Source organism: Trachurus trachurus (genome assembly GCF_905171665.1).
Source record: "Trachurus trachurus genome assembly, chromosome: 3".
Classification (NCBI taxonomy): Eukaryota; Metazoa; Chordata; class Actinopteri; order Carangiformes; family Carangidae; genus Trachurus; species Trachurus trachurus.
In genome coordinates this window covers 21,841,340-21,985,518 of record NC_139893.1, presented here as the reverse complement: position 1 = coordinate 21,985,518, position 144,179 = coordinate 21,841,340, and the positions used below count along the sequence as shown (strand labels likewise).

General features: G+C 41.3%; 7 protein-coding genes across 8 annotated transcripts; 4 read left to right on the top strand and 3 right to left on the bottom strand.

Moving 5' to 3' along the window:
* Window positions 1-2,684: 2,684 nt before the first annotated feature.
* Window positions 2,685-14,299, top strand: sv2ba (synaptic vesicle glycoprotein 2Ba; the record flags this gene model as incomplete). Its single annotated transcript, XM_083994144.1, has 12 exons — window positions 2,685-3,162; window positions 6,649-6,829; window positions 8,754-8,905; window positions 9,549-9,682; window positions 10,181-10,270; window positions 11,551-11,664; window positions 11,793-11,881; window positions 12,059-12,223; window positions 12,305-12,438; window positions 12,566-12,766; window positions 12,990-13,149; window positions 14,116-14,299. The coding sequence occupies 12 exons, from the start codon at window positions 2,685-2,687 to the stop codon at window positions 14,297-14,299; spliced, it is 2,082 nt and encodes a 693-aa protein (XP_083850270.1).
* Window positions 14,300-21,605: 7,306 nt separating this feature from the next.
* LOC311008132 (uncharacterized protein) lies at window positions 21,606-22,427 on the top strand (the record flags this gene model as incomplete). Its single annotated transcript, XM_084001568.1, has 1 exon — window positions 21,606-22,427. The coding sequence occupies one exon, from the start codon at window positions 21,606-21,608 to the stop codon at window positions 22,425-22,427; it is 822 nt and encodes a 273-aa protein (XP_083857694.1).
* A 5,765-nt stretch (window positions 22,428-28,192) lies between these two features.
* On the bottom strand, window positions 28,193-38,235 carry LOC311005348 (aminopeptidase Ey-like; the record flags this gene model as incomplete). The annotated part of the gene is made up of 20 exons (XM_083997733.1): window positions 28,193-28,589; window positions 30,301-30,382; window positions 30,527-30,667; window positions 30,820-30,987; window positions 31,079-31,189; window positions 31,968-32,059; window positions 32,231-32,378; window positions 32,463-32,518; window positions 32,630-32,763; window positions 32,868-32,944; window positions 33,077-33,249; window positions 34,276-34,341; window positions 34,475-34,540; window positions 34,787-34,930; window positions 35,103-35,216; window positions 35,327-35,481; window positions 35,606-35,732; window positions 36,311-36,450; window positions 36,612-36,754; window positions 37,637-38,235. The coding sequence occupies 20 exons, from the start codon at window positions 38,233-38,235 to the stop codon at window positions 28,431-28,433; spliced, it is 2,895 nt and encodes a 964-aa protein (XP_083853859.1). The 3' UTR covers window positions 28,193-28,430.
* A 2,963-nt stretch (window positions 38,236-41,198) lies between these two features.
* LOC311005332 (aminopeptidase N-like) lies at window positions 41,199-56,342 on the bottom strand. 2 transcript variants are annotated; one of them, XM_083997715.1, is made up of 21 exons: window positions 56,225-56,342; window positions 49,921-50,654; window positions 49,659-49,801; window positions 49,243-49,382; window positions 49,016-49,142; window positions 48,145-48,299; window positions 47,570-47,683; window positions 47,284-47,427; window positions 46,861-46,926; window positions 46,580-46,645; window positions 46,317-46,492; window positions 45,158-45,234; window positions 44,896-45,029; window positions 44,169-44,224; window positions 43,934-44,081; window positions 43,746-43,837; window positions 43,524-43,634; window positions 43,176-43,343; window positions 42,808-42,948; window positions 41,844-41,925; window positions 41,199-41,730 (listed from the first exon to the last, which is right to left on the bottom strand). In XM_083997715.1, exons 2-21 carry the CDS (start codon window positions 50,523-50,525, stop codon window positions 41,578-41,580), a joined length of 2,898 nt encoding a protein of 965 aa, XP_083853841.1. In that variant the 5' UTR covers window positions 50,526-50,654; window positions 56,225-56,342; the 3' UTR covers window positions 41,199-41,577. The 2 variants fall into 2 exon arrangements, with proteins under 2 accessions (XP_083853841.1, XP_083853842.1); XM_083997716.1 differs by lacking the exon at window positions 56,225-56,342 and adding an exon at window positions 55,614-55,829.
* A 350-nt stretch (window positions 56,343-56,692) lies between these two features.
* On the bottom strand, window positions 56,693-65,318 carry ap3s2 (adaptor related protein complex 3 subunit sigma 2). The gene is made up of 6 exons (XM_083997904.1): window positions 65,121-65,318; window positions 63,375-63,466; window positions 62,671-62,782; window positions 61,625-61,696; window positions 58,627-58,734; window positions 56,693-57,805 (listed from the first exon to the last, which is right to left on the bottom strand). Exons 1-6 carry the CDS (start codon window positions 65,187-65,189, stop codon window positions 57,680-57,682), a joined length of 579 nt encoding a protein of 192 aa, XP_083854030.1. The 5' UTR covers window positions 65,190-65,318; the 3' UTR covers window positions 56,693-57,679.
* Window positions 65,319-71,298: 5,980 nt separating this feature from the next.
* igf1rb (insulin-like growth factor 1b receptor) lies at window positions 71,299-111,156 on the top strand (the record flags this gene model as incomplete). Its single annotated transcript, XM_084000789.1, has 21 exons — window positions 71,299-71,404; window positions 78,405-78,971; window positions 98,258-98,561; window positions 98,931-99,067; window positions 99,824-99,968; window positions 101,419-101,627; window positions 101,841-101,967; window positions 102,390-102,625; window positions 103,344-103,511; window positions 103,591-103,798; window positions 105,135-105,442; window positions 105,559-105,692; window positions 106,310-106,469; window positions 106,569-106,668; window positions 107,411-107,481; window positions 107,602-107,831; window positions 108,099-108,206; window positions 108,695-108,857; window positions 109,394-109,523; window positions 109,654-109,788; window positions 110,610-111,156. Exons 1-21 carry the CDS (start codon window positions 71,314-71,316, stop codon window positions 111,154-111,156), a joined length of 4,278 nt encoding a protein of 1,425 aa, XP_083856915.1. The 5' UTR covers window positions 71,299-71,313.
* Window positions 111,157-118,511: 7,355 nt separating this feature from the next.
* On the top strand, window positions 118,512-124,989 carry lrrc28 (leucine rich repeat containing 28). The gene is made up of 10 exons (XM_083996286.1): window positions 118,512-118,674; window positions 119,102-119,321; window positions 119,509-119,549; window positions 119,931-119,968; window positions 120,556-120,693; window positions 122,388-122,594; window positions 122,676-122,778; window positions 122,922-123,112; window positions 123,560-123,719; window positions 123,846-124,989. Exons 2-10 carry the CDS (start codon window positions 119,154-119,156, stop codon window positions 123,913-123,915), a joined length of 1,116 nt encoding a protein of 371 aa, XP_083852412.1. The 5' UTR covers window positions 118,512-118,674; window positions 119,102-119,153; the 3' UTR covers window positions 123,916-124,989.
* The last annotated feature ends 19,190 nt before the right edge of the window (window positions 124,990-144,179 follow it).

The following is a 144,179-nucleotide window of genomic DNA, read 5'->3' as shown; positions in this document are numbered from 1 at the left end:
TGAAGGAGCTGCAGCAGGATGATGAAAGCAAAACCGCTTCCCTAACCAGACTGAGCATCCATCCTCTCACTTTCACTCCTGAACCCTTCATGTTTTATTCATGTTACCGAGAACAACAAATGGAAAAAAAAAATCACATCACATCTAGCTGCTGCAATTTCTCTCATTACTCCTGGCAACAAAACAAATTCATATATTGTAACACTGGCGATGGGATTTCAAAACTACATATCCGAGAGCAGCAAGTACATTTCACCGCTTCAATCCAGACTCTATAATCCACTGCCGCTACCAGCCACCTCTATGAGTTTCGTGATGAAACAATAATATGAGGCAACAAGGGCAAAATGAATCTGCAGTCTTAATCTGGATTAAATTACTGTGTTCGTCATCCTGGCTCCAAATCAGAACAAACCAACTCAACCCAATCCAAACCAAACCAAACCAAACCAAACCAAACAAAACCAAACCAAACCAAACAAAACCAAACAAAACAATTAATGACCACGTAAAGAAACAGATGCCTCAACCAACTGGATTATTGACGGAAAATCTGATTCTGAACAAAGAAATGTCATAAATAGATTCACAATATGATTTTGAGATCACCAGTTTAGAAAATATCAGTACTTTGGAGACAGAAGTTTTTTTTTTAAAGATTTAACTTGAGGCAAAATGCTCTTATGCTAGACAGTGGGTAGCAATTTGATAGCATATTTTACTAAAAGGGTGATTTTGGTTTAATCAGCCGTTGCTTTGCTTCCAGTAAATGACTAATTTACTGTAAATCTAAAAACCACCAATTTCACATGTTTCCAAAAAAAACCAAAACTGAAAAGTAAATCTCACACTGTGGTATAACCAGTAAGAGCACTGGCAGTTCTCGGAAATGACACCCTAACTCCCCATAAACCCTGTTTCCTCCTGCTGTAAAGAGAATATTATCCCAGCGTTGCCTTACTGAAAAGAATATGAATATTGGATTTTTAAAAATAAAAAACAAACATTAACATGTCATTTGTTTCAAAATATGGAGGATATACTAAATGCTTTAGCTCTGGCTTGTTCAAAAGAAAGAGCTCAGTCTTCCCAATGGGGTTATAAAGCAGCCAGTGCCCATGCTTTTATTAGATGTTGAAGACAACACACTGTACCAGCAGTGAGGTAGTAGCAGGACTTTCATTGATTTTTTTCACAACATTGTTCTCTTGTTAAAGTGAAGATAAAGTAAAAAGGAGTTACAAATAAAACCTGAATCCCTCTTGCTATGAAAAACATCCTTGGTCATCATAACAATCTGCCACAGACTTAACTGGTCTGGTGCAAGCAGCAGCTTATGGTGGCTAACGTTAGGAGCATAACTAACTCAGTTGACTGACTTGTGCTGCTCTTGTTCAGTTGCTGCTACATTTTCTGTGGTAAAAGTTGCAGCTGCTTGTAAAGGCAGCACTGCCTGTGTGCCCTTGAACAAGGCACTGAGGACTGCAGTTGCCCCACAGACCTCCCAGTGTGAATGAAGCTAACAAAGCTCCTCCGAGTACACAGTTGGACACATGAAGGTTAAATCATGGTTTGAGTTATTTTACACTTTTGTGTGAAGTTAATTTATCATTAGATGTGTGTGGCTGTTAGCATTCAGCTATGCTGCTTGCCTGTCCGACACAAAACTTTTCTGCAATACAACATTTTTTTGCCGTTTTCTAAATTACAGAGGATCAAGCCTCAGGCTAAGGATTGCTTGATTTTGTAGGCATGTGTGCCTGTCATGGCCAGCAAGATCTTTCAAATGCAATGCAACTTGTGTTATTGCGTCCCTGCTGATGGTTCTGGCCTTTGGTCACTATAAAAACCAAGAGAGATCTAAATGTGTCATCACTGCAGCAGTGCTGTGTGATGGATCAAAATGGCGTCAGAGCGTTTGAGCGGGGAGACGATGAGATTATCTGGTTGTGTGGAAGGACAAGAAGCCTGCAAGGGAGACTGGGAGTCCTGAACTGCCTCTTTCTGCCCAATAACACTTTTCACTTCTGACCAGAATCATTTCTGGAGCTTATTTAGAACTTAAATTGCTTTACAAGCCGTAACAAATTACACAAAATGGGATCAATCTCTTGGTGAGGCAACTAAAGCAGAGTGAAAAAAGTAAGGCAAACACAATCAATACAAACAGTGGGAATGAAATTAAAAACAATTAGGAAATGTCTTGCCCATCTATAATGACAATGACATATTGTAGGAATTTCCTTTAGTTTTTCTGGGACTTTGTCCTCCTTTCTTTGTTAAAATCATGGTTACGACTGAAGCCCTTTGACACTCAAAGTGTGACATGGCTTGTCAGGTCACACACTAGTAATGGGCAGTGTTGCATGTGCAATGTGTGTTCTGCTTTGCTGTTCTGCTGACTGACAATCCATGATGTGTGGTGTTAATTGTTTTTCAGGGTCAGCATGCAGCACTGTGCAGTTCAAGGAAGATAATTCAACTCAGTTTCTGAGGCCTTACACCTGAGACCTATACTCCTTATTCCAGAAACCCTGCAGGTCCTCTTTGACACCTGCAACACTGAGAGCAACTCGCAGCTCCTGGAAAGGATTATGCCATTATAGCTGACAACTTGAGCTTCTTCAGCACACAACGGCTACAAGGCAAAGTCAGTCCTGCTTCCCTAACGCGCGGCAGGAACCATGGATGACCCCTATCAAAACAATGTGAACCAGCAGGTGACAGAGGGCGGAGAGTACACCTACACCCAGGATGGAGGAGGTCAGGATGGCTACCCTTACCAGACGGACTACCCTCCGCAGGAGGAGGACGCTCGTAGCGATGCCACTGAAGGGGCAGACGATGACGAACAGATGTATGAGGGAGAGTACCAGGGCATCCCCCACCCCGATGAGATCAAGGAGGCGCGACGAGCAGCTCGGATGGAGGCCAGGAGGAAAGCCCGTCAGGCTGTCCAGGAGGAAGAGGAGGAAGACAACCTGCCAGAGCAATACGAGGCCATCATGGAGGACTGTGGCCATGGGCGCTTCCAATGGATGCTGTTCATCGTGCTGGGCTTGGCGCTGATGGCCGATGGAGTGGACGGCTTCGTGGTGGGATTTGTCCTGCCCAGTGCTGAGAAGGACATGTGCATATCCAATGCTGACAAAGGGTTGCTGGGTAAGTGACAGAAAAGGTGGGTGGGATGGAAAAACTGTGGTCATTGATGTGAGGAGAGTTTTCTGTCGGGTATATGTAGTGCAAACCTTCATAGCTTTTCATTCTGAGATGAAACAACATATCAGAAAACTATTTCATTTGTGAAAAATTATGACCAAGGTTACATTGAGGTGGCATGTGCAGCAGAGGTTGGGGAGGGGAGGGGATGTGTGGTGGTTTTCATTAATCAAAACACTGGATGAATTAAAACTGTGACATGATGACAGTATTAGAGGAAAAGACAGGAGCTCTTACAGGTCATCCATAGCTGCTGAGATATTTCGGTCTGGATCAAAGTTGAACTGACTGATATACCAACACTGCCTTGCAGCTAGCATGGCTAGGAACTGATTTAGCACATTCAGATATACAACCAGAACAGATACAGTATACAGCCTTCTGGAAACCCACAAGAGCAGCTAATTACTATCATCTGTCGAAGAGCTCCACTATTTACCCAGAGAGGAGGAACTCATCAATGAAATGATGCGCTGTTGTGAATTGGCTGATAGAAAATCCTACATTTGGCTCTTGGTGTAAAATGTTTGCAGGCCACTATAGTACTTGGAGGAGACATATCCACTCAGCCATTGGAATAAATCAGGATACAATTTTGCCTCGAAGGAAGGCAAAAATAAATATAGAGTAACGGTCCGTCAGCCATCAGATAAGCTCCACTGATCTTGACACTGATAATGCAAACGTCTGGAAGTTGACCCGACGTGATGGGTGTTTCACCACGTGTTAAGTGTTTAATTATGTTGGATACTAGAAATAAGCACTAAAGACCTTTTTGTTTGAACATATTGTACATTAAGGGCAGTGTTCCCAGTTACCTGTTAACTTCCCCCTCTCTCAAATATTGCACCACAAAAATAAACATAGCATAAACATAGGAATTTGTATGCAGCACAGACACTTCTCAATGGGAAATGTACCTTTAAAACGTCTGTTCTTTGCTTTCTGTGCCGACATCTAAACTGCAAATTAAAGCCTCTCACCTTATTTCCGAGGCCTCGTGTGTAGCCAGACGATGTGGCAGATTGCACATCGCTCATTTCATTTTAACAACAGGCTCCTGGGATGAAGCATTGCAAGAGATTGATGAGGAACCCGGTGGTGATTGTATTCAGTGTGTGTTCCCAGGCTAATATGGAGCATGTTGCAGCAGTCAGAGAGCCTGGCGGCCTGCAGCGCCCGGTGCAGAGCTGTCAGATACGCTTCAGGCCTCTGACAGGCTGTGGTAGCAGGAGGAAGGCCTGGCGAAAATGAAATCACAGCGTCTGTTTGTGCAGAGCGGGTGGGGAGCACAGATCATTGGCTGAGAATATGAAATAGATCTGCAGAATGATGCTGTTTGATTCATGCTCATGCTCTGTTCAGCAGACTCACAGGAGCAGAAATGTGTTTTATCTTAACCTTTGTTGTCGTATGGCAGACAGACTTTCCAAACCTATTGTTAGAAGGAGGATGACGATTGGTGCACTTAGCTTTAAAAGTGGTTTTATTGTTTAATCTATAGAGGGGAAAAAGAGTTTTATAGCGGAAGACACAAGGCTGGTGACAAAGAAGAGAAAGTTCTGGCAGGTGTTAAAACGCCAGCTTGATCTCTGGTTGCAGAGATTTATCCACCAACTATCTCAAGGAAGTTGCCAAATGCACTGCAGCTAATGCATTTCTGGAATAAAAGCCAAACTGCAATTAAAATAATCATGCATAAACAGTAAACTGGCTTGCCTCAGACTGCACTGAAAATGGTAATCCAAAACATCTTTAGTGGATTCGCATTTGATTGTGTGCTGTTTATGCAATGCAGCTGTCAGGAATCATTTCAATCATGCAAAGATGTCTAGGTCTGTGATGCATTTTTCCTTTTGATTGAACTTGACTGATTTTTTCCCTTCCCTGTAGCTTCCCTGCTCATGCAAATTGTCTTTATTTTTATTTTCCCCCTTTGTTATTGTTATATGACATGAAAATACACCACAACTAGAGAGTCCACTCACTGTGAAAATACTCTTTCTAACGCCCTTGTAACTACCACTATCGATATTAACTTAATCAGATAGCATCATTAAAACCAAGAGATGAAATAGTGATGTCGTATGAAACTGCCAATGCTTAAGACGTGTGCACAGGGGTTAGTTGCTGTCTTTTAGTGATTAAAATATCTGATTGTGGGAATTGTTATTACTTTTTAAATGGGATTTGTTATTTTAAATATTCTCAGGTTGCAGCATTGTTAGACAGATTCTTTTGATCAAGTATCAGATGCATGCTTTGCCACTCTTGTGTCTTGCTGTAAATATCAACACTAGTTTAGTTTAGTGATGAATAAAATTTCCACTCCGTAAACTCATGCGATATAATTAGGCTAAGTTTGAACTCAACTAACAGCTGCTGCTACTGGCTCCAGGAGAGCAGTGATATTGTCACAGTCGTGTTAGCCTTGACTCTTGATTGAGTCTCCCGGTGCCCTGAGCAGTCTCTTGTTGAATGAGTTTGGGATGTGCAGCTTGTCGTGTGGAGCACCAGAGCATTTGGATAGTCTCGTCGTAATCCATGGGGAAGGTGCACACTATGGCTCCACGTGCTGTTAAGCTGCTTAGTCCCTCTGTAATTAGGGCTGTGTGTAGTAAAAACACAGAGGAGGCAGGAGGTGTGGGCCTAAAGGTTTAAACAACACAGTGAAGAGGATGGATAAGGTTGTAGGTTTCAGACCTTACACCAACAACAGGGGAGAGCGTATTACTCTCCCCAGAGACATAAAAAGGAAGTCCATAATCTTTATTGTCTCCTTGGTGCAGTAATGGGCAGCACAGTTGGTCACTGTTACGGGCTGTTGCGTTACAACAAAAAGAAATAGAAGACTAGACTACCTGTCAACTGCATGCTGAGATACACTCCCGACTGCTGTGACTCGGAGTGGGAAACTACAGGGAAAATTAGGAGCAAAATGAGCTTTGCAGTGATCAAACATCATCAGTCACGATTCAGTGATGAGACGAAATTGTTCAAAAGCAACTGGCAACATGAGCAACACTGAAGCTGAAAGCAGATAAAACAATGTAGTGGAGTTGGAAGTGGAGCATCACGTAAAAAAAACAAACAGCAACCTTTATTCTGTAAAGGCCGTTATCAGTGGAGTTGTAATGCCTTGGACTGTCTGTGATACTTGATGATATGAGCACAAAATGTTGATCGGTGCACCACACACTGAATTACAGCAGGAAGTGTGATTTCTGGCTCCCTCTCTGTTCATAACAGTGTAAAGACAGCCCCCTTGTGGTCAACACAAGTATTGACCTTTAGTCACAACCATTCATTTCAGAGATGTTTGTGTGTATACCTGTGGAGCCTGCACTTGTGAGTCACACACAAGTATGCACCAACAGGTCGAATGTTGTAAAGTGTCGTCACTGTTTCTGTTTGTGTGTGTATTTACAGGTTTGCTGGTGTACGTGGCCATGATGGTTGGGGCCTTGGTGTGGGGGGGTCTATGCGATAAGATGGGGAGGAGGAAGTGTCTGATCTACGTGCTCAGTATCGACCTGATCTTCTCCTTCCTGTCCTGCTTCGCCCAGGGCTACGGCTTCTTCCTCTTCTTCAGGTTCTGCTCAGGCTTCGGGTGAGACGACTTTACATTTGTGTTCACATTTCCATTTGCCAAGCCTCGCTTGGACAAAAGAAACTCGGCAGGCCTTTTATACTGCCAGACCTTTTGCCATAAATTATGCTTTTAGTGAAAATAACTATGTCTGTAACATTTGGTGGGCAAAGCACACCCATGTTTGTATTCAGTAGTTGTTGTTCCTCCAAAGTAAGATACCTGACATTTAAGTAAGACGAGTTTTAGATGGTCCTTCCATTAAAACAACATAGAGGGCGAGAGGACATCATTCAAACATGGGCTTACTTGTTAGTTTGTTTTCCTCATTAAAATATCACATTTACATTTCACAGTCTATTTCTCTCTTTAATCTTACATTTGCATTTGGAGGCATTTTGAAATTAGTCAGACACATTACTACATGATGTTCTACCCAACAAACAAGGGATATCTTTCTGCTTTACTGTTGCACATCTCCAGGCCTTAAAGAGTTAAAGCCTGTTGACAACTGGTGTTTCTCAGTGCTTCATTACGAGCTGGCTCTGTACTAGAGGACTATATTGGGTAATTGGTGGAAAGTAATTGTTATCCTAATAAAAAGCAAGATCATTATTTATGTCTCACCGAACCTCACTCTTAAGTTTGTGCTACATTCTTTAGTATTATTTAGTAAAAGTAGCCTAATTCAAGTCAGATGTATAGAATTACATACCAACCATGTGCTGCATGTTGACACACAGTGCATCACCACACAGGCTCATATTGATGATAACAGCTCAAAAACACTGTGCAAGGAGAAATGTGTGTATTTACCTTAACAGAGCCTTCCTTTATTACACTAATTAAAAGAAGAGAACAATGATCTTTGCTTGTGTTTAATTTGACTTTTATTGTTGTATTCCTGCTGTCGCTAGCACCTTGGGGTGAAGCTTTTCCCGAGCACAGATTGCTTTTTGCAACTTTCAAAGACACATTTCTTTTGATAATGATTGCAGCCTGAGTGTACCCAGACCTGCAATATTGATTGCTTGAGCTTTTTGCTAAGCCAAAAGAATACAAGGTCACCGTCATTAAACATTCAGCTGTTGCTGATTCACTGTGATAATGAACCCCATGTTAGTCATTAACACTCACATCTACATCTGCACCCATTTTGCTGGCTTCACAAAACACAAAGAGACAGCAGACTCCACACCCCCATTTAAAGAGATTAACAATCATAATAAAAAACTGAGGAATCTGCAAAAATGCCAACCCTTGTCTTAAACATATTATAGCTGTGTTCTCCAAATGTCATTTCTCAGCTTCACTTGCGGTATTTGTTTCTTTATCCATTTTTATAGTCTGTTTAAACTTGTGTAAATCTCTTGCATATGATATCAAATCTATTTCAAAGGGTGAAATATCACGTTAGAATAAAACATTTGTACTGTTATTGTGTCCTGTCAGCAGGCTCCTGCTATTTAACTTTCAATCTCACATGAACAATTTCTTTCCCCATATCCTCTACCTAATTTCCCAGCCTGGTCAGTCCCGGCGTCATATGAGAGCTCTCTCAGCAAGCCACAAAATATTCAGTTGTAACAATAAATTCTTCATTATATGACAAAATGAATTTTGTTGTAATGTCTTGAGCCAATTCCAGCCAACACTTTTACATGTGTGGGCACTTTATTCACCAGCTAATCTAATGTGGATGTCTTTGGAGGTGAGCCATGCAAGCACAGACTCCACACAGGCGACAGTGCAAACCACTGTACTAATGTGCCGCTCAACTATTGTAACGGCATGCAATTTTGAGTAGGCTATATAAAATGGATGCGTAAATTGAAGGGATCATAGTAAATGTTCCTTTAAATTTTCAGAAAATGATGAACAAGCTCTCCAAAAAAAGAAAGAAAAGAATAATTTTTTTGAGGACATCTTGTGATTCCCCCTCCAGAATTGGTGGCTCCATCCCAATAGTGTACACCTACTTCACTGAGTTCCTGCAGATGGATAAACGTGGGGAACATCTGAGCTGGCTCTGCATGTTCTGGATGCTGGGAGGCCTGTACGCCTCCTTCACTGCCTGGGGAATCATCCCTCACTATGGTAACACACACACACAGACACACACACACAGAGACACACACTAACACCATACATACTTACTTACAGTACATGTATAGAAATTAGATGCACAAACACTCAGATATCCTGTAAATAAACTGTCAGAAGACAGAGTTGATATAATATTTATCTGATTATGATTAAAATTCAAACAGCTGCAGGAGCACTCTGAAATGCAGGATGTTTTTCTTCACTCTGCATTAACATCAGCATGTGGTTAAATTATTTTCTTAGTTCCTCTTTGTGGTTGCTAATATGCTGCATTTTAAGAAGTTATCTCTGCGGTTGCTTGCTAGATATAAATAATTCACATTATAACAACTGAACATCTTGGCAGCATCAAGACTAGAAAAATAATTTTCCAAGTCTCCAAAACAAAGCCACGGTTGACTGTGTGCTTGCTGTCAACTTTTTAATCAATGTAATCTTTCAAATGCAAATGACTTATGCAAAAAAGGAGAGACTGGTGCATAAAATAAGTTTTGTATATAGAAAATATGATAAAGATGCATTTTTGTGTTTTGTTACACAACACTAATTCTGCGCTTTGGACTGTGAGCACACAAACTACACACAAGGATGGATTCTTGATATATTAACCTGTTCTCTGCTGGGTGGTGTCTAGGCTGGGGCTTTGCCATTGGAACAGAATTCCAGATCCACAGCTGGAGACTGTTTATCCTGGTGTGTCTCTTCCCTGCGCTGGCTGCACTCGTCGGAGTCGTCTTCATGCCGGAGAGCCCTCGTTTCCTCCTGGAGGTTAGACAACGTAACCTCTGAAAAATAAAAGCCAGTGGAATATAAGCACTGTATTCTAATTAATTACAATATTCCACTGTATGGTATTACACATCAAGCAGTTGTTTGTTAAAAAAAGAAAAAGAAAGTTGAGTCATCAGTCACCAGAGCAACATCCCACTGCAGTGCAAAGGTAGCGAACGGCTGCTAAGGCATCACCAGAATACCACCCACCCCTGCCTCTCGTCCAGGACATTGTCAGACCTTTAACCACATGTGGTATTGTATTTGTATGTTACTGCTCCAACGTGCTCATATCACACACCCCCAAATAATCACACATTCCCCCCTCTGATAAGAGACAGACGCCATGGGAATATTGTTACTCAGCTGATTATCAGGCTCTTGTGCATGTGGGGAAAAAACAGTCATCAAATTGAAACCTATAATTGCTCTATAGAGGTTTAACAGACCACATTCACATTTTACAGTTTGTTGTATGTGATTTTTGTTTTGCAGAATGCCCGACATGATGAGGCCTGGATGATCCTGCGACAAGTTCATGACACCAACTGGAAGGCCAAGGGGGAGCCAGAGAGAGTCTTCACTGTAAGTCTCTGAATCTGAATACTGTGCATTAGTCCACACAGAAACACATGTGCAGGAACTGAGGCTTAAAACAAACTCTGTAACTTGGTGATGTCACAGCAACACAGTAGTCATCACTCTCAGATTTGTTTTCTCTGAGCACCTGAATGCTGCTACATTTTTATTGGATCACTCAGAAAGCAGAAGATCTGTTGTTACTAGAGCTCCAGAGAGAAACCTGAGAGAGAGGATGTGAAACTACACTGAGAGAGTTTTTGGGTCTTAGAACAAAAATATATGGATGTAAAACCCGGGGAAAGTGAAAAATATGAGATCTTCAATAAAACTTTGAAATGCCAGCTTACACAGCTTGATTTGTGGCTGTGGTTGTGAGTAGTAAAGATCTCACATCTCACGTTGTGACTCAACATGGCTGGAAACACAGCTGTCACTAATAACATTAATCTTCCAAGTGTAAGCCATGACAGTAAATAAGCACCCACCATATAGCATCAATAGCATAAGTGTAATTAATGACACTAATGTTACTACAGCTACATCACTGTCACAGCTCACGGAGGCACTGTGAATGTAGCTGTCATTAGTGTTATTCATTACACCCGTGCTTTTCCCGCTGTGATGAATGTCTGCTTTGACAAAATAAGTGTTACATGAAAAACCTATTTATGAGGTTTTCAAATTTGAAATTGGGAGCTGCTTTTCAAAGTCAGAGACTAATATATTGTATGTCTGTGCCCTCCGAGCATGAGGGCTTATTAACACGTGAATTTCCTGTTAATAACATCACACCATAATGTACTTTTGTGCGTATGTGATCATTTTAACCCATGGTGAAGAAAAAGACAAGAGTACAAGAGACACAAAACCTATAAAATATTTGATAAATATTTGATGAGTAGGAAATAAAAAGGAGATTGACAGATGAATTCAATTAATACTGGTGCAAATGTTACACAGTTGTCCTGGTGAAGACAGCTTGCAACTTGCTAGTGTATATAAAATACTAATTGATGTTTTCATTTTGTTTTCTAATATCTACCAGGTTTTCATTACCCGTGTTTAAATTGTTCAAAAGAAAGAATGAATTTCTGTGGACACTTAATCATCTGTAGAATATATAAATAAAGACGAGCAAACGAGAAACATAACAATGCAACTTTTTTTTGGGTTGTAATGAAAAAACTAAATGGAGTTTAGTCTGTGAATCAGAGTGGTGAATACAAATGAAGAAGAGTGTTTTGGATGTGTCACCTGATCCCATCCCCCATCTCTCTGCGAAGGTGACCAACATCAAGACCCCTCAGACTCAGGAGGACGAGTTCATAGAGATCCAGAGTGACACCGGCACCGCCTTCCAGCGCTGGACCGTCAGACATGTGACCATGCTGCAACAGGTCTACAAACCTCTCCCACACTAATCTGCAATTAGAATAGAGGCTTTGCAGTGCACTGGATATCACACCTCTCTATCCCTTTGTTTTCATGCAGTGATTACATGTTATCCTGTCTCTCCATATTCCAGGTGATGGCTAACATAATGTCATTATCAGCTCCAGAGCTCAGACTTCAGGGCCTCTTCCTGGTTATTGTCTGGTTCTGTTTGGCATTCAGGTAAAAATATACTCCTTAACATTGAGGATGAGATTTGTGCATTTTTCCTTAGCTGGAAGATTTACAAAACAGTGGAGATTTAAAAATTCTCTGAGGCAGAGCGATTCAGCAGATAGTTCACTGATAAAATTGGACGTGTATAAACTAAACAAAAAACATTTTTTCTTTGTGTATCAGCTACCATGGACTGGGTGTATGGTTCCCTGATATGATCAAATACATGCAGTACGAGGAATACGAGTCCAAGGTCCGAGTTTTCCACCGGGAACGGGTCGAACGTTTCCACTTCAACTTCTCTCTGGTCAACCAGATCCACCGTGAGGGAGAGTACATCCATGACAAGTAGGCACAACACTCCCACTTTCACAACTCACATTTTTTTGTTTCACTACTTTTCAATTTCATTTATTTCTATTCATTCAGGTTTGCAGAGATCGAGATCAGGTCTGTGAAGTTCGAGGATACTCTGTTTGAGAACTGCTACTTTGAGGACGTCAGGTCAACCAACACCTTCTTTGAAAACTGCACCATCAAGAACACTGTGTTCTATAACACAGGTACCTTACAGACTTAATCAATGTTTATGGTACTTACACGTGAAGACCCACGAACTGAACTCATTAATAGTATTACTACTGTTTACTTCTTAACGTTTTCTGTTTCACATCCCTCTGTTCTCTCCAGACCTCTGGCAGGAAAAGTTCAAAGACTGTCGAATGGAGAACACCACCTTCCTCCACCCAAAGAAAGGCTGTCACATCAACTTCCAGGAGGAGAACGACATAGTCATCTACATGGTCAGCTTCCTGGGCAGTTTGGCTGTGTTGCCTGGCAACATCATCTCTGCATTATTCATGGACAAGATAGGAAGGATCAGAATAATAGGTGAGATCAGCAGAACCTGCCAATACAGAATAAGTAACCTTGGGCCGGTGCATTTTTCAGTGGTTTTTACTATATCTATCTATCTATCTATCTATCTATCTATCTATCTATCTATCTATCTATCTATCTATCTATCTATCTATCTATCTATCTATCTATCTATCTATCTATCTATCTATCTATCTATCTATATCTGTATCTATCTATCTATCTATGTTTGCAGGCGGTTCTATGCTGGCATCATCTGCCTGTACTTTCCTGCTGCTGCTAAGTTTCAGTCAAGGTGCTGTAATATGTTGGCAGTGTCTTTTCTACGGCGCCAGTGTGGCGGCCTGGAATGGACTGGAAGTCATTTCTGTCGAACTCTACCCCTCCTCTAAAAGGTACAGTCCAACTCCATCCCTCTGGGCTAAAACATCAACGTCATCCTTCATCACCATCAATGTTACAACCACTGCACTCTTACTAACACTGTAGGTACAAATGACAATGCTGAATATAACACAACCAGTCTCATCAGGTTAAAACATGGCCCTTAGCTACTGTTGCTTCACCTGCCAAGCTTTGGGCCTGTGTTTACATTGATTACAGGGGCAGGTTTAGGTAATATCTTTTTTTACATAATTAATCATTTTAAAGAATTTCTAAATTTCTTTGAACGATCCTTGATTTCACACAGCAGTAGACAAAAGTAGACGCATTTTCATGGACCAAACAGTCTCTTTTACTATTAGCTTTACAAGTTTGGTCAAAACTTTCCTTTTAGGTTTACTTGTTTTAAAAATGAAAACTCTGTCTTTTTCTATGATATCCTGATAAAAGACAGAGGCTAAAGCTGGAAGCCCCGAGCAAAAGGTCGCAATCTTCAGCCTCATGATGAAGTTGTTGGACGGAGACCAGCTGTTTTGTACTACCAGCTAATGACTAGTTAGCCCTACAGACAGTAGCCTACAGTATGATGACAGTAAATAAGTGTATTAACTGACTATTGATTAGTCTTGACTTAGCCCTATTTGGATGTTCACTTTTATCTTTACTAAAGAGCTGGCTTCCACTAGGAGGCACCTGCACAGTTGCAGTAGTGAATGGCTCTTTTTATAATGTAGACTTAAAGAAAGTGAAGTCGTGTCTTCTTTTTATAATGTAACCATATAATAGGATGGCTGGCTCACATATGCTACATCAGTGCCACCACTTTGGATGATAGCTAAGTAGCTTGACAAGATAATGTTTACAGCTAACACTGCAGCAGATAAAGGTAGCCTACTGTTTGATCTTGTCTGTACACTGCCCGTCGCTCTTATCACTTCCTCACAGTCACAATCTTTATCTTTGTCTGTCTTCCACAGAGGGACAGCGTTTGGTATCCTGAACGGGATCTGTAAGTTTGCGGCCATTATCGCCAGCTTCATCTTCGCAGCCTTCATCGGCATCACTAAGATCATCCCCATCTTCCTGGCCTTTGCTGCCCTCGTCTGCGGAGGTCTGGTGGCTCTCAAGCTGCCCGAGACCCGGGAGAAAATCCTGTCTTGAAAGGCCAAACTCCTACAGCCTCCAGGCCCCAAACACAGTGTGGCTATGTAGGGGTGGGTGGGAAGAGTTATCAGCTTAAACTGAAAGGAAAAGACAAGGAAAGAAAAGGCCATGCTGTGCTAGCTGTGTTTATGAGTCTGTCACAGTGATTTGATTAAAAATGTTGAAAACCTGTTTGGTTGCCTATGGACCTGTGGTTGCTTTCTGTTCCCTCTGTGAGCTCCTCAGGCTGTCCAGCTTTTCTGACAACATCATATGAATCTAGTGTTTTGTCATTTCCTTTTTATCATTTACTGCCCACCCTCTACTCACACACACACACACACATACACACACAGTGTAGCAACATTTGTTTTCTTGGTTTGTGTAAAAGAAAGATTATTAAGAGATGAAAATGTATCTGTACTTGAAAGGTGATGTAGTTCATGTTACCATGTTGTGCTTTGATTTCATTCCCTGCTGGAAAAAAAAAAGGAAAGACAGTGGTGTGCAAGTTGGAGTCATGATTTTAACTGGATTTGAAGCCTGTTGTATTAACTGCTGAGGCTCAGCAGCAATATCACTATTGGTGTTGTTCAGAGAAAACACCTCTTTCATTCACCCAGTATTTATAATCTGCACTGTCCTGTGGTATCTAGTCTTCTTTAGTACACATTATTACTTGGTTGGTTCTCTAGACATAAACCTGGATTGACCATTTTATTAAATGTAGGAGATTGTTTTTTTTGTTTTGTTTTGTTTTTTGTTTTTTTAACCAGATCCACTTCTGTTCATTTCTTCCACTTGATCCAAATCCAAACTGAGCAGCCAAACTGGATTTTCCTCCTGTTTGTCGTCTTGTCTTCCACTCTGAGACGTCGTGTCTGTCCTTAACTGTAGAGCTGTGTTCTGTAGGTGGTGATAACGTAGAAGCAGAGTCCTATCCGTCACATCTTGCCATGACAAAAGTGTAAGAAATTGTTCTGTTTGTTTATTGAATTATTTTTTCGTCTTTTTTCTAAAAAAGAGAATGACAAATGTAAGACTAGATGTTTTGATATGATGCTCTTAATATAACGTTCTGATGAAGAACTATTTTACAGAACCTGCTGCATTTCTGACAACACGTGTCAAGATTTCTAAGGAGCATGTTACTTTTTTGGCATGACTGAGCTGTGTGTGCGTGTGTGTGGTTGTTATCCACATGTCTGTGAATTTACTGAAACACAATAGTCTGATTACCAATACTATGTTTGTTGTTGTACATATTGTAGACCTGTGTATATTAGTTGTAAAATAGTAGCTCCATCATGACTTGAATAAAGCTGAGGGCTCGTGATCCTTTTTTCTCTGGTTAATAACTGTTGCAGAATCTGTGTTGACCATATGAAACTAGTTGTGAACACTGTGAATGTTTGTGTGATTTTAAGTAAGACTTTGACATTTCGGGAAATGCAAGAGTGAAATTAGAAACAACAGCGCATTAGCTTGGCTTAGCATACAATTTAAACAACTTGCCAGGCTCTGTCTAATAACATTTGCTTACCAAGTCAATGCCAATTCACCCTCGGAGGCATGGACTGACCTTTGAGCTAAATTGGTTTCAGCTTGAGTGAAAGGTGTCTGAGTATACTAGAGCTTTAAGACTCTGCTTCACTAACACACAAGGGGCCAGAGTAAAATATCAGAGAGAGCTTAAGACTGTATATAAGTTGACAGTCATCTTTCTTAAGGCTCAGGCTACATTACATTCCCAGCAAACATGCCTAATTGTGGACATGCAAAGAGATGAGTCCTCTGCCTACAGCAGTTTTGCACTTTTTGGGGCCCATTGTTGGCCAATTCTTCTTAGTCTGGGAAGCCCACACTCAGCCCACACTGTATGCATGTGCAACTTCTGGCCCCCGCAGGCCCCAAACTCTAGGCCCAATATGTGCCCCTCATTTCATGCAGGAAATAAGGCAATGGGCTGCCCAATTTTCTGTCCACACTTTTACCTTTGAATAGACCCAGGCTTGCTGTGCTAGGCTAAGCTCACTGGCAGCTGGCTGAGGCTACATTTAATACACAAATATCTCTGCAATGTGACCTGACAACTTTAAATACACATAATGAGTGAAATAAAACCACAGCAGATGTGTTGGTGGTGCTGAGGAAACGTAAAGATGTCAGAGCAGGTTAAGCAGAAAACATTTCACACTGTGTCCACATACAGAGAGCTTAACAGATGGAAAAGGTTTGAATGGTCAATGATGATATGAATATATAAACATAAATACGGTCCATTTACCATTTACCAGCATAACTGTTCCCATGTCGGTAGCAGCTGTGTGTGTTGGGGAGGGGTGAGGGGATGGGAGCGAGTGGGGGGTTGTAAGTAAGGAGCCCTTGTGAAAACATGGCAGTATAAGTGTGAGCAAGTGCCGGTAGTAGGAGGATGTGTTTACTCTGGCAGAGGTGTGAAAGACACTGCTGATCTGTCCACCAGGTTTATCTGGATGTCAGGCTGTAGAGGTCGGCAAACACAAGGCTTTGTGTTTTCTCTGGAATTAATATTTCAGTTTCACCTCATTTGACTTCAGTTAGAGTGAGACTTGACCAATCACTGTTGCTTTCATTAATTACAGTTTTACCATAAAAAGAAAAGCACAGTTAATATTCTCACCAGGTCAGCTGTCAGCTCTTATTTTCTTGCTCTGATGAGATGATTACATTTATTTCATTTATTACGTCTATTTTGTTGTGTTGTGTAACCCTGTTATGTCACTCTGTGAATGTCAGTCTCCAACAATTAGATGAAATTTACTGTCCACCTCTGGCTGACCCCTCTGGTACCAGCGATGTTTCACACCTAGGGTGCAGAATCTATCCCCCTCACCTGCCACCTCACTCTTCAGCTGACATGGATACACACACACACACACACACACACACACACACACACACACACACACACACACACACACACACACACACACACACACACATACTGGAGTTCTATACATGGCTACTACACACCCCAGATAAAACTAATGGACAATAAACTGATGCAGCACCAAGAACTTAGATTTTACTTTTATTTGTCATGGTTGGGGTTTGAGTGTAAACTACATTAGCTGGTACACGAAGGAGTGTTGGTTGTCTTCATCAAGGTTATCCCTCTGGTACACTCTTGTCCGATATAATATCCATTAAGCAACATTTTCTGTTAGATTGTACCTGCGTATTCCAAAGCAGCTGTTTGACTTTAAAAAGTCTCTTTGTCTCTGTGAGGGGTTTTACCTTATAGTAGTGATTAGTGATCAAGGTGATCCTTCCACTGTCAGGACTCCTGGGAAACTCAGCAGACATTAAATCTTGCTGGAAGAAATTCACGAACTGTTCTCAAGGGGAGCTCCATGAATCTAATACTTCAAAGTCTGTTTAAAGGGGAGTACTCATGCATATGTGAAAGGGGTTGTATAAAGCTTTACGTGACAGCATAGTAAAAGTCTGATAAAATGCCTCTCTTTAAATGCATGGTGACTACATTACCCACAATGCAACCTGACGGCTGACAACTTTGATTTACAACCTGATCTGCCCCAGTCATGGATCTATTATGTGAACATGGCCCCAGTGCGGTGAGCTGGTCCGCCATCTTGGAACACTGGGTACAGCAACCACCACATGGACGAACCACATGACTTCGACATAATGAACAAACAAAACAAAACAACAAAACAAAACTGATCATATGTGAAATAATTGTCATAAAAGAAAAATACTGACCTCAGATCAGTTATTATCCCAAACTTGCTCTTTTATGGAAAATGTCCTAGCTTTGTATGACTTTTCCAGAAATCTAGACAGTTCAGGCCCTAATAAATTGTTATTTCTGAAATATATTATTCACATTATGTATTACATACTTAGACTTTGCATTGTTTTGTTTTTGCTCTCATTGCTCAGTTGCTTCGGCAATGTAAACATCTGTTTCCCATGCCAATAAAGCCTCTTAGGATTGAATATTATACAGATAGATTATTGCAAGCCAGACACAGGTCAAATGGTGAAAATCAACTCAACTCTAATATTGTTTGTCCTAGTTGTTTTGCCATATAAACAATGTTAAACTTAACTTGAATTTGGTTCGCGGTGGTTGCAATACCATGCTGTCCAAGACGACCAAAACTTGTTTAAATCACTAAATGTTAGTTTACCTATAGTGAAGAATATATAAGAGCCCTTACTGAGGTATACAACAATAAGTTCAAATTGAAAGTCTAAAAGATTTAAGACTGAGCAATTTGTTTCTTAAATTTATCTTTATTATTCTCTGCTTTCATACTGATTTCCTGGCTGTATATATTTTTTCATCTTTTCTTTCAGACTGCCACTACTAAATTGAACGCCTCCTGTATTGTTTTACTCTCCTTGATACATTTCTACTTTACATGGTCGGATTTCACTTCTTTCTTCCAATCATTTTTCTTTCTTTGTAAAACTATTTGCTGCGGTGGCAGCCCAATTTCCCCACAGAAGTTGTTTAAATTTGATTTTATTCCAAGCAGAGGGAGCACACTGGAGGTCGTGGTGAGGTTGATGGACATGGGAGGCCCAGACAGGTGGCAGGCAGCCCAGCCTCAAAGCCTGCTGTGGGTGGGCATCCACCCAGAGGTGCCAAACTCGCAGCCAGGCTCCCACAGCCTCACCTCGGTCAGGGTAACCGGCAGGGTCGCACAGCGGGTTCAGCCCCAGTTCACCCTGCCCTCAGCCTGACACAGCACATATTTTTACATTATTTTGTTTAGAGTGTCATGTATTTTATTCCGAGCTGTCAGTTATATTATCCATCTTATACACGTTACCACCACCTCTCATTATTTAGCCTGTTTTTCATAATTTAAGGTCCCTGGAGCATGCAGGACTGCAGTGTTCTGGTCAAAGATAATGAAGTGTCAAAAATGAAGGACAAGATCCATAAATAGGCAAGCAGCATTTTAGATTTCAGTTTTGTGTTTCTTCTGCTTATTTAATTTAGTTTTTTTTTTTTTTAGTTATCTACATCACCGCAAGCCAGTTCTCCATCAGGGAGGATAATACTTTGACTCTAAGCCAACCACAAAGTGCTGATGCTTCATGGAAACTGAGCTGAGGAAACAGAATCGTCCCCTGCATTGAATTGAAGGGTTGGGGTTTAGGACAGGTCTGATGTTCAGATGATTTAATAAACAACATACTCCAAGAAAAATTACAGAAATAATAGATTGGCTCATATCTCAAAAGACACAGATACACTAACTCAGCATCCATTCGGGCATGCTGATTGGTTTGTGTATGGCTCGTGGAAGATTTTAAGAAGAGAGGGGAGATGGGGACAGAGAGGGTTCGCAGTGCATTCCTGGTTCTCACAGCTTAGGTGTGAAGTGACGCCTCCAGACTCATCAGTTCTCATCAGTGTGAAACCATCACACCTCTACTTTAACTGGATAATCCAACTCATTATGCTTCATTAACCTCAGCGTATTTACAGTTACCTTTTAGCCTTGTGGGACACAGGTTTTGTATCCAGAACAAACATGGAGCAGGAGCTGCAGTATACAGTAAGATGAGCTTCGAGATAAAGAAAATGGGCACCGAGATGACAGCTGACACCCGAGTTGCTGTGACTATAAAATGATGGCGCTGGTGAGAAATGGTGGGATATAAAGCGGAGAAGATCAAGAGAGGGGTAGAAATCACCGCTGTCAGGTTCAAGGTTGGAGTGAGGTGAGGAGGAAGAAGAAAGGAGTGAGGACAGGATCATGCCTACTCTCTGAATGATCAGAAAACTCCCGACTTCTAAGGCACGGACATGATGGTGTTGGCCTATATTTTTTAACTCTGGGAGCCTCAGTGCTTTGCTTCGCCAGTTGAAGCAGCATTATGTTCTGGTCAGAATAAAACTGTGCAATATAAATTACATATATTCTAACATCCCATGTGTAGGGACTCTTTACGTAATCCTTCTATTATACAAGCACAACATGTACAGGGTGCAACCCTAAGCCTCTACATGCAGTCAAATCTGAACTATTGACACTGATTCCACATAGACTGAAAACATTTTTTATATTAATAAAAAGTTTTATACTTTCAAGTTTTTAGGCCTTCTCACTCAGACTCATTTAGATTTTTTTTTAAATTTAATTACAATGGTACATATTACAGTAACAATCTATTTTTATAGCGTCATTACAAATTGCAGTAATGTTTGAGAGACTGAGACTCTAAAATATGCTATAAGATAACCTTTACAGAGTGTAATGAGTTTGTTTGATTACCATTATTTATGCATTTTTATGTTGTAGTTTGTTGCTGCAGGGAATTCCTTTATAGCAATGCATTATGTTTTAAACTGTATGTTTGTATGTAACATGTGAATCTGGATAAGTAGCCTTGTCACGTGTCAGGTGAAGAAAATTATGAAGTACATAGTGTCAGTACATCACCAGTACAATAAATATCAATGTAGTGTGTGTGTGTGTGTGTGTGTGTGTGTGTGTGTGTGTGTGTGTGTGTGTGTGTGTGTGTGTGTGTGTGTGTGTGTGTGTGTGTGTGTGTGTTGTTATAATATATTGATATTTATTGGGTGATAATTGAATAATTGATCCAAAAATGGTCCTTTATTGTGAACATTGTGAGTTGTTAAGTTGTTAATAGTTGTCCTGACATAAGTGATGCTAAGGTTTAATTTAGGATGCAATCCTTTGCAAAATCACATAATGTGAATGTGCAACAGATCTCTTCCTAGTCACATGTTAAACCTGCAGCCGCTGAAAGCCGTGACTCAGTGTACAGGCACCTTTCTCTGAATGTGTTTATCGCTGGTTTATTTTTGCAGTGTATAGCTTCTTTACGCCTCCGTGTTATGATGTTTCGTTGGCTGACCAGATTTTAGGCAGCAGTGTAAAAAAAAAAGTGAATGCAAGATCATTGAAAACAAACCCTGTCGGTTCAACATGTGCAAAATACATCTGAGTGGAAAAAACCCCAAAAAGTAAAAACTGTTTATTGTTTTGAGCAGGAGTCAAAATTCACACTTCCACTCCTGTAGCTGAACTTTCCCAGACTCAGAGGGAGAGATACAGAGACAGGGTCTCAGTGAGGGAGTGTGTGTGTGTGTGTGTGTGTTTTCAGGGGCAGTGGCTTCTGCTTTGGACACTGATGGTTTGTGAGAATCTGCGGAGGTGTCACTTAACACCTCTGTGGCCTGGCCTGGACTTATAAACCAGTGCGAGGGAGCAGGGCAGCAGTCACAGCCTCCCAGTCTCTCCAGTCAGACCACTGAGTTCCTCCACACAACATGGATACCTCCTCAGTCTCTCTGCTCAACTATGGCCTGCAGTACCAGTGGTTTTCGGACTCAGAGCTCTCCAGCATTTCCTCTACAGAAACACTGTCCCCTGTCCACTCTATGGACTCCAGCCTGTCTCCTTCCTACCAGCGGCCTCCACAGTCCACCCCTAAGGCTTCTAAAACCGGATATTCCCAGAGCCTCAAATCTTCAACTTTCTCCTTGTCTGGACGTGGCCGGAAGTCAGGCCGAGCCACCCGGATCCGCAGCAAACAGAGGGAGAGTGCCAGCGAGAAGGAGAAGCTGAGGATGAGGGATCTGACCAAGGCTCTGCATCATCTCAGGTCCTACCTCCCGCCCTCGGTGGCCCCCGCCGGACAGACTCTGACAAAGATCGAGACCCTCCGCCTCACTATCCGCTACATCTCCTACCTGTCAGCGCAGCTGGGCCTCAGTGAAGAAGTGCTGTTTCAGCGAAGGGAGCAAGGAGACACCTCGGCCAGCGACACCTCCTCGCCTGACATCCTCAGTTACTTTCAGCACGGCTCTTTAGGCGGTCAGGAGACCCAACTCCAGAACCAGAACCTGAACCTGAACCAAAACCTGTACCCATCCCAGTGTCACAACCAGAACAGCGGTCTGCTGCAGTCTGGGAGCTGTAGTTTTGGAGTGGATCAGTACAATAAACAGTACAGTGAAGCTCCTCAGGGAGATATCAACATTGACACCATCATGCAGTCAGCTGTAACAACACAGCCCTCCTGTCAGGTATGTGGACATTTACTCATTGATATTACTAAAGTCATTCCTCATGTAAAATCTCACATTTAGCATCAGTTTGTACAACATGCTTATACATTTCCTGTTGTTTTCTTTTTTTAAACAGATGTGTGGCAAAGATTTCTGCATCCCGCTGGTTCCCAGAGAGTACTGGGGTTAAACACTCCAACACTGCGTGATCATCGTCCAACAACAGACACAAACTACTTCACTGTTTTTACTGCCTCACTGTGAATCAAGTAACTTATTTAAAATATATATGCTATTCTACAATTTTATTTATTTTGTCCTATGAAATGTTCCTTGTAAATATTGATATGTCTAACAACTATTTTTATATTTCTTTATACCACTATTTATAATAAAATATTAAAATGTCTTCAGTTTTTTTTTGTTTTCATTGTTGCTTCCCATGATGCAGTGAAGTTTTTCTATTTCATCATTCAGACAGATGTTCATTATTCATTTTAATAGGTGTGAGTAAGCAGCAGTTTAACAAAGGGCTGCAGGTTCAAATTCATTGGATTGTCTGTACTTTCACCTAACTGTATGAGGCTGTATGAAGCTGATGCTTATGGGAAAATGCCTCAGAGTGCCCTCTGCTGGTCACATAGGCACAGTGACAGCACACAATGTCAAAACAGTCTTCTCTACAGAAGAAGTCCCCAGTGGTGAAGTTAAAAGAAAAAGGCGAACCTGTCAGTCAGATCTTGTTTAATGCAGAAATGTTGAAATGATGAAATATTTAATATAAAATGAAGTGCACATATAAAAGTGGATGACGCTTCAGATCTCGTGTATGTGCTGACCACAGAAGAGATCATTAAGATTACTGGTTCAAGTCCTATAATTGTTTTGCTTTTTTCATTGTTGATCTCAGTCATTGCATCATTTCAGATTTTTCAGGTCAGTTAAATTTATGGAATTTATAGCAACATGAAAAAAACAGGTAACATCATGTAGTGTAGGATACAAATTAAATATAGCCTATATAGTAGATAATATCTTGTAAAATGTGTATGATATGAAGTGCTATGCATGACATGACATGTATTGTATACATAGAAACACTGATGTGAGGTGAAGAAAGGTGTTTTCCCTTGCTGAAATGTGGTTAAGTACATATATATTATATTATATTATATTATATTATATTATATTATATTGTACTTTTTGGCAAGTACTTAGCAAGTTAAAGGTAAAGCAAATTGTATGGCATAGGGAAGCTGCCCATAAGCCAATGTGCATGTTACAAAGGAATTAAGTGACATAAACCCCTCAAACTTGATTTACATCAGAGACATTAACATTTCCTGTCAGTCTGGAGCATGTGACAGGTGAGTAGTGGAGGGTGGGCAGACCAATGAGCAGCCTCTGCCATGGGTTATCTGGTGTATTTCATGTGTCTTTGCTAATGTGGCTCAGCAAACACATAGAGGGCCTTGGCACCGCTAAGTCTAGACTAAGATATAAGACCCTCTCTACTGTTTGCCTACTCTCACCTAGAGCCCAAATTACCTGTTTAAGCCAACGGAGGGGCCTTTAATATTCATAGAGAAGTGTGGATCTGCATATTAGGCTGGGGAATTAGGCCAGAGTGTTTAGTTTGCCACCTACATGCAGTTCATTTGATATGCAAGCAGCAAACCTAACACAAAGCCTAATATAGTCACTTAGGTCTTTCATCACAGTAAAGCTAATAAACTCTCCTGGCTAAAAGGATGTGGGATGAAAGGGTTAGCACTGCGGTGCTGATTATTCCCTCATTACATGTGAGTAAACACATCAGAGCTAATGTGGATTAAGAGAAGGAAGATCCCCTCTATCATCAGCCTGGGAGGGAAAAAGAAAGTTGACAGCTGGGGGAATTCAGGATGCATAAATAATAAACAGATTATGCTTTATAATTTCATGCATCTAGAATTATTTAGGCTCTCTTTCGGTGAGAAAATGTATATGAAAAAAATTACATTTCTATTCAGGCAGAAAACGGAATGTTTGAAGTTTTTTGTGTGTATTGATCTTATCAGTTTTAAACTTCAATCAACTTTATTAAGGTTGTAACTATTCAATCTTTTATCAGATGATACAGCATGACAGTAACCTGTTTGTTACAGACCAAGAGCTCAGCAGAAGAGAAATGAGAGCTACAGATTCATATTGAAAACGGCAAAAATATAATAAACAATATACAGTATAAATACCTGAATTATGAATGGTTTGCTTGCATTGATGAACCTAATGTAAATGAGGTAAATGTAGAGGATGGTGGAAGTTAAAAGGTCACTATGGGAACTAGTCCCTGGGTCAGCTGTCAAGCCTGCTGTCACCTCACACACCTTCCTGCTCACAAAGAGAAGAGAAAAAAAAAGTCTTTCAGCAAAATCAGTTGTTGGGAGTTCAATCGTTGTCCTTATCATTGCTGTGGATATTTTTACTAATTCTAAGTGTTAGTGTTGATCCTGCTTTTTGTTGTTTTGCATAAGTGAGTTGAGCTTTGTGCGCGAGACTGATTCACACGTCCAAGTCATGGGGTAACCCAGGAGTCAAATGCGACACGGTGGTTTGTGGGAACATGGCTCAGGACTCAGATCCACAGTCCACACCTGACATTCAAATCCACAGACCTAACCGAGAGAATCCAGGGGTCAGGAAAGGTACACATCACTGAGCATTATTTCAAATCATGTTCTTCGTGTAAATTACTTCTATACATTTGTGAAATGAGTGAAATCAACATCTGTTCAGATCTTTCTTGTAAGATTATTTTTTATAACATATATAAACATGAACATGATCTAATATATTTATGTAAATATAAATATAAATTAGAACTGCAACAAGTTTTCAGAGACAAGATTTCAAGCTAACATTAATACATTATAGCACACAAGTGTATTCAATTTTTGTTCTGTTTCAAATGAAGGAAGGAAGAAATGCAAACCAACAAGCAGTAAATGTGCAGGAAATGTTGTGTTTACTCTATAAATTAAGATGACATGTATGGACAGTACGTATATTACCCATTAACCGTTTGTATTATCTGCTAATGAATGTGTTTTCACGGCCAGGAAAGGGTGGTTTGTTTTTTTCTGAAATCAAAATGAAAACTGGATCACCAAAAACATAATACATCCTTTGAGCTGTGCTACATTTTCAGAACGGAGTAAAATGGTACAGTGGGACAGGGCTAGTTGCTTAACTTGTTTTGTATGAATGTTAACATGCTTGTGCTGCACACTCTTTCAGAGGGTCCTGGTTCCCAGCACAGAGGCCACAACTGCTGTCCAAACAGGAGCAAAGGTGTCAACTCCTCACACCACCCAGCTGCCCCGGCACACTTCTCCAGCCAGAGCTCACAGGGAAATAGATCCTAGAGCAGAAAGAGCAGATTTAACATGAAAAATTGTCTATGGATATTCTCATTCATCCAGGTCATAGTTATCTCTGGGCAACAAATTGAATTGAAGGCAACTGGACTTGTATTTGTCTAGGAAGATGTTTCACCTCTTATCCAAGCGTCTTCATCAGTTCGCAACGCATCGGTCTGACGAGTCCTTGCTAGTCTGACCAGTCAGACTAGTGCGGACTAGTGAGGACTGGTCTGACTAGTGACAACTAGTTTGTTGCCCAGAGCTAACATGAAGAATTATGTTCAATGAGACACTATACCATAATAACATGTGGATGTTGAAAGAATACAGATTTGACTGAACCTGAAGTTGTGGTTCTCCATTTTATTGAGACATTCATATAAACCATTGGTGTTGGTGAGAGACTAATTCTTACAAATAAAATCCCTCAGGTTCAGGGACAGACCTGTAACCGGTGCAGCTCCTGTCATGCCAGGGTCATGTTCCCAGGCTGCAGAAGTGTATAGTGTGAATCAGACTACTTTATGATGCTTGTGCGAGCTGCCACGTCACACCTTGTGCTGGAGCTTGCCTGTTTCCCATGGGACCCCCTGGCCTAGGTGTCAGCCCTGCTCTCAGAGCCTCTCAGGACCAGAGGTGGCTCTCTGAGGTGCAACCTCACACCTCCCACCACATATATTGAGCAGCCTCCCTGTTTCTCCACATTATCTTCTGACTGCCTTACCAGCGACACACTGACAGCTCACTGCTCAGGAAAGAGCCTACAACCACTGCAACATTGACCATGGAGAAGTCCTACTGCTCTACTCCCCAGCTCCAGGAGAACTCCTTCCTGTTTGACTGCGAGTCCCTGCTGGAGAAATGTTACGATCCTGTGGCCTACGATGCAGCTTCGGACCCGGGTTACTTCAGCGCCGTCAGCAGCCTTTCTCCCACCTCCTCTGTGGACTCCTTCTCCTTCTCACCTGCCTCCCTCCAGGCAGCCTCAAAGGAACAAGATGCCTTGGACTGTTTCCTCTTCAGCAGCCCTGAAGCACCCAGTCTTACCCAGGAGACACAGAGTCTGCCCTGCTCCAGACCTTCCACAGCATCTACCACCAAGAAATCAAGGTCCAGGTATCCTGGAAAGAAGCGCCAGACAGCCAGCGAGAGGGAGAAGCTGAGGATGAGGGATCTGACCAAGGCTCTGAATCACCTCAGGACATACCTCCCGCAGTCAGTGGCCCCTGCGGGACAGACCCTGACCAAGATCGACACGCTGCGCCTCACCATCCGCTATATCTCCTACCTGTCGGCTCAACTGGGCCTCAGCGAAGAGGTGCTGGAGCAGAGGAGATACTCAGGCTTCACGGAGCAGCCCCAAACCATCAACCAGTTCCTGGGTGAGCCAACAGTCGGCTACAGCCCGCAACAATCAAACTGCAATACCATTAGCACAGCCCAGCTCTCCGCTCAGCAGCACGCATATCAGGTATGTTCACATCATGCTTACAATCTTCCGTACATTTCAGATTCATTTACAATAAACTGTTGACTTGAACTTGAGTGAGTTTCTAACCAAACTCTGTTTTGTTTTGCCAGGTTCCTAGTGGAGTTTGCTTCACCACTGAGCAGTACTGGACGCCACAGCAACAACTAGAAAATGCTGCTTACTCTGGACAGTGTTAGGACCTATGACTCATATGACAATCATCTCAACTATTTTCATTGCAACAATGACCTCTATTAGAATCTGTGGGCAAAACCACACATTTTTTGTTATTTTGAACAAAATATGTGTTTGTCGTTTTATGTGTTTTTTGTATATAGAACTATGTATTTATTGAGCTGAGAATAAACATTATTATTCATATTAACCTTTGAGCTTGTTGGTGTATTTACTTGGTGCTTGGTTCCACTTCCTTACACAAACACTGCAGCAGGACACTGAGGTGTTAAACAGGGAGCACATCCCCTCTAAAGACTTTAAGGAAAGACCCCTGCTGAGAGAGGTGTCAGCTGGGACCAGTTAATTGGCACCTCTTCTATCCTGTGTAAACACTTCTTCTGCTTCTTGGGATCCTGAAAAAAACCCTCATAATAAATAACTGGTCCTGGACCGGGTTCAGAGTCTTGAGCAATTATCCTGTCAAATAAGTTTTATGTCTCTGTTGGTTCTGATTGTCCCACCTCTGTTGTGTTTGGATTCATACATGACCCAGAACTTAATATGGGCATAAGCTCTGTCAGTCTACAGTGGGAGATAGCTGCTCCACTTTGTGAATTGATGTTTCGCACTGTTCTTGTGTCAACAATGAGATGTGCGATGTTGTCCAGATGTCTGCAGCTGCTCTGCACCCTTCAACCGACAAAATACTTCATTGTGCTCCTTCTGCTTGTTCTCAAAAGAAAGTGTTTTTTTTATATATATATGGAGGTACAAAATGTTACATTTTTTTTTTAAACAGATTTTATTTCACGTAAAAATTATTTATTTCACGTTCATGTAAAAAAAAAATGATGTGATCTTTCAAATGTTGTCAGGGAGTACATACAACAAATAATATATTTTCCATAATCTTCATCTACAAAAATGTTTTATCAAAACTTTATATTACAAAAAATTCCCCTCATTAAGAATATACATATTACTTAAAACTTAGGTTTAGCTGATGTTTAAGTTACCCATGTGATTGATTCATTAAACTAGAGAGGAGGCTTCACTGTTGAACCAGTTAAGCACCTGTTCCTTGTTCATGGCCACCCAGTTCATGTTGGCTTTGGTTCTCTCCAGCGCCTGTTCAACTGCTGAGGTGGCTGAGCCGAAGTTCCCTGTGTTGTCTTCTTTGAACTGTTGCAGCTGCAAAGGAACCAGGTGAGAAAACTGGGTTTTATGACTGGCATTATTATGTAAAAAGTAGGGCTGGGACTCGATTAAAAAAATTAATCGAATTAATCAGAGGCTTTGTAATTAATTAATCGCAATTAATCGCATATAAATATTTGACCTGAGAACAGTGAGAAGCATTTTTTTCCACATGGATTTTAGTATACCATTGAATGACTGAATACATAAGCTTAAGCATTCAAGGTGGTACTTAACCAAGACCAACAGACTAGGGATGCAAATTGATACATACAGATGAAATGGTCTTTCCTTCCAATACACTATGATTACTGTAGTATTTAACTAGGCTACTTAAATCACAGTAGCATAAACTGATTTGTTGAACTCAGCCTGATGTAAACATTAATAAAAGTCAGTAACCAATCACACAGGCAGCTCCATGTTGTCCCTGTGTGATGTTCAGGGACAGGTCAGGACAGTCTGAAGACAGACAGCTCTGAGGGTGAAGTCCTAATGAGATGAGATGCACCTGTGACAGTGACAGGTCATAGATATAGCGCTGCAGCTGAGCAATTAGCGCTATATATCGCATTTAGCATGCGCCCGTGTCTGTGTATCTATGTGCAGGCAGAGATCAGAGATGGTGTTTTAACCATGCTAGCGTTTCACCAGCTCTCATCTCTGCCAGTCAGCCTCTCAAACTGCCGCCTCTCTCGCGTGCGGGCGCACCGCACGTAGACACACGTGAGAATTTTTTTTTTTTTTGAAAAATTAAAAAAAAAAAAAAAATTTAATAAGTGCGATTAAAATGCGTTAATTTTTTTTAACGCGTTAATTTTTGTGTAGTTAATTAATCGTAATTAATGCGTTAAAGTCCCGGCCCTAGTAAAAAGTGTAGAGTGTGAGCACTAGACTGTCACAGAACAACAGAACAAGATTTTCTCAGAAGTCATTCAATATAACACTTGGATAATGTTGTTTGAGCTATTTGTACTTTGGTAACACTTTATAATAAGTACACACTATTAAGCATTAGTTAAGCATTAATACGTATGGAATTCTTCATTTATAATGCATGAATACTCATTAGTATGTAGTTTATAAATACAGTTAGTGCTAATCAATAATGAATAAAATATTTTAACTGTGTTTATAAACTACATACTTATGAGTATTAATGTGTAATAAATTATGAATTCAGCATTTAATGCTAAACTAATGCTTAATAATGTGTACTTATTAGAAAGTGTTACCTGTATTTTTCCTATTTCATGCCACTGTATTATTTTACTCCACTACACAGATGTAATTCTTAGTTAAGGTACAAAATGAGTAACTGTTTGAGATTTTGTGAACAGAACACATGAGGAGCCTGAAAGATTGACAGAAAATTAGTTTTCAAGAGTTTTTTTTATGCAATAATACCAAATATCATTGTGAAAATCATCATGAGTAGAAAATCATTGTGAGTAGAAAGCAAGCAATCTGAATGTGTCACTTTGGGCTGTGGGAAGTTGTGATGGACATTTGACATCTTTGATGATATTCTCTAAAGAATTAGTTGATTAATTAATGTTGAATTTAATCATTAAAATGCTGTGTACATTCATGCATCAGTGCAAATAATATTATCTAATCCTCTTTGTTAATCAAATCAGAACTGATGGATGCAAACCAAAAACTTAGGCATTGCAAATAAGACCAAATAAAGGTGCAACTATACCTGCTTGTAGTCAAACTCAGTAGAGAAACGTTTTGTCACTCCATCAATTAGTCTTCCAAAGGAAAATGATCCACCACCATAGCTGAAGAAAAGACAAAAATAGGTGAATCATTGTGCAAACAAACAGACTCTGTCACCAAAGGTGTTACGATGGACTCTTTTAATTTGTGTTTTCTCCATAGCAATGTGCCAACACAACTTGGTGGTACTTGTTGGGAAAACTCACTCATTGAATATGTGGTTCCAGTTGGCTCTGATAAAGTCCCAAGCCAGGGGTTGACCGATGGGGTTACCAGCAATGTAAACAATGGTGAAGGTGGCATCCTGCTTACGGATCTTATCTGGGTCCAGACAATACTCCAGATACCTATAACACATTCACCAAAACAAGTACTATTGTAATGCTTCATTGGCCACACCAAAAACACCAAGTACAAAGGTCCTCTCGTTTGGAGCATTGGTGTAAAATCATGAAACAATGAAAAAATAAACACCCAGCAATAGGTCACTGCAACTGACCTGTTCAGCAGCCAGGGCTGTTTGGCACATGACAGAGCATACATGAGTTTATCAGCCTCTGAAGCAATTGTAGCATTCTTGTACATGGACCATGCAAAGTCCCACTCCTTCTGTCCTCCTGCTGCAATGGCATTGCAGTACACTGTGGACCTGAGATTGGCGCTGATGCTGGAAGGTTTGAAAAGACCGGAAAGAGTTAAAATGATTGGAAAAGAAAAGGAAACATTGGAAGTAAAGAAACTGTGGAGGGTGAACACACTTGTTTTTAGCTGGGTTTTCCATCCACTCTTTGAACCAGGCAGTGGTCAGATCATTACAACCTGGCACTTCAGTGCTGCAGGCCATGGAGATTGCATTCACCTGATTGTACCTGGACAAAGACATAAGATGATACATGGGTCGAGAGAAATGACACACAAATCAAGTCGTCCAATAAAGCAAGACGAAGGGTCAACAACAACTATGCTAATAATGCAAATTGAGGCTCTTCATAAGCTTAGGCTAAACCTAAACACTAACAACAGAAAAATATGCTAATGTTTATCAGAGGGTCTGTTTTTCAAAGAGGTAGCCTAGAAGATACAGTACATTTTGGACTGGAATGAAAGATAAAAGAAAAATCCTGCTTTTTCACTCTGACTCACAAAGAATAACAACAATTCATCAAACATGTTTTGACGTGAAAAAGTCAAGAGCGCTCTAGTGGACTGATTGTATCCTAGATGAGTGGAGTACAGAAACAGAGCCTGGCTCACATCTGCTTTCTATCTTTTCACTGATAGGGTGTTACCTCACTTTTTCATTTTTCCCTTTTTTGGCATTTATCAGGGTTGCTAAAAGAACCCCTGAGAATAAATCTGCCATCACTATATCTAAGTATTTTCTTTATCTGCACCTCTCAGCGTGGTACAGTTGTACATTCATCGTATTGTATCATTTTTCTGACCTACCTCATCTACCAACAGCAGACGGTTTGCGCAGCAGAATTTTTTGCTTAAATTTAAGAGATTTTACCCTTATTTCCCTTTTTATGTCATGATCATTGCAACATTATGACAAGAGGCCCCTGTATCAACCCAAATCCTGCCACATAGGTGTGTTTGACACAGACATGGTTAGAAAACAGAACATGATGTTAACATCCTTACTGGTCAGTGTGATTATCAGGGATCTTTGTCCAGTTGGCAGTGAGAGTTTTGAAGTGGTTGAACAAAGGAGTGACCTGTTTCTTTATGTAAGCCTGAGGAAGGAACAGAGTGGGTCATTTGTTAGACAAGAGAAATCTGTCATCCAGAAATAATTAACTAGAGTTGCATTCATACGTTCATACTGATTAATATACAGTACCTACAACTTTTCAGTCAATCAGTTCAATAATCATCATGCATGCCATTGATCATTCTTTACGAACCTGCATGGGTCCGTACACTTCACTGCGGTCAAACATGAGGAAGAAATAGTCCAAGTTACGACTGGCTGTCTGCCAGGGCATGTACTCCACTTCTTTACTGAGGAACTTGGTAGTTCTCAGGGCTAGAGTAGTGTTCACTATCTTTGACCTGAAAAGGTTATATATTACTACAACATTGTATATTTTATACACATATTTACACATTGGCACATATATTTAAACATGATCTCACCTTGCAAGGTTAAAAGCATCATCAATAATCTGAGCCCGGTTGATCACTGGAATATCCTGAAAAGTGAGCAGGGGCCTTATTAAGGAAATTGTCTTTGGAGGTATAGGTGGTCATTTAGCAACACTGCAGCCTTACTACAGCATCATTTCCATTTGCTGGTGTTATACCTTATGTTTAGAGCTGAGTGCTGAGAGGAGACGCTCCCAGTTGTCAGAGTCATAGTTGACTCTGTAGAAGCCTGCCATATTTATGTTGGCCACCAACCAGTCACCAACACTGAGAGTCATGTTGTTGTTTGTGGCTGTTTGGAAGGACATGAAACATTAATGCATATGTTTTTTCACCTTGAATTCATCACCCATTAACTGCTCTGAAAATACACATGAGATAAACCTAAAACCTTACCTTCTTTCTTAGTAAGCCAATATTGGTCTCTCTGTACTCCAGTCTTAATCCATGTAATGGGAACATACCACTCGTAACTGAAGTAAGATCCACCCAGCCATTCATATGAAAGGACAGTGCACAAAGAGAGTAACTGGGTTTAGTATAGTATTGTAAATAACATACTGTTCATTCAATAGTATATTTTTACATTAAAAAGTTGTTCCTACTTGAATGGTGAAGGTCTGTCCACTACTGAGTCTGGATCCAGCAGGAAGTGTTTCTGTGTGACATTTCCCGTTGTGGTGTCGATGGTGATCACAGGGAATCCCATCTGAAGGATCCATCGGTTCATGATAACCTCCACAGAGGCGGGCAGTGATATGCCAGCTTCATCCACTGCCTGTGAACATGAATGTTCAAATATTAATAATAACATTCGTTACTCACTGCTGAAGTATCATCTTTTCCTTTTTAGATAGAGGGCAGCCTTCAAATGTGATTTGAAATATTTTTAATAATTTAATTTAATTTAATTTAATATAGCCTAGTAATTTAACATTTTAATTCTATATTTGATTTTACATGAAGTAGCTTACTAAAACTTTTAAACCTTCACCTGATCTTCGGACAGGCAAATAGGCAGAAGTTAAGTCAGAAAATGTAATATCAGGTACACCTAACTGTAGCAACATCTAGCTGGAGCTAACATTGGCCACCATTTGACATTTTTTCCTAAAGACCCATTACACATTAATGAACTACGCACTCAAAACAAATTTGCCAAATAACTGGTGAACATACAGAGTGTGTGGCTGCTTTAAGGGCCATATATAGTTGAGAGCAAGACAGCGTTAAAAGAAAGTAAATAACATAGGGGTGCTGACACATGACTACGGTAATGTTTCTGTATCTGTTGCTTAATGTATAGGTTGCTAACACATCTATGATAAGTCAGCAGCAAAAATATCTGTGTTTTAGTACAGGATGAACAACACCAAATCAATAGTATTAAATGTATTTCTGTATATTATAGATGTGCAGTAGGCCATTTGCATTATATTTATATGAAGAGTTCATTTGCAAAAGCTGATAAGGAAATTCTAGAATCTTCATTTTTTATAAGGTGATATCAGTCAAACCAAAGTTGAGTGACTATATACAATATGTGAGCTACAGAGAACTGTGGGGTTTAGAGATCACCCCTTTTTACAGTAGCCTATATTGAAACTCAGTTGCCATGTTTCATGAAACTGATATGATGAAATGATTAACATGCTGGATATGTTGTAAGACTCACTCTTAATCAGTGGGTTTAGCTGAATAGTGCCACTTAACCTTAAAGGGAACAGTTTTTGCTCAGTGTTGAAGGCATTATAATTACATGTTTTGTGTGAAAAGAGCAGTCATGATGATGGTGCTATCTCACCATTTGCAGGTGCTTCCAGAGGTCTGTGTAGACTGTGTTGTTATACTGGTACTCCTCCAAGTATGTCTGCAAACACATCATAAACCTTCAGTTATACTTTTGTGGGGAACAAAATAAATTAGGCTGGATGCAGGTCACTAGGTCACTTTTACGACACGTTCAGATTACGATAGTTATCAATATAATCAGCTGCACTTACATGGAGTCCTTTGGAAAAGACAGACTCAGTGATAAACTCTGAGAGCATCCTGAGGACTGCAGCCCCCTGTAATAGAAAATGGAAGTGAACAGTGTGTGAGGGTGATATATCAGATGTGACAGAATTAGAGCAAATCTGTTATTGAAGATCTGCAATTCATTGTTAATTCTGTTCTGCAACCCTCATAGCAGAAACAGAAGTCCTTGATACGACTCATCGTTACCTTGTGTATGTGATGGCGCAATGGGGCTTGCAGACAGCTATACATTGGGATAATGTTGTTGTGGTGTTTTACCCTCTATTATACTCTACCTTGCTGTATGTGATGGAGTCAAACAGTTGACTGATTTGATCTGGCCTCATGATCTCCTCTTCTTTGGATGAAAGGGGATGGGAGGTGGCTAACGCGTCCACAGCCATCACTCCAATGATCTCATTCAAAACGATTAAATCTTTCTAAAACACAAACAAACAAACATACAAAGTGTTGGTGTAATTGAATACAGTGAGTATATTAGCATCACAAAATGTGTTCAGCTGTTATATTGATTTCTATATCCACATTTCCAGGTCTTGACTGACACTATGTCATCTTGGACAACTCATCTGACAGCATGCAGAACCTCACCATATTCCATTTTGGTTCAGCATAGTTGGCTCCAAGATAAGAGACATAGGTGGCAAATCCTTCATTGAGCCACAAGTCGTTCCACCACCTCGTGGTCACCAAGTTCCCAAACCACTAAGAGGACAGACCATTATTTTAAGTACAACCACATTTCAAAGATACCGTCAAAGATTTGGTTGGTTTTAGGGGGGTAGTACACCACTGGGATTTGTTCAGTGTATTACCATGTGAGCGAGCTCATGGGAGATGACCGTTGCCACCCACTCCTTGTCTCCATTGGAAGACACATCAGGGTTATATAAGAGGGCGGTCTCCCTGTAGGTGATCAGGCCCCAGTTTTCCATGGCTCCAGCACTGAAGTCAGGAAGAGCGATCTGATCTAAAATGATCAAAAGGGTTGGAACTGGTCATTTTTCGATAGCTTAATTTACTAAATCAGAGTGTAAAGTAAAAATTGGCTAATTCACCATCCATGTGGTGGCCCGTGGGTGTTTGTGGTATACCTGATTTTGTGAGGGGGTACGGTGAATTGTAGTATTTCTCAAAGAATGCCAGTATGGGCCCTGTCTTCTCAAGGGCATAGTTTCCTTGGCCCTCATCTATGGCTTTTCTGCGAGCCCAGATCCTAATCTGCACAGAAAAAGTTGTTTATAGAGAGAGTCCTGACCACACCAGCAGAGGGCAGACTGCAACCAACCAAGACGGCAGGGCAGCAAAGAATAGGCCAAAACGGGTGTGCTTCTGGTAGCTTGAATTGTTAGAGATATTTCTTTTTCTTTTTGGCTTGGATTTGATTACTTGTATGTAACTGTTCCAACTCAAGTCCTAGGACAGCAATGTTCAGACTCTATTGGCATAATTTATACTGGCCCTTATTCAAGCTGTAGGTGCAACTGTGGTCCAATAGAAGATAGCAGATTATAGTAGCAAATAATCCAGTATTAGTAGCTGAAGTTGTTTGGGGGCAAAGAGTTGTTCCCAAGGTTTATTATTAATGTTTGAACTCATTGTTCTCCCTTGTTCTGCTCCACAGGGAGGTCACAGCACAGCAGTTCACAGTGCTACAGTCATATTTAACTATTAAATAGCAAACTTAACATACTCTATAAAATGACTGGGAAACAAAAGCAATACTGATATCAGAATCAAGACACCTTACACCATTTTCAGTGTTTGGTTCTGATTGTAAGATTTAATAAGATAATTACCAAAACTTTAGCTCCTGGTTCCGTCCCAATGTAGGAAAACTCACACACAACAAAAGCCAGCAAGTAGGTTGACATGATTTCTGTGGGTTCAAAACTTGTCACGGTTACATTCTGGCCTTCCACAGTGATGTTGACAGGCTCTGTGTGGGGACAAAGATGACAGAAGGTTTAGAAATGTGGAAACAAGAGCTCATTATGTGGGCATAGTACACTACGGTAGAGCACTTTATGTTTGTAGCTGCAAAATCGAATATATAAGTGTATTATTGATGAAGGAGGAAACAGTGAAACAGGAAGTTACCATGGTTCATGGCATTGGACAGGGCCACGGTATCCTGGGGGTGAATGAGTGTCATGTGGAAGATAGCTTTCATAGCCGGCTCATCGAAGCAGGGGAAGGCTTTCCTTGCATCTGTTGGCTGCATCTGGGTTGTGGCCACAACTCTGATGACAGCAGACGCCCACATCAGTATAAGAAATGCCAACACCCCACACTCTCAGACAAAAACATAATTCCTGTGTGGTGTCTCTGAGTTATTCTCTAAAGTTTTTTTTTTTGTTGTTGTTGTTTTTAGGAAGTAAATCTGTCTTAGTCACCTATGTGTTCTTGCTAACACCTCCAGTTTCCACTGTAAATTTATAATGCACCATGGAAAATGTGTGTGAGGCAGCAGTTGTAATAATATGTGTAACAAAAGGTTTAAAATAAATATCTAATCAGCAGACTTGGCGTGCTCAACTCCACGTATGAACAAGTAAATCGGGTGCCAGTCCGACTTTAAAATAAATATTGCATGGATATGCATTTCCTTTTGCTACAATGTATTTCTTGATACAGCCACTAGGAGGCACCAAAGTGGGAATATTTCCTATCCTAAACATAGCAGCACTTATAAGCTTTTGGCATCCTGGGCTGAAAGGTGTCTTAATTGTGAAACTAACAGCAAGTCACAATGGGAAACAGGCAAAATGTGAGATATTTCATAGTTATAACAAGGACTCAGAAGTGTTTGCTGGTTGATTTTGTCACGATTGGAAAGAGCCAGGTAGGTTAGCTGTTTCCATGTGTTCAGTCTCTGTGCTGAGCCAAGCTGCCTACTGCTGGTTGTAGTTTCATCTTTGCCATCTCACCATCAGATTTTCAGCAAGAAACTACATTGTCCAAAATAGTAATTCAACTAGCTACTTACTATATTTTAGAATGCCTTGGTCAAATCCTTGCTATGATATTACTCTTGAAACCCAACTGAAATATTACAAACCAATGAAATCTGATTTTTTTTAAACTAATAATAATAATAATAATAATAATAATAAACATCATACTTTTTCACCCCATCTTCATCGTATTCACTCCTGTAGAATCCTCCCAGGTCGTCAGCAAGCTCCCCAACGAAGTCAGTGAAGAGCTCATAGGTGCTGTCGACCTGTAGTGGGCTGTTGAGTTGGACCACCAGGTATTGGGTGGGAATCTCCAGCCAAGTTTTCTTCAGCCCGGGAGCAGTGGCTCCATTCAGGCCTGTCAACACGGCACGGTGTCCCTCAAAGGTGGTGAGATTCAGCTTGTTGGAGTGGATGATGATGAGGTCGGTCTCCTTCACACACCTGAAGACCACTGTGGAGTTCCCAGTGAAGATGTACAGTTGATCTTTGTTTGGCACCAGCCGTGGCCACAGGGTCACATTGTAGGAGATGGGAGCAAGGGAGTCTGGGAGTCTGTAGCGCTGCCAAGGCTCCTTTGGGGTGGACGGCGTGGTGGAGGGTGGTTGCGTGGTGGTATCAGGGCTGGGAGTGGATGTGCCTTCATTCTTAGACTTCTCCTGACTGTAAACCACAGACAGGGCTATGATGGTGGCCACAGCACCGACGGCTACAACCCCACACGTCACGGCGACCGCTTTGCTGATGTAGAAGCCTTTCCCCATGTCTCCAGCAGAGAAGAAGAAGACAGAAGGGGGAAACTGATGGCTATTTATGTCCTGCCGTGTTAGATTCAGCCCAAAGTTAATGGTTGATCTTCTGGGCCGGGAAAACAGCTGAAAGTCCAAAACAATGAGTTGGAGAAAAAAAAGTCCTTGAGATAAGAGAGAGTTCTTCCCAATCTGTGAACTTTATACCTGCAGAATGACTCTGGATAATGGCCCTCTTTAACAAGTTGGCCTGTGTTGTCTCTGTTTATTCACTGCTGTAAATTGTGTGGTGGTGGGAAAAAAAAGTAGTGGGCGTGAACTAAGGGTGTGTGTGTGTGTGTCAAGTGTATACAATACAGATCTGGCTACCCAATGGCGAAATGAGTTATCCTCAAATATTTTGAAGAACATAAATTATTATTGGTTGACCAAAAAAAGTGAGGCCCACACATATTTACTGAATGTGGAATCTACTTCAACAACAAAAAACAGAAAGAGATTTTTTTTTTTAGATTAGAATGCAGTACTTACATAAATCCACAGACAATCAGTCAACCCTTTCCCAATTAAAGCAAAAAGTTAAAGAGAATTGTTAGCACTCCATTGAACTGAAGAATGATGGATCTGACGGTCTGAGACCTCCCCTTATAAGAAAATCAAAATCCCTTCGTAGACAATTGTATTTATAGGAAAGACAGTTTCTCAAGTAACTTATGGAGAATTGTGTTGCTCTGATGTCAAAATGAGTCAGATACTGACATCATGTCTACACAGACAACGCAGTGGAAACCGCATGTGCCTGCTTCAGTCTATGCAGGATGCATTCAGACACAGTACACATACTCTGTGTTCAGCCACAGTTTGGCATAAGTCAAAGTCCATCATATAAACAATTTATTTTACCGTATAAAATGGAAGAGAATAAACCTGAAGTCCTAAAAACTGTCTCAGGTTGCATTTACATGTAAATGGACATGAGCCCTACACATCCTCGAATACACAGCTATATCAACCTCAGTGTTTTGATGTCTAACAATAATAATAATAATTGGTCATATTTGATAGAGGAAATAATAAAAATCATTAATAAAATTACAAATCTCTACCTTTAGTAACATGTCCTGTAACTTTCCAAAAGCACCGAGGTGACATGTGGCAATGACATAGCAGGAGATTGCACAATAGTAACTGTCTGTGCTTTGTCTTAGACCTGTCGAGTCTTGTCTTCAGGAATAATTAAGTGTTATTCTTTGTACATTTTTCAGAATGAAAGCAAAATCCAACTGGGTTGCAATAGCAGTGACTGTACTGGTTTTAAACCATGTGTTGTAATAGCTGGGGGTCTTTTCCCTTTAACTGTAGCCAAGTGATGGTACAAAGCAAAATACAGTGGCCACAAACTCAAAAAAAGAAAGAAAGAAAGAAACCCAAAGCCACTGGCTCATAAGACCTACTTGCACTTTCAAATGTATGCAAAACACTTATAATCTTTAATTCAATATCAGCAGCATACTGTATATAAAATATACAGATAATCTAACATATTGCTACCCTTCACTCATCCAAGTAAACACTTTTAGAACAACTGCACTACAGAGTGGCACACAATAAAAATCATAATAAAAATCGTATCAGATCCGATTACCCTACAGCACGCCACTTCCACAACTGCCATAACAGTCCCTTTTAAAAGTGGGGGGTATGGATAGAGGAAGTCTATCACAGGTGAAGATCGACCTAATAAATTACTTCACAGAGAGTTTTTGGACTTTTAGAATTGATTCTCTGATGTATCAGGGTTTTTTTTCTGGCGTACTCCTATGGAAACCAAGTGAGGTAAGGATGTTTTTTTCTTTCATAATCATTTATCTAGTGGTCATAGTGATTATGAGAGGGAGAAGTGAGGTGATGTAGTGTAAGTAGTGGTGGTGGTTGGGGATGTATGCATGGGTAAGTCAAACACAGCACCTTTCTGGTTTGATTCCAGCTGTTAAACTAGCACTGCTTTGTTCACGCAGGAGTGTTACTGAAATCATCACTCTGGCCCAACCCCACCCTGAAGCGGATCCTGCAGTGCTCAGCTCTTCTTCCTTCCTTCCTTTATTTTTTTTATTGTGCAATGTCTTAATATAATAAAAACATTTGAATTATATCCTGAGTAATGTGGGAGAGTACCTGAACTAACCAAGAGAGCTAAGCCTTCCTTTGTCTGACATTATACAGCTGTTTTCATAGCATGTATCATGACTCATGAACTTTGTGACACAACTGCATAAATGAGTGGAGTGCCTTTTTGACCATATTGTTATTTTCGACTTTATACTGGTCAGTAAAATCTTACCTCAGCTGCTTATTACCTTGAGCCATCAGTATTACAACATCTGTTTCAAATAAGCTGAAGCAGAAAAGATAATCGTGCTCCAAGGTTCTTGAGGAGTGTCACACAGAAATATAGACAACAGGAAGAAACCGGTAGGGCTTTTAATTATTCCCGTTCAGCAACACTTTTTATGGAAAAGTACATTGAGACATCATCATCGTCTTCATGAAGCTCATAATTTCATTTCTCCTTTGACTCTTTCTCTTGCCAGATTGGTTTTAAGAGGACACACCACACCATCTTGCTAAAACTCATTTCATTTTTGTGCAGTTGCATTTGATCACATTTCTGGGGTAAAGGTGTAAACCCCCTATTGTATCTGTTATTAGAGCAGGATCCCTATGATACAAGCAAAGTTGCATCAAGAATATGATAACAACTCATATTTCCTCACGATGAGACATCAAGTAAGTGTAGCAAGCCTCAGTGGAAATATTCAGATGATGATGACTGAGTCATTTTTACATAATCTTTCTGTCCCACCACTGGATGAGCAAAATGATTCTCAATGTAAAAAAAAAAGTGATTTAGTGTTGAAAATCACTGAGCAAACAGAAAAACTTTGCAGCCATCACACATTCACATGTGGTCCCACCCACATCTAACTTTATTCATTAAAGCCATCACTTTGAAAAACAGTATGACATTTCATGTTTATGGTATGAATGAATTGCATATAGAAAGTGAAGTAGATTGATAAAAGAAACTTAAATGAATTACTTTCTGGCAATAAAAGCAAATGTTATTTGGATAAAATGACAGCTAGATGAGTGAGACCAACTTATTTATTTACCACAACATCACCGATACAAAGTTAAACCTGTGCTCCACTGATCATCTTTTGTCTGTCCCTGGTTCTGTTATGTCAATCGTCACCAAGAAAAATGGCTGGTTGTCTGTTGTTCCTGAAGATTATTATAATTGTTACACATTACATATCCCTGATAGTTTAAAAAATACATATGATTGTGATGTTCTCATGTGGACTCGTCAGTAAACCACTTAAGCACATTGGCTTTGTTCTCTGCCACCCATTTTATGTTGGCTGTGGTCTTTTCTATGGCCTGCTCCAGGGCTAAGGTGGCTGAGCCGAAACCCACATGAAGGTTGTCTTCTTTGAAGTCCTTCAGCTGGAGAAAGAGATAAAGACACAAAACCTGAATTTTCATATTCTGCTTTTTTGTTGTCCTTCTCGAAATGCAATGTGTATTTGATGGTGGTTTTAGTTGTGTGGGCTGCAAACCTCTTTCAACTCAAACTCTGTAGAGAGTCTTCTTGTGACTCCATTAATTAGATTAGAGAAGGAAAACGATCCTTTTCCGTACCTAAAACAGAGAGGATGCAGTTCATTTTAAAGATGAAGTGTAAAGTCACTCTGTAAACAAGAAAACCTTAAAATAAAGGCAAATAAATCATGTCTAATGATGTTGGACATGTGTAAAGGACTCAATAACGCCTGGCTGCTGTGTCTGAATTTGAATACTTCCATGAGTACACTGTCATGTAGTAGTATACTATGTAGAATACACTATGTAGTAGCCTACTTACTTCTGTAGTGCACAAATTTTGACGGTTAGTGTTGTCTCAAATCAAATACTGTTGTTGTGCACTTGTTATTTCAATTAGTGATAATGAACGCCTCAACTGCATTTTTTTTTTTTTTGCTTGTGTGGGCCACCTGTTTACTGCGAGGTGGAGAGTACGCCGCCGCTGCCGCGTCAGCTGGCTCCTCTTACTGGTGGAAAACATTGGCCCACCAGTATGTTGATTTACATAATCTACTCCACTACGTAGCCAAGGCGGCGATCATTGAGGGTGTTAAGTGTCCCTGGGTCCACACTCAACTTTTGGACCGTTTTGCGTGCACCATCCGGGTACAGTACACTGCATTTTAAAATACTTGTGATTTGAGACACACTTACATACACAAAATATTTAGTTTAGTTTTAGTTAATGGAAGTATTTGAATTGAGACACAGCAACAGTCTTCATGCCTAATAAGCCTCATGATTATTGTTTTTAATCCATCATTAGCTAACTACCTCTGGGGAATGACTGAAGAAATAAACACTGGGGGTAGTGTGGGGTAAACAAGTGGGGTAAACAAAAAAAAACAAAAAAAAAGCTGCATATGCACAGAGAATTACTTTACATCTTCTCTTTGCTGATTGTTTTAATAACAAACGCTCCACTGAGGAATGACTTACTGCTGGAAAATGTAACTCCATCTTGCTCTGACAAAGTTCCAGGCCAGAGGCATCCCCACAACATTTGCTGCGACGTACTGGATGGTAGAGGTGGCATCTTGTTTGCGGATCTTAGTCGGGTCCATGGTGTATTCTAGATACCTGGCACAACCAAAACATTTTCAAACAAGGATCATTCAGTATACATATGTATATACTGTATATGCATACCTGTTGTACTGTGTTTCATGGACAAATTGAAAGCCCAGGAAAAAACAAACTAAAGCTATTGGTCAGATTAAAAATGCCTCCACTTTGCTATAGACGACTACCTCGTCCGCCAAATTGTATAAATTAACATAGTCCACATATTTGAACACTCCACGTACCTGTTCAGAAGCCAAGGTATTTTGGTGCAGGCCATTGCTGCCCTGAGCCGAGAGGCTTCAGAGGCCAGAGTGGCATTCTTGAACATGCTCCAGGCAAAGTCCCACTCCTCAACGCCACCAAAAGCTATGGCACTGCAGTAAACTGTGCTTTTCAAGTTAGGGTGTATCCTGTTCACCATCAAGGTAAAGATAAACCATACCAAAAATGAATGCAAAATGTTAAACACACAATTTAATAACATGCACCTGTTGGCTGTTTGGGGGCAAATTAACATCAACTACACAAACAGTGAAAATTATGCAATTATGAAACATTAAAAGAACAGACATTAACTGCTCCGTACTCACGGGTTGTGATTTGGATTATCCATCCACTGTTTGAACCAGCTTTTGATCAAGTCCCTGCAGCCTTCAACACCCATACGGCAGGCTACCCCAATAGCATTGATCTCATTATACCTGAGAAGAACGACAACTGAGAAAATACTGCCATAGAAACACTGCAATACTGAACACCAATACCTGTTAGGTTCATTTTGAAACTTCCTCTGCTGTTATAAGTATTCTTACTGGTCGGTGTGTCCTGTTGGTACTGTGGTCCAGTCGGCTGTTATAGTCTTGAAGTACTCAAAAAGGGGCAGTATTTGTTTTCTGAGATAAGCCTAAAACACATCAACATGTAGATTTTTTTTAATCCAGTCATTTACACAGTTCTCGTACTGATAGTTTTGGTTGATTGGTTGTAAAGTCATACTAACTTGTAAAGCTCCATAGACCTCAGTGCGGTCAAACATGAGGGTGTAGTAGTTGAGGTTTCTCAGAGCTGACTCCCAGGGGATGTAGTCTTTCTCTTTGGACAGGTATGTGGTAGTTTTCAGGGCAAGTGTTGTATTGATTATTTTAGCTCTGCAACAAGGAAACAAATCATTCACATGCATTGTCGACTCACAATGTCTTGGTAGTGTTTAAATACGTTTCCAGCTTTTCCAATACCTTGCCAGGTTGAATGAATCATCTATGATCTGTGCTCGGTTGATGATTGATAAAGCCTAAAAGAAACATCAAAACCAAACAAGTGCATTACGTTCACATACCATGGCATACTTTGATAGTGTTGCAGACAGAAATAGTGTCTTGATTTTTTTTTTCCTTTCCTCATAAAATCATAGCGTCCTGATCCTATCTGGAAATGAAAATGTGCAAAAATGTGCGAAACAGGAAATAAGTAATTAAGATCCAGACACCTTGCTCCCAGGTGAGCGAGCCCTACAGGTATCTACAGCATATTGCTCTCTGGAGCAGTGCTCCAAAATCTACCTTTGTTGTATGTGTGACAGATGTTGTTCTGGGACCTGCCCTGAGCGGGTTTCGAACCTGAGTCTCCAGCACCGCGGGCGATGATGCTAACCGATTTGCCAAGAGGCCAATGGCCACTTGGTAAGTAGGTTAGCACGTCTTTTATGGGTGAGTGAGTTTAACTTCAGTACCGCTAACCGCCACACGCCGTCACTTCTACTTACTGGTACCACCTGACTGTGACTATACCCGCGGACCGCCGTTACATATGCATAACCAAATATTGATAGACATGAATTTGAAATATGGATTGAAGTCTGCAACCTCCACTAAACTGCATGATGTACATTTAATCCTTTCTTTAAGTGGGCATAAAACACATGGCATCAAAGCCACTGAACAGGTGAATGGGCATGTGGCTAACCTGGTGGTTGGTGTTGAGTAAGGAGAGGAGTCGATTCCAGTTGTCAAGATCGTAGTTCACCCTAAAATATCCAGATACGTTGGTGTTTGCCACCACCCAGTCCTGTCCTGACACCCTCATTAGGCTGTTGGTGTCTTGTCAAACAAATAAAACAAAGAGAAGCGAATATTTAGCTACTACTATAACTTCAGATATCATAGTCAATCTGGTAGGATGTTTTGTATTGGAAGTCAAAAGAAGAGCAGTGTTACTGTCATCGTACCTGTCCTCTGAAGGAGCCAGTGCTGTTGCTGCTCCACACCTGTCTTCATCCATTTAATAGGGACAAACCATGTGTAACTAGACAGAAACACAGTAGACATAGACATGTTGAAATAGGAGTATGGCTATAGAGATGTCAGTCTGGTGGTTTGTCTCACTGTTGGGCTCTGATCCAGACTGTATGATTGATTGCCAATGAAATTTGGTGTAGACACCGAGGTTGAATTATGCCTTCTGACAGTGATATACTAACATGCTAAATAAAGGTGGTGAACATTGGAAACATTGCACCTGGCTAACATCTTTGACATGTTCCCCATGTGTTTACCATTCAGCTCAAGTACAGCCCACATGTGAAATCTTAAGACTCCAAAGTACATGGTCTTAAGTGCCTGTAGGAAATGCCCATGTCCACTCTTGCTATTTTAAAATGAGAAAAAACAGTCACCAGTGGCATGGTGGTTGGTGGACTACTATTAAAATGGAGTTTGGCACAGAATTATATTCTATTTGTGGGAGGTTTATTATTGATGTCCAGGAGACATCCATGACAACAGAATGGCAACATAATACGAAACACATAATATACTGCTTTGACTTTGACTGATGACTGTATTGTAATGCTCCACCTGAGTTACCCAAACTTCTCAAGCACATTTTCAGGACACTCTGCTTATGCTACAGGCACACTGTGCACCAGCCTGGGTAGGCAAGGCTGCTTAATCTGAATAGCACATTTCATACTAGTGACCGTGAAATACTGAGCCATTGCCTCCACACCAGGTTGAACATGCAAAATCACTTCCTGTCGCCTCAAGATAGCAATGCAGGCTGATCATACATCACTTTAACACCAACATAACTACCTGTGGGTACAGGTGTGTTTGCTATCCAAACAATGCTGGATAGAAGAATGAGAACTTTGTTTGCCTGAAACTAGCAAAAAAAAAACTTGCATTAGCCCTAAACACTTTGTAGACAGAAAGATAGAGCCCTTATGGGTTGTTTTATTAAGGTAGACATTAAAATGAATGGTGGTGTTGAACTGTGAGAAGACAATATGCAGGCAAGGGGGAGAAAAATGAATGGAGGATATTGAATCAGTCTCATCATTTATTGTCTACATGGAACTTACAGGATAAGGTAAAACTGATTCCTACTTGAACTGAGAGGGCCTCTCCACTACAGAGTCAGGATCCAACAGGAAGTGTTTCTGAGTGATACTTCCTGTCCGAGTGTTAATAGTGACCACTGGGAAGCCCATCTGGAGAGTCCAACGGTTCATGATGTCATGGACAGTGTGTGGAATATGAATACCTGGTGTGCTGTCAACGGCCTGGAAACAAATAGAAGACAGCAAGAATTTAGCACTCACACCCACTGAAGCTACATCTGTGAAAGGAAAGTCTTTAGCAGAGCTGACCTGTTGCAGATGGTCCCACAGGTCTGTATACACTGTGTTACTGAAGGCAAATTTGTTGAGGTAAGACTGGGGAGACAAAGTAGTGAGGCACAACCAGTCAGTCATTCACACAGGAAAGGGAGAATCTTGAATTCAAAGGAATCATCTTGAGCAATTTAGTGGTTTACCCACACACCAAATCATATTTATAAAAAGATTTGCTTTGATTTGTCATACCCGCAGACACACAGTGGCAGTGGTAATTAAGTTTTGAGACCCTATAACAGGGTTAATATACTCACACTGAGTCCTCTGGCAAACACCGGCTCAGTGAGAAACTCTGACAGCATCCTGAGCACAGCCGCTCCCTGGAAACCACATACACAGAAACAGCCTGAATTCAGGTGGTTTGAATTTCTCATAACAGCAAAATATTCTGTATTCAATCCAAAGCAAATATTAAAACAAGATGTGGCCCTCATGGCAGAATACTGCTCAGACAGAAATGCCCTGATCCAGGAAGTAGCAATGGGGGGAAAAAAAGACTCCGATTGTTCAAAGGTGTTGTGATTTACTCTGAAGATAACACATCAGGTAAAACATATTTGAAGCTCATTGTTGCCTTGAATACACTGACAGATTTAGCCATATTAGCTGTTTGAGAGAAATGTAAAAAGAAAAACAAAGAAATTGTAATAAATCCTGCCTACATGAGAGGACCGTACCTTGCTGTAAGAGATGGTGTTAAACATCTCGCTGATCTGAGCAGGCTCATTGACCTCCTCCTCTCGCCGGGACAGTGGGTGAGAAGAGGCCAGGGCGTCCACGGCAAACACTTTGTGCACATCATACAGGATGATTTGGTCCCTCTGCAACAAAGCAGAGAGGTGAGTTAGGGTTGTTGTTTTTTTAACCAGACCGTGTTTACGAAAGGTTATTGATGATGTGTGAAATCAAACTACAGAGGTAACAAGACTACTTGTCTTTGAAGGGGACAAAAACAGCTTTTACTATGTTCCAGGTGGGCTCAGCGTAGTCAGCTCCCAGGTATTCAACGTATGATGCAAAGCCCTCGTTCAACCACAGGTCATTCCACCATTGTAGAGTCACCAGGTTGCCAAACCACTAAAAAAAACAGGTCATAAAGTACACAGTGATAAATAGTTCGGGAACACCCCTCAGTAAATTTCATCACATTGTCAGGAAAGTTGTCTTTTCTAGGAACACTGTTTCTGACAGTGCACCAAACCTTTGGCTAACATTACCACAAATCTTCCTCTCCAAGAAATATAAAGACCAAATCAACAGGGGCTTAAGAAAATTCCCGACCACAGGATTTCACATCCATTATGATGGCAGGTTTTAAATACATCTAAAAAGTAAGCAGGGTTAATTTGTCCCCTGATGGTGATCTGTCATCTTTGTGCTTGCAAAGGGAGGCTGAGCACTCCGACTAAATTGCTCATGACATTCCTGTGACCCAGCTTTCTTACTTACTACAGTGTTTTTTATTTTGTATTTTTCTCCTAATTGCTCAAACTTGGCAGGCATGATAAGAACCATTTGGAAGGAACATTACAACCAACCATGTGCGCAAGTTCATGGGAGATGACTGTTGTAATTCTCTCTTTGTTTCCAGTAGAAGACTCGATGGGGTCGAAGAGTAGAGCCGTCTCCCTGTATGTGACCAGACCCCAGTTCTCCATTGCACCAGCATTGAAGTCAGGCAGAGCGATCTGATCTAGACACAACAAGGGCAACAAAAATTCAAATTCAATTCAAATTGCATATGTTAGAAATGGACCACTAAAAACCACAGCACACCCAAATGTGATCCATTTTCTTTATTGTCTCACTAAATAAATAAACATTATAATGTTAATATGCCTATCATATGTTTTCTTTATGATAAAATCAGACAGGTGAATTTAGCACACATTGAGCCATCAATTGGGGCTTGATTGAATAAAAATGTACTTGTTTGGTTGTCCGACCTTCATGTTGTAGAAGTTATTTAGTAGTTAATGAACATAAACATCAACATGTTAGCAGTGTCACTGTCCGCATGCTAGCATAGTGATGCTACATAGTAATGTTATAGTAATATTACCAGAGGGCGTCATTTAGCTCAGTTGGTAGAGCAGGCCCCCCATGTGTAGAGGTTGTAGCGCCGTATCGAATCCCTACTCGGGCGGCCCTTTGCTGCATGTCATTCCCCCTCTCTCTGCCTCCCCATTTCCTGTCTCTCTCTACTACACTATGAATTAAAGGCTAAAAAGCCCCAAAAATACTTTAAAAAAAGTTTTTTTTAAAAACCTGTGAAAGTGCAGCCCCATAGAGCCACCTCATGTAAACATTGAACATTGAACATCTTTCCCATTGTCAAGACTGAATGTTGGGCAATGTAACATACACAAGTGATAATGATATTTCTGTGCTGATGCTGAGTTGGCCTACCTGACTTAGAGAGTGGGTATGTTGCGTTGTAGTAGCGCTCAAAGAACTGAAGGATTGGTCCGGTAACACTGAGAGCATAGTCACCTTGTCTGTCATCAATGGCTTTTTGTCGAGCCCAAATTCGGATCTGGAGAGATTTAAAAACTTGTAATCCACTCGTACTGACCTGAACAACAATGAAACTACAAACTATGAGATAAAATATTCAGAAATACAACATTTCTTACCAGCAAATTGTTGTTTTGGTTTGACTGAATGCTCACAAAGTCACTGACAATGAATGCCAACAGATATGTGGACATTCTCTCTGTGGGCTCAAATGTTGTAATTTTGACAGGAATCCCATCAATGTTAGCGTCCTTGGTGTCTGTACAGGGAGAGGAAGAATCAGACCTTAACCTCTGTTAGTATTGACAGCATCTAGTTGCTGATTATCTTGTAACATGTTGTACAAGTGTGTAATTATTTACAATGAAACTGTCTCAACATGTTTGTTCATTGTTTTACACATTTAAAAAAAATCATTTTCAGTACCCTTTTCTGATTTTATTTGATTCAAAATAAGCTTTTGTGTCGATTAATTTTCCCTAATTTATCAAAAAAAAACCTGAAAGGACATAGTGTTTGTATTTCTATAACGGACCAATTTCCCTGCCGTTGGATAAAGCCACAGTGCCTGGCTCATGTTTGATGACGACACGAAAGACAGCTTTCATGGCCGGCTCGTCAAAACACGGGAAGGTTTTCCTGGCGTAAGTTGCTTGCATCTGTGAGGTAGCAACAACTCTGCAAAACATTTTGATTGACAAAATAAGACATCAACCAAATGAAACATCTAAAGAGAAACACTGCAACTATTAAATTGAGCCTTCAGAGCAGCATGCTACTGATATTTTTTTTCTTACTTCTTCACACCATCCTCAACGTATTCACTCCTGTAGAAACCTTCCAAGTCATCTGCTAGCTCTCCTTGAAATTCAGTGTAAAGCGTGTAGGTTGTTCCCACTTTTAGTGTGCGCTGCAGCTGAAGGACAAGATACTGTGTCTTCACCACGAGCCAAGACTTTAGTACTGCAGGTGCAATGTCTTCACCCAGGCTATTCAGTTTAGCATGGTGTCCATCTATGGTGGTGAGGTTCAGCTTATTGGAGTGGATGATGATGAGGTCTGTTTCCTTCACACATGTGAAGAACACCGTTGATTCTCCAGTGAAGACGTACAGGCCGTCTTCGTTGAGCTTCAGCCTCGGCCACAGGGTAACGTTATAGGAGATAGGAACAAGGGAATCTGGCAGTCTATAGTGGTCCCAGGGCTCCTTTGGGGTCAATGGCGTGGGAGCAGGTGCAGGCATGCCGGTGCTGCTTGTTTCCCCATCTCCAGGCCTTCCTTGATTTTTGGCCTTTTCCTTGTCGTAGGCAACGGACAAAGCTATGATTATCGCAAAAGCAATGGCTGCCAATACAAGCAACCCCAGGCCCACATTTTTACTGATGTAGTAGACTTTCCCCATGTCCGATTCAGGAGTTCAGAGCAGGACTCCAAAGGCTCTCAGTCTGTGTTCATCCAGTACAGCAGGTGTCTTGCCTCCTCAGTTAATGGTTGAGCAATTAACATGGCAAAAAAGACATTTTTATAACACCTAAGGAGAAATGGAAAAGTGGGAATAATGAGTGTTCAAAACTGGCACTGTACTTTGATCATGTACCTACAGTAGGTGCTACCACTGTAGTATTATATAAAATATAGCCCATGTTATATAGGAATAATGTGGTATAGAATATGTGATTGAACCAATACAAAAGAGAGGGAATGTGTTGCAATGATGAGTACTGTGGTGGAGCAACTTTCAGCTCTGTGGGGAGCAAGCAAATGGAAAACAAACAGAAGTTGGTGGACAGATGTATTTCAAAAAAACTCAGTGAACTGGTTAATGGCACCCTGCAACTGCTGTTGTTATGCAGATACTGTATCTATATAGGCTACATTAAAAGAATATGATAAATGTATCCACCATAAGCTGCTGATGTTTCTCTTTTAGTCGGGCGTATGTGTCAGATGCGTGACCAAACGTAAAATCCCATTAATAAAAATACCGTACTGACACAAAATTAAAAGACACTATAGGCCTATAGTTTATAATCGTTGATAACAGTCCACTGAGCAAAATATTCACTTTTTATAAATATGTTTTCACCATCACCTTTTACACTTAAAATACACTTTCTCTTTCGACATCTTTATGTTGATTTTTCTTTCCATGGTTGTTCCAGTGAAGTAACTGCTAAACCACTCAATGTACCGAACTGTGCAAGGATGTGTTTTGGCAGTGCAGAGCTAGCTTAGCATGGCACAAAGAGAGGACACACAACCTGCCAGAGGAAAAGTTTGCTCATTTACTCAACTCATGTAATTCCTGATTAGTTTAACCTGCTCCATCATGATCTCACGGGGATATAGCCTATGCCAGAACATTTGGTTACACTTTACTTGAAGGTATCGTCATAAGAGTGACATGACACAGTCATGAACATGTCATAAACATTATGTCAATGTCATAACGTTGTCATTACGTGTCATTCGGGTTTTGTAGAGTTAGGGTTAGGGTTAACCGAATGACACTTAAATTGTGTTACCGAACATTTCTTCCTACACTCTGTCACTTCTTGGAGTCCCAACAGGTTATCATGACTCCAGCTTTGTTATTGAGGGGGATTTAGTGCCCTTGGACAGTCAGCTGTTTTCCCTCGTCATGTCTAACATCTTTATCTAAGATAAGAAGCTGCTGGTTTGTTATGTACAGATATAATGGTATGCCCTTAAATCTCAGCAGAAAAAGTGAAAACATCTAAGTCTCAAAATGTTGTGTTTTTGCTTCAGTAAGTGTTAGTAATATACTTCTTTGAGTACTGAATTGAACTGAACCTAATACAAACAGCTTCTGCTCTGTGTACATGTGTAATGTCTTACTGGATCAGACAAATTCTGTTTATTAAAAGCACTGCTTTTAGTACAAAGGGGAACAGATGTTTTGTTTTGTTTTTTCACTACAGCGCTTCTGTATTTTGAGGGATCAAAGAAGTATCTTCAATATGAGGTCAAAAGTCCCCTGTGTTATTGCTTCCCCCCCCCCTCTTCTGCTTCTTATTATTATGGCATTACTGTTTTCCTCTCCTTTTTTATTATTGGTCTGTCACTCATGTTTTTATGTCCTACTGTTTATTTCACAGTCGTCACAGCATTTTAAATTTCACCGTCTTAAACTCTGCTATGTGGGTTGTTTGTGTTTAATAATGACCACGGGTTAGCTGATAACTTTTGCACAGGCAAGTACAATTTGACTACATAAAAGATCAAAGTGCAACATTATGAAAGACCTAACCCAACCTGATGCTCTTTAATAATCCCAACAGTACTGCATGTTATGTTTCATTAACTCATACACTATACTCCATAAACCCTGATAGGGACATAAGGTTGCAACAGAAAGTCAATAAAATGATATCTGTTCATTCTGTTATGGATCATGTGTAGAGGTTGTATTGAGTTTGTATGAAGGCGTCCTGGGATTTATTCTTCTGTGTACTGAAATCAATTTATACTTTATCAAAAATTATAGCAAACAAAACTTCCCAACACAACCAAAATTTCCCCATGTGAGATAACTCTTCCAGCATTATTGGGAGGCATTTTTTGGCAATCTCCTGCTCTGTATCACAATGACTTCACATTATCAGTAGCCTAATTGCACAGGGATCAGCCTTCGCTATATCTATGGTGCACTGGATACTGACTCACATGAAAAAAGATAAGAGAAGATCATGACACGCTGTGTCAAGGTACTGAAATAATTTGTTGTACAAAATCCTGACTGTGTTATTTTACATTGTACTGATACATCCCACATTTCCTTCCTTCTTAGCTGATACTGTGAATAGATGTTTCCACATTGATGTCAACATCTAACCATCGTACACTGGGGATTATATACAATACCAGTAAGTAACCACAGTAACTTCAGCAATGTCTGTAGTCAGCTGTTCTTAAACACAGCTTGTCTTGGTCAGTGCTTTATTAAAAAAATATTTTTCATATTAATAATAACTTTTATGATATCCTCCTAAACTAGTTTTATAAGAAAAACCTCATACTGCAGAGAAAATACAGCATCTACCATTTTCAAAGAGGATCAAAGTTGAAACTTCTGTAGTGGAAAATACTTTATAGATGTTGAGTGTGAAGGCCCGCTCTTGACTTTGGACCTTGAATATAGTTACACACGGTTCACGTTGTGACAGCTGAGCCATCTCCATGATAAATAAGCAAACTTTACCTACTGCTGAGGATTGTGAGATAAGGTTGAAGGTCCCTAACTGACGCTCCTATCAGTGACTCAGTACCATTAACTGTGTGCGTACTGTCAAACCTGTTGTATGTTATTCATTGTATTCTATTAATAATAACTATTGTGTCTGCAGTGATAAATCAGCATTTATCATTAGAGATTAAGGGTTACTGCTTTTTGTCTTACTAATAAAGAGCTGTAAATGCTGATAAGCTGCTAATAAATAGATTCTGGTCAGAAGCCAGGTAGTCTCTGTGGTGACATGAGGAAGCAGCTGGAATGACGGCATCTAGAGTGAAGGCTGATGATACATTATCTTCTTTCTTTTCTTTTTTTTTAATCTGTCAGTCCAAGCACACTTTTTAATGTGGATTACTATAACCATTCTGGTTGTTACGTCAGGAAGTAACAAACGTGATCATCAAACAACAAAATCAGCTGTTTAATAGACCATATAAGGTGCAGCTGTGATAAGAAGTTCTTTATCAGCCTTATCTACCATTTTATTGATTTGTTCATTTGAGGAAAGACACTCAGGCTGAAAAGATCAATAAGTCCTTCAGGCAAACAGAAACTGATCTTCCACAGTTGTTGCCATGTGAACTTGACACCCTAAGGTAAAGAACATCTGGAAATAATGCATCTGCTTTTGATTAAACTCTGCAGACTGAGACCACACAGACATGGACGCTCTAGGATCTCAATATTAATCATGCTGTCAGCCATCTGCGCTTCAGCCATGCAGTGACCAAAAGATGAAAACAGCTGTGCAGCATGAAGTAGCTGTAGCGATTTCCAGTGAATACTTACTTCTTCTTTTTTAATGCCTTTATTGGATAGTATAGTTGAGAGAGACAGGAAATGGGGAGGCAGAGAGAGGGGGAATGACCGGCCGATGAGGGATTCGAACCGGGGCCAACTGCAGTGAGGACAGTAGCCTCTACATATGGGGCGCCTGCTCAACCTACAACCTCAGCGCCCCAAATACTTACTTTTTAAACTTCTACTGTATACTCTGCCAAATCAAGGCAGGGTGCAGTAATTACAGAAGCAACTGACACCAGGTGAAAATGGTTTAAACTCTTCAGAATAGAAGCTGGTAGAAAGGCTGAGGCTGAATATTTTACCCAACAGAGCCCATCCTTGACTTGGACACAAGTGTTTGGGTTGTAATACAATTGATAGGCTATATTATTTATTTTAACCACACCAGATCAACCACACCAGAGCAACATTGACTGAAACAAATCCTAAGGTACTGGTTTCTATGTGAGCTTTAGCAGGAGTAGCTGGTGTTTTCTTTTTTTTTCTCCATAATCCATGGAACCACCATCTAACTGCTTTTACTATATATCAGTTCATGAAAATGGATAATTGTCATTTACACCTTAACTGAAACAAATATACGTACTTAAAATACAATCATACTTGCAGCATTAGGTGCAAGAGCACAAGGCTGCTGAACAGCTTTCTGCCACAAGCTGTGAGACTTTTAAACAAAAACTGAACTTTTACTGATCTCAAAGAAACGTTTCCTCTTAGACTAAGTTTGATTTGATTTGATACTTCAGTTGCCTGCCAGAGACATACAAACATAACATACAAATTAAACCTCAATATGACAGAGTTAAGTACAATCATGTTGTGAAAAAGACATGGGGACTAATAAGAAAGTTAATTAATCAGCAGTGTGTTAGATAAATACGTCTAATGTGCTAATGCACCAAATGTCCATTTAGGCCAAGTTTACATGCAATAAAAGCCAAACAAATCACTCTCACTTTTCCTGTGCCAGCAGAGACAGAGGGATAATGTGGGAATGTTTATCTTGGGGAACCCAAGTTACATATTTCCATGGAGTGAGAAATGACAACAAAGGAGTCATTTGATCACCACTGTCACATAATGTGGTTTCAACTCAATTCCCGTCAAGTACTGTGCCTTACTGGAGATTATTGAATTAAATCAAAATAAGAGTCTAGTTAGTGGTAGAAATCTCTAACCCAAGACTGGTGACATCTAAAAATGACTAAAACTGGACAGCTTCACTGTTATCTCAGTCTGGTCAATATGGTGAAATTGGTATATGAATGGTATATTACCAGCATTGTGCTTGCATCATCTATCTCTTTTTAAACTCTTTGCCCTTTTAACCACACCAACCACATTTACTGTGCATTATCAATAAGTTTATCTTATCTTATAAATGTGAAGGTAAAGGTAAGCACACATAGGCTACACACATTATCATCCTACCTGCACATGAACCTGTAACCTATCTCAGCTCTGTATGGCCTCGGTCTCACACTGTGCAGATAAGCTGAGTTTACTTCCACTTCCAGCACACATTGGATGTTAAAAGACATCCAATAACCCCAAGGAGAGCCAGAATTTAAACTGTCATTTCAGCAAATAAAAAAATCCAATTAAAAAAAAAAAAAAAAATCACCACTGCATCGTTCAGAGACTGTTTACTGTTTATGGTTGCTTGCCTCATGTAGGTTTTTCTTTGTAATGAAACCACTGGAAATGAAAGTGGACAAACAGGGAGGAGCGACAGCTGGCAGCTCCGTCTTAAATTTTAAGAGGTCAATGATCTTGTATATTGATTTTCATAAACAGCATCATGAAAATGGAGTTTACAGTTTATATACATTTATATACATTCATGCACCATCGATAAACAGTCAAGGATAAACCTTTCTGTTGCAGGCCAGTTCTGACAAGCTTTCCTGAGTCTGAAAGGAGCAAAGCAACAGATGCCAAAGCTTAAAAGCTTATGCACAAAGAAAACACAAGTTGCAACAAAGAGAGTGCAGCATGGTGTTTAAATTAACATACCAAAGTGGGGAAAAAACAACACATACCAAACTCTGCATGGCAGGATGTCCCGATGCAGGTCTGCATGGGACGCACAAGCTGAGCTGAAGAAATCCCGGCTGATGTGTAACATTCACGTTCTGCATCTGTGAAGGCGGAGGTGGGAGGTGGTAAGCACTACCAAAGGCTTTACTAGGGATGGAGTGGGGGGAGGGCGGGGTGGTTGGGGACAACTCAGCCCCCCCCCCCACCCCCCCACACACACACACACCCACACCATCAAAAAATCCCAAAATTAGTGGGAGGAGGAGGAGGGGGTGAAAGAATGTGGCTGTATCAACGAGACTACAAACTCTTTGTGGTTGAACAGAAAGAACTCATAGGAACGTCAGAGGTACATAGTGTTCTGACTGTAGTTTGGCATGATGAAGACTGGCGACAGTTACAGTGACTCAGCCTTCTTTCCTAAAGGTTTGCTACAAGTGAGGCGGTGCACAAGAACTCACAGTCACGTGTTGTATATTTTTCATTTATTTAATTTCTTGGCAAGGAATGTCCTTGACACCGAGACATATTTCATTCCTCAAGAGGCTTGACAGGATTTTAAAGAATATGGCTTGGATGTCACTCTGGCTCTGAATAAATCAGGCCGCTAAACACAGCAAATAAGACACAAACACACTTACAGTAACATAAACATTTAAAAGATGGAAAAAAAAAAAAAAAAAAAAGGTCAACATCAGTCTGTTGCTTCTCTGAGCAGATGTTGGCAAGATCCCATCAACACAATCAAACTAGAATTACATACTGAGCACAATCTGCACCCAAGAGAACAATAACAGTATGCTCAATTCATAAGGATGTCAGAGACACAATATGATTATATAAATGGGAAAATGAACTGTGACAAGAGCCAGCTGGAGCAATCTAATCCCACCCTGTCTATATGAGATAAGATGTGTTTTTTGTGAATTATAGCCCCATACAGAAGTCAGAGGCTCACATTACAGTGAACTCAACTCAGTCCAAAAGCTCATGTCAGACAGGAGGGAACGCTCTCAAAACTCAGACAGAACAATCAGAGATGGATGTCAGAGATTTGGAAGAGCTGTGCAGGAAAAACACACACTAAACAAACACATTCACTTCTCATGTGGATAGAGCGGAGAATCAACAAAAGAACTACAAAACACAGAGAGAACAGCAGGACATTTATAGATATTAATATTACTCTCTATGCTTTACAGAATCAAACTTTACATTATTGTGCAAATCCTTCAACTGGAGCAGTCTGTAACTTGTACAGCGGAACTCACAAATAAACCACAGCTAATCTCCCGTACATGAGAAAACATTGGAATGAGAGGGAGAGTAAGCCGCTGTGGCTCTATAGTACACATATAAAAACAGGTTTCTCTGCCTCTAATGCAGAGCTGAGTGGAGGGCGACAGAAGAGAAGTGGAGACGTCAGTGGCACCTGCAGAGCTCAGCTGGGATGCTTCTCAGAACGGGGAGAGGCTCGGCACTTTGATATTGATGTCTCCGATGTTGATGTTGCGAGGAATCTCGGGCAGGTTCATGTTCTTCACAGCGGAGACGGCACGAGCGGGAGCCGCTGATAGACCTCCCTGTCCAAAGACACAAATCACAGAAAACAGCTTTAAAGCTATCGGGAGAAGAATTCTTCAGTGACTATAGTGTGATTATAGCGTAGTTCACATTACAGTTGAGATGATGCAACAAGATATTTGGATGTACATACTGTGTTTTCCAGCTGCAGTCCATTTACTGTACTACAAATTGTGCGGATTTTAGAGCCAACATTTTTTTGAAGCACCTAACTATATTGTGTTCTTGGAAAGCCTTTTTCTACTTTTCCAGTCATGGGAGCGTGAAGAAACATTCCAGGAAGTCACGGTGCCACGCAAAGAAACAGGCCACTACATGACCCACTATAAAGCTACAACTTTGACCTTTTGAGACTTTTATACAGTGAGTTTTAGACCTGCTTTTTTCAACAGCATTCAGCAGCTCATGACTATAAAGCACGTTCTCTGATTTCATATCCACTGTAAAACTGTCTTTGCACCTGGATTTATTAGATTAATTTATTTCTGCTAAAACCAGTCAAAGGGTTAACAGGAATCTGAAATGTTGCATTTGTAGCTACAAGCTACACCCACATTTCTGACCAGTCTTTGTTATGATAAAGGGTAGGAGGTCATTTCTGGTTCTGCTGCATTAATTTTGACATTTCCCCAAAAACGTGTACAGCTGAATCTTATGTTTAATGTAATTTAAACAACAAAGTGAGGGGTCATCGGTGTGGATGTCTGAAGAACAAAAAACACATTCTTCACACTAAAAGCCATTGTTTTGGAAGATGTTTAGTGGGGTGAAAGAATGTAAAAACACTGGTACGGCCCATTAACATGCTTGACTGACTGACCTCTGACTTCTCCATGCGGTTCTGAACCTCCACTTGAGCCACAATCTCATTCATGTTGGTCTCCAGTACCATGCCTCCCATCACCACCTCCTGCAAGATGTAATGGACCTGAAGACAGACACAACACAGCAGTTAATATGCAGCAAAAGCTTGTGCACCTGTTGAATTACAATCATTAAAACAGATCGACTTGCATTCTCACTGTGACTTCAAATTAGGAGGATGCTGCCAAATGCAACAGAAAATCCTGACTTGTGTCATGCTTAAATTCAATAATATAAAACATGGATTAGCTGCTGTTCCAAATGGCGGCCAGATGTAACCGTTTGAAGCAGTAGTTTATGACGGTGGCTTGTTTAGAGACTCAGCATCTCTGTGTTTTTTGTATAAAAGAAAATGATGACAGAGGAATAAAAAAGAGTCTAGTCTCTGGAAATAAGATCTCAAACGTGGTTCAAGAGGAGACGGTCTCAGTTTCACTCTTGAGTTTAAATTTGTGAATTCTTGTGGGTGGAAAAGATTCCACTGCATCAATGCAAATCCACTGCAGGTAATACACCGACTGTGTCTGAGCGCATCACGCAAGCCCATGTAAAATATCCATTTAAGGATGATACGCCAGAAAAGAAGTGCCTGCAACAGCTTGGAAATCAGTAAGTTACAGCCAGATACGTTCGTACATTTTCTCTCTGCAGAAAAGTAGTTGGATGTGGAAGTGGTGTGTAAACCTCTGCAATTTATTCATCTTTGCATGTGCATGAGAGGCTAATAATATTAAAGGAACTTGGGGCAGGATGAAGAAATAAGATAAATAATAGTAAGATTATTTATTGATGTAATGTGGTGATTTCTGTACGTAGGCTACAGAGCCCAGAGGCAGCGCTGCTCTTCTGTCAAATACACACATGAAGTTTCACTTTTCATTCAAACTAACGTGGCTGCCACGGTTGTTACATTTCATCAATGAGACCAACATTGATCTCCTATAAAGAATTACCGGTAACCAGTCAGCGGTAAATCTCTTAAAACCTGCGGATAAGTTACTCTGCTCTTTTTCTCCCCCGGGGTGATGATGCCTGTTGCCCGGCTGAGCAGCTCATGCGACGGGCTGCTGCCTCCGTGACGAGCTCTGATTGTTTAGATTGGGAATCTAAACTGTGACTTTCTCACATGAAAAAATATTAAAACGTAATAAAGTGACGTTATTCCTTTACTCGCCGTTCAATGTTTACTACAGACCTCCGTGCGTGCCTCCGCGGTATAAAGTTGGTAAACTACAACTGCGAACAGCATCATGTCAAGCGACTAAGTAAATAAACTAACAATGTTTATTTTAGTGTAACTTTAGTGTATTTCTTTGACAGCATTAGCGCGCTCATTCAGCAAAATGACAGTTACCCAAACATTAACTTGGGTCCACGGCGCTTGTCTTCTTCCATATCCGAGGCGAATGCTGTCGAGGACGCACATGCAGCGTCATTTGACATCATTTGACGTCACATCCCCAGGAGTGCGCGGGAAATTCGGACCCAGAATTGCAGCGCATTATGCAGCACACAGCCTGTTCAAGGCAACGGAGAGATACGTGGGTGGGCTCATTCTTTTTGGTTTTGAACGCTTCATCACCCATTAGCAGTAAAGTACTTAAAATGCACGTGTATTTTTTCCCAAATCCTGCCCCATGTTCCTTTAAAGTTTGAAAACACTGCAAATGAGTTTCATTTATATTTTCCCAAATCCATGCAGGTTTGCAGCGTCCAGCTACCAAACTCTCCAAGAGCAAAGGAGTTTCATTCAAGCAGAAATATTTCCACATTTCATCTTAGGAACATTCCTCAGGCCAAACCCCACTGCACCACATGACATCAATTTCCTGCTGGGAAAATTCAAACAAGATGGCCGAAGATGTGTCTGATTAGTCTCCAATAACACTTCAAGCTCGACTCCAGGGAGAGAAAATGAAGCCTTGTTGTAGCCGGGACAATGCATAGCTTCATTCTTAAAAGGAGCCTGTGCATGATTTAAATGCTCTTTTTTTTTTCAAACTCAGCTTCTGAGGAAGAGAAGACTTTAAACACTGATGCTTTTCTTTTCATCATTCAAACCTTCTCATGTTAAAACAAAACCAGCCCGCAGGCACGCCGGACAGTTTCACTTCTGATGTGAAAATTTCAGAGGTGCAGGATCTACTTTATGATGTCAGGAGCCTGCTTTGATAGACAGTATCAGCTAAAAATCCTCTGGTCACACACTAAAAAGAACTGGACCACTTAAGCAGTTGTAGCTTTTATTAAATGCAAAAGCATTTATAGTAAATGCTGATTTGGAGTTGACACATAAGATCAACATGAGTCAACAATGTTGTTTTCAAGGTTCATGTTGGGGGGTGGGGGGGGTGCTAAGTGTGAATGTGTCTAACACCAGGAGGTGAGCACATACATTTACTGGCATAAAGTTTATTTTTAAGAAAAACTGTGACAAAGGGAATCAGAACCTGGCAGACCCATCGTCTCAGTCAACCACAGTTTTGTCACCATTTCCTACTGCAGCTGCTCAGAATCTTAAAAAAAAAAACAACCTAAAAACTTTTATCGTGAAGCAACAACAAGCTTTGTTTCAGTCTGTACTGACAAGACACCATATGCAAGTAGATTGGACTCCTCCAACAGATAAGAAGCAACAGTGAAGGTTGTTCTGCCACTGGATCGCGGCCATAGTTCAGAAGTTCATTTTTTGCTGCTAAAATGTTTCCAAGTCAAAGCTACTTGCACGTTTATGAGAATTAAACTGTGGCACACACAACACTGGAGCTCCTAATTAGTATTTTCACTAGACATTCAATTTACTGTCAGATGTGACAAAGAAAGGGGGCAAAGCAGCTGAAATCTTTTTTTTGTTTGGGTTTTTTTTTAACTTCTAGGATGATTGATTTTGAATTGATTAATAATTGTACTTAATTGGCCAGTGGCAAAAGGTCAGAAGAAAAGCTCCCACTCACCTTGTCCATATGGAATATGAGGTCCAGCTCACAGACATTTTCAAAGCATTTGTCCAGTGTTTCCACGAACACCTGATACAAAGAGGATTGGATCTTAACACAGCTCATTTATAAAACAAACACCTACATGTAGAGAAAGCTGAACCTACAAGGGTCAGATAGAAGGAAGATTGTTTGAGATTATAATTACACTTGAGGGCAAAACAAATATTGAATTTCCTTCAGGATGTGTATTATACTGTATTAACACAGGAAGTGAGTGCGCAAACACTAGTGTTTCATATTAAATGCCAATTCTAATGCCAATTAAAAAGGTTGGGGTTTCACAGGCGGATCAATACGAATGTTTGATTTTAATCCAGGTCAATGTGCTACATTACAAACTGGAAGCTGAGTGCATTGATCAAAAGAAAGTGGAAGAGACGTTTAATGAAAAAGAAAAAACAAGAGTGTAATTGAATTTTAAACTTTCAGTAGGTTAATTTGCATAATTTGTTTCACATGCCATTCACATTTGTCTTTATTACATATGATCATGATCTCTATCGTTGGTAATGCTAATAATCAGTAGGAGGAGCAGTAAACAGGTTCAATGACTTAATCGTGATTCAAATACTGATGCTCAATTTCTTGTTTTAGCAACTTATTTATGTCATTTATGTGCATCCTAATGTGCACAGGAATAATATAGCTGTGCTCTGATGGAAAAAATAAAACTGTTGAGTTGAGTAAGAATTTCATGTGATGAATTGTGAGCCATTTGTACAACCTGGGTCTGTGATATCAGGATTTCCTTATTTACAGTATACTACTGCATGATTTTCTTATCCAGAGACATTGGCACACAGCAGGAGAGTAAGTTACAATTCCAGGATTGCAAGGGAATCACACGTGTGGGGGATAAACAGGTTAATGATTTCTTTTTACCACACATCATTAAATACAGCTGCATGCAGCTTGTGCAATAGTTCAAAGCAAAGGCAGGGTCTTGTTCTCAAACATTATCAAATATGTTTATAAGACAATGAAATTCATTAGAAACTGACCTGGATAAGGTCCAGGATGCCGAGTTCGCTCTCAGATGAGTCCACACAGAACACAAAGTAGAGGGTCGCGTAGTGCCGGTAGATCAGCTTGTAATCAGAACCACCAATAAGACTGCAAGCAAATAAAAATGTTTTAAGAACATTCAATTCGGAGAGTGTAATAGGGGCCAATAAAATAAAAAGTCAAACAATTAAATATATTTTATTATTAAATGGTTGGGTATATGTAAGAGTTTCCCAGAGTAATGAAATAAGTGGTAACTTGTGTGTGTTTGCCTCCATCTAATGGTTACAAATGTGCTACTGCAGCTACAGTCAATCCTTGGCCCATTGTTTCTGCCAAATGACGTAAGCTTGTGCAGTGACATCAAAGTAAATAGAGAAAACCCCCAAAGCCCTCCAGTTTACAGTAGTTAGTCTTTTATGTCTTGGCAAAATGTCAGAATACATCATCATAACATAGTTACAGGTCTGCCTTTGAATCAGTACCAATATAAACATAAAAGTCTTCAAATGCACATTATCATGTATAAATCTGATTCATTCTTTCAGTGAACGTGAAGAAGCTACGTTCTCAAATCAAAGCTACATTGCTCAACACGAATGCATTTGAATCTTCTTCATATATATATTATATATACACACACACAATTTAAATCTATTGCTATTTTTTTCACAGAAACACAGCAAACAGCTCCACTTGCCTTCCACCCTCCAAGAAGTTGCAAACATTGTCATCTCTCTTGGATACCAAATGGAAAGTCTCCCTTATTATCTGCTGCTGCATGTCCTCCGCCTGCAGGAAACATATCATTAACCCTACTGAGTTGCTGGTCAGCACATCCACCTACACACACGCCACCAAAGTCACACAAGAACTGTGTGGCACAAAAGAAAACCTAAGGAGAGGAGACGAGTTGTTATAATAATGATACCAATCAGGATTACCTCCAATACTGTCTAAAATATGGGGTCGCTAGCGTATGCAGTCTTCTGTTATCACATAGTGAATTAATATATTTCTACAAATCAATCCTTCTTTACTACTTTACAACAGTAGTTTACACAGGAAGTTGCATGCAGACTCTGGTACTACTGTTTTAGAGAAGAAAAGAAGAACAGTCACTGGCATAAAGTCAGCAATGTGGCGACATTTTACTCTACTGCGGCCACTAGTATAAAGACAACAGAAACGGTTTTGATTTTGAGAGGTGGCACTAGTACTACACTAGTACAACAAAAGTAGAAAAGTGTTAGTTATTTCTTGATTTATTAATTGATGAATCGAATAATGGTTTTATAACATTCATGTATCTATTCATATTTTGTAAAGGCCAATGCTGAGTCATGTTCTACTACATCTATAGCAGCAATCAAATCACATCCACCAAGGGTTAATACAGTAGTAAGTAACTGATATACCCGGTCCTGGATCAGTACTGGGGTTAGGTCGATACACAAGTTCGAGTACCTCAAATTGGTATCAAGAAGGAAATAGCCTAATGGTACCAGAACATCATAAAAATGAAGCCTGGGGTTTACAGTCGTTACACCGTCCTTTACATCATCATGTATCAGTTTCTTCCCATTGGCCATCACTCTGTTGAACACCTGAATCTGCCATACCTTATCAATAACCTGACTGATATCATACCACCCACTTCCTCATCAGAATCATTTCATGTCCCAATGTTACTGCCAAATCCATAGACTCCATAGAAAACCCTTTTAACAGGGAAAAATTGGAGAAACCTCAGGTTGAGCAACAGAGGAGGGATCCCTCACCCAGGACTGGCAGATATATACACATTATTTGTTCTCATTGCACTACTACCTCAGTTTATTTGCACTGACCACCTTTAATCCACCGGGTACTTTACTTACTTATATTGTACTATGTGTTATCTGTAGCCTAGTAGCTATTGCTCAGTTGTTGCTGTCCTCATTCTGTATGTCATTTTATATATAGCCTAGGTGTGCACAAGGCAAGCGAGTCAAATAAGGCAAATACATGTGATTCTGATTGTGAAAAAGAGGAAATCATCCAAAACCAGCGATTCACAGCTAAAGGGGGAAGCAGTTAGTAGTACATGAAATCAAGCGAGTTTCTACTTAGACTTACTTATACCCGTTTAATTGAGCCTACCGAGGTATCGAAATGTGTTATTGTTGGACATGTTTAGGCTGAACAGGAAGAAACTGAAAGTAAAAAAGTGTCGAGCTGATGTCTGGAGTCGGTCTCCGTCGGCACTAAAAGTTAGCATCAGATAACGGGTTTGGTAAGTTGTAGTTTGGTGACTGACATCACACATCGATTGAGACTTTGGTTATATTTCGTCAGTACAAACTAACAACATCAAACCATTACTTACGGATAACACGCGAAAAAACACACAGAAATGCTAATGTTTTGAACAGCAAGCCCCAAAGATAACGTTAACGTTACTCACAAAATACTGGTAGAATCGGATCATCCGCGGTTTCCCGTGGTTGTTAAATATCAAGATGGCCTTAATCATGGTTATTATTTGTAGTTGCACGATCCCAATTTGATTATTCAAATCAAAATATTAAGATTTTGACTATTTAGAAGACGTTAGCTACAAGGCTACACGGCCTATCAGCTACCCGGATGACTTAATCGGTTGCATCCGGTTGTGTCTCCACATCGAGGAGCCGCCGGCCTCCAACAGGAACCAACACATCATATCTTTTGTTCCGGATGAGGTTATTAAAAATCGTGCTTTATTATCTTTTAATAGATATCTCTGTTGTAGCCCATCACGTTATTATGAATATGTATTTTATCCACATTTTGTATATGTTAACTCATATTCACATAAACATTTTTATTTATTTATCTTTTATATTGTGTGTCCACGATTAAACATAGCTAATAATAATAATATAATAGGCTACAACAAATGTGTCTATTTTGAATTCACTCAAAATATCACCATGGAACACAGTTTATGAACTTTGTATTGTTTCTCTGCCTCCTGTTAGCATTATAGTCTTGTTATCTGAACATTAAATGACACGTTTTGAGGCTTTTAGGCCTGTAATTTCTTCTGCAAGCTCATAGACAGTTTTTGTTTAAACTCATCTCAAGTCCAGAAACTTTTTCATCTCCACATTACATAATGTGATTAATGCACCAGAAAGTGAGGCACCACATAATTACTGGACCCTTTGTACCTTTGTCAGCAGCTTCAGGCTGCCTAGAAAAATCTGTACCTTTCTTTGTTGTCACACAAACCACAAACTAAAACCTCAGAAATAGTTGGGTTTAATAAAGTGCAACTGCACTTGATTAAGAACCAGATATTCTATCTTAAATCTTGTCTTCAGTGCTACTGTACATTATCTTATATGAATTTATGGATCCTCCTACTTAATGAGGGTCAGTGGGTTCGAGAGGGAGGTAGAGCCAGCGCCAGCAGGACTGGTGAGAGTCAGGGAAGCATCATGGCCTCCTGCTTGGGGCAGCAAACCATGCCTCCCATCAGGATGATGTTTTCACTTTGGTATGCAGTGTCCTTTTTCCAACATCCATAGTGCTGCATGTTCAACCTACACTCTTCTAGTAGTCATTTAGAGTTTCAAGGTGCTCTTTTGCAAACTTCAGGTATGCAGGTTTTTTTTTCACTTATTTCATTCTTTTGGATAGCTGATGCTCTCACCATGCACCATGAAAAATATAGGACAGACTTGAAGAGCGATATCAACCAGCTCCAATTATTCTTCTTTCTCTTTTCATGTTGTAAAAACCGAGGTTCATTTAACCTCACTGATGCTCTTTTGGAGTCATCTTAGCTGAGTACCCACTTAGTTGCCATAGAGCTAAACTGTGCCCAATGATAGACTATTTTGTCCAACTGTAGTAGATAACTAAAAAGCTACATTTTTAAATGTCTTTTTCAATGCAGCATCTTTATTGGTATAAATGTAAACTAAATAATACTACTAAAGCAAAGCATCAAGGATAAATACAACTCATCTCAACAATTTGAGATATTTCTTATATTATTCAATGATAAATTGTATTATAGTGTATTGTTCAAAAACAAATAAATATATTTTATTTGAAAAACAAACAAGAAATGATGAATAATATTAATATTATGTAATATGCATGTGTGCATGTGTGCTAAGTCAGGATGATTTCTCACATTCACTGATGATGATTAAGTGTGTGTCAATTGGTTAAGCAATGCTGCACGTGACGTGTCTCTCCTTCTGTCCCTCTCCATGCTTTTGACTCAAGTTTGATTTTCAAAAGTTGCTCCACTTTGATAATACTTGATTTTCCAATTTTAAGAGGAGGTGTACCCCTGTCTCTATCTCACTTGTCAGGCAGTGGCAACAGACGTTGGTAGCCAGGACTTCTTGTGTTGTCCTTTCCCTGTAGTTTCTGTGGTCAGAGTCAAGATCTGTCTCTGCTTTGTATCTCTAACAGTAGACAGATATTCTGCCAGTTCATGGTTATAGGGCCAGATTCATGGTTTAGGGCAGGATGGCAATTAAGTTTGTTTTGAGTTTAAGGTTTGATTCATCCAGTGTTCTAGATAGTCATCTTTTGTTAATTTAATAATTTGGTTTAGCCTGATTAGTGGTTGGAAAGTCATCTTGGTCTGAGGTTGAACGGTAATGGGTGTTTTTTGATGAGTTTCATGACCAGCTGACAGAGGGGGTTCAGTCCTTTGATATGGCTTGGTAACTCTTTCCAGCTTTATGCAAATCAGCTGATCATCAGTTTCCTGAGATCTCTTTTTTATAAAGTATGACTCACATCAGCAGATGCTTCTTGAGAATAACAAACGCAAAATATTTGTGTGTGTGTGTGTGTGTGCGCGTGTGTGTGTGTGTTTTCCATGAGTCAAAGTAACGTTATCACACATGTCCAATCCTGTTTCATTGACTGAGCTCCAGGTTTGATACTGTAACTCCTGACTCCAGGTTTTCAACATAAGCACCCACATGCAATTATTTTGCATTGCATATTAGCAAATTAGATCCTATGGATCTGTCCATATAGGACAACAAATGCAGGTTAGTAGCATGAATAAGCATAAGATAATAATATGAACAATAGACTACAGTGAAACAAAAACACAGGTCAAAAAGAAAACAGTACTTGCAGTTTTTCATTGGTTATTTCGAGTGGGGTTAAGACCACCTAACCCAAGACTGAGTCAAGACCTAGCCGAGAGCATACCAAGACCAAGACTTTAAGGAAATCGAGACTGGGTCAAGACCAAGTAAAAATTTAGTGAATTCCAAGACAAGACGTTGACCTTGGTCTTGAAGACCTTGAAAATGTGGTCTTGGGACTGGTCTTGAGACCAAGGCCGGTCTTGAGTAACACAACACTACTTTCCAGTGTCCCTAGCTTGTATAGCTGTAAAATTTATCTTCAATTGAAGGAAATATCACTTTTCATTGATGAATAGAGTTCCAGAGTACAAAATATGCTTGTCCCCAGATTTGTTAAATTAATTAATGATACAGACCAGATAGTTCAGTATCAATTATTAGTTACCAACAAGTATGGACTTTCTGTGTATCTTATTCTACACTCGGGTTAAGGTGTAAGATGCAGGTTCATCACAGAAATATTTGTGGGTCTGGGGTCTAGAGTCACTTGGCTTGCGTATCCTTGATCCCCAACTACATCACTTTCGAACCAGGCCAGACAGACAACTTTATATATTTCAGTGCGATCGGCCCTAGACAATATTAAAAATGTCATAGCACATTTCCTGTTCTGATTACATATCCATTAATTCTCTGTTGTATGTTGTCATTAGTGCTGCAAAGCCACCGGTCTGTTGTCTGCATATCATCTATTATTTCCCCCCTAAATTCCCTTCCTCCTGCATGAGCACAGTGGAAAACAAACAGCCGCTCATTAGCATGTGTGACCCGTTGGTGGTAAACAGGCTTATTTCCACATGAGTGCAGTGCGAGAATGGATTCCACCAGGACAGTCGAGGTAGGTGGGCCCACCGGCTGCCTTCATGGGGACTTTAATAGGCACTTAACAAATGCAAGTGGACAGGCACAACATTCTCTGGCACAGGGGGGTCATGTTGGTACAGTGAGCACTTGTTAGAGGGTGACTCACAGTATTTGGACTCTTGGGTGGCCACTGATATTCACTTCATTTTTAATGTGCATTTTTTTTTCTTCCCGGTGCTAATTGTTGGATTGTGACAGACGCTGAGTCTGTCTGCCAGGGCTGAGGTAATGTGTGGCGTTCGAATAATGCTTCTGTGCTCTGTGAAGTGAAGTGATGAAAGCGGCCTGCAATTACAGGGATAATCAAAACTGTCAGGGGCTCTTCTAGGGACGGTTTTGTTTACTGTCTGCTTCTCCCACAGCATCACAAGACACTGGCACTCCCCCTTCCTCAGCCTGGGCCTCAGAACTCAAGAGACCGCTGCTACTGTACCTGTCTGTGTCCCCAAGTTAATATCTGACCGACTTTTATTGAGTTGCTTTTAAATCCTCACATGTGAGGCGCACAGTTTTAACTTTTCTGCCTACACATTCACTTCACAACAATATGGTAGGACTACTTATGCTGAGAAAAAAAACCTCAGTTGGAAGGAACACATCAATATATTCATGTGTTTTTTAGGCAATTAAGAATAGATTCTACCCCTCACACTGTAATTTTACTGCAGATTAGAGGTGTGCAGTTTGTTTCTATCCCCTCAAGATGGCAGCATGTCGGTGTCTATACGTGTATTTGAGAGGGATAATTTCCCAAAATGTTAAGTGTTTACTATGGAAAAATCCCCATGTATACTCATCTAATTGTGACTGCGAGTCCACTGAAACACACCAGGAATTCTACAGATCATATTTTGAGGAATCACATTGTCATTTGTCGTATTATAACTGTGGTTACGTATTGTTTATGTCTAAAAAAGAAAAAAAAAAGAAAAAAGAAAAACGAAAAAAAAAAGGAGATGGGCATAGTACAGACATCTGGGTTCATAAATATGGGCTTTGAGCTACAGGGCGCGAGCGATATTTGTAGTATAGCCTATGTATAAATGAAAAGCCTACAACACAATTAACATATACAGATACCTCTGTGACTGCGTCGATTGAATAAGAGTTTAATTACAGGTGGCGCAGACAGGCACGATCTCAGCAATGGCATCCCTCCGCTATGTATTTGTGAAGAGCAAAACAACCCTGATCCTGGATCAGCACCCCGGATTTCCCTCCCACCGCGTCGCTACGGCGGTGACCAGAGAGGAGACGAGGTCTCACTCTGACAACATTTCAGATCTCTCAACGCGATGCTGGGCACTTCCAAGAACTGCGCAGTGAATAATAATTTTTCGTTAATAGCCTAAAGAGAGCGTGGAGAGCTTCCCTACTTACTACTTGTACCTTGTAATCGTTTTTGGTGTGTCTAATGTGAGAGTAGAAGGGAATGTGGTGTAGTGGAATGAGCATCTCTTCTAATTACTATTAATAGGGTAATGAAATATGGAGAACCGATGTAAATATAGGACGGGGTGTTCGCCCCGAGACATTGTAAACAAACAGATATGAAACCGGCCCTCTTGTGTTGAGTACCACCAGACCAGTCACTATGGAAACTGCTCTCCACCGGCGACTGAACTGCAGTGAGAGCGACGCCCACTCCCACAGACTGGAAGGCGGGGCAGAGGCCGGAGTGATTCATCTTTAGAAACAGAGACGATCTCTACGCACGGCGCCGTGTTTACAGCGAACACGGCAGACTGCAGACTGACCGAGTGAGACTGTGTATGTACCTGTACACGAATATGTCTAGCTACCAGACCCCGTTCAGCTATCTATCGACGGAGGAGCACTAGACACCCAAAGTGACTCGACCGACCCGGGAGCAACAAGGTCAAATACTCAACCAAAACCCGTCGGTGTGAAGGTGAATTACAGCCACCACAACAACGCGGTGCGTGTGTGCATGATGAGCGGCTGAAGAGGAGGAGGAGGAGGAGGAGGAGGCGAAGGAGGCTGCGGTCTGAAACCAGATTTTTATCCTGGATATTTCGAAACAAACGTCGTCGTTCATGCCGAGACGGCTGTGTATCAATGTAATATGTTATTATATGCCATAGTCCGCCTCTTTGCATCCCAATTTTAAGGGGGTCAGACCCCGTTTTCTGCCTCCTGAGGATCCTCCAGCAGCAGCAGCAGCAGCAGCAGCGGGGCATTGGACGTTTTTTCCTCCAGATATGGAGCGTGAAGATGCGGATTGCAGAGGAATCCCCGCCGCTGGTTTAACCGCATTGGTTTCATTAGTATACACTTCAATGCGGCGTTGTTTTCGGCAGTCATAAGAGCAGAACAATGAACACGCATTTTCTCGCTGGCGGAATAAATCGGTGATTTTTTTGGAGCACGACTGGACTCCCATTAGCAGACGCGAGAGGGCTACCCTGCTAGCCTGCTGCTTGTAGTAACGTTAGCTATTAGCTCATTTAGCCGGCTAACAGCTAAAAGGTGCTGGTTGGGGATTAAAAGGCGTTTTTTCTCTCTCTCTCTCTCTCCACAATTGTGACCAGGCTGTGCCGACGTCCCCTCCCCTCTCTACTTATTTATTTACATGATTTGGGAGGATTTACTCATCCAGGTATGAGGTCTCGATCGGAAAGGAACCACTTGACCTTGTTTTGGGGTCTGATGCTGGGTCTGTCGTCCTGCCTCTGGCCCGCCACCGCAGAGAGTAAGTAATGCTGCTCCTCACTACTACACACACCAACAAACATTGTGTTATTTTGTTTTTTTCGTGCGCCATGGTTCAACACAAGAGAGATTCAGTGCAGAAAGTTACAATGAAAACGCCTCATATTATTATATAATAGGGCTACATCTTATCAACAATGGAAATACCGTAGAGCATACATACTGTGTTCTCTAAATAACATGTATAACTTTTCTGCTCTACTATAAGTAGGATCAATTAATTGTATATGCGCAGGAGTAAATAGTGTAGTTATAGGATATCAGAAGGTCTGAGTTTACATTTAGCATTAAATCGTGGATACTATACAACACAGATGAAATTTAATTTAATTTTAGTGGGAAAAAACATTTAATAGGGTATATAATTGTTTTGGTTGTTTAAGTAAGTGTTGTTAACTTGCTTTGGTGAATGCTGTAAGTAGGAGAAAGGTCTGGTTGTAATATTGTAATATGCCACAAAATAAGTCAGTTAAAGTCTGTTGGTGAATAACTTTACCATGACTCAACCAGTGGAGAAAGTTAGTCAATCTATATAGTATACACACACCACATTGTCAGCTCTGACTCACACTGTAGTGAATCAGAATCAACAACAAAAAAAAAAGGATGATAACTGAACAAACAGACAGAAATGTGATTCGAGAAATAAAAGAGTGGGTAATTGAGTTTTGTTGGGCTTGTCCTTCCTCGACTGCAAAGATGTGACCTATCATTTTCAGACTGAAAACTTCTGGATATGTAAGCAAGCGTAAAAGACTGTTGCCACTGGATGTAACTAGAACATTTACAAAGCCAGCTCTTTGTACCCTGGCTAAAAATGACAACACATAGGCCTAATAAATAAGCAGCAGACAGAGGAATATACCTGCATATTTTTTCAGTGTTCTTGTTAGCTGATGATGGGGTAAACCAGGGTTAATAATACTACTGGTTTTGGAGTCCTTCTCCAATCCATCAAGGCTCTCAGAGGGGCAGCATACAGTAACAAGTTAAGGGTTTCAACTGTCAGCTCTCCAAGGTTTCTAATGAGACGGAGTAACTTGAGTGGAAAAGCTCAATGTTGACATTGAATCATTGGTATTCTCTTCTGTGTATGTGTTTTATGTGTACAAAAGGCTGTCCTTTTTTAATATTGTTCCCTTAAGATTTATTGAAACAACATCAATGCATACTCTATGTTCAGTGGCGTCACTGTGCTTTCTCCTCACACTCCACTTTCATTTATTCTCCTTTGCCAAACAAACCAGGACACCTTGATCCTTCCTTGAGGCAAAAGATAGAAACAACATATAGACTGGAGTCCAGTGATAATCCGCTGGAGTAAGCCACACTGCTGTGAAACTTTGACAGAATCACTTGACACCACACAGATGACTTAGGACTGAGGCAGCACATCGAGACTCACAGCAGCTCCTGTTGGCTCGCAAACATTTAAAACTTAACGAATTTAAAGCTTCTATATTTATACGTTTGCATCTGAAATTTTCCATGTTTCCAGATATATGTAAACTAAGCTTCCCCGATTCATCCCATTCATCATGACATGTTGGGGAGGGAGGAGGGTCAGGGGGTTGAACCAGGGTCTGGGTTTTAAAATAGACCAAGCCAAAGTACATTCACAAGCAAAACAGACTAAGTTCTGTTGATTGGAAAGAGTGAGGAGCTTGTGAACTGTGTGTTATGGGGTTTACTGTTAGCCCCAGTGGTCACAGAACAAACCTGGGAAAAGCAGAGAGGTGCTCCCATCAAAATCCTACATTTATTCTCACTCCTGTGTGGAGCTGTCTAAAGGTTCCTTGTGTGGCTAAACTCTGAGCATTCCTGCTGGTGTACTGTATCAGTTGGGACTAAAGGGCAGCTGGCAGGTTTTTGGTTAACCCGGTTCTGCTCTGCTGCTGCAGACACAGCTTTTTCAGAAGAACCAAAACAAGTTTTTGTCTGTCAAGAACGATCATTTGCTAATGCTCCCTGGTGCATTTCTTCTCACCTTCGCCTTTCATGTGGAAAAGAATTTATGAATACGGTTCCCGCCTTGGGCAGTTTGTCACTAACAGGATGTAAATGAGGAGCAAACATAGTTGCTGCAGTCTAGTGGCAGTGAATGAAGCACCGGCTCAAGGGTGTATTGCTTCCTATTTCTTGTTGTATGGCGCTTCGAGTGGATTTCCGATGATTGTCTGTGGACAGTTTCCCCTCGCTGCAGCCAGCTGGGAAAAGGTTATCAAAAGTAAATATGTGATTGGGAGCCTCATCAAAGCGGCAGAGATAGGTTTGTGTACTCAGCTGTTTTAAAATGTGTCATTGTGGGAGGAGAGGGGAGGGGTGGTGGTGGTGGGGGGGTGTTATTAAGCTGCTGCACCTGCTATCGGTATTTTCATTTAGCCGGTGCACAAGATGTAAAATTTAATCAGAAAACTTTTGTGTGGGGTTTTCTCCGTTCCCATGAGTGATGGCCATACTGGCGTTGCAGTAGTGAGGCCATAGAGGGTGAAGCAGCGTCGAGACTGTGGTGATGTAACAGAACCAGGCAGTGTGTCTTTTTACGGGCCTGGGTGTTGGGATTGAATGAACAGGTATGCAGCAGCTCACCGAGGGCCGCTCACAGTCTGCACTGACAAGAAGATTACAGAGAAAGACATAAACAGCCATGCGAGTGCACTGACTGTGCTGCCGCCTGCCTTTAAATCACGCCGAGGCTCTCGCGTCCTGTCGACAGAAGATTTAAACACTCGGCGGTTAAGGTTGAAAAACATGTAGCTCTGAACTCTTCTCAATTTCAGAACCACATTGTCACCAATTCACACACACAACAATTTTGTTAGCATCACACTGCTACAGTAGACTAGCCACAGCATTGAATCTAATGTGACAAGCAGGTGAGAGTAGAGGTAATACCCTTTTAAAGGTTTTTGTATTGGGTATTCAGGCTATTGTTTACTCATAGGGGGAATAATATGGGACAATTTAAAGTGTCCTTAGAAATACCTACCAAAAGTAGCAACAAACACTATCTGTTCTTTAAATGTTAAATGACTGAATCAGTCGGAGTAAAGTGTATATGCTAAGTGGAATTGGATATAATGCTATTTAATGCAGGGAGTTTTCAATTTCAAGTCACATTGGGGCTGAAATGTAACTAATGTGTGAGAATTTACATCCACTTGAGAGTGTATGAAATCCATGTCTTCTGTGGGGATGACATGCCTGGCCTGCCCTGCAGCCGCCTACACTTGTTGCTTCATGCTCTGTTTGTAAAGCCAAGTTATAAAATAAGATTTATCCGTTAAACCTTTAATCATAATGACACTCTTGAAGATCAGAGACAAGGGAAAAACAGCGCTCACCTTTCTCTGAACTGCATTTAGGTCTCCTGTGACATCAGGAATATTTGATACCTGTTTTATACAAGAGATGCTGGGCTGTTGGAGCGACCTCTGCAGTTGAGCTGAGTTTAGTTTTTTTTTGCCATCCCTTCTAATGTCACGTGAGAGAGTTGGTCATCTGCACAGAAATATATTTCCGTATCTCATCTGTCATCAACAAGGGGCTATTCACTCTCTTGAAGAGATACTACTCTCACATATTTGTTAGATAAATTTGTTTTATCACTTACCCGCGGTGTGCATTTGGATAGTGTAACACAATCACAGTAGCCTCTGTGTGTGTGCGCGTGTGTGTGACTCTAGTGCTGCTGTTCAGGGGATTTGTTTACAGGCATTGAGCTGCATGACTAAAAGATCCTGATCCTGATTTAGCCATCATGTTCATGAACACCAGTCAGTCACAGTCAATGGTCTTTTTATTTGAGGTTGAAAAAATCATATGTAAAACTGAATCTATCGTTTCCATTTATTTAAAAACAAGTCCTTACCCTGCTGTCACTGATTTGACTGAAATAAAGTTACAATCAGAAAATGTAAACTTGATATTTGTCTACAGTTGATGATTTAGAGACCATCTCCAGTTTGTGGTATGCCGTATAGCAGTGGGAAAATGTCCTCATCGCCAGCAGAAACCATTTACGGTGTTGTTTTGGAAATTAAACTGTGTTCTACCTCTGGCAGTGTCTCCTCTGAGAAAACATCACACAGATTTTGGAAAACTACACAACTAGTATATATTTTTGTAAGCAGTGGTGTCGCTTAACACATATTTTTCATGTTCACATTCAACATCAGTGTGTGGAGCAGTTGTCTTCAAAATAAGTTAATAATATCTTAAATGTTAGAAAATGTCCGGGAAGTTGAAAGCAAAACAATTTACACTGTAGCTTTATACTTACCGGTTAGTCTTGAAATAATACTGTGACATATACAACTGTGGGACATGTGTGGGAATTTGTGTAGCCAGAAGCACATTCCTCTCATGCCAGGTTTTGCTCATAGGGCAATCCCTTAATAAGGAAGAACTGACATTCATTTGCACTCATTAAATCTGCAACACCAGCCCTCAGTTTTGATTGTAAAATTTTGTAATCAAAAAAACAATTTATCATTTGCTGGGAATGCATCGTCCCTCCTAAAGCTCTCGGTGTCACATTCGTACAGTAAAACTTTATAGACCAGCATTAAAGTGGTAGTGTGACAACCTGTTTGCTGGTCGGTGCGAGTTTTCCATGACTCACTGCCCTGCAGCCTTTGAAGTGTAAATCCTCCTCACAGTGATGTGCGATAATGGCCTCCATGTTTCTATGGGTGCTGCCGGGGCTTCGGGCTAAGTATTGTTTAGAGCACAGCTCACAGGTGGGAGTAAAAGCTGGAAAGGCAAACACTCCACCTATCAACACCGATCATCACCACCATGCCCTACCAAACTTTTCCTCATGTGGGTTGGGATTATTGAGAAGCCACACAGAATCCACAGCAGTGTCCTTGTTTTCAAGCTCTTCTTTGAAGTTGTTTTGGTTTAGTGCATTTTTCCGTCAAAATAGAATCAGACTCTACTGACGGTCTCAGTAAAAGTACTACTATAGAAGTTAAAAACAAAATAAATGTGAACAAATCTATTTTACAGCAAACATAAAAGAGCATAAATACATGTTTTTACAATTTGTTCACATCAAAGGGCAACTTCCTTTTGATGTCTGCTCTTTGATCAGATGCCCAGACATTTCACTTCTGCCATAGATTCAGCTGACTAGATCATAATATGTACGGAGACTGCTACAAGTTGAGACTTTCCCAGTAGGGGGCGCTACACTACACTCACAACTATTGTTTTTATGGATGATAGCAGTCTAGCTATAGGGAAATCTGAGCAGCTATATTGAATGGATTGTGATGACGTTCATGATTCCCAGAGGATGAACCTCACTGACTGTGTCAATACCCACACCTTTCATCGAGCGCCATCAGCAAGTACACCTGATGTTGAGATGTCCCTCCTAAACTGTGAAAAATCTCAGCATCTACTTCATGAAAAGCAGAACAGTTGGTGTTGACATTTTGTGTATCCCTGGTGATGTTTTCTATTGACTTTAATACCTTGATTCTTCCACCAGCACATAATGTTGACACAAATGGCTTTGAGTGAAAAGTGTTAACTTCTTTACTTGCATTGTAACGCTTCCACTGGCTTTGAGTTTAGTGCCAATTGGCATGCTAAAATAAGATAGTGAGCATTAAACGTGTACCTGTTGACACATCAGCATATAATCTTGACATTAGCACTTAGCAAAAGAGTATCACAGTGCCTCACAACTCAGCTCCCATCGTGACCGTGGAGTCTTGTTTCAGAAAGAATGATGTGGCCAAAGCACTTGTGAAACTCCCCCATGATTCTTTGTGCCTTTTGTTCAACAAGCCACAATACTAGTATCACAAATACTGTAAACTAAAGCAAATCTCCCTGCACAGCCACAGTTCCTCAGGTGCAGGTGGGTAGCAGGAGTGCGTAAAATCAATAGAAAAAGACGGCCACCGCACACTGATAAGACTCTGCTGATATACTTTTATTATGAACAACGCGTTTCGCTTTCAGCGTCGTCAGGTTCGCCTCTGGCGTTGCTGGGTGTGTTCATATACCTTCGGTCACATGACCCAAACCATCAACAGATCCTGTTGATGGTTTGGGTCATGTGACCGGTGGCTGTCTTTTTCTATTGATCACAAATACTGTATTTATTCATCTGGCAGTGTGTACATGTTTTAATGGATGATGCCTTTTCTAGCATAAGACTTTGCAGGCCTTTAATGTCATTGTACTGTGAAAGCTTCATAAAAGCAGACTGTGAGACAAAATATCGGGGTCATGTTAGGTAGACACACAAAAGCAACAATAACCTGAAAGCAGAGCCATCCAAACTTTATTGTAGCGTTAACCCAAGCTTGAATTTACTTTGTCACACCATGTTAAGTTGGCATAGAAAATGAGAATAGCAAGGCAAACATGTTCCATCAACAACGGCACGGCTCAAGTGTACTGTCAATATAAAAAAAAGTGTGCTGGGTAAACATCTCTTTATAAATATCATGATTTCAGGAATGGAGAACATCGTTTTGTCTATTGTTTCACTTAACAGCGATTTATTGCAGAGTGAGTCGCTACATATCCAAATGATTTGCGAGAATGTGTTCTCATGTCATTGTTTATGCATTCAGCTTAAAAAGATCAAGTTTGATTCATTGTATTGATGGTGATGTGATTTCTGTGGATAGCACTCAAGAAAATGATACAGCAAATATATGAATAATGTAAACTAGGTGTTAGTTTTTTAATGGGAGGCACTTTAAGCTAGTGTTTCAAGCGGCGCAGGATAGAGTTTGAATACTAACATCAACATTTTCCCTTTTTTTTAATAAATAGTGAAAAGGTAAAAATTATTTGCAAACATTATTTCTACTTTGCCATAATGGAATATTGATTTATGCCAATATAAATGGGAAGGATTGTAGCAAAAGGTTTCAACCACACTGTATGTTACTGTTGAACAGAAGCTATTACACAGTCCTCTAACTCTCTCTTTTTGTTTTGCTCTGCAGTCTGCGGTCCCAGCATCGACATTGGCAATGACATCAGTGAGTTCAGGCGTTTGGAGAACTGCACGGTGGTGGAGGGCTACTTGCAGATCCTCCTCATCGGCGACAAAAACAACAATAACATCAACCAGGAAGTCTTCCGCACCCTCCACTTTCCCAAGTTAACCATGATCACCGACTACCTGCTGCTATTCCGGGTGTCCGGCCTCGACAGCTTGAGCACGCTCTTTCCCAACCTCGCCGTCATCCGAGGACGCAACCTCTTCTACAACTACGCCCTGGTGATCTTTGAGATGACCAGCCTGAAAGACATCGGCCTGCACAACCTGAGAAACATCACCCGCGGCTCCATCCGCATTGAGAAGAACCCCGAACTCTGCTACCTGGACTCCATAGACTGGTCCCTCATCATGGACGCCGAGTTCAACAACTACATCGCCGGCAACAAGCAGTCCAAGGAGTGCAGCGACGTCTGTCCGGGCATCATGGAGAACAACCCTCAGTGCAGAAAGACCATGTTCAACAACAACTACAACTACCGCTGCTGGAATTCCAATCACTGCCAGAAAGGTAAGCTGACTGTCACACATGAACGCTCATCAGGGATTTGAATTGCAAATGGACTGTGCTGACAGTCTAACCTTTGGCCTGGTTTGTATAGATATACGTTTTGGAGTATAATGAATTATCCAGTGCCTACATGTTACTTCAGCTGTTTTGTTTGGGGCCGCGAGGAGGCCGGAAAGCAGTTGGATTCTACGCGTAATTGACTCTTCTGCAGCTCTTATATATCTTAGGTGTGTTTGTTCAACTCAAGAACACGCAAAGAAAGAGATAAACAGGTGTCAGTTCAAGACTGCAGTTTTCCCCTCGGCCCCTTTTGTTGCCGTGAAAGGTTTTCTGAGTATAAGCAACTGTTGGCTGTCAAATGTCAGCATCTGTTTACTTAAATACAACAATTTGTGTTTTGGTTTGGCTACCTGCAGGAACACAGTGCAATGCACTTCTCTGAAAAAGGGCAGATATTCAGGTGTCTTGTGACGGTTAATTCAGGTGCAACCTAAACAAACTGCTTTTAAAGAGTCAATGGTTCACAGTTTAATTAAACTACTTAAGGCACAACGAGTGTGAGGTCTTCCTCTAATTTTGTGTTTACGACTGCAGTGTTTTAGATGGCTTGTTTAGCTGGTGTGTTTCAGACAATGTGTTTTGGCTGACTTAGTGTGTGTGTCTGGCTGAATTGTTTCCCTGGTGACTGGCGCCTTGCTGCAGACTCAGCATGTTGATGTTTTCAGTCTTGTGACATGAAACTGTCGCAGGACTGGTGTGAATTGCACGCATGTACACACATATACACACACACTCGTCACAGACTGGGAAACGGGCAGGCACACACAAACAGGCATATCACAGAGATGCAAATATTTCTGACATACACACACACACACACACACACAAACGCCTGGCCTGCTTTGTGCGCTGTTGGAGAGGCAGAGTGCGGCTATGCTGGAAAAGGAAGCCGGAGGTGGAGTGTGCTAGAGGAAGACATGTCGGATGGATGGAGGTGTCGGAGGATGATCCAGGCGGTCTCAAGTGGAGGAGCAGAACTCTCTGCTATTTATCATTTGTCTCACCAACGGGCAAACTCTATAGGACCCACAATAAAACACTTTATTGGTGCAAACTTCCATGTAAAATTCTGTTAATCTATTTGACCCATTAGTGACTCTCATTCATCAGTCAAATGAGCTGTAATCCTCATATCGTCAACATTTTATTTATCATCAGGTGAAAGTTCTTCTCTGTAATACCTTTTGGCTCTTGAAATTAAACACAGAATCTGCCTTTGGTTTTGGTTATATTGAAACTAGGGTCATGTTGGTAACAGGTTTCACTAGCCAACAACCCCCAACTAAGACTTCAACAGTTATTTCTACTACTTAGTGCTACAAAAACATTGTTAACATCACTTAAAGCACTAATGCTGCAGCTGCTCTTCCAGTTCGCTGCTGTATGATGCCATCAAATGCTCACAGTCACAGACCTATGATCCATCATACTCATGACCAACTGGTGCCAGCACAGTTGAAACATTGCCTAGGTAAAAAAAAAAAAAAAACTCCTTTCTTTCCTTCTATCCTAAGACATGGGGGAGTCTGTAATTTCACCACCCTAACTGCAAAGCCTCATGGTCGCAGTTTGTCCCTGGCGATATCTCAGGACCCGGCTGACTTGGGAGATTGGATACGTTTAGGCATGGGCTAATCCATCGCCGTTGAGTTGGCAACCACCTCTCTAAGAGGTTGACATGTTTTGTTAAGTTCTAATAGACTAAATATAGAAGACGTGGAGAATGACCCCGCAACGATGCAAAAGCAGTCGACTGGGCTCCAGAGGGAGTGTGTCAGCCGGGGCAAATGGGCCATCAGTTGCCGCTGCTGCTGCCTGAAAACAGAATTGATCTCAGACAACATGAGCTCCGCTGCTCTCACTGCAGAGGCCGCATTGTTGTGCAATTTATTAGGCAGTTTATTGGAGAAGTCTGGTGGTAGTAAAGCCAGGCTTCATTAAAGTGAGGAAGGCCGACGGCTGAGTAGTTGAGATGGCTGACCAAACAGTGCTGATTGCCTCATGGTGGTGTCTGGCAGCTCTGGTACCTGCAAATTAGAAGCTGCCTGTACTAAGACACTCGTGTGTTGTGTCGTATGGAACAATAAAGAGAGAAAGCCTGCTGGTATATGTGTTTATTTGACTTTGGCACAGTTTTTCCTGCTACTTACAAAGAGGATATATTATCATGATGATCTTGATAAGGTTCTCAGTCGAGCATCAGTGGTCTTATATGGGGTCTATTGTTTGAATACCTTGCTGACAGGCCATATACAGCACAAACAGCACAGTGATGACATGAGAGTCAACTTTGTGTTCAGAGGCATTGTATTTTCAGAGCCGATCATTCATCGGATCAATAAATGACGGAAGGGAAAAGCTCTAGCCCAGTTTGGACATATTTTCGGCCTGAACACATTCATAAAACAGTTACAGGGAAAGAGGGGCTCAAAGTCTGTGTTCGTCTCTGGGAAAGTGTTTTTTAGTCATGGTGGTGGGGGCTGCATTCTCCCGTGTTTACTTCCCTCATTTGTTTTGCGGAATCTGGTTTGGGTGTTTTGTCTCGTTCATAACTCATGTGCTTCTTCTAAAGAAGAGCCATGTCTGTGCATGCTGGGACACAAACACACTGTCTCTGTTTCTCTTTTTCTCTCTCAAACACACAAACCCGCACACACGCTCACACATTGAACAGCATGGGGGATGTTTTTCCGGTGCTTTGTATGGTCTGAGGAGATGAAAGCACATCATTAAAGTACAAAGTAGGTCTTCTGGGATTTACTGGAAGGAATTTTTGTCTTTTGTTAACCCTCGGCTGAAGGGATTACACATTAAACTAGAGGGATTGTCTTCAGGGTTGTTCTTTAGCCTGCCACTAGATTAATTTACCATACTTGACATGTCAGTGTTTGCTCATTCATATTTATAGTCACTCAGCTGACATAATATCCTGATGAGACAATGGACCTCATTCATTAATATTCTTAGTACACAAAAGTAATGTGCGCATTTAGACAGAGTGCGTTTGATGTTTGAATGACCTGTTTTTGTCTCTCTGTAAATTGATACCTCTGGTTTAATGAAGACTAAAGTTATTCCTTCACCGAGGTATTACAAGTCAAAATCTAAATCATGCATGGAAACTCCCCAGCAAGTTGAGTTTGACATTTTGTCGACTTCCAGTGGTTAAATCAAAAAAGAAAAGAGATATGGTAGGCCGCACACTGAGGCCTGCGCAGTGTGAGGAAAATCCACAATGACTTGCGATAAATAAACAAATATGGAAGTGTTAATTTACAGTTTGTCTACCATCGTGCTAGCTAACCTCACAGTCGCCACCAAATTGACGGTGTTTTATTGGAGGCTAGCTGAGGGATTCATCTGATTGGACAGATGTGATTAAGGGAGTCCTTGCCACAACCGCATTACACACTTGCCACTTATACTGATCATCTCTGAGTGAGATCATTTGTGCTGTGTATTTCAGATGGCGTACATTGTGTCAGTCTCACATACTTTGTAAAAGTTTTGCAACATGTTTCATTTTTGTATCGGCCACTTGCAGATTGATCAGGGTGGGAGGGAGGGACTGCACTTCACTCAGACGCAAACACCAGGGAATTAAGCAAAGGTGACTAGAAGCCTTAACTCTGATATCTTTCTCTTTTCTTTTTTTTATTAAAATGAATCTGAGCATCCCTAGTTCCCATCAGTGTGGCCCTGGTGCAATCAGTGTCGTGCAGTGTGTTTGTTTTACATGTTTATTTCAGGCTTATTATTTAAGGCTTCTTGTAGTCAGATGGCCAAGGCTGGGATCGGGAATCCAATCCTCAGAGCAAACTATCACACGCTGAGTATCAGAACACCTCTAAAATAAGTCTGCCTGTTTAATTCTACCACATGATTTCATTTGAAAAAAAAAACAACTTTGTTTGTTCTCACTCTGTATTTACAGTAACATGTACCACTGTGATTCTACACAGTCAAGAGCAGAATACATAACTGCAGCATCAGTGAAACTGTGCATGACACATGAAAGGCATGATCAGCTGTCTAGCAGGAAGACACACGTCTGTGCATGTGAACGGGGGTTAAATAGAGTGAGTTGTGCCCCCGGTCCCAGCCCCCCCCCTCCCACTCCTGTTTTCTGATTGGTTTTGGATGTGGTATATCCAGTGTTTATTTACCCAGTGCTTCTCTAGTGCTAAATGTGAGGCTCCTTTTTAAAACATTTATTTTCTTGATGTGAACTAGTCTGTGCTCAGTTTCTGTCTTACTGGTGTTTTCAGGGGTTTTCATAGTGAACCAGCTGTTTTGTGCTTGACCTTGAGTTGGGAGTCTTTTACTCTATACCGGTGTGGCCGACAGTGGGTCAGGTAGCTGAGATGAGTCCACACTGTGTTCAGGTGTCGAATTGTGTTTAGATTTCTGGACCAAGACAAGCTGCCTCCAGAACGAGTTATTGAAACCCATTTGCTTCATTGATCCACCTTTCCGTGACACATTTTCCGTGCACTTTTTGAATTGTGTATTGTCAGTCATAATTATTTTTTCGTCTCTCCCGAGTCGGCTGCAGTGAGGGTCAGACATCGGCTACAGGTCTGGTGTAATACACAGTCAAGGTCTTCACAGGTAAATGTGGAGAACTGATGAATTCTACAGTCTATCAGTTACAGTTTTGGTACTACTGCAGATGTCCCAAAAGGTCTGGATAGACCAGAGCTTTACCACAGGATTTAATTTCTGCTCCTTTAATTCAAAGTGCATCATGTTGCTACTTCATGCACGTGGGCTTCAGGTAGCTTTTCCACCAAGTCCATGTCAGATTGGGTCCAAACGTTTGAAGGACAAAGGGGATCGGACTACGTGTAGACGTAACTCACAGGCATTTGTCCGTATATTATTACTTTAACTATTTGCATAATGTTACTATAGAGTTACTTTCATAGAAAAGTATGATTAGAATTATTCGTGATTTGAAGTATGCTGTATCATACCTGCATTTCTGACGTTCATAACAAACCAAACTGTTTGAAAATCGGTCAAAAAACTGAGCAAGTTCTGGTTATTTTAGTAGAACATGCACCGCATAATGAGGGAGCGAGCAGAGTGATGCAAGGTGGCGGCCGTGTGGCGACGCAATGCCATTGGGCTGCAGCACCGGTTGAGCCATCTAGTCTTTTTTATATCTACACGTATAGGACCTCTAGCCACAACATTGGAATGAAAGATGAACATGTTTTTTGTGTAACATTTTAAAATCAATGTATACCATAACTTTGTATTTTTAACATCACTGGCTGTCTTAACACCAATAACTAGAGAGGATAGTGAGACTTCTCCTCACAGCCACAGGCTTTGAAGAGAGTGCTGAAAGGTCAGTAATACCATTAATCAAGCAAAACTGACTGGATGTTAGCAGAGTGTTTGGATGTGAAACAGAGGTCTCATAATATCTTACAAGCAGAAGTGATGTGTAATCCACAGTAGTGATGGGCAAAATAGGCATTTGGTCCAGGAATAAACACAATTTCAGGATGAAAAACAGTATATTGAAAGAGTAAAGGAGGTAGGTTTGTCATGATACCTGAATTTCAGTAGTTGATACCGGTACCGGGAATTTCCATGATTCCCGATACTCATTTGATATCATGATAAAAATCAAAAAGCAGAACCCATGTACTTACAACTTCACTACTTTATTACTGTCGCATCACACTCTCCATGGCGACTGACCGGAAAAAGACCCGTGGTCATGTTTACATGACTCAAGCTTCAGTTGGAGCGGATTGAGGTCCTGCCACGTTCACATAACAAACAAACTGCACCAGAGTTCGACTGTAGCCGCACCGAGACCAGCCCTTCAGACTCAGGCACGTATACTGCGCGAGTCAGTTCCAACAGAGATCGGTAGGCTACTGCCCGTTGAGGGCAAAATTGAATATCAGTATCGTCATATTTTCTGCCTGTTGGCATTGGTTACCGATGTATCCGTTCTCATGGTGACCCTACAAGAAGGGAAAGGAAAGAGATGATGGTGTGATGTAATAAGACAGTGATGTTGGCGTTGATGGATACGCAGCAGTTTTGTTGCTCCACAAGGTTTTAGCTGAGAGTTCAAATCAGCTGGCATCACATGTTGAAGTGGGTTGTGCAGGTCAGTTATAAAACTACTGCACTTTTCTTTCTCTGAGAAGAGTAGTACAGTACATAGTCACACATAAACGCAACAACTACATACAAGAACAGCACACACACACCACTGACATTATCCGGTATATACATTGGCCTTGTGCCAGTGGAGCGGTGGTGTTATCCAGACTGTCTGACTTGTGTGACCCAGCGCTTAGGGCTTAAGGAAGCCCAGCGACTACTAGTTCCTGCTGATGTCTATCTAATCTCCACTATGATTAGCTCAATACCATAATGTACAGACACCCACACTCACTTGATTGCGGTTTGGTGACGCTGGCTTAGTGTAATGCAGTCGCCTGCTTTCCATTATTTGAAAAATGTTCTGTCTTCCCTCAACAAGTGTTGCAATTATGACCCATAGGGCCAATTAGTTTCCTAAACATTCATCTGCCTCATTTTTTTTCACCAAAAGGCACCTACAGTTTCATTAAATGTGATTACTTTGTTTTGCTTTGGAGGATTTGAATGCTACTGGAGACTTGATCATCAAAATATATTCCCTCATTTGATGTTTTGACGATGGTGGTGAAGAGCACTGCATTGTTGGGCCAAAATCTCCCATAGGTGTTGAACTGTCAGTGGATCTGCTGACTGCGAAGATTATGGTATAAAATTCATTCTCTCATTCTTGTATGTTCAAGTGTTTCTCAATCTTGTATGGTTACCTGATACTTTTTTTGGTATTGCCTCTGGCAAGGTTCCAAATGAGCCGAGCCGATACTAAAATATGATGTCAATGACTGTCAGCCCCTGAATGGGCAGAGTGTCGTCACTAGAAAAATCATGGATACGAGATCTAACACAAAAAACTCGCTATTTTAAAAAACACACCGGCAACAGCGACCACTGCTCTATATCGTGACTGTTCTTTCATGCGAGTTAAATGGCTGCTGTAGATCGGAAATGAATACTTCTCATCACCAATCACCTCAAAACCAGTCACCTATGGTTCATATACGCTGGTGTCTACATCTGAGAGAAGCTGTCTGTGCTGTGTAGTGTGGTTCTGACTCCCACTTTATTGGCTGTGGAAGTTCTTGACATGTAACCAAAACAAATCAACAATTTGGAGGCTGATAAACTATACAGCATCTGCAATGCATTGCTCATAGGTTATTGGTACTGATGTGATGGCAGTCGGGCTGTCCCGATTATCATATTTAGATAATCGAATATTCGCGGACATAAAATCGATCAAAATCGAAGCTTCGACGGCTGCGGGGGTGCGCGATCGTAGTGGAAATAATGAGAGTAGCTAATGGCAAACAAACACTGCATATCTCCAAAATCAGGCAGGTTTCCAGGATGCCAAGTAGCGGCCGCCTACTCATTTTAATGTAACAATAGCTGATGAGCTTCGAAGCTTCGAATTTTTTGGGTCAGCCCTAGATGGCGGCATCCCTGTTTTTGATGTACATTTCCCTTCTTGCAGCTGCACAAAAACCTGTTGGCTACAAACAAAATTTGATAACTGCCCTGCTTAATAACATCATTGTGTCCAAGGTACATCCAGCCCTTTGTTTGGAATCGCATGTTGAGTCTAGGTTGAGTCATGTTTGGTAAAATGATTGGTGAGAATCTGGAGGTCAGACCAACTCTTTTTGTAAGCATCACTAAAATGTCATAATTGAAATATGATGATCTCATCCTTTGGGAAATGTAATAACCACCTTGTTATGTTCATCCACAACAGGCATTTTGAAAATGCAGTTATTGATCATCACATCCAAAATCACAACATATGATGACATACAACTAGTCATGCACCCCATACCCTGACCCAGAACCCAGAGGCTGTCAGGCCTGGTAATTATAGGGGGTGCTTTGTAAACCAGGCACATCCATGACTACTTTTAGTGAACAGTCACACCCATCCGTGGAATTCCTGGAAGAGAACATTACTGGTTTGGCTGTGTTGAAGTGCCTACTGTAATTATGTGGCCTTTAATTGTGCTCTGTTAACACCGTCACATCGGGATGAGCTGTGACCAGGGGCTGAGATGAGTCTCTTGTTTGTGGATTTGAGGCTGGTTGAATTTGGTCAGAATAGTTTATGTTTTGTTATAAAGTTTCATTTTTCATCATCTCGCTCTGCTGTGATCACTTGGGAAAAACAATAAAAGAAACGAGAAAAAAAAGCAAAACACTTTGGCCCAGCTGAAGGCTTTAGAGTCCTCCATTTTCTGTATGTGTCAGGTATGTAACCAGCTTTACATCATTTTGAAAAGGACCAAACATAAACAGTTGATCACTTTTATGTAAATTCTTATTGTTTTATCTATTGTTTCCTAAAATTATCTTCATCTCGACAAGCTCTTTAGCTCTATATCGGGAACAATCTCTCTACATCCAAACAAACACACCTGGAAATACGGCCATTCATGTACAGTGGGCCTTCCCTTGCTGATGTAAACAGGAAGCAGACTGACCACTTTGCAGTTGATTTCTTAGTTGCATAAAATGCTAAGAACGAGGAACAGCACTGGTGAAATATATAAGACCAGAGATTTCTTCTCTCTCAAAATCTTTATGGACCCACTAATTAAATTTGCACACTTAGACTAAAAGTGCACTGATGTTCAGTAAGTATTGAGATGGTCGCAGGACTTCAAAACACTGATTAATTGTAGCTTTGAGACATGAATCTGTTGGGGCAGCAACGTTTATAGCGACAGTAAGGTGAGGATTAGGTTCATGGTGTCTGTTGATATTTAAAGCCATGGGCTTGATGGCCTTTTCTCCTGGCTACATGCTCTGCGATATTTTGTCCGAATTTCTGTGATATTGTCTTGTTTGTAGTGTACTATGAAGTTTGACTGCTTAATTTGTTCCATTAACAACAAATGTTTCAGCCCTTTAAGGGTCAGATACTTGAATTAAAACACTTTCAGAGCAGTAAGGGATGACATCGTGATGAAGAACACAAGTTGTTTACTGAAAACAGCAGTGATCCGCAAGTGCTTGAGACGGTCTTGTTGTTGGTAGTATTTTGACATTTTCCCATAGAAAGGCAAACGGAGCTAGATGAACAGTGAAAATGTTACAGGACCTAATATGGCCTGGTTTGTATAGTTTGTGAAGATCCAAGGCCACAGAATGCATAATCAGAAGTGTTTATAACTACACCGTCAGTAATCTTACAGTTGATACAGTTGTCTATATTAATATAGAGAAGTTTTGGGTTTAGTGAAGTTTCTTTCAAATAATAAAACTTTGTTGTGACCTCTAGTCTTGGCCTAAGTGTTGTTGTGGTACAGATTGGCATGCAGAGTGTGTGTTAAGGTCAAATATTCCAATATGTCAACAGTCTTGTCGCTTGACCCAGACTAAACAATCAGTAGTGATTCTCATTGTCTCTCTTTGTTATCCCTTCAAACCCTTTTCCCTTTTAATTTGTCTTGTCTTTTGAAGGCCAGTCAGCAGGGGGATGCCAGGAATTCCTTTTGTCTGTAGTTATCCTGATGTGTCAGCTGATCTGACAGATATTGTTCACAACAAGTTCCACAAGGTTAACCGTTAGCTCTATTTAGACTAGCTTAAACAAAGAGTGTTTTCCATATTATGATAAGCTGAGCTGCTCATCTAACAAACTGTGACGTGCCACAGAGTTATTTTGCCACTGATGTGGAAGTTTACTACTGATGTGAATGTAAAAGTAGTGGTTGTCCTAAGTTCATTCTTAGGTGAAATTCACTCAGTTCTCCTAAAAGTGTGTCAGATCTTCTAAACTATGGCAGAAAATAGGAAGGGTGAAAAAAAGATGGTGAAAATTAATGCTGCTGTAACAACTTCCTAGAGATGTATAATGCTGCCTTGAAGGGAAATAAACTGCAGCCGCCTTTGTGTCTGATAAGCCTTCACACTGGGCTTACTGGTTCATATTTCATCTCCTCACCACCAGTGCCCTGTAGCAACATGCCCACCCACACAGACACAAACACAGACCCTTTGCAGATGTTTAATCATATCCACACCAAACCACTTTGTATCATCAGCCTGCTAGTTTGACCCTTCTTCACATGTCATGGCAGCGTTGCCCCTAAAAAAAATTTCAGGCCCAGTTGTACCACCGAGAAAACCCCGAATGACTGCAGCGTCACCTTGAGTTGTCGCCCGCGATATTGTTTGTTTTTTTCAATGGCGCCATGGCTACAAACCTTCAACATCCCCTAATATGCTTGCGCACTCGCATCATTACTAGGTAATGAAGCAGCTTAACTAGCGTTGCAGAACAGCGCTGTACAGAGGGTCCCAAACGGAAATGATTATTGATTTCTCAATGAATGGATACATCGCTTATTTTTGGCATATCAATTATATATATTTTTGGCCTGGCGGCGGCTCTCGCTGTGCAATTGTAGGGGAAACACTGCACTGATTTTTCTTTTAAAGGGGCAACGAGGAGTTTGTATTTGCTTATAAAAAAGTCTCATATTAATGTGGATGAATCTACGTTACCCACACTTGTTAATGGGTCCATTTTCGATAAATATATCGTTTCGTCTCTATCGTTATTTTGTTATTAGTGGTGGAAATGCTGGGCGAGCCGACCAGCATTTCCTACTTTTGGTTTCGCGGACGCTGCCTGGCAGGTCATGGGAATAACGCCACCGAATTGCCGTTCATGGTCGGAACTACGACGGTATCTGATCGTCTTCGAACCTCTGACTTTCATTCTTGATGAATGAAAACATTCTTGGCAAGGCGTCCATCTTGTGCCGGTCCAAGAATTTCACCGTGCGCGCGGAGGCTCATCGTAAATGTAGTGTGAAAACACATCGCTTTCCAAAACTCCTCGTTATCCCTTTTAAGTATGACATGCAGGAACAGACCTGGTCAGGTGCTAGGCCTGTCACTATTACATAATTGCCATTGCAATTATGCACCATATAATACCATCGTCCATTGGTACAACCCTGAATACATAATATTATATATGCAATATGTAGATTCCCATATATTTCACCAAATTAGTCTACTACTCCACAACCTTTCCATTCATCCTCAAATGGTAAAATGGTAAATGGTCTTGTATTTATATAGCGCTTTTACTATACCTGAACGATACCCAAAGCGCTTTACAGTACATCACATTCACCCATTCACACACACATTCACACACTGATGGCGGAAGCTGCCATGCAAGGCGCTAACCACGACCCATCAGGAGCAAGGCGGGTAAGGTGTCTTGCCCAAGGACACTACGGCAGCAACCGGGACAGAGCGGGATTCGAACCGCCAACCCTCTGATCATTGGACGAGCCGCTCTACCAACTGAGCCACTGCCGGCAATAATGGGAATCACTACTCTAGACCATCAGACACCATCTACCTGATTTACCTGAATTCATGCTGTCACATCACTGGGTAAGCAGGAATGAGATGTGATCTACAGTCTCAGGAGCTACAGTACACCTTGTAAAATACGACGTGATGAGATGACAAGCAGCAGGATCTTCACACCCCCTGTGAATCCCCTTTTTATTGAAAGGAAGGGGCCATAGAAAAGCATGTCCAGGTTTCCATCACTAACAGGAATGATGTTGTGAGAGTGCCTCACCTCTGTAAGTGTTTTTCCCTCTGAACACACTGTAATTATCAACAGGAAGCTTCAGACCACACATCTCCTGTGGGACGTGTCCTTAAACTGGGAGGGGGAGGAGGAGGAAATCCAGTATTACTTTTCATATTCCTGTCAGCGACCGTGCGCTAACTACAGCTCTTTACCTTGACTAAGCAGCTGGTGCTTAAACCCTGCCTCTTCTTGTTCAGGTGTCTGTTTTGGTGTTAAACAAACCTAAATGTCAGACTAGTTCCATTGAGTGAAGAACTTGTGGAGTTCCCTTTTACACAAAATTAATTTATTAATTTAATTACAAAAGCCCCAAGTGAAGCCGTGTCTGAGTCATCTAATTGGGATCCAAAAAAAGAACTACTTAGCCACAGCCAATGAAAACTATACCTCATCTGTGCCGTTTCCAGTGACCAGTGATGGTCTTCAACCAAATGCTGTGCAGCCTTTTTAAGCACATTCCTGAAACTAACAAACTAGTACATAGACCATGAAACCATGGCACTTTTTCTATCGCTGTGAAACCTTTTCTGCCAATGACTGTTGAGAACTAAAATAATTTCAGTGATTCTGTGTCATTCTGGTGTATCATTGGTTTATTTGAATATAGTGATATTCATTGTTTGGGGCTTTCAGCGCCTCTAACGTGGCCTTTACGGTTGATGATGTGCTCACTCTTTCTCGTCGCTCAAAGCAGTTTGCGATCCGTCCGTCCGTCAGGCGTGACGACGGTCAGGTTGCGATGTCTGGTGTATGCTGGGAAGCTCCAGAGATGAACGGGACAGTGCCGGTCAGCCTGTGCAGAGCTGTGAATGGACTGAATGAATGGAGATCCTTGTTCTACTGATGCGAATCAGCCTGTAGACACGACACATGCTACCGACTGACTGGTTCTCTGAATGACTGATTCACTGACTGAACCTACACACTGACAGACTGTCTGGTTGTAACAGAGCTAGCTTTGTGCGAGACTGGAAACACTGAAATATTGTTGTGTTTTCTGTCCATCATCACCTTGTTCTCTCTGAGGAGAACATTGGTGTTGTTTATTTCCCAATTGAGCCTGAGTACTGGAACACACCAGGAGAACATGGAGTGTGTGGAGTTTGGAAAGGGGACAAGGAGGACAGTTTCCACCCTCATTCACATCAAACAGCCGGGTACTCGCACACAAAACTTAAAAAAAAAAAAAAGTGGATCTGGAAACGTCTTCTTTTTCATCAGTTTTGAATGACAAATAAAACGTTATAAATCTAAAAGAAAGTTCTTGTTGAGCAAGGCAGCAGATGCACAAAACCAACACCATGTACAAATGTTGTGTATACCCAAAACATTGCATCAATTGGTGGTCCTCCATGTCCGCTTCATATCTGTGACACAATTTACTCATTTAGTGGCACTTGTGATGGTGAGGTGATGGAGGGAAACATGAGGAGCTGGTCTGTTGTAAGTGTGAAACCTACTATTCTTGCACAGCATCAACAGCTGGGACATAATGGAAACTTTAACACATCCATATCCAGATCTGTACGTTGGCCGTATGGGATGGAGTCATCTGGATGTCAGACTGTGAAGTGTGCAGGTTAGGTTTTAGATGGCAAAAATGAGAAATTACAGCTACATCACAGCCAAATTTGTTGGTTTTGGACCCAGTTGAGTTCAGGCTGAGAGTCAAAGCTTCACATACAGTGAATGAAGGTTTAATACTGATGAATGAAATGGTGTGGATCGATATTCTTTTGTCTGCTGGCCAGTTGTAACAGTGACAGTCATGTGGCCCTGGTTATTTTTGGTGGTGGCGATGTGACGGTCAAGGTCTGATCTCTCAACGCTCCCAATGGAATCACTGACCTTTGTATTAAGTGACACGGCAAATGTATATGTATTATTTGTTTATTAAAACACTGAATTGTATTTTTTATTGAATATTACTCCAAAAAGACAGTGGCAGAGAATCAGGATTGTGGTCTTTCCCTCTGTTTATGTGGACTCATACCAGCCATGGCCTCATGAAAGTCGCTCCTCCACCACCCTTAATGGTAGCTCATACAGAGGTTCATGCAACGTCATCACCACAGGTGTTTAAAGTAATGTGAGGTAGGACATTTTAAGTACCCCAGTGTTCAAATATGTGTCACTTCTACCTGTATGCTTGGGCTTCTTTGCGTAGAATGACTTATGAGGGAAGCAAATACTAGAAGCTGTTTTTCCACATTCGTCACTGAGGAAGGAACGTCTCTCTCTTCTCAATGCTCTTTGGACGTGTATCTGCAAGATGTTGTTGTGACATCACAAATAGGATCTAGGAAGCCGTCAAAGGCCCTAAAGTGAAAGCTTCAGCTGCGCACACACTGAAGAAGTCATCCTGTCATGTAAAGTCTGTAAAACCTTATATGTAAGTAATTTAACTTTTTTTCTATAAAAACTTTTCAGTTTCAGTATTTTTAAGAAGCCTCTTTAATCATCTTCAAGTAATAACAAAGATAAGTATTTCTTTTTGCAAAAATGATGTCCTGATGTAGAGCTGAGGTTTGACTTTTGACCAAAAACTCAAATGTAAATCCGTGGATATTGTGAATCTATCAACATAGTTAAAGTGTATTAACTATAATTATTATATAATTTAGATGTGTTAAGATAAGAACACCTTGACTTCCAAAAGAAGTCTATTTATACACTAACTTTGCATTAAAGGTTAAACCTGTGCAATATTTACAGTTAAATTTCCGGTTGATGCTGCTGGAATCAAAGCCAATGCAGATCAGTATCTGTGTTTTTGAATCAACTGTGCTGTCATCAGTCTAGACATCTGCCTTTGCCTGTTATTGTTGTGCTGTGCTGCTGAGTAGTACATACTGTTAAAGCCTGGAGCGTCATCATAGCAGCTCTGAGTCTGTGTGGTACATCCTGTTCCTATCACCCCGAGGACGGGGGCTGAAAACAAGGATTAACAATTAGAAAGGCTTTTAATTCTTGGTTGATCAGCTGATCATGAGAGCGAGAGACACAGAGAGAGAAACAGCAGTTTACTTTTAACCAGCCTGTGAGATATCGCAACCTAAGAGGACTGAAGCTCTATTTAAATCCTGCCTGTTTATAACTTGTAGAAGCGGTTGCTAAAACAAATTTGTTCAAACAATGCAGACCGAGACACTTTCCCGCCATCCGTCAGAGTCAGGTGTGCGTTTCCGCGTCGACCTTCCTACAGGGCTGGTATTTAATTTTCCCTGGAAGCCCTGTATCGGCGTTTTTGACCCACAGCAGTGATCTTTATCCCACAGCCAGAGCGCTGCTGCGTAATGACAGAATGGAAAAGGTGAAGTACTTTTACTGCGCAACATTTAACTTTCTCAACTCACTCCTTAAGTTTCGAAATAACTCGCTCGGTCTGAAGTAAGGACACGGGAAATAATAACGGGAAACGTGACATTCATGTAGATAAAAATGAATAAAAGTCAGTCAACAACAAAAACATGAACGATTAAATTTCCGCTGTAAATTATTGGGGTTCTCTCGCTGTGATGAGCAGATATCTTCTCCTAATGCTCTTGAACCCAATGTGGTCCAATTTTACACTCTAAGATAGTGTATATATGATTCTCTCTCCCTCTCTGCATTAGCGTGTGTGTGTGTGTGTGTGTGTGTGTGTGTGTGTGTGTGTGTGTGTGTGTGTGTGTGTGTGTGTGTGTGTGTGTGTGTGTGTGTGTGTGTGTGTGTGTGTGTGTGTGTGTGTGTGTGTGTGTGTGTGTGTGTGTGTGTGTGTGTGTGTGTGTGTGTGTGTGTGTGTGTGTGTGTGTGTGTGTCTCTGTGTCTCTGTGTTTAACCCCTTCCTTCTACGTTCCTCCTCTTCTGCGGTTCTTTCTCTTCTTCATTTAGCCTCTACACATTTTTGTCCACCTCCTTCCTCTCCGTCTCACTCCCTCTTGCTGCAGTTCTGCATCAACCTGTCTCTGAGAGTGTAGTAAGGGGGGGAGAGAGGATAAAAATCTGGGATCTATTATGTGGCAGGCGTCCAGTGGAGTGCTGAGGTACACTATGTACCCGTCCACCCCTCCACCTCTGACCACCCTGTACTGGTCATTGAGTGAGTGAGTGAGTGAGGAGGATCCAGACCAATAGCTCCAACCAGAGCCAAACTTCAGATGGAGATTATCTCCTACCTCCCCTCCAGCCCCAGGGCTTTACATTATCACATTGCAAAATTACACCTTTCCAACATAGCTCCAATCAGCCCATCACAGAGGTCAGAGGGCGACACGGAGTCGGTGGGTGGCGGGGGCTCGGAGCAGAGAAAGAACATTCTGTGCCAGAGAAATGCAGCACTGGTTGTCTCCTGCTGAGCACGAACAGCCTGCTGAATGGCTGGTGGGACCACACAATCTGAAGTTTCTGATTGGCCTCCATGTCAGTCAGGAGGCGGGTTGGAAGGTCATCCCATGGTCACTGCCTGATGATGGGCTTTCTGTCATACGGGAACTAGATTTCTTCCTCTTTCAGTTTGCCCACCTGCTGCAAATGAAAGAGCAAACTGGCTGGCAGCACACAGATACATTTTGATTTCTTTTGTTTGTTTGTAAGTCTGCAATTGACATTACAATTAAGGATTTCCTGAGCATATGTGCTGAATTGACGATTACGCAATATAAAGGTGTTTTTTCCCTAGCCGCAGCATTTGGTCCGAAAAGTAACTGCGTGTGATTCTGATGCTCGGACAAATCAAAATCAGAAGCTGCCTAATTGCCAATTAGGTCTTCAACATATAAGCAGTAAGGACCTTAAATGTCTTTAATATAAATCAATCAAGAGTTTAAATGTGTACAATAGACTATCATGTACACTGCAAAATGACTGGTGGAGTGTGGAAAGGTTCACAGTGGGGAGTCTCGAGTCTCAATAATGAGGGCAACTGCAGACAGGAAAACATCGACCCCTGGTAGCTCTTGTGGGGCTGGAGCTCAGATTGAAAACCCTGTGTTTATTTCTGTTAGTGGTGAACGATCTGCAAAGAAATCCTTTTGAGATTTTTTTTTGACCGATGATTACAACTGGGGGGGAAAAAAGTGATGATGTGAATTGTGTTGAGTCTTATACCAAATCAGCACGATCACTTGTTTTTGGAGTATGATCATAGATTGGGTGAATCCTTTGATTTGGATGTTTCACTTGGCCATATTGTGATTGCGATAATATTTATTTTAATTGTTCATCACTGCCACATCCCAAACAGTTGTCTCTGTGAGCACAAAAGGGTAAACATACGATCTCTTTGAGGTAATTAGTGGATTATTTAGCTGAGCTGCTGGCACACACAACAGGCAAGATGTTTCCTGAAAAACGTACGTGTAAGTGTTGAACTCCAAGTTATAGCTGTAAAGATCAAAAGATCAAGCAGATGGTTTGGAAACGTTGTTTGTTTCAGACTTTGGGAATCCTTTCCCATACTAATTTGACATCTGTTTTATTTCCTTAAAATCAATATGTAGCTCATTCAACGCCATGTTGCCCATTTTGAATACAGCTACGAAACAAGACCAAGTATGATGAGTGAAACATGGATTCTGGATAAACAGTAGATCTAAATTGGCGTAGTAACAGTAAGTATCTCCACTAGCCTTCCTGTGTTTGACACAGGTGGTGGAGGCTGCGTGTTGAAACGCGTTTCAGTGTTTTATCCTATAAACGACACATCATTTCCCATAACCTCACTTTGTTTGGTTTCTGTTTAAACACAGCCCTGGCCTAGCGGGGCAGATGACATAATCAAAATTACAGTTTAGTTGTTTTTTTGTTCAGATATCCCGGCCCCCTTTGTTTATGCCTTACAGGACTCTGTGCTCACTAACACACACAAATAATTTCAAGCAGTGATTTTCAGTGTTTCCATAGCAATTAGTGTTTGTTTCTGTGGCAGACAGTGTAAGCGCTTTGAAGGTCTCGAACGTTACTCTGTGTGGATCAGCTTTTGTGTTGTCAGTAAAGCTGGGTTAAGGGTGGATGCTAAACAGTTTTCTCTTTCTTTTTCAGTGACTATGCGGTGGTAATGGGCTAAATGGAGCCTCTATTGTTGGTATTTCCTCTGAGCTTCAGTTTAGTTCAAGGAGGTTCTCCACTCTCTGTTTGAAGGTGTGCGTCTACTAATGTAATTAGTGGCTTTAGGGTTGGTCTGTCTCTATCATGTTGAATTGAATCCGCGGAGACAAAAGCTGCCGCGAGGTGTGGCTCGCTTCCATACGCAGGTCAGTACGGTGTTTTCCTTTTGGAGCTCCTCAATCAGTTTTTCCTGTCATCAGTTACAGTATCCTTTTATTTAAGGGACACCACAGCAACTGGAAGGAGAGTTATTTGTAGCAGTGCTTGTTGGAAAACCCGGACCGGAGATGCTCTTGTCACTGTGGGAAGCTGGGATGAGCCTCACGCAGCACTACTGGGCTCAACACCAACAAATGTGTGTTAGACAAAATCCCTGACTTGTTGTTTGTTGGAACTGGTTTTGTAGCTACATTTACATGACAAAAAGAAACGTACACGCAGAGTTGCAGACTGCACATGCAGCCTGTACATCTTCCCTGACTTTTTTTTGTTGTTGTTGTGATTTACAAGCTGTAATCTTCAGTCATTACTCAGGATTGTTTCAGGACTGAAGCCAATAGCATCTTGCCAGAAGCTTCTTTAAACTGAGGACTGACTGGATGTGTTTGTTTGTTGCACTGTTACGTTTGCTAAAAGAGGGGAATGCCCCTTTTATTGTAAGTCTCTAAGATGAATGGAATAATAAACAATGTCCATCAGAGCTCAGGGTGGTGTCTGCATTTGCCTTGTTTTTGCCTGACCAGAAAAAATAGATTTAAAAAAATACAGTTTACAAATACATGGAACTAAGAAAAACAGCAAACTCACATTTGAGAAGCTGGAATCACTGAATATTTTGCAGTTTTGTCTGAAATAGGCTGAAATTATCAACCACATATTCTATAACTGATGGTACACCACATAGTGCTGCATCATCATCACCATCATCATCCAAATGCCTCAGTGTTGACATTTGACATTCTGCATGTGAACCACATCTTTTAAAGGGTCAATCGCACCTGCCACAGCAGATCTAGACTGAAACGCTAAACTGGTATTAAACAAAACCGGAGGGCTGAACTCATTTATTTCTACAAATGGATGGATTGTTGCTTGAACTTAATTTTGTTGTGTTGTTTCACCAGTGCACTGACAATAAAGTGTCTTGAAATCTCGAAACATTAAACATTCTGTCAAAGCTCTGGTATGGAATATAATTTATTAATGTAAAGCTATTCATCTGATAAATTGCTTAAATATAGCTCATTAACTGTGGTTTGTGCCACTTTAAAGTGTAAATACAAATATCACATAAGTGGATATTCTACCAGAGGAATCCAAATGAGATCACAGATCATATCCAACACTAACACCCCCCCCCCCCCCCCCCCCCCTTCTGTCTCCCATCCAGAGTGCCCTGAGAAGTGTGGACGGCGAGCATGCACAGTGGACGGCGGGTGCTGCCACCCTCAGTGTCTAGGCAGCTGCACAGTCCCTGGTAGTGACACAGCATGTGCCGCATGCGTGCATTACTACCACCAAGGGCGCTGTGTGGCCGACTGCCCTCCCGGCACCTACAAATTTGAGGGCTGGCGCTGCATCAGCGCCGAGCTTTGCTCACAAGTCCACCTCCCCGAATTCGACAGCTTCATCATCCACGGCGACGAGTGCATGCCCGATTGCCCGTCTGGGTACACACGCACTGCACCCAACAGGTGAGCTGCAGTCTGTCGTGAGCTCGGCTGAAATGGAGCCGCAGGGTGGAGTTGCTCTTATTGTTGGCCTGACACTGATGCCAGTTCCACACCCTGCTATTAGTTTCTGTTCTGAAGTTTCATCAGGGTGAGAACAGTGTAAAACAACAGCCACAATAAAGGGCCATTAGTTTATATAATAAACGTTTCTGGTTAAATCTGGGAACCTGTCCTAGACATCATTTAGCTGTTCTTGTAAAACACTGACGTAAAATGTTTCAGGGACAGAAATAAAACCTAAAAGGTCAGGGGAGCACTTTAGGACTTCAACCAAACGGAGTGTCTGTGAAATGACATGGTCTCTCGATATCTCTTCCTGTCTGTCCCCAGTATGTTCTGTTCAGCCTGTGATGGTCTCTGTGATAAAGTATGTGAGGAGAAGGTCATCGACTCCATGGATGCTGCTCAGTCTCTCAAAGGCTGCACCGTTATCAAAGGCAACCTGCATATCAACATCCGCAGAGGCCGTAAGTTCTGCAACGTCCCACAACGCAACACGACAGCTGATGACTAACATTTCCAGGCTTCTTTTTCACCACTTCACTCCACCGTGTCCTCCGACCTGTTAGTCACATACTGTTAAACCATCACTGAAGACAGAAGGAGATGATTCCACTTTTTCCTGCAATCAAGAAGAGACATATTTGTGCACATTACCACCGTCTTTGAGCATGTGGTGTTATAATAATACAAATGTCTGATTTCCAGGAGAACATAATTGTCTGAAGAATGATTGTATCCACTTTGATTCTTAGATAAAAACATAATGATAATGAAGTTATTCATCAGACACCACACAAAAGCAGTTTCTGTATTTGTGTTGTAAATGCATTTGTCAGCATCCAAGAGGTCTGCAAAGAGAAGGAGCTGTGTAATTTCCAGGTGTTGCTCAGTAAATCACAATCAAGAAGCATAAGGCAAGAAGGAAAATGAATAAATGAGGGAAGTAAATGAGAGGGAAAATTGGGTGGTAGCTGGAAGAGGCAAATGAGGCAGGTAGTTTCCAGTAAAACACACCTCTAAAGAAATACGTCCAATGTACAAGTTCCTCAAGTTTTACGCAGCATACGATATAAAAGCGAGATTTACAGTTCAGTCCAACCACAGCGAACATGAACCCAGTTATGTCAGTAATAAAACCTGAGTGCATAAACACTACATAAATAGACTAATAGGGCAGGGTGGTGAATAAGTAATAACAAGAGTGCGTCTGTGTGTTTTAGACAACATGGTGGCAGAGCTGGAGAGTTTCACAGGTTTGATCCAGAGGGTGACGGGTTACGTGCGGATCCGACACTCCCACACCCTGAGCTCCCTGGCCTTCCTCCGCAGCCTCAGATACATCGATGGAGAAACCCTGTTGGACGAGTAGGATCACACACAACACACACACATTTAATCATGAACACACAGAGACACAAAACCCTCAGTTTGAACCCCAGCACAGCAGCTCACAGCTGAGATTGATGTCGGCTCCACTCCTCGGTCCTCTTACACAATGATGATTTATTCCAGTGGATGTTGGAACATTAAGGAATCTGATTTGTTGCTGCATTCATGTGAGGAGTGTAGTTTAGTTCAAGGAGTGTAGAGTTTTTCTTCTTCTAATGTGACAACAAGTCAAGGTTATCATTCAAATGTTGGCTGATGAGACAAAGGTCGTGTTTTGACTGTCCGGCCCCGACTGGAGCTTATGTTTTGTTGGACAGACCTCATTGTTTTTATGTCTTTAACAGTAATATCCAAAATATATATATAAAAAAAAAAACTCACTCAAGAATTTTGTTTTTAACTGGAAAAGGAAAACAACTGACTGAACTGAAACCTAATGGTGTTGTTTTTAATAGTAATAAGACCTTGAGTAGAGTTTCAAGGAAACTGGATGTCAGCATCACCCAGATTCCCTCAACAAAAATGTAAACAGATTTTAGCAAGGCTTTTGGATTACTGCAAAATAATAATAATAATAATAATAATGACAAGTGTTTTTTTAGCATGACGATCTTCATAAATGAACCTAATGAGCCTAAATACAACCTCCAGCAGTTTTAAGTTAATGTTAGGCTCCTCTCACAAAGTTAGTATTGGTTTGCAAGAGCACGATACAACAAGGCTGTGAAGGTGGTGGACTGGTGAGTAGATTGATTTTTCTTTAATAAAACAACAACAAAAAAAACATGCAGATGACCAACAAAAGCCAAGTTTCACTCAGGCCTCAGTGGACTACTGTATCTTTCCAACTTCAGTGTACAAAACTCACAGAACCCACTTCACCAAATGAAGGTTTCATAGTCACTTGGTAATGTTCACTGGTTTATGCTGTGGGCTGATCGAAACCAAGTAGGTCATCTGGCTCACATCGCCCTCAGCCCGTGGTCCACAGCAGGACTGCATCTCTGCAGAGTTGTGTAATTGCAACTTCATGACATTTCATAACATTCTGAAGCAGCGGTGGCAGTAATTTTGTATATAGTGGAAACATTGACTTCCAACAGTCCAAGGAGAGGTTCTCAGGGCCGTAGAGTGGCCTTCACTCTCCGCTCTGTCTGTTTCTCCTTGAGCTCACAGGAATCTTATTGCCCCAAGGCCCACATTACAGCCATTCCTGGATGTCTGGGTGTTACCCAGTGACTCATAAAACTCCTCTCCACTCCTTCCCTCTCCTCTCCTCTCCTCATTGTCTTCCACTGAAATAAGTGTCCTTGATGGGAAAGTTAGCCTTCACCTTGGCATGACACCCTGTAAACTATGGCAGAAACAGTGAATATAGAATCAACACACAACCATTCATTCATCTTCTCTTCTTTCTGCCCTGTAGCATGTATGCCTTCTCGGCATTCGACAACCAGCAGCTCCAGTATCTGTGGGACTGGAAGCAGCACAATCTCACCATCAAAACAGGAAAGCTGTTCTTCAGGGCCAACCCGAAGCTCTGCATGTCCGAGATCCGCAACATGTGGAACAAGACGGGCATCCAGGGCCGCTTTGATGAGAGCGATTTCCGAAACAACGGCGACCGTGCCAGCTGTAAGGGTCAAAAAAAAAAAAGCCACAGGAATTTAAATTGCTATCTCCAGTACATGTGCAGGACTTACTATAGTTTACTAGCAGTTTTCAAACGCCTACTCGTTCTCTGCACCATGTGTCTGTAGTTACTGCATCACCCCGTCAACGAGACTAATTGTAACAGAAACATATTGAAATACTTTTGGTTTTAACTCTGCTCTGACTCTCTTCCAGGTGAAAGCACTATCCTAAAGTTTAAATCCAATAGCACCAGCAGTAAAAGGATCAAACTGACCTGGGAACGCTACCGGCCTCCTGACTACAGAGACCTCATCAGCTTTATCGTCTACTATAAGGAGGCGTAAGTGTTTCAGTCATTAGCTTGCTCCGTCCCCAGGCTTCTGGCTCTAGCTGTGATAGGAACTAAGACACGATTCCTCCTCACTCATCAACTGATTTGAATAAAGGCAAAGGAAAAAAAATTACATTATCTTTGGGAACATCTCATCACATCGAAAAATACTTTTAATGCACAAGATAAAGAGTCTGTGGTAGAGTAAAAAATAAAAAAGTGTAAACTAAAGTCAAACTTCAAACAAAGAAAGAACACATGATTAAACCAGGCTTTTTATGTTTGTTTTCTGTCAGATATATTAATTTGAGGAAGGTCTTTTCTCAGGTTTATCTACAAACGGAAAGTGAGAATGGAATATTCAAGAATCAGAAAATATTCATCAGTCTCTTTAGGAAGCCTAACCCTAACCTTAATCGTCTTCCTTCCAGGCCGTACCAGAACATCACCGAGTTTGAGGGGCAGGACGGCTGCGGCTCCAACAGCTGGAACATGGTGGACGTGGAGCTGAGCCCAGACAAGGACTCAGATCCCGGGGTTCTGCTGTCCAGCCTGAAGCCATGGACACAGTACGCTATCTTCGTCAAAGCTATCACACTGATGGTGGAGGACAAGCACATGCCGACTGCCAAGAGCAGGGTGGTCTACATCCGCACAAGTCCCTCAGGTAAACAGGGTCATTTCCTTGGACAAAGGTCATAGACTGTACACTGACAATAAAAAAAACTACATGTCATTATGATCCAAGAATGACTTTGCTAAATAACTGAAAGTTTTTATCATACATAATTGTAACTGTAACTGGAGGAAGGAGAGATGGACGGAAGGAGGTATCAAAGGTTAGATAGAGACAGCTGATTGTAAAGGAGAGGCTCTTTAAAAATAAAATCATAAGAGTAATAGACATTAGTTTAAACTTTGACATTAACATCCATACTTAACGACAGGTGATGTTCTCTTCACATTGCTGCTTGCTTTTTCCAAACCAATGGGGGATTGTTCCATGATGACAGCGTGATAACATTTTCTGGATTTGATGCAGATGTACCGTACGGAGATGGAGAGGAAGGGAGTTTTTAAATAAACACAGCTGCAATTCAAAAAGACGAAAAACTGATTTGCAAAAACTATAATACAATTAGATGAAATGGAAGACCGCTTTAAACAAACCCAGCTGCGCTGTAAAGACATAGCAGCGCCGTGATGTCAGCAAATCACATCTGCACTGGCAGACTTTGCATCCTACCCTGAAGGAGAGACGTTTCCTACAAATTGTTAGAAAGCCGTTTTATCAAGCAGCCACATAGTGATGACACTGAGATCAGAATAATTTGTGATGTTTTTGTCTTCTTGTCTCTCTCTCTCTCTCTCTCTCTCTCTCTCAGCTCCCTCCATGCCTCAGGATGTGCGAGCATACTCCAACTCCTCCACACAGCTGGTGGTGCGTTGGTCGCCCCCTGTCTCACCAAATGGAAACCAGACTTACTACCTGGTCAGATGGCAGCAACAAGCTGAGGACAGGGAGCTTTACCAGCACAACTACTGCTCTAAAGGTACACACACACGCACACCTTAAGGACTCAAGTTGTTGAGATTGTACTCATGAAACACATCCTCCTCCTCTTCCTGCAGAGCTGAAGATCCCCATAAGGATTGCTGCCATCGGTGTGGGAGACCAGGAGGAGGAGACGAAGCCCACCAAGCCAGATCCTGAGGGGGCAGATAAAGGTCCCTGTTGCCCCTGCCCCAAGTCTGTGGAGGACCTGGAGGCAGAAGCTGCCGACGCCTCCTACCGAAAAGTCTTTGAAAACTTCCTGCACAACTCAATTTTTACACCAAGGTTAGTGACTCATCATCATCATCATTACCATTATTTCATTGTTTATCTTTGGTGTGGGCTGTGTGCCACTGTTCACCTTCATCTTTAACCCTTTACTGTCTAAGACAAAGAGCTAGAAAGAATCTCATTAGAAAATAATTTTCTTCAGTGTTGTTGTTTTTGTAGTTTTTGGTATCAGTAGTGGTCTTTATGTGTATATATTATCTTTATGTAGTAAATGAAAGAAAACAACCCAGCCAAAATTGGAAGGAGGGAGAGGGGGGCAGACTGTCTATGGAGAGTAACAAACCAGCCTTCTCTTTTCTCATTACACTATGTTCCTGCTACTGTCTGATTTAGGAAGTCAGTGTGCTTCATTGTGTTGCAGACATCTGCATCACATCTCCCTACAGACACACATGCACAGACACACAGACGCACAGAGTTCAGTCCAGTTGATGTTAATTAGCTCTCAGCGTGTTTTGCAGATGCAGGAGTGGCTGTGCTTAGCTCCAAAGGAGGAACAGAGGTTATCATGTTTCCTGCATTTTCCTCTCAGCTCCAGTACTTCAGACCACAGCGACATGTGATCAAACATGTACACGATCCCTTTGTACATTTGGGTCTGTATCTGAATTCTGTTCCTGTGATTACAGATACAGACCACAGGCTGTTGTATCTGTTTGAAATAATTAGAGAGAGAAAGAAAGCGTATCTCCTTTTCCCCTTAAGAGACAAATATTATTAGAGGTTAATAAGTTAAAGGCAATGAAAGGATGGAGCTGGTCCATTCTGGTTTCAGAGGAAACCTGGTGGAGGTAAAAAAAAAAAAAAAAAAAAAAAAGAAGAAGAAGAAGAAAAAACACTTCCATTAAACCAAATGTCATGAAATTGAACACACATGCTTGAGGAAGAACTTTGTAAACTTTTGTTGGACTGTGGTCAAATGTGGTAGCAGTGGGTGTGGCCACCCACTGGCATATACTGTATACTTTGCTTGTGAAAAGCTCATGTTCTATAAAACCAACTGAGCTGTTCAGTAATTTTATTTAGTATATGCCCACCAAGTTTCATCCCAGCTGCTGAAATCAAAGCCAAATGGCAACAAAAGTAAGGAAATCACTCAAAAGACTCAAAGCTGAGCAGAGAACAAGTTCCAGCTAATCTGGCATCAGTGTTAGTAATGTTGCTGAGGAGCAAACGACACAAAAGATCTCCTTGTGACAGTTTTGTGATTCATCCACCTTAACACACTAAACTTCTCTTCGTCTCTTTGTTGACGTTACACATTCACTTCACTCTCCCTCGTTGCTGTCAGTGGTTCAATGATCATCTCTCCTTCCCCTCTTGTTTCCAGGCCACCAGATCGCCGTCGTCGAGATCTCTTCAACATCGCCAACGCCACTCACTCTCGTCACCACCGCCTGCACTCCAACAGCAGCACTGTCCCTCCTCTCCAGGCCGCTGGTAACAGCAGCACCACCGCTGACCGGGAGCCAGCAGAAAGAGAGTTTGAGTTCATTGAGCAAGCTGTGACGGAGCGTGAGCTGCAGATCTCCGGGCTCCAGCCGTTCACGGTTTACCGCATTGACGTTCATGCCTGCAATCGGCAGGTCCAACGCTGCAGCGCGGCAGAGTTCGTCTTCTCCAGAACCAAGCCCGCAGGTTCGAGGACCAGTTTAACTCTCAGCTTTCTCAGCCACATCTGTATGTTGTTGTTGTTGTTTATGCAACCTCAATATGTGGTCAACGTGGTAACCTTTTTTCCATGTGTTCTCCAGAAAAAGCTGATGACATCCCAGGCAAAGTAACCTGGGAGGGCCACGAGGACTGGGTGTTCCTGAACTGGCCGGAGCCCCCTCACCCCAACGGACTCATCCTCATGTATGAGATAAAGTTCCAACTGGCTACTGAGGTGAGACCACATCTGCATCCCCTCATTGAGAACCTGCTGATGATGTCTAAGACTCTGAAGTTAGAATTTAGATTTAGATTAAAGTGAATTTAATTCATGTTTATTTAGATTTTGCTGGAAGATATTATCTATGCGGGCAGTCAACATCTGAATGAAAAGTCGGTTGACCTAAGCAGCCTGTTGTTAAGTTTGAGAAAAATCACTATCCTCTTCATTAACATGAGTATGAGTATCCTCACTAAATGAGTTTGTTGTCCAATGTCCACTCAGAGGTAGAATCAAAAATAGCCTCTTGAATCTGCATTTTGTATTTACCCATAAGAAATAATTTAACATTTTTTGGACGTCTGATACATATCGCATATCATATGATATAAAACCACATATTAACCCAGTGTAGAAACATAGTCATAGAGAGAAAAAGACAATACGATTGTTCTCCTATACATACATTTATGAGCAGACAGGTAACTTATTATTTATTATCAGGGTTAAGGTTGAATGACTTTGGTATTGTAAACTCTTTGAATGTTTATTGCATAGTCGGGATAAAAAAACAAGGGATGTTGGATTCTCTGGTGGATTACAAAAATTCTTTATGTGTGTGTGTGTTTCAGGCCGAGAAGCATGAGTGTGTCTCTGGTCAGACGTATCAGGTTCAGCGTGGCGTTCGGCTGTCCAACCTCAGCCCAGGAAACTACTCAGTCAGAGTAAGAGCGACATCACTGGCAGGCAACGGCTCATGGACTCACAGTGTGGATCTCTATGTGGCTGAACGTAAGACAAACACACACAAAACACTCTCAAGCATCATCATCGTCGTCATCTTTCTCTTTCACTGAAATGTTGTTCACACTTTACTGTTTAACCACACAGGATATGAAAGCGCCCTTTATGCGATGATCTTCATTCCTGTTGCCATCATCATCTGCATCTGCCTCCTGGTCACAATGCTGGTGGTCCTCAACAAAAAAAGGTGTGTGAGTCTGTAGTTTTATGTGTGGAGCAAATGTTACTTTTGCTTTTTTTAATTTAGAGAACTTGTTCACATAAAACAACCAGAAACAAAACATCAGATGCAGACTGCAACGTACCAGCTTGAGTCACAGAGCCAGGGCAAAATAGTACAACAGACCACCGTCGACCTACAGAGAAAATACAAAAAATGATGATCAAATGTCGCTTTTCTGTAAAGTACAGTAAATGATTGAACATCTTACTAATAGTTGTTGTGGCTACACCATAACTCATCAACTACATTAACAACACACAAACCAAAGGAAAATGCTACTTCCAAAGCAGAATATCAAAGGCAGCTGTATGCAATATGCACTGATATGTTTTCATCCATATGTAGTCTCTGTGTGTAAGAAGTTTAAGATGACAAAAATGTGTCCATGTGATAAAAAAAAAATACCAGAAGACAGTTAAAAAATGAAGAAACAAGTTTACACAACAATTTAGGGGATAAAGAATTTTTTTTTTTAATTACAAATACATAATTTTTGATTATTCCAATCTGAGTCGTTAATATTGAAATGGTTCAGTATCAAAGTTGGCCAAGCTCTCTGTGAGCTAAAACTGTGCTACCGAATGTATGAATATGTAGCCTGCAGGTCCCAAAGGTATAGTACAATGCTGTGCGTGCGTGCGTGTGTGTGTGTAAAGGTACATGAAAGTGTGTTTGTGTGTCGGTAAACGGTTTTTGTTTTTCTCAGGAACAGTGATCGTCTTGGAAATGGAGTCCTGTATGCCTCAGTTAATCCAGAGTACTTCAGCGCTGCAGAAAGTGGGTGAAATGTTACGGAGACAAATGTAGTTGTTGCCACGGTAACTGAAAATGTCAGCGCAGGTGTGACAATCTGTATTAATATGATTTTTTTTTTCTTCTTTTTCTCCCCCTGTGTAGTGTATGTACCAGATGAGTGGGAGGTGGCACGGGAGAAGATTGCCCTGAGTCGAGAGCTCGGCCAGGGGTCGTTCGGCATGGTGTACGAAGGCCTGGCGAAGGGCGTGGTCAAAGACGAACCAGAGACACGCGTGGCCATCAAGACTGTCAACGAGTCGGCCAGCATGAGGGAGAGAATAGAGTTTCTCAACGAAGCCTCCGTCATGAAGGAGTTCAACTGTCACCACGTGGTACATACACACTCAGACACACACACATTCAAACAAGGAAACAAGGTCGGAGGAGAGAGGAGGATATGAAATTGAACCATGCTGGATGCCCCTCAACTCTGTCCTCATTTCAGACTTTTAAACCACTGAACAATGACGTATGTTTGAATCCATATTAGTCAGTGTGATAAACATAAACTCAAAGTTAGATCACTTTCCACAGGACAGAGTTTCAGAGACCACTCTTTTCTCATTGGCGTTGTGTTGTGTTCACTGTGTTTGTCACAGGTTCGTCTCCTGGGAGTGGTCTCGCAGGGTCAGCCCACTTTGGTCATCATGGAGCTGATGACACGAGGAGACCTGAAGAGTTACCTACGCTCCCTCCGACCTAAAGAGGTACTGCACGCTCCTTTTTACTGTCGCTAAACTGCGGACACAGAGTTTTTGTTGGGTATAATGGGTTGTAGTAGGGGTGGTCCAGAAGGATTGAACATTATAGCTGGAGAATAAAAGGAAATGACGGTATTAATGAACTACTGTGCTTATATATATATATCTCAAGCTTTGAATCAGTGTGATGCAGCTTCTCACCTTTTGCTTGTTGTTTTCCTCCAGATGAAACTTCAGTCTGAACCTTATACAAAAGACTTTGGCAAATTCAGTCAGCTGCCTTTTGAACAGTCAACTTCCATGTGAAACAGCATAAAAATGAAAAAAATAAAAGACTCAATGGATTTATTGGGAAAAGGCTGCTGTATAGATTTCTTTATACAGCTCCATCTCACATAGATTACAACTCTAAGCAACTCTATATAACCTCTGGATCAGGACCCTATCCTACATGTAAAGCTTACTCCTCTGTCCGTCTGTCTGTGTGTCTCCAGCAGCAATGGTCGAGCCTGTCTCTGCCCCCTCTAAAGAAGATGCTTCAGATGGCAGGGCAGATCGCTGACGGCATGGCTTACCTCAACGCCAACAAGTTTGTCCACAGAGATCTGGCGGCCAGGAACTGCATGGTTGCCGAGGACTTCGCTGTCAAGATCGGAGGTAAACCACTGCGAAGGGGGGGGCAAACATCACTGATGGCTAAGAGGCCAAAGTGAGGGGGAGTTAGGAGCATGCTCATTAAGTGCAAACAAGATGGTAGTTAGCATTAGCATGTTCTCATCTCAGAGTTGATGCAGTCCAACAAGTGTGTACGTACTTAACCACAGTGTTTCCAGGTTTACGTTATTTAAGAGACCGTGCATCTCTTTGAGTTCCAGAGGGTCTTGACCATTATGTAGAAAATCATCATTGCTGGTCTGTAACACCAGCTCAGAGGGGTCACCAAGAGATCACACCATTATGCCTAGGTATATAATGTGAATAAACAGTCCCATGGCATATGCACCCCTCTACAAAAAATGAAAATAACATAGAAGTATGAAGAAATTGATTCCCAGCATTGAGTCAAATGCCAAAACTGTGCTCCATTTTTTTTTGGATTAGTCAGAATAATTGTCTTCCAGTGCTATGGATGTTTTTTGCAGCCATCATCACTGCTTCACTTTCTCCCTGTGTGTGTCTCTGTGTCTGGGTAGATTTTGGCATGACCAGAGATATCTATGAGACGGATTACTACCGCAAAGGCGGTAAGGGTTTGCTCCCCGTCCGCTGGATGTCACCCGAGTCTCTGAAGGACGGAGTCTTCACCACGAACTCGGATGTCTGGTGAGCAGACAAAACACAAAAACCAAACACATGTGGCAGCTTTTGTTTTTCTCGGTTTACTTCTCCTGATTATAATCGTTATAACGGAAAACTTCCTTGTGTAATCCTTCTGTCGTTTCATCTGTGGCAGGTCATTCGGGGTTGTGTTGTGGGAGATTGCCACTCTGGCAGAGCAGCCCTACCAGGGTCTGTCCAATGAGCAGGTGCTCCGCTTTGTCATGGAAGGAGGGCTGCTGGAGAAACCACAGAACTGTCCTGACATGCTGTAAGAGACAAACACACACACACACACACACACACAACTGTGCAGATTCACACACCAGCAGACTGCAAGTGACAATAGATTCTCATCTTCTGTCTCTTTTCCATAATTTTCTACTCGTAAGTGAATCATAGTCAGCGATCCTGCTGCTCTTCAGCCTGCAGTCACTGGGATTTCCATACCTCAGCCTGTCTGTTTGTCACTATGCATTCTCCATGATGTGTTTGTTGAAAGAGCCCATGTATAAATCCACACCAACAGAGTTGTGAGCGTGGCAGGGAAATTTGGCCACAAACCACCAAACATCGAGGATGCATCAGATGCTGGAGTCATGTGGAGAACAGATGTGAAGCCACAGGGTTTTCTGGGAGAATAATGACGGTGCCTTGTTTTCAAAATCAAATCTCTGTTGATGAGAGAGATCACCAACAGCAATCATTTTTAAATAATGTGTTGCCTTAAACATGTCAATAAAAACACTCATATTAATTACAGTATTTTCTAATACCATACACAGGAACCATCCTAAATCACAATCAGATTAACTGTATTGATCACTGCAGGGAAATCAGTTCTCACAGTTGCACAACACACAGTTGGGAAAGAGAACATAAATAAGTAAAAACAAAGTAAAGTGGCCTAAAATGGTAATGACAACAACCTGCCTATACAGAGAAAGTGAATAGCAAAATGTACAAATGTAAATGTGGAAAAGGGAACATGTGAGCAAGAATCTGAAGGCCTGGTTAACATTTGCATGCAGCAGGTCCTGGACTCTTTCCACTGAACAGAGGTAACCCGTGTGTGTTTGTGTATTTGTCTAGGTTTGAGCTGATGCGAATGTGTTGGCAGTACAACCCTAAGATGCGTCCCGCCTTTGTGGAGATCATCAGCAGCATTAGGGATGAGCTGGAACCGTCTTTCAAAGAGAATAGTTTCTTCTACAGCGCAGACAACAAGCCAGCAGAGGATCCGCAGGTCCACCTGGACAAAATGGACAACACTGAAACCGTTCCTCTGGAGCCCCCTCCCTCCACACAGCAGCCACAGCAATCCCCGGCTCCCCAACAGACCCCGCCCTCCCCGAGCTCGGAGGCTCCGCCCGCCCCCTCGCTAAGCCCCAGCTCCCCATCCTCTCCCTGCACATCCACCGCCGCCATGGACAAGCAGGCCTCTGGCCAGCAGCCGGCGGCCAACGGGCTGTCTGGTCCGAGCCTGGCGGCGGCAGCGGCGGCGGCGGGGTCCGGGGTCGGGACAGGCGCAGGTGTCGCCATGAGGCCGTCTCTGGAGGAACTGCCGCCGTATGCACACATGAACGGAGGACGCAAAAATGAACGCACCATGCCTCTCCCGCAGTCATCTGCCTGCTGATGGGACAGAGACACCTACCGGACTGCAAACCTGCCACCTGCTGCTCTGCAGAACCTGATGTCAAAGTGGGTGGGCTCTCTCTCTCTCTCTCTCTCTCTCTCTCTCTCTCTCTCTCTCTCTCTCTCTCTATCTCCTAGATGAAATACAGCAAACCCAGTGAGGAGAAAAGACTCAGAGGAAGGAGGAGAAAACTCAGTTCATGTTCTGCTGTAACTCTACACACTTTTTTCATATTCTTCTTTTGGTTTCTACCAGCTGGCTGTCAGATGTGGCACTGCCCTTGCTGCTGAGTGGGAAGACCAAAAAAAATGTCAAAAGAAAGAAAAAAAAATCATTTGAGGGAGATCTCGCTCCCTCTTTATGGCTGAACTTATTTTATAAATTGTTGTTTGTTACTTTTTTACATGTATTTCCAAATGGGAAAACAAAATGTGTAGGCCTTTATAAATGACCGGCGATTTGGTCGCTTTTGGGGCGGGCATTATGGTGAAACTGTTAAGCATATCTTATGAAGAAGAAGCACTTCAGAGAGGTCAGTGTCTCCGTCGGTCATTCAGAAGTCTTGCTGCTCTGCAGGCTGGGTGTCAGCGCAACGCCATGTCCGCTGAAACCAACAACCAGAGGGAGAAAGGTCAAATCTGCCAAATTTGTTGCCAAAATTGTACTTTTTGTCGAATGATCTTTTCTTGCCCGTTAATTCTCCAACACACCAGATTTGAAAATGGAAGCAAAAACAAAAGCACTTTTGATCACACTTTCTTAAAAGGTTCAGTATAACAGCTTCTGTACTCGCTATCAAATTGAATTCAGAGACTTTTGGTTACGTCAGTTTATCTGAAATTGAGCCACATCCTGTCACAAAGTGCTGTTTCGCTATGGTTTAACCGCCAAATCCACTCAATAAAGAAGCAAAAAAGAAAAACCCTCAAAAGCGAGGAATGCGGAGGGAAAAGCATAGATGATGAAAACAAATATGAACACTAGATTTATAATGTCTCTCTAGATCTATAATGTCTCTCCGTGTTCAGAGGCGTCCTTGTTGTATACAGACAGGTATTTTTTTAGACTAGTCATTAGTCTCCAACATTTACAACATCTCTACATGGGCAGAGCATTTATGTACACACCAGTTGTTTGTGTCACTTTTCTAACTTTTATACGGTTGGAGACATTTATCATGTACAGAAAGAAGCTGCTATTCCTTATTTCTCTTGTGGTTGTAATATAGTTAATATCTATATATAAAAAGAGAAAAAACTCCTTCAGGTTGGATCTACGAAAGTTTCCACTACAGTCCATTTTTTTAATGCTTGTAACTGTGTAAAGTGTATCTGAGCTAGTTTCGTTTCTGTGTTTGCATAAAAGGTACGACAATTTGCCTTGTGTTTTGAAACACCGGTAACGTTTCCTCCCATCTGACTAGAGGACAGCGATGGTGCCAGGGACCATCGATGTTCTCGTGCTCTCCCGGGACACCTTCGACCTCGGTCCTCTAGGGTTTGGACTAGACCACCGTTACCCATCATCATACTCGGAGGTCAGGCGTCACTGCTGAGTCCCAACTAAATCTCAGGTCAAAGAGAAAAGTTAAATCCTTTTCTACCCTTTTTTCTTATACCCAGAGACATCCTGTCTGGTGTGTGTCTGATTCTGTGTCCCGCTGACTCTGTTGTTGTATTTTCTTTGATCATCCGACAATGTTTCTTAAATCAGTCTGAAACCGGAATAGGGATTTCTAGTTTTGAATGGGTCCTTGCACTTTGTGTATGGAGGCCAAATACTGACAAAATGTAGTGAAAGGTTATCAGCTGAGTCAAAATATAACTGAGTTCATCAGTATACAGTGTTTTTAGTTTAATCATTGAAATGGAGCATAAAGATTTACGATGTCTATTAATTTGGTTAGAAACGAAACAAAAAGCTTATATCCTGCTTTGCCCTCAGTCAGTGGATAAGATGAATTAAAACTCATATATAAAACTTAACATTTATTTTAGCTATTCCATTGGCTTATGAAACGTCTCATTAGTTTTCCTTTTTTGGGGGTAGTGTCTTCCTGCAACACAGTGTTAGCTGGCTAGCATTACGTAAAGCTCTTTTTAGCTGCTGCATGCTAAGAATAGCACAACAAAGATTAGTTTCTACTGAAGTCCTTATGAACATAGTGTAACTAAAAACAAGCAGCGTTGGCTAACAAAAGCTATCTTCTGAATAGTGCTAATGCCCCATGTTACCAGTATTTTTGGGTAAGCTAACTAGCAAATCAGTCCTCTTGACTTCTCTGATGTTACACATCATATATACCGATTATTTTATATCCACTCACAGCGATATTGTTCTCATGTAAGCACTAGAACTGGGTTACAGAAATGGAAAGTAGTGTGAGCGTAAACGATTAAACGTGTGCCAAGACAAAAATAAAAGGAAAAGTGAGGTAAAATTTAGATGAACAAGTAACACATAGAACAGTAGAAGTAATTTAAGTTATTTAGATAACAATATTATTTATTGATGAGTTAAATTTTTTGAACTTGCTGATAACGTTTTATTAGATTTTGTCAGTTTCAGGATTCCATACGTTTATGTTGTGTCATAACGCTCGGTTGAAGGTACAGAGTAAATGTAAAATAGAATTTATTTAATGTAGCAACAAGTCTTAACATCTTATTTTCCTGAGAGCAAGAGTAAAAACAGAAATCTGTCTGTTGGATAATTTCACTTGTTATCACTAATCAACGTCTCTCTTGAATCAAGGGTGCTGCTGGAGTAATCCTTATTATTTATCTTTTTTTTTCAACATATTAACATGTTTGTAGAAGATTGCTGGAGTTAAAATGGTTGAAAAATAAGTGAAATTATCTCACAGCAGTGAGAGATTTTTTTTAATGCTTTTGGAAAGGTAAGATTTCACAACTGAGGATGACACTAAAATGATTTACAGGAGTTACAGAGGCTTCTCCTTCACCTGGATGTTCTTATATTAGTAATAACCAATATCCGAACAACACCCATTTTGTCATGGAACCAGTTCTAACTGGAGATCCCTGTGTTTAACATCTACGCATGTTTGCTCCATCAATGTTTACTGAAGAAACCCATCAGACTAACATTTGAAGATGAGTATGATGAAGGTGACCACACAAAATAGATTTTTAAAGGCTCATTCACCTCAAAAAATTGCATTTGGTTTCCCAGCCCAGATGTTTCTTTCTTGTTTGTTTTACTTTTTTTGTGAAGCGTAAATCACTGTACAAATTCCCCACAATCCCCCCATTAGATTTTTTTTTATTTTATTTTATTTTATTTTATTTTTTTGGGATGCTCTTTTTGTATTTTGGGGAGGGTTTTGTTTATTATTCCTTCAACCATCCATCTACCTCACTTTTTTTTTCAATCTATATACATGTACAGAAAAACATAACATCTCTATTGTCCGGCTGTAATGGAGGTCTTACTGAGTGCTGTTAATATGGTCAAATTCAAACCACAAACCAAACTATCCGAGGGGGTCGGGTGGGACGTGCGATCTGCTGGCGACATTTGGGACAAATCGATCATATAAAGGAGAGTTCAAACTAAGACTAACAGGTCATATAGTAACTGTGATGGTGATATTTTTGCTTGGAGTAAGAGCAAGTTTGTTTCTCAGAAGCCTGGCTGTGAGAGAAGCTGTTGATGAACATGGAAGAAGGAAATAAATATGTTCCTGCTGTGAGAAGGTGTGGTGTGTTCCTCCCCTGTTGTTAAAACCTCCTGACATCCCTCAGCCCCTTTTCCCTCCTCATACTCTTCTCTTCCCTGACCTGAAGTCTGGCCCCAGTTTGTTGAACTTGTGCATTGTTATTACAGTACTGCATACATCTCCCTTTGTTTTTCGGTGGTTGTTTTTTTTTTTTAGTTGTTTTTTAAATTCAGATGATCAGAGGAGTTTGTCCTTTTTAGGGATTCTGTTGGAGGTTATCAGATGAATCCTTGTAGCATTTGACTACACATAGAGAACCATTGTGGGATATCTGTGAGTGACTTCGGTGTCCAGTTTGGGACGGTTTACTACTGGCTGATTTTCACTGTCACACAAATTACTGGTGCAAGTACATGTTAAAAAGAACGATCCTCTGCTCTCCCCAATTATTAATGGTGATTAATCTAATTAACTGGCAGGTTCATCTGAGTTGAGCCACATACTCCAGTGAGCTTCAGTGTTTCTTGAAGGTTGTGTTATTGTCTTGTCAGTAACAAGTGAAGCTGCGTGCATCACAGATAGAAGTCAGTCAGTCAGTCAGTTGCCATATGTGACCTGAGAGGTGGCTGATGAGCTGTACTGGTTGTTATGGAAACACCTCTGCTAACAAAGGAGCTAGTTATATTTCTTCTTGATGTGTTGGTTGACAGAATACTCTTGAGGGTTTTCTTCTCTCTCTCTCTCTCTTTTTTTTTAGGTATCATTACAGGACTCTGGTGCAGTTCCTTGTGCCTATACCTGTTGCCATGGTGATTGTAATCCCAGTAAAAAAGCATCCTTGCTGTGTTTTTTTTTTTTTTTTTTGAGTCCTCTTCCCACCCTAACAAGATAGGTTTGTAATTTTTCCAGGCTGGGAGTCTGGGTGATAAGGGATCTAGTTTAGAGTGCACTGGCCCAGTCACTACAGCAGACTAATCACAGTAGCAGTCTGATGCTAGCTTGTACTGATGTGACAGGGTCAGGATGGGTATTTCACTGTTTGTGGTCTGATTTTTGCCTCACTTTTACCACTGGAACACCTCACAGAGCGGACATAAAGTTGAACAAATTTCTTCTTTTTTTTCTGTTTTGTTACATTGATGGCCAATTTGTTACCAAGATTTTGATGTGTGTAAATTATTCATAGCCTTCCAACTCTTGCTTTTTCTATTGAAATGATCTGTTAGACTAAGGTTTCATTTTGGTTTTGTTTTGTACATGCTGTTGTAAGAATTTTTCCTGTTATCAATATAATCTGAGTACTGGGGAAAACGATTGGCTGAAGGAAAAGAGAATGTCTGTTTCTCCGATTCTTTTTTTATACATGAGATTTAAGATGAATAAAAATGTATGCAAACTGTTTCACTGCTTGTATTTCTGCAAAGTGTATCTTCGCTGCTATATTTAAACATTTTTGCTTGCGAGAGTCAAAATATCCACCCCTTTTATTCACTTTTGTCTGGAAGCATTTGTGCAGTGCGTTCAGGCAGCAAGGCAGAGACTTTCTAACGCAGTGCAGCACTGTGGGTACACCACATTTGCATGTAGTTAGTTGAATAACTCGGGAATCATCTGCATTCATTCAAAGTTTCTCCTCCCAAAGTTAATGAAGCAACTGACAAACTTCACATCTAAAATTCTGAAATATTGTTTTTTATAAGTTCTGCATGTTGAAAACGGGGGGGAAACCCAGGGAGGTGTACAGGTTGGTCTAATTCAAGAAAATCCTAGACTCTACCTTTAAGTTATTTAAAAAGAGGCGATTGTCCCAAAATCATTACCAACACTGTCCACAGTCCACACAGCTAAATACAGAATAAAAGTGGATCCACAACACTATGGTGTAATGATGGAGGACTGGTCTTGGCTTCGAAAGACATACTGAGAGATAATCCTGGAGTCCCAAAAAATAAATGCATGTTTACTGCACCATGACTGCAGTTCAAAGTTGCTTTTTTGTTTTTTACAATATAAATGTAAAATAATTATATAAACCAACTACCTATAACATCATGCACATGTTTTCCCATTGTTGTTTTGTTACAGGATTTAAGTACTTTGTTCACCTCGTTCATGTACAGTAACTGGAGTTTGGTTATCTGTGCACACAAAGAAGATCCTGGGAATAACAAAATCTAACTGCAGTGACACGAAATGGACTGGTGATAGTGGTACTCTGCACTGTTAGGAATTTATCTGTAATTATTACTTCTGTATCTTACTTCATTTTTAAATTAATGAGTCTATCTAACTCAATGTAAAAATATGTAAATGTAAGGTAATGATTTTGTAGATAGTAATTAGTTTTTCTTAGAATTCCAATGCACATAAGATGAAAATAATTTACATGCAAGTATCACAAAATTGCACTGAGGTTTATGTACTATGTCCCAACCAACACTGCATGGCTGTCCGTGATGCATTTTAACGATATAACAGCAGGTGGCAGAAAAACACCAGCAGTAACCTTTGGAAGAGAAGCAGAGGCTGGGCAGCAACCAGCAACCAACCTTCTTGTCTTCTATATTCAAAATAAAATATTAAGATTATTATTATATTATAAGACTAAATATGTACATAAAAGTATTTTGTCATAAAAAAGGTGTTTTTAAAAATGTTTTTTATTAACAACTTAGTCTAACATAATGTTGCTAAAATTTGTCTTTTTTACAGATTTTTTGGCATTTTCTCACAGTTTGGGTCATCAAGTAAACATTGCTGATTATTAAATGCAGTGCGGTAACAATTACATTATTTTCTCATTTTAATTGACTTCTGCTCGCCACACAGTCCTGTGCAGAAAATTACAAGAGTAGGCTACCGGGAGGAGGATCTTTTATTTTGAAAGCAGCATACAGGAAGAGGTTGTTGGCAAGGAAACAACTGTGACCTCATTGACGTGTTGATGCTTTGAGTCTGCGGCTCTGCGCGTCTGTAAAGTTAAACGCGTAGAAGCGGATTTCATTTCACAAGACTTCACCTCTTTGGTTCAAGAGAGTAATCATAATGGAAAAGTTACCGTCTAAGGTTTAACTTGAATAGCTGTATTTTCCGTGAATGTGACAAAAACACAGTACACCTTTTTCTCTTGTGGATTGACTGGCTTGATTGGCTTTTTGGGACGTTTCAGCGCTGAATGACTTGCAGTGCAGTGACTAAATCTCTAACATATGAAAATACAGTGTTTGGTAAATGGAGGACAAAAAAAATTGAATGTCATGGCAAAGTATTTTATACACATGTGCCGTTGTTTGAATCACCATACTTAATCCATATAAAAAATGTACAATATCGTTTAATATAATATAGTATAATATAATATACATACACACACACACGCTCGTCGTTAATCAGTTCATTATCAGAATAAACTCTTTCTTACTCAAACTTCATCTGAGGAAAAAGACTGGAGGCTGCACCTCATGAGGCTGAACTTAGTTGTTTTTCATTAATTCACTGTTGTATTATATTATATTATATTATATTATATTATATTATATATCATATTATATAAAAAAAAAAAAAAAAAACACAAACCCAATTTCATGAAATTACATCTTTATTTACTAACGGACATGGACTACTCCAACATGGCGGACGCGCAGACTCAACAGCGGCGGTGAGTGGTGACCAATGAGACAACCGCTCCACCAACTCAACGCCTCCACATCTGTACTTAGCAAACAGTCCACGTCGCTGGCTTTAATGTCTATTTAACAGTCACACTTTCAACAACAGGCAGGCCCTGAGCGTACGTGGCTGTTAAAATGAAATGAACGTAGTGCTGCACAATCAAGGTAAATAACTAATTTATCTTTCCTGGACGTTACAATAGCAGCTAATAGCAGCCACTTAGCTAGCATGCTAACGGTGCCATGGGTGACAGATAAACAAAAAATATAATAATAAAAACTGACGAGAAAGTGTAATGTGAGTTAAGTGAAGTGTGTGTGTGAGCTGAGTTAACGCTGGCTACAGACTGGCTCTGTTTGCTGTACGCTGCTCCAGGCACTGACAGCAGCAGCAGCAGCAGCAGCTTCCCCTGGCTGCAAGCGCTACCGAGTTACTGCAGCTAGCTAATGTAGCTGCATGCATCATAGTTAGATCATAGAGAGTTAGATAGAGGAAGAGTAGGTGCTGCTTTATCCTGGTCTGCTCCCAGCTGCAAACTGTTGCTTGACAATGCGTCTGATCTAATGCTTGTCTTTCTGTAATGCCATAAAGGAAGGAGGCATTGCCGAGTCTTCTCCACCAGGGAGGAGAAGCCTCCTCAGAGATGGCAACTGAACTCCATGAGACTATATTCATGGCCAAGCAGGAGCGCCACAAAAACCTGTTCCTGAACTATAAGAACCTAAATATTTTCCCTGTGGAGCTGCTGAAGGATGAAGGCCTGCAGTTTCTGGAGAGACTGTATATGAAGAGGAACTCGCTCACTACACTGGTATCCACACAGAAACACGCTGCTTATCATTTCTGTGTCAACATAAAAGCCCAACAGTGCAGGGCATTTTCTAAAATGTTGGAAGGGCTATGAGTTCTTCAAAACATGCAGTGGTATGAGACAGTGTCACAAGATTATTTCCTGTTTGATTCACTGATTATTTCTGCTTTTTCTCTCTCTCCATCAGCCTGACAATCTTGCCCAGAAGCTCCCAAATCTCATTGAACTGTGAGTACTTGCTTAAGCTGTCATTTTGTATGGTACTTATCTAACATTAACATAACATTTTTCATTATGTATTTAACAGCAATGAGTTGCCATGTTCTATTGTACTATAAGTCTTGTTATTGGTATAAGAAACATTGCAAATTTTATCGTTCTACCAGATGCTGCAGCCGTGAAATAGTGAAAAGTGTTGTAATTTGCACTGATTGAGGTTGTCTTCTGAATTCTGCACTAGTTGAAAAAGACAGCAGAACCTCAATATGATGTAAAATTTCTTGGGCTTTTTAAGAACAGTGACCAATGAGATATCAGATAGTTTTTGGTCTATTCAGTGTAACATTAATTGTATTTTTTTCTTCTTCTTCTTTCTTTTTACCTTTTCAGGTATTTGCACTCAAACAACATAGTCATTATTCCTGAGGGTAAGTCCTCTGTTATGTCATGATAACACATCAGTGGTTACACTAATTTCTTTCTTTTTAAAAGTACGTGACTCTATTGCTGTTCTTTGACAAAGTCATTTTAGTCAAAGACATAGTAATATACTTGTTTATGCTTTTCATTCATGTTGTTACAATACTAACTAACCAATACTAACTGGTGATAATTTAAAGGAAAACCCTATGTAAAGTGTTTTATGTTCAGCCACCACATGCTGCATGAACAGCTTCAGTGCTCCTTGTCGCTATGGCCAGTGTCTGACTCGCATTATTTTAACCATAACATATGGGGGCATTATCGTCCTGTTTCTGTACTAATTTTTTAGTTATTTTCTTTTCTAATTTGTCACCCGACCTGTCTATACATGACAAATGATTTAGCAAAATCAGTCAAGGAAAAGATGATTCGGCTGAAACTAAATCAGCAAAACAAGAACCACAGAGGGTCAGACTGTAGACTTATTAACACTTTATTAATACTGACAGTATGATGTAGATCAGTGTGACAGAAAGCAGAAGAATTTAAGCCTTTGAACATTATAATAAAGGTGATTGTGGTTGGTTCTTAGCTATTGGAAACCTGGCCAGGCTGCAGTCATTGGACCTCAGCAACAACGCCCTCCAGTTCCTCTGCCCAGAGATTGGCCGACTGAGGTCCCTGCGGCACCTGAGATTGTCCAATAACCAGCTGAAATGCCTTCCTCCAGGTAACGACCAGCTCATGTCTGTTTTGTTGTCACAAGTCACCGTCTTCCTCAAGTGCAGCTCAAGTTTGCTTTGTTACTATATTTATATAAAACACATCTGAAAGGATAAGAGAGACTAAAGTCCTGTTTGCTAAACTCACCACTGACAGATTTTCAGAGGTGGAAAAACAAACTGTAGATGAGGTGCGTTTCATGTTCCAGCAGAGGGCAGCAGAGACACTCAAATATACTGAAACGAAAAGGAGATGGGAAAACAGCTGAACCACAAGGTGCTGACAATATTATTGTGTGAGTGAGGTGCAAGTAGTAATAGAAAGAAAAGAAAAACATAATCCAAATTATTTAGTTTAATCTAATACTGTTCTTGATCATTAACAGACACAATTATTACTCAATCTACCATTCTAATGTTGCATTACACCTTTAAGTTTTGAAAGAGGTTTTGTAAATTATTACTTTCATCATTGGGCGCGAGTTCATAGGCCATTGGGGAGGCGTCACAACAAACCGTCGGTCATGGCTACTGTAGTGCTGTGTGTGATGCGAGCGGTCTTTCGCTCTGACACAAAAAAGAAAAGAAGGAAAACCGATTGTAGAGTCATTCCTGAGTCTGGTAAAGAGACAGTAGTGACTGTCTGTCTTTTACGAAGAACATAGGGCTCGTTAAAGCAGAAGTAAGTGATATATTTGTGTTAATATAAGTCTTAAATAGTTATATCTTCCGACAGCAATCACTTACATAGAGTGTTTGGTCTGAATCACGGGTCTCTCAGTCCCTCTGCTCTGCTCTGAGCCGAAGAGAAAACATTTATCGTATCCTACAGTTTTTATCCAATGAGGAGAGAGAACGGCATGCAGGGCTGTGTGTGCAGCCAAGGAACGCCGTGAATGTGGTGACGTAGCGACGAGGACTGTTATGGTGCGTTCAAGGAAACTCGTATTTTTCCGACCGTGAAGTGGTACCAGTTCGATCTGGTACGAGTTCACCGGTCGGAAGTTACGAGTGGCCGTTATAGTGACTTTCACCGGTAAAACAGGTCGGAAAAACACGAGTGGGTTGCCTGGAACGCTACAAAGTCGTAAGTTGTGACTTGAAGCTGTAATTTACGATTTCAAAAGCCTGCCTGGAACGCAGCATTAGCGAAAACGACCGGACCACTCACTTCTGCTTTAATCAATGTGCACACCTCAATACTATTCACTTACATTGGATGAAACATTGGCAGGAAACATGAAGCACATGTTCACTGTGTGTAAACAATGCATAAGAGCACTCCATCATCCTACTGGTCAACACCAAGGTTCATGTCGTACGAGATGTCAGACTAGGCGAAGAAATGCAAAAAATTCTAACATGCCAGACCTTCTGTCGGGGCAGCGTACAGCATCGTAGAGTGTCCTACACGCAGAATCGCTGTGTGTCAGTCATGTTACACTACACGTCGTCCGTTCATGGCTTCCGACGTTCATAGTTGGGCCCAGAGCTGGAAATGTGTCGGCCACGACAAAAGTCGGTAAACAACATGACATTGAAAAGCCTAATTATCTGATCTTGGTTCTTTCATGGTTACAATCTGGACACAAAAAAACCTCCCCTTTAAATTCAGTCCTGTTTTCGTTTTGAACTTTTCTTTGAATGTTATTTGTTGGAGAATTGATTCAGACTCTCTCTCGTGTTTGTCTGCTGCCCTTAGAGATCGGTGATCTGCAGGAACTGGAGACTCTGGATGTGTCGATGAACCAGCTGATGTCTTTACCGGATCGGCTGCACCGCTGTCTCTCTCTGCAGAATGTGACAGCCGACCACAACCTGCTGAGCCACCTTCCCCGGCAGCTCTGCTGGCTCCACCGCCTCAACCAGCTCTCCATGGCCGCTAACCGGCTGACCTTTCTACCTCTCGGTCAGGAACATCCCCTCTAGCTGTGCGTTGCCATAGAGATGTAGAGAGCGAGGCTATGTTAATATGGTTTGTGTGTTTTAGATCTGGGCAGATCACGGGAGCTGCAGTTCGTGTTTGTGGACAACAACGTGGACCTAAAAGGTCTCCCCTCCTACTTGTACAACAAGGTCATCGGCTGCAGCGGGTAATCCAGCCTATCACACTGCCAACTTGGAGAACTGCAGTTAGCTGTTGTCATCTTTAATTGACTGATGGAACTAAACATAAACTAAATTGTACATGTCATATAAGATATTATACATCAGCCTACGTGTTGCTGCTGCACAGGTGTGGCGTGTCGTCTCCAGTGATGCACGGTGAGCTGGGCGAGGTCCCAGGCCAAGCGCTGAATGAGGTTCTGGTCGGGTTGCCGGCTGAGGTGAAAGTGGTCGGCTCGGAGACGGATAACGTGGTTCCCCTGGAGGAGCTCACCATGAGGACCCTGCACCGCCTCCACCTCCACCTCCACCAGCCAACAGGTGAATAACAGCACACACTCTGTAGACCTGCATGTTCACTGTACTGGCCAGTCGTGATGCACAGACATTTTTTTTTATTGTATATGTGTTTTGTATGTAGCAGAGACCTTCAGCCTGCGTTCAGCATATTGTGGAAATTCTGATTTTAATTTTCCAATAAGGATGCCTTTAACGTTAAATATACTATATTTGTTTATTTAAAACAACTTTATATCACCACACATGATATCTCACTGAAAGGCTGTTGGTCATTTCATCGTTTTAATTTGTTGAAAATCTGTATGATAATAAGTTACAGGTAAATGATTTATGGACATGTGCAGACCCAGATGATGCATCACCACTAAACAGTCTAGATGTGTATGAATGTGAAGCAGAAACACAAGAAAATAAATAAAATGGTCAATAAACAGCTGAATAAACATGTTCTACCTGTCCTGGCTTTAGACCTCAACTTGCTGCCTCCCATCACCCTCCCAAAGAGCCTGCTGGACCTGCTGCAGTTCCCACTGGGTCACTGTCACCGCTGCAGCCAAGCCATGTTCACCATTATCTACCCAAAACTCTTTCCCCTGCGTGACACTGCCCTGGCAGGAGTGCACCGCAGGTTAGAACAAACACACCTCAGTTCCCCTCCTGGATTGCCTCCAAATATCAGAAAAATTGTGTATTGTTTTTGCAAAGAATTGTTCTCAACAAAACTCCTCTTTCTCACTCTATTTCCTGCCTTTAGGGCGACTGTGAGTTTCGTGGCCTACTGCTGCTCCAGCCACTGCCTGCGGACTTTTGATCTCCAGGGTTGACATCACTGTCTTTGCCCTGTGCACATTTGAAGCAGAAGCTTGTTGATGGGTTTTCACAAACCCAAAAAGAGGCAGCCTCTGTGGATGTTGGCTGGGTCACATGATGGACATGAGGCTTGTTCAGCAACATGTCAACACTCTGTAGACAAAGAACCAAACGTGTGTCTAGAGTTTAACCACCTTGGACGATTGTATTCCTGTGTTTGTGGTGAGGGTCAACATAAATAACCACTATGTGTGAACACTGCTTATTCAGTGACATCTGTCTGAAGACTAACAACATTAGACCTGAAGTAACTACAGACCCCCACTCACAAACTGGCACTTTTTAACATCAAGCACTGTTTGATATTTGTGAAATTAGTAATTTTTTCACGCAGAAGTTTTTTGTAGCAGACACATCACATTGATTGTGGGGTCATCTTTGAGGTAATAACATTTGTAATATTGTTTATTTTACCGGTTTACTGAAGAGCAGATGGAGGGCTATAGTTTAAAAGAATGTTTATCTATTTGATACGTGTCATTTTCAGCAGCAGAGAAGCCCTCATCACATTAACCTCTCAACAGAAGCCATGTGTCTTTGAGCAGGACACTCTCAAACAATCTCACATATAGTAAATGCTTTAAACTAAAAATATGAATTCAGGAGAATACAATGTAAACAAAAGATATTTTATGATGAAAAGGGTCATGGTCATTTTTTCTGAATTTTTTCTTAAAGTTTTGGTCCTAGATGGAAAAAGCCATGAATTAGTTCCACACATTTGCTTTGACAGATTATCAGTCACATTGCAAAGCAGGTTTTTAAGTTTTGACTGATCATGGACCAAAGTTCATGCAATTAACATGTCAAAAAATCTACACATTTTTCATTACCTGCTTTAATCTTAAATATCGCTCTAAAAACGACAGAAACCAATCACTCAGTTTGTAGTTTTGAAGTATTTTGTTGCTGTCTAAAGAAAATGAAGTTTGTACACTTCAGAGGCATTGTGTGATTCTCATGCTGGACTGACGCTTGTGTGTTCATTACTATATTGTACAGTTGTAAGTTATCATTTGTTTTGATTGTGTCACACTTTGACAGTAAATATTAACTGATGTTTCACTTCCAGAGAATTTGTTTTTTTTTCACCCTACACAATTTGTCACAGCTGTGGGCCGGCATGGAAACATGTCACCATCACCAGTGGAAAATGACCGAATCTAACAGCAGCTTCAGGTTTTCATCCAGATCTCCTCCTACTCTGCTCCTCTTCTTACAGTGTATCTATGGTTAAAGTAAATACATTAAGAGCCTCTTAACCACAACAAGCTTCTTGCTAGTGTTGCTGTAAACTGTCGGAGTAGGTCAGCACAGTCACACGCTGTTTCTTTGCTTAACCCCTGACTCGGGCTTTTCCTGCATCCCTTCTTCATGATCGACACTCTGTGGGACTTCACCTGCCTCTCCTGTCTCTGGTGTTGTTAATCATGTTCAGAGGGTCCGTGAGGTTTTATTTTTATTTTCCAAATCTGGAGACGCACATCAGCCTAAACCTCAAAGATCATAGTAAAGTGCTCTTGCTGAGATTTTTAGGAATTCAGTTGGTTATATTGAAAGTCTTGCAAAATGATCAAACAATAGGTCAAAAGGTTTTATGTGGAGACAGACAGAGTCTCCAACAGTGACTCCACTGAGGCCTAAATGTGTTTGTGTAGTGTAAGATAGACAAAATTGCAATATAGCAAAGTGCAATATGGAAATAGTAATTTTTTTTAAATAATAGTAAAATTTGTCAATTTTATAATGTTAGGATCACAAGTGCAGTGCTGCAAAGAAGCCCGCAAGTTTTATTCTCCAGATGTTTGTTACGGGCCCCAAAAAAACTCTTTATGATGATATTTTTTCAGTGCCAGAATACTGTAGGTGACTTATTTTTCATGTTGTGATGCCCAAGTAAGTGGTAAGAGAGGGTTGTGGAGGAAGGAGCAGAAAGCCGAGCTGGGCCCTGTTTCAGAAAGCAGGTTTAGTTAAAACTTTGAACTAGTTGACTCAGAGTTTGAGGAAACTCTGGGTTTTCGGTTTCACAAAGCCGGTTCAGCTCGACTCTGAGGCAGTTACAATAGAGTGCCGAAGCGGAAGCAGGAAGTAACGGCCCCATGGGACCTCAATTCGAAGAAGGCTCCATAGAAATGAACGAGACTGCAAGATTTATTTCGTGATCCATTTGAATTGTGCCATGAGAAAAAAATATGTCCTCTACCTGTTTAAAACATCACGTTTCATCCCGAGAAATCAGCAAGTTTGTTGTAAAACTATTGTAAAATAAAATTCGGAAGAATCCGTAACCAGAAAGACTACAAGTCGCGTAGGTGACGTCACACACCAAATGCCGCCCTTTCCCGTGTCAGTTGGTGACGTATTTTTTGTGGGACACAGATCTGTAGTCCGTAGAGCGTCGCCACACAAAATACATTCTTCTGTTGCCGTTTTACGATGAACTGCTGATTTCTCGGCATGAAACGTGATGTTTTAAACAGGTAGAGGACATATTTTTTTGTCATGGCACAATTCAAACGGATCACGAAATAAATCTTGCAGTCTCGTTCATTTCTATGGAGCCTTTTTTCGAATTGAGGTCCCATGGGGCCGTTACTTCCTGCTTCCGCTTCGGCACTCTATGGCAATATACTATGTGAACCTAACCTAACCCCTAACCTTTAATCTACTCTCGTGCGCAAGCTTCAGGGTCAAACTCAGAGTTGATTGAACTAACTGTTATCACCTGCTCTGAAACTTGAAACTCTGAGTTTGACGGTTCAGGGTTAGTCAACCCTGAGTTCAGGTTTTAACTCAGAGTTTGTTAACCCTGCTTTCTGAAACGGTTCCTGCGGGATCAATGGTGTTTTGAGAAACAAGTGAGAGACTATGATCCTCTCTGGCTGGTGATTCAGCTCTCTGCTCTCCCTTTGGGACTATCACATCTCTGCTGTCTGACTCTGCACATGAGAGAAGATCCGTGAGTAAGTTCATATGATCACCAAGGCTGTTCAAAAGCATGGTGAACACGTGAACACAAAAAAAAACTGTGATCTCTCCTATTTCTTCACCACCAACCATCATCTTCCAGCCAGATGCGTTTATTTGAAACAATTTCAGAAAGATGTCATTAAAATGCATCAAAATGTGACTTCAGCCGTTTAAACCCTTCATTCATCTCATCTGGTGAAGGTGCAGTATGCAAACCACAAGGCTGGAACTTGACTGGCAGGCAAATTGGTCTTTGAATCAATTTCAAGCTGTTGAATTACAACAAATGGTTCTGATAATGCATCATCTTAGTATTTCGTAGCTCGATGTTTCTCTGACATGAGCCCATATTATGAGACTATGTGGCATCCGGATACATCATGCAGCACTAAAGTAATTTCCTGTGGTGACTCAGGCGGGGCAGTGTGTGAAAAGGGGTTCAGGGAAGACTAATAGACTAAGCAGCTGAACATAGAACTGTTCATCATACTATGGGTTGTGAAATGTCATATCATGAATACGATTTTTTTTTTGATTGTTTTGTGTGTGTGTGGTGGTGGTGGGGTCTATTTTTGCATTTTTTCATATGTGCATTAGATTTTTCATCAGTTCACAATCTATGTATGAATGTTACACACAATAGCCTACTGACGAGTTCTTCGTTCACATTACACGAGTGAAAAAAAGATAATCAATCTCAAATGAATGTCTTCATACTGGTTTTGGTGTGTGGCGCATAAATTTGCAGTCGGTCGAATTGAAAGCCCAAGAACACCACCCAGGGAGTCAGATCAGTCCTCCCCCAGTTAATAACACTATGCCTATGAGTCATTGTGCTCAGACTGATCCAGCTGTCAGTTCGGGGAGGTAGATCTTCAATAATGACTGAAACCACATGTGGAATAAAGCAACCTATCACCTTAACATCAGATTCACTGTTTATCAGCTGTAAATCATCTGAACTAACTAACACTGGGATAAATACCACTACCACTGTAGTTAGCCTATTTGAGGTGTCGGGCAGTGGTTCAGGCAGTGTTTTATGTTCACATTCACAAAGAACCACATTTAGTGTGCTGAATTAAGACAGAAGACATCAATTGTTGCTCGTGGTTTGAAACCATATTTTAAAATGCTATTGAGCAGTGTTGTGTGCAGTCTAGACATACAGGACCTGCTGAAACTTGTCTCAACAGGTTATTTTCTGCACAGACAAATGGATTGGTCAGATGTGTTAAGAGGATGAACCATACTGCCTCAAATGTCTCATACTTGACCATATGTCAAAAGGTCAAAACAATTTGCCTTTTTTTCCCTACCCATACCCACCTTCTACGTATTTTGGCCAGACTTATGTACCACAAATAAAAAAAATATTATTGATAAATTATCGACAGTTTGTCGTTCAACCCTCAGCTCTACCTTGTTTTTAAATGTGGAAACAGTCCAACAACGGTCCAGTCAACAGACCGTCCAGGAGCCAACATGGCTTTAGCAGCAGCGCCGCTTCTGCGCCGCCCTACCTTTATCCGACTCCTCTGACGTCAGAGGGCGCGGCCATTTTGTGAGCATCATCAAATTTAACACAGTGATGCAGGAAGTTGGGTGACTCAACCATCAAATTAAAAGTGACTAGTCTATAAATATAACAGACCACACAAATAGCAAATAATATTGCTGCTGCTGCTCTTTTTGCTCCTGTTGTTGTGAGAATCCTCTCTCTGCGCAGCCCCCATTCACCTACAAGACAGGTGGACCTAATTTAGAGAATCAATGCAGAAATCAATTAATGTTTTATGAGCCTAGTGTTGTTCATCGAATATGCGTGTGTTATGTGAGGGAAAGTGTGTGTAGGCCTAACGTTAGTTGAGTGGCTTTTGGTTTTATTTGGTTTACTAACGTTAGGCTACATTGTATTTGTATGAAAAGTGCTCTGTCTGATTGATTGATCGATATGGGTAGATTACTCTTCAACACATTCGCCTTTTTAGTCAGAACCTGATTGTAAACAGGTGGGGAAACTACAGGAGGAGGAGGAAGACGTTCCTCGTCGAGGTGACTAATTGAGTAAGGGAATTTCGTCCCCTACTGTACCTTTCTATCTAGAGTGAAGCTACTAGGATAAGTTCTGTTCAAGTTTTACGCCGGGGGTAAGTCGTGTTTTGTAAGTTAACATTTTAAACACGGACACTTTTCAGAGTTGGAGCTAGCAACGGTTTGAAAAGACGTTATACGGAGGTTGGTGACCGTTGGTCAGTTTGTCCACCGAGCTGCATACATACATGGAGGTTTTATTTTGTAAATAATCAACAGGAAGTGCGCAGTCTGTAAATCCGCGGGGCTTAACTCCGGGCTGGGAGGAGGGCGGCGTGTTTCCACCGGGGACAGTCCCGTTAAACGGAGCGGCAGCACGGACGGACGCTTTCATCGTTCACCGACATAAATAAAAGCAAAGTAGGAAGAAAAAGAAGAAGAAGAACAGAAGAAACTCGACGAGGTAGGTTTGATTCATTTGTTTTTTTCTATTTGTTTTGGTCTAAACAGAACATTAAAGTTTGTTTGTTTTTTTTCATAAAATGTTTGACTTTAAAGTTCATACTGTTTCAGGTTATTTAATACAGGGGCTGTAGCCTGTAGCTACGTGCTGCGATGTCGGTGGTTTCTCCAGCACGGTTGTCAGGTGTGTTTTATAACGTTAGCTCTGCCTTTCCTCGTGCTTATTCTAGCAGTGACTAACTCTGAGGTGAAATTACATGAGTTATTTATGAAGGCAGAATCAGTATAAATGTCTCTGTGATGATGCTGTAGCACTGAAGAGCTTTAGCCCCGATATATTTGTTTAAGTTAGTATCTAACTTCTGTGGTGATAAAGAGGACATGGAACCAGAGTTTCCGACTTAAACGCGTCACAAAAAGTAGCCTGGTTGTTTGTGGTGACTTGAAGAATAAACAAACAAAGGATAATACAGCTGCCATGGAGTTGTTTTATTTGTGATATGGACTTGCATTGTTTTGTCGCGGTTTAAAAGCTCCTTGCAGACTGAACCACGTTCAGCACCGCGGACAGCTCCGGACCGCTCTCTCTCTCTCTCTCTCTCTCTCTCTCTCTCTCTCTCTCTCTCTCTCTCTCTCTCTCTCTCTCTCTCCCTCTCTCTCTCTCTGTCTCACTCACACACACACACCCCCGCACACCAAAACGCTCTTGCTTACAGTATATGAGTATTTTGTTTTGAATGATGATCTTTTTTTGTTTTGTTTTTTTAAAAAAAAGAAAGAAAAAACAACAAATCTTTGCTGCTGTTTAAGACGTTTGTGTGGTGTAAGCTCTCAGCTGGAGGGCCAAAGTGTTGTTGGTTTGTTGTTGAGGACACCAACAGTTTTTTGTTCCTGTGTCTCAGGTGGATACTTTATTAATTAAGGCTCATTTCACAAAATATTATTCGAAACCAAACCACAAAATAGAGTTTTTGTTGTGACTGAAATCATCATGTGTGTGAACCGGTGCAGCTGGGAGTATACATGAGGTATACTGCTTCAGGTTGAGGCTGAGTGTGGTTAAATAATTGTAGTGAATGCTGTGTTATTGCGCCTCCATTCCAGGAAAAAGAGCGTTATACAAACTCTTGGCCCTCCCTGCTTTCCACCCTGCCTTTGTACCTGTTATAATGTCAGTGAGGACAAAGAGCTCAGGCCTTCTCTACTAAGTAGATCAACACGTGTGTGTGTGTGTGTGTGTGTGTGTGTGTGTGTGTGTGTGTGTGTGTGTGTGTGTGTGTGTGTGTGTGTGTGTGTGTGTGTGTGTGAGTGAGAGAGAGAGTGAGTCTTTGTCTTTGGCTTTGGCAGCCTGGTGTTGTTTGTGATCAGGAGCAAACAGATAGATATTTCAATTAAGGCAGGAAATAAGCACTTGACATGTGCCGATACCTTCCATATAGTCCATATAAATCCCTCCATTTCAATGCATTTCCATGCTAATATGTCCCAACGTTTAATTTTGCAGTGATTTAATTGAAATTATGTTCTGAAGAATGTTTCTTTTAAAGATAATCAAACATCCACATCTTTGTTCTAAACACCTGACCAGAGGCTGAGATGCTGTGCCTCAATCAACCAAATAGCTACTTGGTTAGTGGGTGCACTTTTTTCTTTTTCTTTTGAGCAGTTTGTTCAGGCATCAGGCACACACATAGCACACATACACCACACACCCTTAAGCTCCTCACCACTCCATCACATTCACCCATTATACATTAACAGATGGTAGCGAAACATTAATATCCAAGAATGCACTGTGATCACAATCTTCTTTTTCAGTACATGCTGCTCACTTATAGGTTTCGGCGATAAAATGAGCAGAGAAATTGGATTTTGCGTTCGTGGCCACTGTTTCCTCTTTTACCCTGAGATATTTTTATGTATGGGTTTGTTTTGGATATGCGCTCCTAAAACCTGTCAATGTTTGGATTGCATATCACTTGACAACATACAGATTTATGAATGTCACAGTTTGTCATCTTGAGTTATATTCTGTCGTCTTCTTGGAGGGGGAGGTGTTCTTAGAAGTCCTGCAGGATGTTTTGGTCTCACCGACATGCTGTGTGTTTAGAGCTGAGTCATTTGTACTGCTTACAGAGGTCTGTGCTCGAGGTACACGACTTATGATTCCCTTGCAACTGGATTATGACTTCACTTGTACTTCAGTCCATGAATTTGAATGACTTGACGTCCTCCCCAAGCCTAAAGATGAAAAGTTATCAGAGAAATGTGAAGGAAATTGATCTGTTCAACCTGGTGGAAATTCCTTTTGACAGTGCATGGCAGCACAAGGGATTTACAATACAAAAGTTTAAAGATTTTAACCATGTGCTGGTACCTCACTGCCTTGACATGAAGGGTTATTTTTTTATGGGTTAGGGAGAAGAGGGGGCATGCAGCAAAGGACCGTAGGGCCGGACACAAACCCATGGTCGCTGGAGTCAGGACAAAGCCGGGCGAGCCATAAGGGGTGCCCTAAGCATGAGCCTGTATCTTGCAACAATGACTTTGTCTCATCTCTAGCAACATCACATAAAGTATAGCCCCTGTGTGGAGTTTGTGGTCTAGAAACACTATGAAGCAATGTTTTTAGAGAGAGTTCAAATTTTATTTGTGTCTTGCATGTGCTTGATGATGCATACCCATGCTCACAACCATGTGGGCTAAAAAATACACAATTATGCTGTTGGTTTTCACTGAAAAGACCCTTACTTAGAGGAATGTGAGTTGGCAGTGTAAGTCATTTCTGTTCTTGTTATTTACTGTAATGTGTGTGTCATGTCTGACTCCTTTTAGATGTGCTCTCATTCTTTCCTGCCTACGTGTAGCCCACAGTCAGAGTTTATATACCTACGTGTGTTCTACTATACGGGCCCGTCAACAGTCGGTACAAATGAACAGCATGTGCAGCGCAGCATGTTGACAGGTGTCTATTTGAATGTGTGCATGTAGGAAGAGAGCGGAGAAGAAACTAGAAGAGGAGGGGGGTTGGCGGAGAGTGTGTTTTGTGTGTGTGTTTGTGTGCACTCCAGGTTTTGTGTGTGTTAGTGAGAGCGGAAGTGAGAGAGAGAGGCAGAGAGTGGCAAATGTGAAAGGAAAAACATGTATGAAGAGGGAATGCAAAAGAGAGCGAGGAGAGAGGTCCATGTGTTATGTAAGTGTGTGTGTGTGTGTGTGTGTGTGTGTGTGTGTGTGTGTGTGTGTGTGTGTGTGTGTTCTGTAGGCCTACAGATTAATCCAGTGGGTTTTATCCTCAGTGAATGGGACAGTGGGGCTTTGCAGTGATTATCCCTGCAGGCCACAGATGATTGCTTTGAATCTTCTGTACGTCCCACTCTACCTTGTTTCTCAGCCTGCATATGTATCTACTTGCACTCCTTCCGTCTACATTTAGTACACGTTAGCACTCTCTTCTTATAAAGACCGTAAAATTTGAGATGTTTGTAACTGACTGTAGACCCTAAATGCATCATTTTATAAAGATACAAGATGTATCCTTCCAATACAGGTCAAAACACTCCCAGAGGCTGTTTCAGGAAGAATTGAGCATGTATTCTGCTCCTTGGTGCCTGACCAGTCCACCTCTGCACATGTCAATCTTCCCACCCATCCATTTCTCTTGTTAATCTGCCTGTCTCAATCCCAGTCCGCCTGCCATAGCTTTCTGTCTGCCTGTCCTCTTTTGGATTATATAACCAGGAAATGTCAGAAATGCAATCTGCTCCATCATCCCTGCTCAGCTGAGACAAAAATGGCTGAACCCTGGGAACCTGCCCAACCCCCGCACCACCATCACCACCATTTGTTTTGGATTTTGTAATCCTCTGTCACAGTGACGGTGTCAAAATCAGACCAAGCATCTTAAACAGTTCAACTATACACTTGCTGTCAGCCAGGTGACCGGGTGGTGACCTCGTACCTATTTGTTCAGGCACTGAGTGGCAGCTAGATGATCCTGCAGAACAATTTTATTTGGAAAGTTTAATTTGAGATTAGCACCCAGGAGCTAAAAAATAACAGAAGTTGCAAAGTTTTGGCAAACTACAGGCAAATATATTGGTGATGCTAACATCTAAGATGCACATTGTGGTGGTATGTCCCTGGGAAAATAGCGCAAACAACCTCGAGATTTCCTCAGTGATTTTCCACAGCAGATTTCTCCCTGTGTGTCCCTCCTGTCTCTCCATAGGGGAATGCTTTAATTCACTGAGGCCATATGGTCACGGCAGGCACTGCTGTGGGCAGAAAACCAGCTTTCTACCTTGTTCTATTCACATTCAGTCACTGTGGTCGACCTGGATGGAAAGGCTCTGTAATAAAGCCATCCTCTGAAAGGTTGACATTCATCCAGCATGTTTAAGAATTTAATATTTAAGTTGTATTGAACTTTTAGTTTGACCATATAAACCAAGTTTTAGTTCTTGTTCTTTCGGTAGTTTTGTCGTTACATTTTGGTGAATCCTAAAGTCAATTTGGCACAACTTTTTAGACCTGCACTCTCAAGAAACATTACTTTTCATAGGTAATTATTTAGTACTTTATAAACTTCAGTTTCAGTGCCCCTGTCAATTACCGGTATCCTCAGTTTAGCCTATCTGAAATTATTTGAAAGGGTGAACTCTGTGACATAGAAAATCCAGACCATAATATCGGCCTCATTATTTCACTGTCTGGTGTTAGTTGTGGTAAGAAATGTGAGAAAATTCAGATTTTACATGGCCAAAATTGTTTTTTAGCCAAACTGAAATGAAAAACATTTGCCTTAATTTTGTGTCAGTGAGGTTCTTGTGTGCAGGAGAAGGTATTTTATTTTCACAAGCAGTTCCTACATTATAGATGCATTATCAAGCAGCAGCCAGTTCCCGTTCTTAATGTGTGTGTGTGTGTGTGTGTGTGTGTGTGTGTGTGTGTGTGTGTGTGTGTGTGTGTGTGTGTGTGTGTGTGTTTACGTACGTGCGTGCGTGTGCGTGTGTGGCTGTTGGCACATGCATGATATATTAGCAGTCAGCCGTAAAGTGGTGGGTGTACTGTCTGAATAGTTTAGCCCTCAGGCTCCCATCATGCTCTCTGGCCTGATCCTGGCATACTGCTTATAGGTCAGTATGGAGGAGGTACAGTATACATCTGTGAGTGCCTGGTCTCTGTGTGTGTGTGTGTGTGTGTGTGTGTGTGTGTGTGTGTGTGTGTGTGTGTGTGTGTGTGTGTGTGTGTGTGTGTGTGTGTGTGTGTGTGTGTGTGTGTGTGTGTGATTAAAAAAAACTGCACCAAACAAGAATTTAAACATATGAATGAATTGATGGATCTTTTTTTTTTTAAGATAAATGGTCACTCAGTTTCAGTAATATACCAATAAAGAGATGTATTTGTCACAGGAAGTGAAACACTGACTGCAGAAATCCTGAATCACCACTGTTGTGTGGACATACCTGGTACTGCTGGTAGTAAGCTCGTAGAGTGGATGATGTTAATAAGCAAGTAATTTGCCCTCCTGAGTCTGAGTGCCAGGCTTGAGTCACATCGCTCTGCTTGGTCCTGAAAAGGCAGCTTGTAATGGACCAGCGGTGGTGAATGTGGGAGCAGTAGCACATGTCTGTTTACATGTGTGTATGTATAATTGAAGATCATCCTCCTCTCCAGCTACGTGTCTTCCAGGGTCAGAGTAGGTTCTGCAAGGTCTGTTAAAGTAAACTAAATGTATGTATATTATGTATATGGCAGAAATCGTTGCCCATATGCAAATGTGACATATGTGCATATAAAATAAGAGCCCAGATATGAAAAATATGTATGAAACATGTTGGAATTTGGACCAATTTTACCTTTTGACCTGTTATGTTGAGTCCATACAAATCTGCATGTTTATGTTTACATTGAGGCTGTTTGTAGATGTTAGTACAGAAATCCAAAAGTCTGAGACCACTTTACCAGAATTTGCTGACGGGCATGTGTTGTTGTTGCTATTTGAAAATTCATAATCTAGACAGGTTGTCATATATGAACATGCAAATTATATGTATGATAAACAATCTGATGCTAAAATTTTTGCTTGGATGTGGTTGGTTGTTGTGTCTCATGGCCATGAGAAAGCAGATATTTACATCACACAGTCATGAATGGTCCACTGTGAAAAAAAAAAAAAGTATATTGCATCTGTTTGCAGCTATAATCTGTATTATGTAAAAATGCATCTTGAGAACCATATGGCCTCATTTCTGATGAGTTCTGAGGCCACAGTTCATCTGTTTAACCAACTGCCAAGATATTGAATTAATATAAAAATCTATGAAAGTACTCTGGTACACACACTGAGACTCACAGGTGCAATGATGATAGAGAAATGGTTGTAAAAACCCAAGACCACATACCGAACACACACATGAACATTAACACCATGTGGACACGCAGGTGAACAGTCACTGCTCTCCTTCTTTTCTGGAGGAGGGTCTGGCAGGCGAGACTACTGCACGCAGACCTCGTTACACACACACACACTGTATGTGCTGTGTGTGCCCCTGCTGTCATACAGACCTTCAAATACATGTCAGACACACGCACACATGCGCACACACACACACACACACACTGCTGTTGCATTAATAATGCTGACCCGGCTATATCCTGTGAATAATGAAACATGGTTCTGCTTTGATGTGGTGAGATGTTGGACCCTACACACACACACACACACACACACACACACACACACACACACACACACACACACACACACACACACACACACACACACACACACACACACACACACACACACACACACACACACACACACACAGACACAGATACACCCTCACAAACCTGTGCACAAACCCTCACCCTCCACACACCCTTGTCTGCCCTGCTGTTGTTCACCTTCTTGCCCTTGAACTAGTTCTCTTTCTGTGTGATGTTTCCAGTTTCTGAGTGAGTCGTGTCTTTATAAAACATGTCTGTTCTATAATGAAAGATTTGATCACTAGTTAGCAGCTACAGTCTGATGGACCTACTGCTGCACTGATTCCAACAGGGCAGATTGTGAGATAGATGGAAGACAGGAGGGTACGTTCGGTGCCAACAGAGCAAAACCATGAACAAGAGGGTTTTTTGTGTTCCTCAGTTAGGTTTTTGCCCCGTCTTTATTTAAGATGATGAATGTCACCTCTCTTAACCTTCAGTGTTTTTGAGCGACACCACTGAGGTAAGAGATGAAAGAATGAGAACTTGAAGTTCTCATCACTATGTTGAAATCCTTTCCAGCTCACCCATGATGCAGGTTCTTCCTCCGGGGCTGAATAGTCACTCACTTGCTACCCAGGGCTCGCTTTTGTGCCACTCATTTCTACACAACCATGCAAAGAAGAAGAGCATTACAGAAATAGCAGCACTAATTAACAGTCACACTGCGCCCACCGTCTCATTTCCCACCGCCTCCCTAACTAATCCGCAAAAACAAATGCATGAAAGAGAGGGAAAGTGCACCAGCTACCCTAAAAAATCCCCCAGATTTAGGTTAGTGCTTCTATAAACCCGTGAGAAACATGCAACTGAACGACTGACAAGCTGACCTGGTTTGCCTGAGCGAGAGATTCACTTGTGTCCTGATGTCCTACTTCCTTCACAAACGTTGTTTATCTCAACGGAGCACGATGCTTGATTGATAGCAGTCGTTTTGGTTTAGAGTGGAGGCTCCTTTATCACAACAGCCTGGCCACTGCTACAGTGGAGGATGCTCAGCTAGTGTTAGGGTCATTTTAAAACTTGAATTTAAGAGTATAAGAGAGAAATCTCCCTCCTATGCATTTATCCTCCATCCAGGCTGCACGACATCCACCCGCAGGTGTTTTTGTCATGAAGAAGAATACTCCTGCCATTTCTCTAACATCATCATTCATCTTTATTTTATTTTCATTAGAAGTGATATCAACTAAATAAATGCTTTCTATGGTGGTTCCTTTATGTAGGACACAACACATACTATAAACATAGGCCTACCGTATTAGATTCATGTTCTTTGTTTTACCTTTTCTGGTGTTGTTGGTGAGATTGTGGTGGTATGACTGGTCAGTGGTAGATTTACATGTGTAACTTTATTGAAATAAACCATTTACTCAACTGGATGCATCCCATGACATGGTTTCCGCTCGGCCCACCACTCCTTAATTATTACCGCCACTTTATAATCGGATTGGGGCAGACCAGAGCGATATCTATAGCTCTGGGGCAGACGTAGTACCACTACCAGTTACCATAAACCCCATAAAGTGTCTCAATCCGCTGGGTTTATCAATAAACCACGTTAATGAGGTGATTATAGCCCATAAGTTTAACACTACATGTCCTAGAAGAAACACTGCATGAGGACATGTCATGAGACAGAATAGCTTCAAAAGTTAGTGAAATTTTCATGGCTGTTCACAAAAGTTCATAAGGTAGACTGGGAGGTGTCGTGGTTAACTGACTGTGAAGCATCAGTTAGGATTAAAGGAGCTATTTGGAAGTTTTGCTATTGCTACATAGCCAGCGTCAGAATCTGCTGTTTATGTATTCCAGAAGAAACTGTTGCAATCTCAGCATCAAACTTCTTGTAATGGGGCGGTGCGTAGCGCAGTGGTTAAGGCGGCCGTCCCATGTAGAGGCTACAGTCCTCACCGCAGGCGGCCCCGGTTCGAGTCCGCGTCGGGCGGACCCTTCCTGCATGTCATTCCCCCTCTCTCTGCCTCCCCCTTTCCTGTCTATCTATACTGTACTATCAAATAAAGGCAAAAAGCCAAAAAATATACTTTAAAGGTGTACAGAAATGGCCGTTTGTCCTGTTTGTCGCGCCGAGTTGTCACGAGCTGCAACACGAGTTTACCCGAGTGAGGAAAACGAATTTGATTGGTCGTTATCGAGCGGGCGGGATATTCAAAGCCTGGGGCGAGCCCGAGCTCCGTGTGTGTGTGCGTGTGTCAGACGTTGAATGACGGATTACGGATCCAATATCAGTGGCTGGTGAATCGTGTACAGGCTGACGTATAATCCGTGCGCCTGCATTATCCAATGCGAAAAAAAAAATACACACTTTCATCCCGGATTTACTCAAAAATAGAATTTTGCACAAAGTTTGGCCTACAATGTCTGAAAGATGAGTTATCACATTAATTTTATCACCCAAAGTGGGCTCAAATTCAATTTTCTTTTCTGTACACCTTTAAAGCTATAGTGCGTAACTTCTGTTGCCCCCTAAAGGATTTCTGCGTTATTACAACGATACGGCCGGCACCTATGGCCCGGTGTAACCCTCCCCTCCCCTCCTCTACCCACCGCTACCCTTGTAGCTGCATGATACATCACACACAGTAACAGTAACACTCGCAACACACCACATGCTGCTGGTCACGGACCACAGTTCACGGACTATAACACTCGCGACTCGCCGCACACTGCTCGTCACAGCACACAGACTCCCCGCAGTAAGTTACACACAGCAACACGGGCTACACACCTTGTAACTTACTGCTAACGATGTGGCTAACACCAGGCTGCTAACAGGTGTTGCTTCTAGCAGCTGCGGAGCGCTCTCCTCCCTCCTCCCTTCTCGTTGTCAGGTAAAACCGAGTAAAACACGTCTTTTCGGTCGTTTCCTGTCCGCCAGCGCGGGAAAGTCGCTCCAAGACAGTAAATACAAAAATAACAAATACTGAAAAATACCGCGAGGCGTTTGAGGAGCCGAACGGCTTAATCAGCGTTGTATCATCTCCTCTTGTAGTGGCTTGGGTGAAACGGATATTTACAGACACGTAGAAGTTACGCACTATAGCTTTAAAAAAAAAAAAAAAAAAAAAACTGAGGAAAAGTTAAAAAAAAACTTATTGTAATGCGCCGAGACCTGTGTCCAGTGGTAGAAAATAATGCCGAACTGAAGTTAGCATGCTGTCACTTTGCAATAGCGAGTAGCGACTCACTGTAGCCTCCAGTCTGCACCGACGATGTAGCGCTGCTCATACAGTGTGTGAGCCTTTTGTATGAGCTCCTCTATACCTTGCAATATACCTATAGGCTACTTCAGTTTTGTCTTACACCCTTCAACTTGGACACAGAGACAGACACATGGTCAGTGTACATAAGTACTACTTTGATAGATAGGCATATCAGTATCATCCATATTCATCAAAATGAATGTTTTTGTTACACAAGAGAACCTATGAATGAATTGCAAACTTTATTCTGTAAATGTGGAACCTTTCCAAAGTCCAAATCTTGTCTCACTTATACCACGTCACATTAGATACTGCATTTTCAACTCGTTGTTTCTCACAGTGGAATTTTCCATGTATACATTTGTACAGGGTTTTGCTTTCACAAGCTGGTCATTGTATTCTTCCATGATTGAGGCTGTGCGTTAATCATGTCAGCCCGTGACAGTGGTAATCCAGTCACCTACTAGAGCTCCGAGCCCAAACTGTATCCTACAACTATATTATCTTCACACACTTACACACACACACACACACACACACTGGTAGGTAGGGGGCAAACAGGAACATATATGAAAACAAATTCACACTTTTTAACCAACAAAGAAAATTCAAAAGTCTAGTTGTACACACCAGCAGCATTTGTTTTGTCACAGTACAGTAGTGAAAGTGCTTTACCTGCTTTGTTCAGTGAGATCATGTCCTGGCTCTTTCCCACTCTTATCCTGTTTCCACACGCCTTTTCAACAGCTTTTGGGATTAACGCTATTAATATTTTGATCAATAATTCATTGGTGCCCTTTGAATTTCTCCATTTAAATCTGTGTTTGAAATCTAGTTATCTGTGTGGAAATCAGTTTGTTAATCCTTGAATAGTATAGTTGTTTGGCAATTTTTTTTGAAAATGTTATGACTTCCTGTGTGTGTGTTGCTTTTATTTAAAGGTAGAGTCTGGAGGTTTGTTCGTTGCAGTTAAACAAAACATTCAAACTGGGCCCCTCATTTCAGGCTCAACTGTGCAGCCTCCTGCCCCTGACAGCAGCAGTTGTCAGGACTAATCAGGACTGCAAAGAAAAGCAGCGGCCGTGGACCGATGCCCGGTCGTCACCAACAGCGGGAGCCTCGAGAACTATACTGTAACGAGTAGGAGAGCCATTGTGGTGAGCTGTGAAGCGGGTGCTAGCAACGAATGCTAACAGCCACCGCTAGCAGAAGTTAGCGTCAAGCTTCCGGGACAGCTAGCGGGGCTAGCAGCCCTCCTACTCTGCTGCATGGAGCTTCACCTGAGCTTGGCTGGAGAGAAAACGTGACTCTCCACCCAGAAGCGTCCCCGTGCACAACACAACAAAGCAAAAGACCAAAATACAGGCAGGGAGGGGGCGCTGCAGACACAGTCACCACCACACAGGACTAGAAACCCATAGGTGATGATTAAGATGGATTTCATTTGTATAGCGTCTATTTTTGAGCAGAAACCTCCAGACTCTACCTTTAAAGGGATAGTTCACCCAAAATTCAAATTTCCTCCTTGTCCTCCGTGCCTTCTCTGAGTTACAGCGGGGCTCCGTGCAGCACTGCATGTCCATATGACGGTTGCAAACGGAGCTCACTTTTCTTCGTCCAAAAAGACACACCAAAAAACATCCAAATACCTCCATAGTGCTCGTCTGTAATGTCCCTCTTGTATTGAAGCCCCAACATGAGAAATTGTTCCGAAAAAAATGAAATAAGTCTATGTTTTAAGCTTGTTTGTAGCGGAAGCACTATGGAGGTATTTGGATGTTTTTTTGTGTGTCTTTTTGGACGAAGAAAAGTGAGCCCTGTTTGCTACCATCATATGGCAGTGCAGTGCTGCGCCGAGCCCCCCTGTAACTCCGAGAAGGCACGGAGGACTCTGAAACTTCTCCCAACCCTTAGTCGACATGAGGGTGAGTAGATAATGAGATTTCAATTTTGGATGAACTATCCCTTTAAATGGTATTATGGTACTATTACGCTTTTCCACAAATGAAGTTCCTAACGGAAAAATAAAGTTCTTTGAATTGAATTACCTAAATCTAATGTAACACATGCTCTCTTGTTCCGATTGCTGGACACACACAGCATACTTTCATGGATGGAGAGAGCGAAGCAAAACAAAGAAAGCAAGATCTCTCTTGCTTTCTTTGCAATGCAGTTAGAGGAGTGTGTGTGTGTGTGTGTGTGTGTGTGTGTGTGTGTGTGTGTGTGTGTGTGTGTGTGTGTGTGTGTGTGTGTGTGTGTGTGTGTGTGTGTGTGAGAGAGAGAGAGAGAGAGAGAACAGTGGAGGGTAAATCCTCTTTCCCCGCTGACTTTAATCTCTCTGGGCTGAGCCTGGCAGTTCAGGCCTTACTGCAGCCGTCAGTCAAGACGAGTGACAGGCAGCAGGGCCACAGGTGGGGGATGGTCGGCCTGGACCTTGTATTATGTCAGCTCTAATGGAGTGTGTGTGGATGAAACGTTGAAAGCATGTTAAAGAGGAAGTGACTTTGTGTGGGAAGGACCAGGTTGTGGTCCTTGTCCTTCTAAAAGCTGACTAATGACAAATACCGATGCCGACCTGTTGTTACTCCCACATCCATCATGCTTGTGTTGCTGATTTTCTGTACGTATTTGTTCACTTTTTTAATTTCCATTATCCAATATGTCATTTTGCTATTGTTAAAATTGTAGCATAATTTTTGTATGTGAAACAAACAGGATTCCTGGAGGGTAGAGTGAACTCGTAGCTCTAAATTCAGTGATAACTGTGACAGTAACATACAGTTTTCAGTAAGAGGAGCAGGCTGGGCTACATACAGCATTATTTATAATGTCTTATGTATGTGCATACAGTATAATGGAGAAGCTCATGCTGACTTGTAATCATTTGCATGGCTCTGATCCTTTCATCACACTTGCATTCATGCAGTACATGTTTCTCGACCTCCAAGTTACCAGTTTGTGCCTCACACACAATCCACACACAATTTTAAACCATCTGTTACCACAACCTGGTATGACTGCTCTCTGCAGGCAGGCAGAACTTTGACTGCAGAATTAATTGTCATTACTATAAATTAACAAGTTTAACATAACTTGTTATTTTATTGGCATTTTGGATAAATTTAAAAGAATGTTGTTTATTATGGAGAAAAAGAATTGGCAGGTATGGTACAGACTGGTGATCCCCTGACTTTTCCTGGAGCACTGCTGTGAGGTTGCCATATTTGGGTTTTAGTGAAATGTCTCAACTATTGGATGGTTTGCCAAGAAATGTGGGTCAGACATTGCTATTGCCCAGAGGATGAATCCTTATCACATTTTAGCCTGCACCATTGTCAAATCAACATTTTCATTTCTCCAAAATATGAATCTGATTTATTGGTGGTAAAACAAATCACAAAACATAATCAACATCATCAATCTGTGTTAAATTAACATTTAGTGGGATACATCTATAGAGGAAACAAGAAGAAGCTGTGCTGTGCTGTGCTGTGCTGTGCTGTGCTGTGTGTGTGTGTGTGTGTGTGTGTGTGTGTGTGTGTGTGTGTGTGTGTGTGTGTGTGTGTGTGTGTGTGTGTGTGTGTGTGTGTGTGTGTGTGAGACTTAACAGGAAACAGCTCTGTTGCAAAGAGATTAAAAAAATCAATCAGTGATCAATAACACAGAAGAGTTTTACACTGGAGGAGATGGATGAAGTGAGGAAAAGAAGAGTTGGAGCCTGTCAGAGCACATATCTGTTGTTGTTATTGACAGAGTTTAGATATATTTAGTTCATTTGTGCTGCTGTGAAAGATTTTTTTAACCGTTTTATTTCAGTATTAAGAGTACAGTCCGTTCTTTTATAGGCCATGCTTTCCTGGAACATCAATACTGTTCCCCTTGACAACACAACCATGTCAATGACTGTCAACAAGTGGTCATTATTATGGATGTGGCCACTTGGTCATGGTCTTGGTTCACTGATATTTTGGAAACTTTGGAATACTGTATACAAACAGTGTGCAGACTGTGTTTGGAGACAGGGATGGTCTAGTTTAATGAGTTTTTCCCTTTGCTTCTCCTGTTTTTTACAACTTGAAAGGTTCCTTATTGTAAAAATGGGAGAACTGTCCATGTAATTCTCTATTATAAAGTAGATCCAGCTTCTATGTTTTTGTGAAATTATCAGCATTGACAGAGAAATGCACACAGCCTGTATTTAGACACTGAGCTTTAAACCAACACAACAAACTCACAACAAATAACTCAACGCTCTGAGTCATGACCCAAGCCCAAGACCCAAGACCCCCCCAATTAGAGCTGCAATTCAACTGAAATATGTTATGTTTTTATCAGAGGCCCTGAGCTCCTCTCTTCTGATTGGCTCACTGACATGTTGTTAGCAGAGTTTTGGAGCCTGGGAAAGGAGATGTAAACTGAGATGGTTTTTTTTTGGCTCTAATACCTTCCATTTGTACTGTATTTGCCTCTGTCTGCTCTTTGTGGTTCACATGTTATGTGGCTGATTCTTCACCTGAAGCTTATGTTGCTGTTGCACTCATTGTGAGGCCCTCAGTCAGCCTAAAATCTAAAATGTAAAATGTCAACATTAATATTTTAAAATGCAAATGCACCAAGTATAGCAGACAAACACACACGGAAACACGCACGCACACACACACAATTGGAGAAGCACTTTGAAAAGGCCTTTTTTTTTCCTCCCCCTCCTCCATCTCTTTTCCCGGCACACGTTCAATTATTAACCGGCCTGACGACTC

What these genes read in the sequence shown, in the direction of transcription:
- LOC311005332 (XM_083997715.1), bottom strand. Translation starts at nt 50,525, where the DNA reads ATGGGGAAAGTCTACTACATCAGTAAAAATGTGGGCCTGGGGTTGCTT. An exon ending in GAGAGGCCCTCTCAGTTCAA is followed by an intron (nt 45,235 to 46,316) that starts GTAGGAATCAGT and finishes GTTTCTGTCTAG; the next exon opens with TTACACATGGTTTGTCCCTA. An exon ending in CAGAGTTTGAGTTGAAAGAG is followed by an intron (nt 41,731 to 41,843) that starts GTTTGCAGCCCA and finishes CTCTTTCTCCAG; the next exon opens with CTGAAGGACTTCAAAGAAGA.
- lrrc28 (XM_083996286.1), top strand. Translation starts at nt 119,154, where the DNA reads ATGGCAACTGAACTCCATGAGACTATATTCATGGCCAAGCAGGAGCGC. An exon ending in GGAACTCGCTCACTACACTG is followed by an intron (nt 119,322 to 119,508) that starts GTATCCACACAG and finishes TCTCTCCATCAG; the next exon opens with CCTGACAATCTTGCCCAGAA. An exon ending in CTGGCAGGAGTGCACCGCAG is followed by an intron (nt 123,720 to 123,845) that starts GTTAGAACAAAC and finishes TCCTGCCTTTAG; the next exon opens with GGCGACTGTGAGTTTCGTGG.
- ap3s2 (XM_083997904.1), bottom strand. Translation starts at nt 65,189, where the DNA reads ATGATTAAGGCCATCTTGATATTTAACAACCACGGGAAACCGCGGATG. An exon ending in TCCGATTCTACCAGTATTTT is followed by an intron (nt 63,467 to 65,120) that starts GTGAGTAACGTT and finishes TGTTTCCTGCAG; the next exon opens with GCGGAGGACATGCAGCAGCA. An exon ending in ACCGCATGGAGAAGTCAGAG is followed by an intron (nt 57,806 to 58,626) that starts GTCAGTCAGTCA and finishes GTCTTTGGACAG; the next exon opens with GGAGGTCTATCAGCGGCTCC.